This window comes from Pyrus communis, chromosome 5 (genome assembly GCF_041283825.1).
Source record: "Pyrus communis isolate YQ-2024b chromosome 5, ASM4128382v1, whole genome shotgun sequence".
Classification (NCBI taxonomy): domain Eukaryota; kingdom Viridiplantae; phylum Streptophyta; class Magnoliopsida; order Rosales; family Rosaceae; genus Pyrus; species Pyrus communis.
Genome location: NC_142569.1, coordinates 4,873,386 through 4,995,281, shown reverse-complemented (window position 1 = coordinate 4,995,281; position 121,896 = coordinate 4,873,386). Strand labels below are relative to the sequence as shown.

General features: G+C 36.8%; 15 protein-coding genes and 2 pseudogenes across 23 annotated transcripts; 5 read left to right on the top strand and 12 right to left on the bottom strand.

Moving 5' to 3' along the window:
* Positions 1-245: 245 nt before the first annotated feature.
* On the top strand, positions 246-6,935 carry LOC137726567 (auxin response factor 6). 3 transcript variants are annotated; one of them, XM_068465503.2, is made up of 15 exons: positions 252-1,211; positions 1,396-1,468; positions 2,042-2,154; positions 2,359-2,457; positions 2,541-2,597; positions 2,680-2,835; positions 3,023-3,107; positions 3,339-3,429; positions 3,529-3,693; positions 3,773-3,895; positions 4,130-4,205; positions 4,397-4,544; positions 4,636-5,777; positions 5,905-6,095; positions 6,481-6,935. In XM_068465503.2, exons 2-15 carry the CDS (start codon positions 1,426-1,428, stop codon positions 6,677-6,679), a joined length of 2,688 nt encoding a protein of 895 aa, XP_068321604.2. In that variant the 5' UTR covers positions 252-1,211; positions 1,396-1,425; the 3' UTR covers positions 6,680-6,935. The 3 variants fall into 3 exon arrangements, with proteins under 3 accessions (XP_088550019.1, XP_068321604.2, XP_088550020.1); XM_088693893.1 differs by having other exon boundaries at positions 246-1,468; XM_088693894.1 differs by lacking the exon at positions 1,396-1,468 and having other exon boundaries at positions 422-1,211.
* Positions 6,936-10,141: 3,206 nt separating this feature from the next.
* Positions 10,142-13,116, bottom strand: LOC137726883 (uncharacterized). The gene is made up of 6 exons (XM_068465835.2): positions 12,923-13,116; positions 12,366-12,534; positions 11,634-12,233; positions 11,037-11,472; positions 10,796-10,877; positions 10,142-10,518 (listed from the first exon to the last, which is right to left on the bottom strand). Exons 1-6 carry the CDS (start codon positions 12,950-12,952, stop codon positions 10,315-10,317), a joined length of 1,521 nt encoding a protein of 506 aa, XP_068321936.2. The 5' UTR covers positions 12,953-13,116; the 3' UTR covers positions 10,142-10,314.
* Positions 13,117-19,761: 6,645 nt separating this feature from the next.
* On the bottom strand, positions 19,762-21,540 carry LOC137721679 (uncharacterized). Its single transcript, XM_068460707.2, has 3 exons — positions 21,148-21,540; positions 20,988-21,053; positions 19,762-20,401 (listed from the first exon to the last, which is right to left on the bottom strand). The coding sequence occupies exons 1-3, from the start codon at positions 21,319-21,321 to the stop codon at positions 19,883-19,885; spliced, it is 759 nt and encodes a 252-aa protein (XP_068316808.2). The 5' UTR covers positions 21,322-21,540; the 3' UTR covers positions 19,762-19,882.
* Positions 21,541-23,023: 1,483 nt separating this feature from the next.
* On the bottom strand, positions 23,024-26,726 carry LOC137723452 (putative hydrolase C777.06c; annotated as a pseudogene). The gene is made up of 8 exons (XR_015962328.1): positions 25,343-26,726; positions 25,035-25,182; positions 24,864-24,935; positions 24,153-24,211; positions 24,026-24,061; positions 23,838-23,948; positions 23,583-23,644; positions 23,024-23,386 (listed from the first exon to the last, which is right to left on the bottom strand). The product of XR_015962328.1 is annotated as a putative hydrolase C777.06c (transcript).
* A 35-nt stretch (positions 26,727-26,761) lies between these two features.
* On the top strand, positions 26,762-31,878 carry LOC137726685 (uncharacterized; annotated as a pseudogene). Its single transcript, XR_015962327.1, has 2 exons — positions 26,762-29,540; positions 30,515-31,878. The product of XR_015962327.1 is annotated as an uncharacterized LOC137726685 (transcript).
* A 4,233-nt stretch (positions 31,879-36,111) lies between these two features.
* On the top strand, positions 36,112-39,624 carry LOC137726115 (uncharacterized). The gene is made up of 7 exons (XM_068464986.2): positions 36,112-36,815; positions 37,470-38,023; positions 38,133-38,209; positions 38,310-38,366; positions 38,455-38,544; positions 38,754-38,930; positions 39,358-39,624. Exons 1-7 carry the CDS (start codon positions 36,322-36,324, stop codon positions 39,400-39,402), a joined length of 1,494 nt encoding a protein of 497 aa, XP_068321087.2. The 5' UTR covers positions 36,112-36,321; the 3' UTR covers positions 39,403-39,624.
* A 572-nt stretch (positions 39,625-40,196) lies between these two features.
* On the bottom strand, positions 40,197-46,162 carry LOC137726116 (solanesyl diphosphate synthase 3, chloroplastic/mitochondrial). Its single transcript, XM_068464987.2, has 12 exons — positions 45,763-46,162; positions 45,570-45,665; positions 45,147-45,227; positions 44,930-45,001; positions 44,541-44,669; positions 43,990-44,076; positions 43,304-43,375; positions 42,389-42,474; positions 41,784-41,916; positions 41,436-41,525; positions 40,854-40,955; positions 40,197-40,556 (listed from the first exon to the last, which is right to left on the bottom strand). The coding sequence occupies exons 1-12, from the start codon at positions 45,904-45,906 to the stop codon at positions 40,377-40,379; spliced, it is 1,272 nt and encodes a 423-aa protein (XP_068321088.2). The 5' UTR covers positions 45,907-46,162; the 3' UTR covers positions 40,197-40,376.
* Positions 46,163-48,689: 2,527 nt separating this feature from the next.
* LOC137724597 (solanesyl diphosphate synthase 3, chloroplastic/mitochondrial-like) lies at positions 48,690-54,300 on the bottom strand. The gene is made up of 11 exons (XM_088693892.1): positions 54,175-54,300; positions 53,962-54,042; positions 53,746-53,817; positions 53,393-53,653; positions 53,193-53,279; positions 52,975-53,046; positions 52,050-52,135; positions 50,082-50,214; positions 49,753-49,842; positions 49,517-49,618; positions 48,690-49,203 (listed from the first exon to the last, which is right to left on the bottom strand). Exons 1-11 carry the CDS (start codon positions 54,178-54,180, stop codon positions 49,006-49,008), a joined length of 1,188 nt encoding a protein of 395 aa, XP_088550018.1. The 5' UTR covers positions 54,181-54,300; the 3' UTR covers positions 48,690-49,005.
* Positions 54,301-55,523: 1,223 nt separating this feature from the next.
* LOC137726418 (transcription termination factor MTEF1, chloroplastic) lies at positions 55,524-57,209 on the bottom strand. Its single transcript, XM_068465345.2, has one exon. It carries the CDS (start codon positions 56,727-56,729, stop codon positions 55,764-55,766), a length of 966 nt encoding a protein of 321 aa, XP_068321446.2. The 5' UTR covers positions 56,730-57,209; the 3' UTR covers positions 55,524-55,763.
* Positions 57,210-57,225: 16 nt separating this feature from the next.
* LOC148696601 (uncharacterized) lies at positions 57,226-63,230 on the bottom strand. The gene is made up of 8 exons (XM_088693891.1): positions 63,101-63,230; positions 62,425-62,689; positions 61,915-62,038; positions 60,756-61,084; positions 58,907-60,656; positions 58,279-58,532; positions 57,994-58,095; positions 57,226-57,657 (listed from the first exon to the last, which is right to left on the bottom strand). Exons 1-7 carry the CDS (start codon positions 63,154-63,156, stop codon positions 58,024-58,026), a joined length of 2,850 nt encoding a protein of 949 aa, XP_088550017.1. The 5' UTR covers positions 63,157-63,230; the 3' UTR covers positions 57,226-57,657; positions 57,994-58,023.
* Positions 63,231-64,466: 1,236 nt separating this feature from the next.
* On the bottom strand, positions 64,467-69,482 carry LOC137724596 (CBL-interacting protein kinase 23). Its single transcript, XM_068463357.2, has 15 exons — positions 68,668-69,482; positions 67,825-67,887; positions 67,469-67,540; positions 67,267-67,374; positions 67,003-67,083; positions 66,841-66,894; positions 66,634-66,759; positions 66,445-66,534; positions 66,198-66,317; positions 65,987-66,112; positions 65,700-65,816; positions 65,521-65,577; positions 65,321-65,395; positions 64,973-65,051; positions 64,467-64,855 (listed from the first exon to the last, which is right to left on the bottom strand). Exons 1-15 carry the CDS (start codon positions 68,845-68,847, stop codon positions 64,722-64,724), a joined length of 1,482 nt encoding a protein of 493 aa, XP_068319458.2. The 5' UTR covers positions 68,848-69,482; the 3' UTR covers positions 64,467-64,721.
* A 1,530-nt stretch (positions 69,483-71,012) lies between these two features.
* RH1 (RNA helicase 1) lies at positions 71,013-74,916 on the top strand. The gene is made up of 9 exons (XM_068465390.2): positions 71,013-71,232; positions 71,363-71,597; positions 71,748-72,002; positions 72,220-72,374; positions 72,856-73,033; positions 73,301-73,488; positions 73,556-73,760; positions 74,372-74,477; positions 74,682-74,916. Exons 1-9 carry the CDS (start codon positions 71,111-71,113, stop codon positions 74,738-74,740), a joined length of 1,503 nt encoding a protein of 500 aa, XP_068321491.2. The 5' UTR covers positions 71,013-71,110; the 3' UTR covers positions 74,741-74,916.
* Positions 74,917-90,274: 15,358 nt separating this feature from the next.
* On the bottom strand, positions 90,275-95,369 carry LOC137725579 (LEM3 (ligand-effect modulator 3) family protein / CDC50 family protein). Of its 4 annotated transcripts, none has more exons than XR_015962324.1 (10): positions 95,050-95,369; positions 94,580-94,883; positions 94,012-94,073; positions 93,848-93,922; positions 93,624-93,740; positions 92,740-92,810; positions 91,688-91,985; positions 91,178-91,467; positions 90,869-90,937; positions 90,275-90,585 (listed from the first exon to the last, which is right to left on the bottom strand). XR_015962324.1 is itself a non-coding variant. In XM_088693890.1 (8 exons), the coding sequence occupies exons 2-8, from the start codon at positions 94,653-94,655 to the stop codon at positions 91,174-91,176; spliced, it is 993 nt and encodes a 330-aa protein (XP_088550016.1). In that variant the 5' UTR covers positions 94,656-94,883; positions 95,050-95,299. The 4 variants fall into 4 exon arrangements, 1 of the variants encoding a protein (XP_088550016.1); XR_015962326.1 differs by having other exon boundaries at positions 94,580-94,790; positions 95,050-95,365; XR_015962325.1 differs by having other exon boundaries at positions 90,524-90,603; positions 95,050-95,303.
* A 1,292-nt stretch (positions 95,370-96,661) lies between these two features.
* On the bottom strand, positions 96,662-98,764 carry LOC137726296 (uncharacterized). The gene is made up of 3 exons (XM_068465207.2): positions 98,036-98,764; positions 97,192-97,489; positions 96,662-96,910 (listed from the first exon to the last, which is right to left on the bottom strand). Exons 1-3 carry the CDS (start codon positions 98,690-98,692, stop codon positions 96,849-96,851), a joined length of 1,017 nt encoding a protein of 338 aa, XP_068321308.2. The 5' UTR covers positions 98,693-98,764; the 3' UTR covers positions 96,662-96,848.
* Positions 98,765-99,768: 1,004 nt separating this feature from the next.
* LOC137726093 (uncharacterized) lies at positions 99,769-102,196 on the top strand. Its single transcript, XM_068464963.2, has 3 exons — positions 99,769-100,166; positions 100,869-100,981; positions 101,798-102,196. Exons 1-3 carry the CDS (start codon positions 100,040-100,042, stop codon positions 101,882-101,884), a joined length of 327 nt encoding a protein of 108 aa, XP_068321064.2. The 5' UTR covers positions 99,769-100,039; the 3' UTR covers positions 101,885-102,196.
* A 180-nt stretch (positions 102,197-102,376) lies between these two features.
* Positions 102,377-107,020, bottom strand: LOC137726092 (endoplasmic reticulum oxidoreductin-2). Of its 2 annotated transcripts, XM_068464962.2 has the most exons (10): positions 106,505-107,020; positions 106,057-106,188; positions 105,609-105,864; positions 105,341-105,451; positions 104,642-104,760; positions 104,261-104,365; positions 103,901-104,103; positions 103,588-103,711; positions 102,778-103,007; positions 102,377-102,687 (listed from the first exon to the last, which is right to left on the bottom strand). In XM_068464962.2, exons 1-10 carry the CDS (start codon positions 106,649-106,651, stop codon positions 102,684-102,686), a joined length of 1,431 nt encoding a protein of 476 aa, XP_068321063.2. In that variant the 5' UTR covers positions 106,652-107,020; the 3' UTR covers positions 102,377-102,683. The 2 variants fall into 2 exon arrangements, with proteins under 2 accessions (XP_068321063.2, XP_088550015.1); XM_088693889.1 differs by lacking the exon at positions 102,377-102,687 and having other exon boundaries at positions 102,774-103,007.
* A 4,207-nt stretch (positions 107,021-111,227) lies between these two features.
* Positions 111,228-111,662, bottom strand: LOC137724595 (glutaredoxin-C9-like). Its single transcript, XM_068463356.2, has one exon. The coding sequence runs from the start codon at positions 111,657-111,659 to the stop codon at positions 111,237-111,239; it is 423 nt and encodes a 140-aa protein (XP_068319457.2). The 5' UTR covers positions 111,660-111,662; the 3' UTR covers positions 111,228-111,236.
* Between the last annotated feature and the right edge of the window lie 10,234 nt (positions 111,663-121,896).

Below are 121,896 nucleotides of genomic sequence, written 5' to 3'. Positions count from 1 at the left end.
AGATAAGTTCAAATTTTTATCCCGTCAATAACAGTATATTAGAAACATGCTATTATTAACACTCTAAAAAATTTATCGTATACTCTAAATTTCTATATTTAAGAAAGAAAAAAAACACTTATAAGCGTCGATAACAATACCATTACTTTTAAAAACGACTTATTTTCTTATTACCCTGCTCTATAGTTCTTCCCCATTAGCACTCTCTACTTTATAAGGGCATTTCTGCAATAATCATCACGATTGTGTCCATTGTTCTTTCATTTCAAGACTCAAAAGCTAAAAAATAAGCAGGAAAACCCAGTTAATCAAAAAAGAAAAATGAAAAAGGAAAATTTGCAAAACCTTCTCGTCTAAAAATCTGACACTTTCTCTCTCATACCGTCCCTAAAGTCTTTCATAAATTACTTGTTCCCTTGGTATAAAAAAGACAGCCAAAAATAATGGCGGTTGTGCTTTTGATTGATTGAAGCTGAGAGAGAGAGAGAGAGAGAGGTAAAGCAATACTGGCAAAGCGAGCAAGCACTAGTGGTGTACTAGAACAATCACTACCACCACCACCGCTTACCACACACAGCAGCAAACCTTGTGTTTCCATTAGTGGAAAGTTTGGAAGCAAACCCAACTCTTGGATTCTCCATCTGTGCATATATTCTTCCTCAACAGTCTCTGTTTCTGTCATCTGTTAGCCTATTTTGTGCAGAGTTGATCATCGCGTACCTTTCAGTTTCCTCTCAGAATAATGCACAGGCCATTTGACTGCATCTTGCTTTTACTTGGGCTCCTTGCTGTTTGAGATCTGGTCCTTTCCTGCTTTCATGGTGGCACAAGCAACTTTGTGTTCTGAGGCTGAGATCTGGGGATTCTCTTAGCACAGTTGGGGTTTTAGGCTTCTGGGTTTTGCCGGGTTATTGCTGTAATTGCTCGGTTTCTGAGATTGGACTATCTGGGAGTGTACAATCTGTGACTTTGAAGCTCTGTTAGTCACAAATGGTGATGTGGGTTTGTTGAAGATTGTTGCATGAAGTCTTTAGTTGCAGATTGGACATTTTGGGTGGTTTGATTGAGGCTGGCTAAGTGCGAATGAGGCTGAAATTGATCGTTCTTATCAGCGAAACCAGTTTCATTTGAAGTTTCAGGACTTGGGGAATTGAGGGTTCTTTTGTTTAACTTTGCATGAATGTGAAGCTTCATGCTTTTGTGATTTCCTGGTAAAGTTTTGCAAGAAAGTTTGTTTCTTTGGGGGGTTTGAATGTGTGATGGTGAAATATGATATTTTGCAGTAAAAAAAAAGAGGGGAAGAAAACGATTGTCCTGTAATTTGGGTGAATTTTGGTGTTAAATTGTTGTGATTGTGACTGGGGTTGAATAACTTTTTGTGGAGTCAATTTTTAGGCTTCCAGTGTTTTTGAATCTCTGCGAATAATGAGGCTCTCTTCTGCTGGTTTTAGTCCTCAATCCCAGGAAGGTAGGGTCAATTAATGTTGCTTGCAGAATTTAATTTTTGCCAGGATTTTAAACTGAGATGTAGATATAGTTGTAATATGTTGTATGGATTTAGGATGTTGATAGTTCTGTTTGGTTGCCAAGAAATTTTGGGGAAAAATTAGATTTTAGAATTTTCATAACCCAAGTTAGCACTTGTGTTAAGCTCTCTTCTCTCTCTCTCTCTCTCTCTCTCTCTCTCTCTCTCTCTCTCTCTCTGTTTTCTACTTTTCCTTTGCTCCTGGAGACCCAAATCCCAGAAAGCTTCTTATTTATTGTTTGGTTTCTTCTCTTTCCACCATTTTCTCAGCTGGCAGGGGCTTGATCTGGCCTTCTTTCTAAATTTGGAAGATAAAAAATTAGTGTGAAATTTGAAAGTTAACCATAATTTCCAGAAGTCCATATACGGATGGAAAATTTATTTCCCTCCATAATAAGGCCCTCGGATGACATTTTAGTATTTATTTGTATTCTTTAATTGGTGGATTTGTAATCAAATTCTGAAACCAAGTGTTGGCTCTAATTGGTCTTTGTTTTCTTGAATTCCATTTTGTAGGGGAGAAGAAAGTTTTGAATTCTGAACTTTGGCATGCTTGTGCCGGTCCCCTTGTTTCTTTGCCCGCTGTTGGGAGCCGTGTAGTTTATTTTCCTCAAGGTCACAGCGAACAGGTTTGTGTAAATAATTTGTCAGTTCTTCCTTGCAAATTTAGTGGCGTGTCGTTTTATTTGTCAATTTATGTTTGCGAAAGGATGAATTTGTTTCTGCCAACTTTTTATGCAACAGATGTGATATTCTGTGTGATCAATCTTCTGTAAATGTTCTACTTTTTATTTATTTTCCTTCTATGCAAACTGTAATGCTTCATAATGTAGGTTGCGGCATCAACCAACAAGGAAGTGGATGCTCATATTCCCAACCATCCAAGCTTGCCACCGCAGCTTATCTGTCAACTCCACAATGTGACAATGCATGTAAGGCTTGTTTGGTTTGGTTAGTTCTGGTTCTTAATATTCCTATATGCTGGTTTCTAAAAGATCGATGTTGGTAACTGCAGGCAGATGTTGAGACAGATGAGGTGTATGCACAAATGACTTTGCAACCGCTAAATCTGGTATGCCACTTTGCCTTGATTGGCTTTGAAATTTTTGTTCTTTATCCTTTGCTCTCATGCTGTATATAACCTTCATCTGCAGCAAGAGCAAAAGGATGGCTACCTTCCAGCAGGGTTGGGCAGCCCAAACAAACAGCCAACAAATTATTTTTGTAAAACCTTGACAGCCAGTGACACAAGTACCCATGGTGGTTTCTCTGTTCCTCGCCGGGCAGCTGAAAAAGTGTTTCCTCCATTGGTAAATTCTCTAATTAACTATATGCAGTATGACCTTCACTTTTGAGCTAGTTACTAGGGTTTGTACAATAGTTCTGGCACTTTGTCTCAGGGAAAAATGACGGTTAATGGTTCTGTCTGAATATTATAGTATTTTCCATGTTTTTAATCTCTATTTTGTTTCTGAATATATATTTTTTGACATGCAGGATTTCTCCCAACAACCACCAGCGCAAGAGTTAATTGCAAGGGATTTGCATGATAATGAATGGAAGTTTAGACACATTTTTCGGGGTGAGTTTGCTAAGGAGAATTTTCATGAAAAGTGGAGAAAATATTAAACCTCTCTTCGTATCTTGAATGAGTGAAGTAGACTGAGAATTAAGTTTGACTTTAGATGAGTACTTTCCCGCCATTGCAACTTCTTTTAGTTTCCCGACTTGAATAGTGAGAATATCATGTTACAAGGCCTTTCATTCCATGAAGTGATTATTGACATGTTTGTTGATTTTTTTTCTATTTTAGGCCAGCCCAAAAGGCACCTTCTTACAACGGGTTGGAGTGTGTTTGTAAGTGCTAAAAGACTTGTTGCTGGAGACTCGGTCCTTTTCATCTGGTAGGCTGTTCACCCGTTCTCTGCTGTGTTCTTTTGTTTTGGTCATATAAACAATGTGATCTTTTGCAATGTTCATACTATTTTTTTGCCTGCTTGCAGGAATGAAAAGAATCAACTACTCCTTGGCATCCGGAGAGCTAACCGACAACAAACTGTGATGCCTTCATCAGTTTTATCAAGCGATAGCATGCACTTGGGACTTCTTGCTGCTGCAGCTCACGCAGCTGCAACAAGTAGTCCGTTCACCATATTTTATAATCCAAGGTATGAGTCTATGTAGGCTGATGATACCAGGTCTTTTAGGTTTATCACTTCCCCTGAAACTTACGCACCTTTCATGCAGGGCTAGCCCATCTGAGTTTGTCATTCCCCTGGCCAAGTACATTAAAGCGGTCTATCATACCTGCATTTCTGTTGGCATGCGTTTTCGGATGTTGTTTGAAACAGAAGAATCAAGTGTCCGCCGGTAGGTCCTAAACTTTTATTTCGTTAAGGATGTTATAGACGATTACTAGATAATTCCGAATGCTTCTTCTCTCCTTTCAATAAGTCTTGGATGCCTGTAATCTCGTTACGAAAAAAATAATAAATTTATGGGTTGGGTGTTGGTACATTGAACACTGCTAGCCTCCTTCATATTATTTTTATTCTAGAAGTTGCAAGTTTTATTGGTTGGTATCTGACAATTATACATTATCAGCTACATGGGAACAATAACTGGCATAAGTGACCTAGATCCAGCTCGGTGGCCTAATTCACATTGGCGTTCAGTCAAGGTTTGTTGTATAATTATTAATAATTATACATATACATCTGTATATATAAGTAGATCTGTATTGCATATCGTAAACTGAATATTTTTTTTTTTGGATAGATCCGGGTTAAATTCCTCAAGAATTTTTTTATTTATTTTTACATCTTTTGCAACTTTGCTGGAACATTCATGGATAATCTTAACTTAATTCAGGTGGGTTGGGATGAATCCACAGCAGGGGAGAGACAGCCAAGAGTCTCACTGTGGGAGGTTGAACCATTAACAACATTTCCCTTGTATCCGTCTCCTTTCCAGCTTAGGCTTAAGCGACCATGGACACCTGGACTACCCTCTTTCAATGGTATGCTCATTTACTGCTAGATCTAGGCTATTTAACTCCCGATTTTATATCTTCTAGAATTGCGGCAGTAAGAAAATCTTTATTCTCTCAGGTATGAGGGACGACGACCTTGGCATGAATTCTCAACTCGTGTGGCTTCAAGGAAACAATGGAGACCATGGAATGCAATCGCTGAACTTTCCTGGCATGGGGGTCACACCATGGATGCAGCCAAGACTTGATGCTTCTATGATTGGCTTACAATCAGACATGTACCAAGCTATGGCTGCAGCCGCACTTCAAGAGATGAGGGCTGTAGATCCTTCCAGACCGCTACCTACATCCCTTCTGCAGTTCCAGCAGCCGCAAAGCCTCCCTAATAGCAATAGGTCTGCTGCCTTGATGCAGCCCCAGATGGTGCAAGAATCTCATTCTCAACAAGCCTTTCTCCAAGGTGTTCAAGAGAACCATCGCCAGTCACAGCCTCAGGCGCAAACTCAGTCTCACCTTCTTCAGCAGCAATTGCAGCATCAGAATTCTTTCAGTAATCAGCAGCAGCAGCAATTAGTTGATCATCAGCAGATTCCAAGTGCTGTCTCTTCCATGACTCAGTTTGCTTCCGCCTCTCAATCCCAGTCGCCATCTTTGCAAGTTGTCACAACGCTATGCCATCAACAGAGTTTTTCTGATTCTAATGGGAACCCTGCTACCAGCACTGTTATATCTCCCTTGCACAATCTCATGGGTTCATTTCCACAGGATGAATCATCCCACCTGCTTAACCTGCCTAGAACCAATCAATTAATATCTTCTGATGGCTGGCCATCAAAGCGAGCAGCGATTGACCCTCTTCTTTCCTCTGGAGTTTCTCAGTGTGTTCTGCCCCGGGTGGAACAGTTTGGACCTCCCCACACTCCTATGTCTCAGAATTCTATTTCGTTGCCACCTTTTCCAGGGAGAGAGTGCTCATTAGACCAAGAAGGTGGTACTGATCCTCAAGGCCATCTTTTATTCGGTGTCAATATAGAGTCCTCACCTCTTATAATGCAAGGCGGGATGTCAAATCTTAGAGGAGTTGGTGGCGATTGTGGTTCTACAACCATGCATTTTCCTTCTAATTACATGAGCACTGCAGGCTCTGATTTTTCACTTAATCCAGCAGGTACACCTTCTAGTTGTATTCATGAATCGGGTTTCCCGCAGTCTTCAGAAAATGCAGACAGTGGAGACCTGCTAAACAGAAATTTTGTTAAGGTAAGTTGCAATGGCCTGTTTAAGGTTATATTCTTTTGTAAAGTTCAATTTTCAACTAGACCTCAAGTGATATGATAGTGGCCTTAAAATGTTGTCGTCTTCTAAACAAAACCATAATTATTTGCAGGTATATAAGTCAGGGTCCTTTGGGAGGTCACTTGACATTACCAAGTTCAGCAGCTACCAAGAGCTACGTAACGAGCTTGCTCGTATGTTTGGCCTTGAAGGCGAGTTGGACGACCCTGTGAGATCAGGCTGGCAGCTTGTATTTGTTGACCGGGAGAATGATGTTCTTCTCCTCGGGGATGACCCCTGGCCGTGAGTTCCCACTTCTATAATTTAATTTTTTTTCCTAGCTATGAATTGTAGGATAAAAAAATGCATGAGTCCACTTGAGTCTGAACTTTCGGAGACTTAAAACAAGAGTTCCTCTAGCTGTAAGTTGTGCAGAGTTAAGACTGGGCGTTGTTGAGAAAACTTGTTTAGTATTTTTGTCATTGCTTAAATGTTCTAAGTAGGAACGAGTTAATTTCCATGTGGACTAGGTTTCCAATTTTGTAGCGAATGACTTGCATATATTTAGGCTCGATTGAAATATTGACCGCTTGACAGTAAACTTTCCGGTGCACCCCAAAATTTCTTTCGTCTGAATTCTGTTATTGATTGTCTAACTCTAGATTCGTTGTGTTTATGCTGATACCAGGGAGTTTGTAAATAGCGTGTGGTGTATCAAAATACTCTCACCACAAGAAGTTCAGCAAATGGGAAAACGAGGCCTCGAACTTCTAAAGTCAGTCCCAAATCAGAGGCTCTCAGACAATAGTTGCGACGACTATGGAAGCCGGCAGGACTCAAGAAACTTGAGCAGCGGGATAACGTCCGTGGGGTCACTCGAGTATTGAACAACTTAACCGGTTAAGATACCATTCTCTTATGTAATATTTGCAGCTCCTCCCAACTTCTCCAACCCTTTTTGAAGAGTTGGGAGGGCGGCTTAATACTGTAGCTTTAAAGCTTAGTTTATATATAAGCTAATACTGTAATTAAACGATGCGTATCTCTTTTCGTTATTTCCTTGTATTTCAAATACGTACAACGCATATGTAGTAGGAGACTTGAATGTTTGTGAAAATAGCCTTAAAAAGGTATATTGCAGCATGTTCGTGACTGTATGGCATTCTCTAAATTGTATATGAACCGTCATGTATGCATGGCTTTTTCTAAGCAATATTGGAGGAGGGGGAAATGAACTCGGAATTTCGGCTGCAAGAGTGAATGCTCTACACACTACATGCATATCAAAATACCTGATTTTCTCATGTTTCATGTACACATGATTCATGGTTCATTTGAATGTTCATATATACACATGATTCATGGTTCATATGTGCATTCAAAAGCAGAATATCATGATTACTTTTCTTGATCTCAAAAGTCTAAACCAATGACACTTATGTTTTTATCAAAACCTTCATTCACAATTATTTGAGGTCCCATGCTGTGTCGGCATGCATGTTCTCAAAATTAAACGCTATTTTTATTTTTATTCGAGTAATGTTACACTTGTCATTTATTTATACCATCTATCTAGTAGAGGTAACGTCCACCAGCATATGTAGGTTTTCTCTCTATTAGAGATGCGGTACAAATAGACATCAAGAATATCATTTTATTAAATAAATTGTTGAGCATGTATATTTATAGCGTCAAATAAAGGGTCGAACAAATGAGTTCAAATCTTTTGCATCGAAAATCCTCAGTGGCCTCTTTGTGTCCTATCTACTTCAGTGACATGTGTTCTTTGGACTTAATTTATCTTTAGTTTTTAATATTTTTGTTGAACAAATAAGTTGAAGAGCTAACACTGTTAAATGTCATTCAAATGAAGGAACAGATGTCAACAAATGAGATAAGTCACAAAGAATGCATTTTGGTTCAAAAGATGGTCAAAGAATATAACTTGGTTATAGCATTTACTTATCAGATAGTGTATATATTAAGTAAATGTCTGTACCGTAACTAACGTTTAACTTAAAGTTTGATGGTCAAAAAAGTTTACCACTAAAGTGATTAGTGGACCTGATGGTGAATGAGTAAAGGTCAAATTGATAGCGAAAGTCTGGGTTTTCTGATGCATATTGTGGGGCTATCTACACAGAGGGGACTCTTAAGAGGGATGGAATGGTGACAGAGGTAGGGCACCCTCTTCAGCAATGATAGGACCCAGCCCTTGGAAAAGGTAGGTTGGCCATACAATTATACGAAGGGGCAGTGACTCAGTAACCTTTTCCTTGAACTAGTATTGTAATTTGCATGGTCAGTTTTCTGCAAGACCCCATCTGCTCTGTCATCCACAGCAGCATCACTGAACCAAAGTCTCCATCTTTGTGTAAACAGACAAGATGAGCATCAACACTTTAAGTCACCTTTATTGTGTCTACCTGAATGAAGCTCGGTCCAAAGCCTTTGGAGAAAATAAATTATATATGATCTCAACATTTTAAGCAAACTAACAACAAAAAGTTCTTAAAAACTTTAGTTTTTAATAAAATAAAATAAAATAAAGGTGTAAGTAAATAATACCAGGAATGACTTTTCAAGATAAAAATGTCCTTAACATTAAAAATGAACAGTACCGGAAGTGTTTCATTAAGATTTCCAACATTTTATTGTTAAGATTTTTTTTATTTTTTATTTTTTATTTTTTAATTTCTTCCAAATGTTGTGTCCTAGACTCCTAGTTGATGCTTTAATCTTGATTTCGAAGGGGGAAAAACATAATGGAACTTATTCTTGATTCTTTAGGCATCTGATTACAAATTTTAAAGTGAAACTTCTATTTTTCTTTCAATTTTATATGCGTTAATAAACGCACGAAGACGTTAAGAATCAAATAATTTTGATACCTAATTTTATCAACTGCAAGAAAGTAAAGAATCAGGATGATTATATAATTCAATACCTAATTTTAGTAAACATATAACGAGTGGCACGAATAAAAATTTCTTTGCTTGCAAGGATTGTTAATGTAAACATAAGCAACCCAGAAAGTATGATTATGGAGGGAATTATTATTTAGTTTATCAGAAAACAAGTTCCAAAAAGTGGATGCTGAAAATTGTATGTTAAGCCATGATTGAAGCATGCCTAGAGGTGTTTAGGTTGGAACTTTCTTAGGTGCTATGGAGTATTCCGTACTCATAATGTTTTAGCTGTTAAATTTAACAATAAAACATCCAAATTACCGAATACTCCGAAGCATCAATAAAGCTTTGGTCTAGATTATGTGGCCTGGCCTAGGGCATTGTTGGCCTAAGTCATAATGTTTTAACCGTTAAATTTAACAGTAAAACACCCAAATTACCAAATACTCCAAAACATCAATAAAGTTTTGGTCTAGATTATGTGGCCTGGCCTAGGGCATTGTTGGTCTAGATCATAATGTTTTAACCGTTAAATTTAACAATAAAACATCTAAATTATTGAATACTCTGGAGCATCAATAAAGTTTTGGTCTAGATTATGTGGCCTGGCCTATGGCATTGTTGGTGCCAAATATAAAAGAGCCCTCCAACTCTCGGGGTGTGCACAAGCATGTGGGTTTTGATTAAACAATACACAAAGGGGAAAGCTTTTTGTCATTGAGGTAGGAAGACTTGACTTGGGAATTGAAAGGTGTCCTATTGAATTTCAAGTGGGACTGGGCACACCTATATCCAGGTATCTTAGGGCTAGGATCCCAGGATTTTCTAGACTGCTCTTCTTTTTGGGTTGAAATAGGTTCAAGAATTTGATGGTAGTGGGCCTTAATTTAAGGTAAAGTGACCTTCACCTTGAGGTAGTCTCTTATGCAGATCCTAGTTGTGCGCATGTAAGTGCGGCTGTGAGAGGCCAGTCAAGGACTCAATATTGTTGGTCGACCGACGACTCAGTACTATTGGTCGACCGGTCATTCACATCCCCTACTTGATGCACACCGTTGAGAGTTTGAAAGAGAGAATTTCCGCTTTCGGTGGTACCAGTCTAGCGACAAAGACAATCATCTCTAGAAAAGGATTATGATAATTTAGCTTAACCCCATAAAATTTTAAGAAAAACTAATGAAAAAAAGCTTGAAAACTTTGAGTTTTAATGATAAGGACAAAATAAAAAATAAAATGAATAGTATGAGTGATTTTTTTAGTGTAAATATATGATTTTTCGTTCAAATGAACAATACCGTGAGCTTTTCGTTAAAACTCCCAAAATTTTACTCTCGAATGGCTTTTAGATTGTTGTCTCAACAGTTCCTATTTATTCTCTTCTTTTCCTCCAATCTCAGATAGTTGGGGGGAGAGAGGATGCAAACAATGTTGGAACATAGATACCTCAACATTCATATGCATCTACTGAAAAATCTACTTCATCTAACAACACACTGGTTGCTCTCTGGATATAAAGTTTGCATATCATACACAAACTCCTTCAATCATAATGTGTACTGAAAACATACGCTCCTCGTACGAAGCTTTTCTTCTATATTTTGTTTCAGGTTTTATCACAACCAACCGCAACAAATGTAATGAGATGATGGCATTCGTCCAGTCTGGCGGATGTATTCTGCTTGAGCTGCAGTTTTCTCTGCACTTTGATTCTTTCTAGCTTCAGCTGCTGCCCGTTTCTCTTCGGATATTTGCCTTGCTAGTGCTATCTTCTTCATTATCTTGGATTGAGCTTGCGCTCTCATTTGTTCAACTTGAGCCTGAAAAGTAGTCCTGAATTAGTCAAGACAAACAAAAGTTTCCAACCACAAAATCCTCCGTATCATATCCATATCGTTACGAAGTACCAACGCAGTTTCTTGAGAGTCAAGAAAAGCATAAATCACAATACTTCCCAATCACCAGGTATAAAGTTAATAACTGGAGCTCACTGAACCAGTTCAATACAATTCAAAAGAAATATCGGCCAAGGTTTCAGACTCGAAAATAGAACAGTTCTGCTGGCTAGAGATGCGAAATGAAAAGAACTTTAAATACCTCTATTCTCCGCATCTCTGCTTCGAGTTTTGCCTTCTGCTGACTTTCCCATGCTTGGATTTGGATTTCATCGCGCTTGTATCTGAGAAATGTTAGCATTCTCTAGTCATGTTAGGATGGCAGAACATACATACATGGTTTCTAGTAGAAATGCATAGCAGTACTCTATTACAAAGCAACGCAAAAAGGTGATCCAAACGAAGTTCTAAAAGAATGGGGGTTATTGGGTTGAAGCAGAAACCTTGCTGTATGTCTACATTTTTCAGCTTCCTCCCAGGCCGCTGCTCGTTTTTCAAACTCAATCCGCTCAAGTTCGGTCGCATCAGCTTTTTCAGCGGAAAGTTTCTTCTCCTGCTCCTCTTTACTTGCCCAAGCGGCAATGTTCATCTTACCAAGCTGAACACCAAGTTCTACAATCTCCCTTCTTGTCTTGAGCTTTAATTCTTCTTCTGACAATTGTCTTTTGTTGTTTTCAAATCGTGGCTGTGATTCGCCATCCGTGGTAGGTGTGGGAGCCGGTGCACCTCCTCGGGGAGTTGACGGCACTGAAGAAGTTGGGCTGCGGCGTGGGGTTGTTGCCCCTTCAGGAGTAGCAGTCCTTGAAGGCTCTTGACTCGGGATCGGTGTCATTTCTGTTCCCATATCTCTCATTGAGACTGATCTTATGGCAGCAGTGCCTGCATAAACCGAAAGCAAATGGTCAACTTCCTCTGCCTCTGGCTATACACATTGAAGTCTACGAACAAGGAAGCTAAAAGTAATGCAACCACAAGAAGTACAAATCCTACATAACATAACAAAGTACCACATGAAGTTCTTAAAGCCAATGAAAGCGTACCTGCAGCGTTTTCCACAGTACTTTTAGAACACAAGTGAGACTCCGACGGGACAAAAGAGAACTTATCGAATCCAATCTGCGATGCAGGCTGACAGAAATCGACCCGCTTTGTGTCTGCTCCTCTGCCATTTGGCTTATAATCGTAGTTAGTAGACTCCGGAGCCACCCTCACCATACATGTCACCGGCAAACGAATTGTTTGGTTTTGTAAATTACTCTTTCTGGGAAAATTTGCTTGTACAATTTGCTTGTTCATTATCCATTTCTCGGCATCGTTCCACTTCGATGGCATAGTTCTTGAAAGCGTTCTCGAGAGGTGCTTATGTACCGACTTCTCCCCTTTATGAAACTCGAAACTGGATGAACTAGCATTACTATCATAGTCAAGGTTTTCGTCATCCATCATTCTCACGGGGTGAATTGCGCATGAATTACCGCTCTCACCCTTTGAATAATGCTGCAATTTAACACGACCGCCATCGCCATTTTCTCGTGGCAACGACTCCTTTGGTTGACAAGAAGGTTGATCACTTTGTCCAAGGTCCAATGCCGCTGCACTCGACAAATTCATGGACGCAACTTCCAAACTGGACGATTGAACTGGACAGCATAAGACTTAATCAGTAAACGGTTTAGCATTTGCGCAACGCATGGGAAATCCATTGGAGAACTAAGCTGGGATTAATCGATGCTCGTGTTACAAATTTTTGAATCAAAAGAGGAAAGACAAACCTTCCTCATCTCCATTCATGGGGTCTAACAAGCTATTCTTCACGAACTCGGAATCGGCAAGCTTCGAGGGCGAAGTTCTTGAGGAGTTACTGTTTGATCCATCCTTCGTTTTATGATGGTGAGGCCCTATGAGCTTCATCCTCAATTTACTGGGAGAAATTATACCAGTCTGAAAGAGGAAAGAAAAATGAGACAGTAAAGGTAATTACCCTTTCAGTCCACTACTCAAAAAATGCTAAAAGCTATCATCTTTGTGAACAAAACCAACTAATTAAACAAACCCAATTAATCAAATTACTAAAATCATATCCAAATTTGATTAAGCACATATATATTGCAGCAGAAGCCAGTCCAAGGGGTTTCTTTTTTTTTTTTTTTTTTTTTTTTTTTTGAAATTCAAGTTTCAACCAAATTCATGCAATTTGGAAACAACCCCTGAAAGTAAAATTCGTTCACAAAAAGTTCCACAACCAAAGAGAATAAAGCTCCATTCATCTCCAAAAGAACATAAAAAAGGAGAGTTAGAAAAAACAGACATGGGTTTTTGTTAAATTTACCTGAGCTTTGTGTATCCTCTCGTACTCCATTAGATCTCTCTCTAACTTTCTCTCTCTAAAAGAACCTTCTTTTCTCTCTACAATATCATTCTGAGGAACAACAAAGAAAGAAGAAACCTTTAAATGGGTAGAATCCTCTCTCTCTCCTCTCTCTCTCTCTCTCTCTCTCTCTGTATTTTGTTGGTAGGCAGACAGAGACAGGGGTGTTTTCAAAGTTCCTAGTTATAAACTTACAAGATAGGATGATTTTCGTTTAGTTCGGCTCCTCTGCAGCATAAGGCCGTGCTGTACTTCTTTCTGATCCTGACACGTCATTACTTGGACCCACATTCACCGGGACCATATGACGTGGCACAAATCTGCAGACCAGCCTCTTAAATTGTGGCTGGCGGGCTTCCTAACCAGAGGCAACGAGGAATTGCCGATTTTTAAGAGACCCAATTATTATTATTTTTTCTTTTATATTATATATATATTTGAATGTTCGAAATTTTCTTGTAAGTAGAATCCTTTGTGAATTTATTCCTATCTTATTTTTTAACATAATATTTTATAAAATTAACGTAGAAAATAACGTTGAATTGTGATGTATCAAAAAATTCATATAGAAATTTACTTTGAGACAGCCCTTTTTTTTTTGTTATTTCCCTTGTCTTTTAGCAAGAGGACAAAGTAAATTATGTAAATGGAACAAATGATTAAAGTCAGAGGGGTTTCGAACAGTGGCAATGATGAAAAGTGGGATTTCAGTTTGCTCTGCATAGAAACTGAACTGTGCATGTGGGTCAAAAATCAATCAATCAATCAAAAAAATTTACTATAAAAAGAATTTTACCCTTCTGCTTTAAGAAAATCACAGTGAAAAATAAAAATTACTGGCCAATCTAATCTAATCACCTAATTTGTGACCCCTAATCTTTGATTATCTTCAATCAAGCTTATCTTAATGGATGATCACCTTCGTATTTAGACTAATTGTCTGATTCAACATCTTCATGGCCCCCCACCACACTTTGAAAAGTTTCTTTTAGTCGCAATTCCACTATATGAAGTTTTGAACAAATACTGGATTTCGCAAGATCACTTTTCCAAATTTTTACATTTCATTTCATCTCAAATTCAACCGTGTAGTTGGAGGGATGAAACCGGATTCTTGTCGGATCCAATTTATGAGGATTCTGAAAATCCGTAAATCATATCTGTTCATCGTATATTATGCGATTAGAAATCATTTTAAATATTTTTATTTAAAATTAAATACAAACAGTATATGATAAAAACTGACCGCACGATGTATGAAGAATGAACAGGATTTACGAATCCCTAAAATCCTCACAAAAAAATCCAAAAAAGATCTTGTTAGGAGGCATAATCTTGTTTATCTATATTTTTGATCACGTAGCTTGATCATAGATTGAACGAATAATCGAACAATTTCTGCATAATAAAACAAGAATAAGAAAAATGAGTGAACCATATAATGTATGATTGAATATACGTGAGAATAATCTCAGATTTATTTAGCACTAGTCTTAACTAATTATTGTCAGAATATATTAATAATCACAATAGATATTTGGGTTTATATTTGAGAGGAGGATTCTCTCCCTTATTAATATTTCTTCTTTTCTCTCATTTCTTATTTGAATGATCACGGTTAAATTACGTTAATATCTTATATTAATTTTTTTTTTATAAAGATAATAAGATAAAAAAGTAAGGAGTAAAAATCCCTCTCCTTATATTTGAACCTTGATGGTGACAGCATGGTGTCTACATCCGTACAATTCATAATTGGATGGCCAGTCTTAGCTTCTTGTTCTACCTTCCTCAGATTATGCGTATATTTAGCAAAAGATTTTCTGCAGAAATGTAAGACTTTCTGCCACTGTTTTTTCAAACTTATATCCTAAATTATTATATGTTCTTTTTTAAATAAAAAAATTAGTATTTCATAAAAAATTTCTCCTTATTTTATAAGATTTTTGAAGAAAAACGAAGAGAGAATTTGTTTGGAATTAAATTTCCCATATTAGCGGCATAAAATAGTGGATATTAAAAGAAATGTGTTTTTTGAGAAAGGACCGCGTTCGTCAGGTTAAATATTTAATGTGAGCGACTGTGAAGGTTAAACTCTCATTAAAAGATAATGATAAAAGGATCAAACTACTAATAGAAAATAAATATATTAATTAACACTTGAATATTCAATTATCATCAATTACATCTTTTAGTCTACACAATTATATTAAATTTCTTTTAAAATGTATAATATTATTACTTTCGCCATCGCAATTAGCTAATAATAAGAAAATTAGGGTGAGGGGTGAGGTCAGCAGTCAAAGTGTCAAAAGATACTTTTGGTAAACACATGCACCAAAGCAGGACTCATTATTATAATTTGGACGAGGAACGATGAACAGCCCCAGTTAGATCAGATGGGTCATTGCATTGGGGTTGTTTGTAGGGTTCAGAATTCTATAACCCTATCACAAACCCTATTCTTTTCGTTGTTGTTTTCTATGTACCTAATGCCACTACAAACGGTTTGTTTTCATTTCTTTATAACAAATTTGAACTTCTTCAATTAAATTTTAGCAAAATTAACGGAAAATATTTGAAAATTTTGAATTTGAGTTTTAACGAAAATGATAGAATAAAATGTTAAATAAATAGTACAATGATTAAATTTTTAATGTAAAAATATGATTTTTTATTAAAATAAACAGTACTGAAAACTTTTCATTAAAGTTTTCTTTAATTTTCAATCAAGAGCAATAGCGAACTACTTCGACTTCTGTTTCATAAGCGTAACATTTAAATCAATAACTCAATGATGCGTTGTTATTTGGAAATGTTGGAGCATTGTGTTATTGATATAAAGATAATATTAAAGAGATCAAAATTTTAAATTAAATTTATAAATCAAATGATGTGTCATCAATAAGAAATAAACACGTTAATCGATACTTAATTAATAATTCAATCATCTTTAACCACATTATTTTTTTTGTAAATTTCATTTAAAAAATCTAATTTCCCTAACATTACCCTCGATATAATATGTTATTCAAGAGGTCTAAATCCTTTCTAAATCCTTCCTCACTAAAGTATCTCTTAATATTTCGTTAAATGATATTAGCTTTCATTTTTTGAAAAATATTTTGAGATTTTTAGTTCTAATTAAGAGTATTTATCCTTACATGTTAATGATGCATGTTTAATTCTTTATTTTTTTTTAACTTATAAGGCTCTACTTCCTGACACTATACGCTTCTTCTCTCTTCGTGCTCTAAAACAAGCTTACACTTGATATTTCATATTTTTTTTCAATCTCTTATAATATGAATAAATACATAATGAGCGAAAAAATAAAAGAATACGAAACATGTTGCGTGAAATTTTACTCCCTTAACACTTCTTACTTAACAAAAAAAAAAAAAATTTATAATAATAATAATTTAAGTCCCATGAGGCAAAATAAGAGGGTCCTCCCTTACTTTTATTTTATATTCATGGGTTCCGACACCTACGATTGTAACTCATCAAGAAAATATTTTGAAGCAAGAAACATTCTCCACGCAGAGTTTGTAATTGGCATTACTCTTCGCAATTTGCTCGATCCATGGATTGTGACTTGTCACATGTTGTGTTTTCCTTGTCAACTGGTCCAATGCAAGCATCCATGGATGGAATATGAACACTTGGCACTTACAATATGTTTGAAAGATTAGAATAAAAGTGTTGCTTAATTAGTAGCCTACTTCTCTGACCACATTCTCCACATGCCAAGTCAACAGAAAATGAGTCGGCTCCCACCGTTTTTATCTTCTTTCTTCTGCTCATATATCAAACTACAAACCCAGATCATGTGCTTGATATTCTTAGTTGTGATTGTAAATTTCATAGGTTTTTAACTGAAAAGTTTGAGCTTTTTTCACTTTTTATATTTTGTATGAGCTTCAGTGGCGTTCTAGGATTTATACAGTAGACTTAAGTTAGTGGGATAAGATTTTATTGTTGTTTTCATTATATTTTGTACCAACTAGCAACAATATTTGATGTTCATATTGGATGTGATTGTGCAGAATTACAATAATTATATATAGTTTAGTTCTAACTAGTTAGATACTTTTTTTTATTTTTTTATTCAAGCGATATTCAATTCAAATTAAAAAAATTTGCATGCATTTCGCCATTTCTTACCGCTTCCTTTTCTATCTATCTCCTTGTATATCTTTGTACATGCAGAAACGAGCGTATATTATTTTGTTTGATCGGGCCTTGAGTATGTCTTTGACAGAGAGCTAGCTAGAGAGGAATATGAAGCGGGTGTAGCTAAGAAGGGTTCGGGAAAGGCTGAACCTTTCAAGCTAGCAAAGGATACTTGATTGCATCACTGCAATTTGTTATTCAATATTGTGGACAAGCCAACCGTCCATATTAAAACTCCGACGAGGGTCAGGCAAGACAACTTGTTATCACCCCCTCTTGTCGGCACCCTTTATCGTCCGACGATGCTGTAATTTTTATGCTCGTGATTTTTTATCGTGGTATATTTTTGGGGAGTTTAATTCTGTTAACCATAATTAAGCACACAAAAGGGTAAGCGTGTGGGTGGTTATTAGGTCTTTCCCCTAATAACCTAAAGCTTTTTCTATGGACTTCTGTGTCGTGTGTGGGGGTTATTAGGTCTTAGGCCTGGTCTACAAGTTCTACAACAAAAAAGTTGGAAAAAGAGTTTGAATTAGGTGGCTGAATGAAACTGGGGTGTAATATAAAAATTGACTACCACTGCTAGTACTCGGGTCTTTTGCCTATATTTAGAATATGAAATAGAGAGTTTTAACGAAAAACTTACGGTAGTGTTCATTTTAACGAAAAATCATATTTTTACACTAAAAAGTCAATCATGGTACTATTCACTTTACCCTTTATTTTGTCCTTATCATTAAAACTCAAAGTTTTCAAGTCATTTTCATTAGTTTTTCTTATGAAATATGGATAATAGCTCAAAGTTAAAAGAGAAATGCTAATTAGACTCTCCTAACAGTGAGACTAATCACGAATTATTTCACACTTCACAGTTTAAAGTTAATTATTGTGGCAACATTATAAAATATTATGTTTCAATATGGTAGCAGAGGCCAGAGAGTCTAAAAAGTTTCATTTTTTAAAATCTCCTTAATTAGCATTTCTCTTTTTTAACTTTGGGCTAGAAAAATAAACCATATGAAAGGCAAAAGACCCGAGGAGTAGGTTTCCTTTAGTCACATAATTCAAACTTCTTTCCAACTTTTTGTTGTAGAACTTAAAAGACCAGGGCAAAGACCTAATAAGCACCCACACACACGACATGGGAGTCCATAGAAAATAAGGGCATCAATAGTTGCACATATTGCGGTATGAATGATTTAATAGTAAAAAGAACAAACTAGCGAGGGAGTGTGTTGGACCTGTTGTAGCAGAGAATACTATGTTTGTTTTGACCCTATTTGAATCAAAAGGCACAATGACCCTTTTGCTTTATTATATTTTGGTCCCTATGTAATTGCCACTTTTTTCTCCACGTTGTAGGGGAATGTTTTTGTTTTGATATGTAAAGCACTTTGTTTCGGGGACGGGCTTCTGGGTGCAACAATCCTTTTTTCTTTGGATGAGGTTTGATGCCTCGCACACAATTATCGACGAAGAGCTAATCTTGCCTAATATTTCTGTACAAAAAAAAAAAAGCACTTTATTTGATTAATCTAATTCTAATTCGATCCCTTTTTTCTTGACACAAGGATAAGGTTGGTTTAACTTTAATTTATTTATAGTCATTGATAGTTTACAACTAATGAACCGTTTGAGACTACTTCTAAAAGTAGTAAAATAGCTTTCTGGCAGCAGAAAGTGTTTATATCTACGTTTAAAAGTCTTAGAAGTGTTTTTGGCTAATAGAAGTGATTTTTGGTTGAAGAAGCACTTGCCAAATGCTTCCACCTTCAAGTATACTCTTTCATGAAACATTTAAATTTTTAATAGAAAAACTTAACGTGTTTATATTAAAAGTACTTCTAGTTGTGCTTACGAGCATAAGCATTTCAAAGCAATTATTATTTTGATCGTAAAGTTGGATGTGGTTCTCGTTGAAGATGGAAAAGAAAAAAGGTACTTTTCTTTTCTAAGTTTATAACCATGCACTGGGGGCCTTTGCAGTTCATTGCACGCATTAGCTTCTTGAAGATGGATAGAGAAAGCAAGGGATATGATACCTAATAAAGGTGATTTTCCTTGGAAAGTTTGACAAGTTGTTAGTTTGATCATGATTTCTTCAAGAGATTTGCCAGTAGGGTCCTAAACTGATTGAAAAGTCACGAACTAGCTTGGTAGTTTTGACTATCCCAGCTAAGAGCATCAAATGCAGATTTAACACAATGTAATATGCATACCAGAACCAAACCAGACTTGTTACTACCTTTAAATTGGCAGGCCAGGCCTTTTAATTGGGTCCCTAATTAAACAGTTTTCACATTGATGTCAAATGACTCTTCAAATATGTGAAAATTGTACTACGCTTGTAGTATGATCGATGACACGTAATTACATGTAAGAGGCTGAATATTTTTCTTTATTACATTGGAATGAATCAAACGCTATACTTACCATAATCCTAACTCATTGTCCCCACCTTTTCCTCACCACTTGAGCTAACCTAAGAGCGAGAGCATTAAGAAGCCAAATATTGTTCTTCCAGATAGCATAGCTGTGTTAATAAGCTCGTGCTTGTGAAAATTAGTTATGGTATCCATCTTCAATATATGTATTGCATGCCTTGCAAGTGAAAGAGAAAAGGGTTCGTAACAATCGTGTATATATATTATTTATATATAAATATGTAGATTTACAAAAAAAAAAAAGGATATGATCGACGGCCAGATAATACACTCACGATATATCAATTCAGTTCAGTCGTAATTAAATTATGGAAGTACTTTGCATGAGCTGCCCTTCTTCTTTGCTTTCGCCTCCAGCTTGTTCTAACATCTGATGACGAGGATATAAGACCTGCAAGTCGATATCACTGTCGCCGCTGACATAGACTACTCGAAAAATGTCGTACTTAATCTCAATCGAGACGCTTTCGAGATAGGGCGACAATGCTTTTCTTTGGTCGGAATTTAGAATCCATGAGTAGCAATATTGCAGAGACTTCCACACGAAGAGAGAAGCAGTTCTTTGCCCCGTTTGGCATTTCAAACAAACACCGGCTGTCGCGCCTTGCATCCTTTGAAAACCGGACTTGAACAACGCTAAGCATGCGTAAGAGATGTTGTTTATGTCACCACCGTTGATGAGGGCAGTGCTCAGTGATACCGTGTCACCTCTTCGAAATTTCGCTGCGGAAGAACCGTCTCTCGATTCTCCAGCATACGCGTCGAAGAATGAGTGATCGACTAAGATAGCCATGTTTGATATATTCGCTAACATTGAGAGCTGCATGGGAACATTAAACCTCCAATAAAGGGTTCTGCAATTGGATCTGTAAATTTGTTTTTTTTTTTGTTTTTTTTTTGATAAAGCATTGGTAGTTTTAACCTCAGGTTCAGTACTTGACACATCATTTATATACAAAGGTGACCACATGCTAACAAGACTCCGTGCTTTGTCAGGATTACGGATTGTAAGCAGTTTTATCCTTACTTTGCAAAAAGATTGTTTCTACGACTCAAACCCTTAACTTTTCAGTCACAGATGAATAGTCTTTGCGAGCTAAGAAAGTACATATCAATTATTGTAATCTTTGTTTCGAAAAATATGGAGGTTTAGAAAGTTTAGTTCAAGGGAAGGAGCTTAATTTCTGGAGGAGGCTTGTGCCATATAGTGGAAATCAAGCACCGTTGTGGCCCTCCTCATCCGGATTCAAGACTCCCCCACCCCCTCAAAACCTCCTAGCTATTGACAAAAAAAGAGAGCTTAATTTCTGTTTCGATGAGATAAGGAATAAAATGAAAATAAAAAGGAAAGAAAGGAGAGAATATATAGGAGCAAGAAGTGAATAATTAACAGGAATTAGACTTACAAGCCTTGCTGTCAATGAATCTTTGTTTTCACATGATCTCTTCAGCCAAGCTCCAAACCATATGAACTGATGATCAAGGAGAAAGAACAACCCGATTAATTAAGATCGAATTATCGCTATAAATATAAGCAAGTATTTTATATTTAAAATATATACGTACCATATTTCCATGGATGCTCTGCAAGATGGAACTTTGAACACAACCAAGAGACTCGGTGCACAAAGAGAATTGCTTGAGAGCATTAAGAAGGTCATCGACCAACACAATTGTTGGTCTGAACACAAGGATGCTTATGTCTAAATTTTTACTGTTGAAAGGCACAAAGCATGCCATTTCTAATCTCTCTCTTTTTTTTCTTTTTCTCTGTAAGCTTATTTTCTGTTTGGTTTGCGAGAAAAAGGAAAAGCAAAAAGCTAAGAGGCGACTAGAAAGTGTGAGAAAATGTGGTGTTAATAAATATGGAGGTGGTTGGAAAGCTTGGAAGAGATATGAAACTTGATCAACGGGGCATCGCAGTCTCTGTTTGGTCTTCTTTGGCTTGTTTTGAGACGGAGACGAGGAAGGCTATCAGTAAATAATAACAATAAAATAAAAATAAAAAATAAAAAAAGACTTGGAATTTGGAATTTGGAATTTGGAAGTATATAGCAAACATGCAGTTGTTGGTCTTGTGCATGCTTTGACTATTTCTAGATGATTGTACAAATTGAAATTTTGTGGTCTCTAACATACAAAATAAGATAAAAGATTTGTCACATATTTATATATATATAAAATAAATCCTTTTTGTAATTAAATGTAGTTCGATCACCACCGTTAATAAAAAGACATGCGTAAGATCTTGTTTATATTAATAATATTATTGAGAAAATAATTGGTAATTTGGTATTGGTGGGTCAACAAATTCCAGGATCTTGTTGTTGGAAGAACTAGTGAGCTTATGTTCTTTCAACAAACTTTATATACTACTGATGCCGTGTTCCTTGACCCTATTCAAGCACAAGTGGCACGTTTTGATTGGGCTAACAAAATGCGTCGTTGCAGGATATTTTAGTGTCCAATCAATTGTTAAAATTTTTTTTTTTTTAGGTATCCATACAATTATACCACTTATTATTATAATATAGTGCTATTATTTTTTATTTATAAGTGAAAGATTTTAGTTTTGATTTATTATTACTAATTTATTATGAGATTTAATTTAAAACCTACCAGTATAACGTAAATGATATCATTTATTTAAAAAATATCGACCTATTTATTTTATGATACTTATTGTTACGTGTTTTTGGGATATTGAAAAATCTTAAGGCTGTCATAACTTCCGGTAGTCCTTCCATTCCTCCTCCCCCCGTCATCAATGAAAATTTTGATTGGTTCGAGAAGTTTGGCAGTCAATGGGTTTGACTGGTCAACTAGAAGATTTAATTTGAAATGATCAAGATTCAAAACCACCATCAATACTTCGTAGTAAATTAAGAAGAAAAAGGAGATGTCAATTGCCTGCCAAGGACAATTCTCACCGGTCCAGATTCCTGAAAGCCCTTGCTTCCGGTACTACTACTCCTGCTTTGAGAAAAATCAAGGAACTTTTAACGAAAAACTATCGGTACTGTTTATTTTAATAAAAATTTATATTTTTATATTAAAAAGTTAATCTTGATACTATTTATTTTACTCTTTATTTTATCTTTATCGTTAAAACTTAAAGTTTTCAAGCATTTTTCATTAGTTTTCTTAAAAACTAATGGAAAAATGGATCATCTCTGGATCTTTTCCACCAAATCCTACCAATCAACAAATCCAGACTCTTGAAATTTGATCCAAAGGTTAAAAACAGGAGGCCGTTTACAAGTGATAATAATTTTAGCAGTTGAATCAAATTTCAAGGGTCCAAATTTGTTGATTGGTAGGATTTAGTGGAAGAGATCCGGAGAGGATCCCTTTCCAACCAATGGCATTGAAAATAAATCATTTGGCTCGAGTTTGAAAACCTAAACCAAACGAGAAGACTTTCATACAACATATTTCACGTCAATTACACGTTGTCATGCGAGAAAGTTAAAACGCATAACAATGCGGAAGTGACTTGAATTATTACATGCTAGCACCCAGTAGTAGCTAGGTTTGTTATTCAATTATATAAGATATGCTCTAACATCACACTGTTTTAACGTAAAAATACAAATTTGGTGAGCGTAAATTTTCCATCTTCCGTCGAAGTAAAGTGTCCTAAAATCCTTGTAAGATTGTTTTACCTCTTCAGAGACACCGGTTGATACAATCAACAAATATGGACTTCAAGAATATCACATGCATCTGCTTTCCTCCCATCAACATGGGGATGAAAACTGTGTATGGTGTATTCATTTTAACACACAACAACATTAACCTGCACCTAAAACATAACAAAGAATGAGCGTTTTTGTGTATCTTCCAATTCTATTAATCCATTAGTTCAAAAGATTTTAACGCTGTTCAATTCGAATCCCACTATCCTGTATTCTCTCATTTCAACTCACTTGTAGACTCGAAAATTCACAAATTCACAAATTCCCCGGCTAAACAAAAGAGTTAAAAGATTGCGCTCGCACCTTATCATAGGTCTATGGACACTCTCAAACCATCATGCGCAAGCTGCACTTGAATCCCTTCGCTATTTGAAAACAACAGAAAAGTTGAAAGCATAAGTTTCTTTAAGTAACGATATTTCTTACCTGTACAGAAAGTGAATTACAAAAGTAGTACCATAGCTCAATTCAGTCTTAACTCTAAGGCTAGAAGATTAATGCCACAGAACCCTGGGACTGTTATCCAATTTAATAAAGGAATTCGATCAAAATTCTTACCTCTCAGACCATTCCATAAGAAACTTATTGTCTACGTGGTGATCAAACTGATGAGTCATTCCAATTAAAAGGGTTTTTTTTTGGACAAATCCTCTTCACAGCTTCAAGAGTCTGCAAAACATTATAGTTCGTTGCCATGAACATTTGGCTATAAGAAATGCACATATTTTTTTGTGTATAAAACCAACCTGTGGGAGGCAAAGGTGAACATTATGGGATCTGGTCTGCGATGAAACAAAAGGAAAAGCAGATTATAAAGAATATGCCTTAATAATAACAGGAAACACAAGATGAGCGAACAGACTTTCTGCTGACCCTGTGTAGTGTGTCCAAGATAAGAAGATCCAACTGTCCAGCACCATCTTTTGAAATAACTGCAATATTCAAACGTATGGTTTTTTCAAATAAAAATAAGAGACGCAGAGAATGCTTTATAAATGACATGGAAGATCAAGAATTACAAACTTACAAGTGACAAAAACAACGATGAAACCAGTAAGGTGGCATGTTCAAAAATGAGATGTCTTGAGAAGGCGTTTTATGCCAAGAACTGATTTTTCCTACTACAGGATAAGAAAGTTTCTACACAATGCTTCTCCATAAGGAACAATCTCCAAACAGATTCACCTAAAAAATAAAATTTCTTATAAAAGGTGACAGACGGTCATCCTTCCCACTGCATAAGTTTCCAATTTCATTGACAAAGTATAATCTAAATGGAAATGATAAAATGTCAGAGAGTATAATCTCCTCTGCAAAGGGTCTTCCCAGTGCTTTGGTGGTGAATTCAAGAGTGCAACGGTGAAAACCAACTCAGCTAATAGGAAGGTGTTCTAAGAAGGCAATCTCAAAAATCTCATCATCAAATAATCTAACAAAGCTAATCACAATTGAGCCCCATCATTTGGGAAATTATTTCTACCTATAAAATTCCTAACTAAGTAAACAGAAATAACACTCTAAGATGTTCACAAAATGCACTGAAGGTACAGGAAATATCCATAAAGTAAAAGGACCTAGGCTCACCATGTTCTGTGCTTGCAGGAAAGCGTGAAACATCAGATATATAAGCTATTCTACATCTTCCCCATGCATTACCTACATATGAGGAATAGCAGTAAGAAACTCGGAAGAATTACAAGGAATAGGATATTCGTATCATGACTAACAGACTAAGAAAGGTTTGATGAGCGTAACTGGCAAAGGAGCAAATTGTAGGCCTGACGCAAGAAACGGTGTTTCAATACTCTCCTCAATTATCCTCCAGTCAAGTTGTGCTACCCGTCTCACTTCTTGTCCTTCAGCAAGTTTTTTCTTAACCAAGTAAGGAAATTTCACTGCAATGCTATTCAAAGGTACAGCAGGCACAACAAGTTGCATTGTACATAAACTGAAAGACACAAATATCAGATATAATGCCTAGAGTAATTTCATTTAACTATTTCCTCACCAATGACATCCACAGTTACATTTTTACTTATCCAACTTCACCCAAAATATAGTACCTCTCCATGGCATAATGACTTAGGTAGATGGGAGTAGGATCAATGTCATTTGTGGGACTAAATGGTTGAACGGCACGTATATCATCCAGACCAAGAACTGCATCAGCATGTTCATGAGTCAAAATAATCTGCAGTTGACGAAGAATAGCTCTGCAGGCGACGTATTGCGCCTGCAACACACAAATCACTCAAATGCTGATTTTCCACCCACTTTCCTTCACTTTCTCGGGAAACAAACAAGCAGATAATGGAAGATATAAAGCTCAATTTTACCGGTTATTAGGGTTTTAGTCCGGGGGGATGGAGAGCGCCTGAGCGCAGACGTGGCAAGGATCGGAGGGCTGGATCAGGCACATTGCGTTGGGGACGGCGCTCGAGCACCCGGTGCCGAGGAAGACCAGCGCCGATCGACCGCCGTGGTGGTTCTCGGCCGCCATTGGGGTCTCCTAAGGGTTTCAGTCTTTGTGAGAGAGAGAGAGAGAGAGAGGGAGGGAGGGAGGGAGATTCAGAGACGTAGTGTAGAAGAGAATGAAGAAAAGAATGGAAGTATTTGGAGACGACAAGGCCCGGGAAATGTTGGCGGTTATGTCGGTTGGGCATTTGTCTACGTGGCCGGAATCTATTGGTTCCTAGGTTGTTAGAAAAATATGACTGGAATAATTAGTTTCTCAGTAGTAAGGTTTAGTGTTATTTCTACTAATCTCTACCAATTAATAAAACATTAATTGTTAATCAAAATCCTATAAAATTATCAGTTTAACCATCTAATTAAAACAGAACATGAATAAGAAATAGGGCAGAAATGTAATTTCACACAATCAAATTTTGCATTTTTTTTTTCAAAGCCTCACTTACATGTAATCTTAACATATCTCTAATTACATAAATAAATAAAAGAAAAAACTTCTCACCCCACATTCTCTATCACTTTCTTCCTCTCTCCTTGTATTTCAAAAACAAAAATAAAAAAAGAGCTCACACTTTGTGTGTGCCCAAATGCTAGTTTAATTTAATTTTTTGCCAAAACATAAGGTATTCGGCGCTCTGAAGGGTAAGACTAATTCTCATCTGGCCATAGTCAAATGACACGGCTCTTTTTAATTCTTTCAACTAGAAAGTATCACATATTTTTGTGGGCTTCGCGTCTCGAACTCAAGATTAGAGAGCAAATATGACTTAAAATTCTACTGCAATTCTATTGGACCACTTGCCATCGTTTTTATTTAGTTTTAGTATGAGCTGAGAGCTTTTATATTCAATTTTTATGATGGTGGGTTCGATAACTATTATTATTGAAGGAGATTAAGAGATTTTAATCTTAAATACTACAACAAAAATCACAAATAACGTGGTGTAGGTTGAGATTAGTGGGCTCAAAACAAAACGGATGTTGTTGCAGACGGGCCTGGGTTGAGAATATTACACAATATTAATACGCCGTCGTCTCTGCCGTCCCGCCGTTTTTACTTTTCTTCGTCCTGTCTCCTTCAGTTAACACAAACAGCAAAATGAAACACCATTTTCTAGTCGCATTCAGGCTTTCAGTGACCAAATCTTTCGTATCAGATTGTTTCCGTTCATTTTCTTCACATTTCAGTGCTTCTGCAGCAACTGAAATGCTCTGTAGTCGTGGCCGTTGCGTCAGAACTGTTGGAACTCTCGTCGGACCTCATAACTCCACCGGGAAAGCACTTGCCTGTGAGCCCACCAGCTATTCTTCTGAGCACCCATTAACCTCTTCCGAGCTCGCTACATTTTTCTCATCGTTTTCCTCAAGAAACTCCAACCCAGGTTCTGATTTAAGCTCTGAATTCAAAGCTCGTTCTTTTGACGATGATGGTTTTGATGATTCGAATAATGGGTATGATAGAGAAAGGAAAATGGGTTCTGAAATTTTGGGGTATTTGAGTTTCTTGGGAGGTAGGAAGAGTGATTGTGAGAGTGATGACAGCAAAAAGTTTGGTATTTTTTATGACATTGAAAGGTCTGGTGGTGGAGAAGAAGAGGGTAGTGATCATAGTGATGATGGGGATTTAACGGTGTTGGATTCGTCGAGTCGGGTTCACGAGAAAGGCGAAAACTTTGGGAGTGTTGAAGGAGATGAAGAGGAATTTAGGCACCCATTGGTGAGAGAGGTTTGTAGGTTGATTGAGTTTAGGTCAGGTTGGAACCATAAGCTTGAAGGGGAATTAAAGAACTTGTTAAGAAGCTTGAAGCCGAGGCAAGTTTGCGCCCTGTTGAAGTCTCAGAGTAATGAGAGAGCTGCTTTGAAGTTTTTCTATTGGGCTGATAGGCAGTGGTTGTGTACTATGCAATGCTTGAGGTGCTTAGCAAGACTAAGTTGTGTCAAGGTGCTAAGAGGGTTCTCTCGCTCATGGCACGCTGGGGAAATGAGCGTAGCCCTGAGGCTTTTGGTTATGTGATGGTGTCGTATAGCAGGGCGGGCAAGTTGAGGCATGCATTGCGTGTGTTGACGTTGATGCAGAAAGCCGGGGTTGAGCTTGATGTGTCAATGTCCAACACTGCGATTCGTGTTTTGGTGATGGGGAATAAGTTGGAGAAGGCTTTGAGAGTGTTGGAAGGGATGCAACTTATTGGGATTACACCAAACGTTGTCACTTATAATTGCTTGACAAAGGGGTATTGTGATGTGCATCGTGTTGTGGATGCATTGGAGCTGATTGATGAAATGCCGAAAAGTCGTTGCGCGCCATATAAAGTTAGTTACTATGCTGTGATGGGTTCTCCTTTGTAAGGAGAAGAGGGTCAAAGAAGTGAGGGATTTGATGGAGAAAATGATCAAGGACGGTGAATTGTTACCAGACCAGGTCACTTATAATAATCTTGTCCATATGCTTTCTAAGCATGGTTATGGAGACGAGGCTCTTGAGTTTTTAAGGGAGGCTGAAGAGAGGGGATATCGGTTTGATAAGGTTGGGTATAGTGCAATAGTTCATTCATTCTGTAAGGACGGGATTGACAAGGCAAAAGAAATTGTGAATGAAATGTTCTAAAAAGGTTGCACTCCGGATGTTGTAACATACACTGCTGTTCTTGATTGGTATTGCCGACTGGGGAAGGTGGATCAAGCTAAAAAGATGCTTCAACACATGTACAAGCATGGTTGCAGGCCAAATACCGTCTCTTATACAGCCCTATTAAATGGGCTTTGTCGTAGTCAGAACTCATTAGAGGCAAGAGAGATGATGAGCAAGAGCAAGGAAGAATGATGGACTCCGAATGCCATCACTTATAGTGTTGTGATGCATGGTCTCCGGAGGGAAGGGAAATTGGTTGAGGCCTGTGATATCGTCAGAGAGATGGTTAATAAGGGTTTTTTCCCTAACCCAGTTGAAATTAATTTACTAATTCAGTCTCTCTGCCGAGAAGGGAAGATAAATGGGGCTAAACGTTTCATGGAGGAATGTCTAAGCAAGGGATGTGCTGTTAAGGTTGTAAATTTTACAACCGTGATTCATGGATATTGTCAAAAGGATGACTTGGACACTGCTTTGTCATTGCTTGATGACATGTATCTCAGCAACAAACACCCAGACACGGTCACTTATACAACAGTGATCAATGCGTTGGGAAAGAATGGTCGAATACAAGAGGCAACCGAACTTATGAAGAAGATGCTGAGTAAAGGGTTGGATCCGACTCCAGTAACATACAGGACAATCATCCACTGGTATTGTCAAATGCGTAGGGTGGACGAGTTATTGCAATTATTGGAGAAGATGTTCTTAAGGCAAAATTGCAAAACAGCATATAATCAAGTGATTGAGAAGCTTTGTAGTTTTAGGAACCTTGAGGAGGCTGATAAACTGGTGGGTAAGGTGTTGAGAACGGCTTCAAGAGTTGATGCCAAGACATGCCATTCTCTTATGGATGGTTATTTGAGAAAAGGGAATCCTCTGTCAGCATATAAAGTGGCTTGTTGAATGTTCAATCGGAACCTTATTCCTGATTTAAAGTTATGTGAGAAGGTGACCAAGAGACTGATATTAGACGGAAACTCCAAAGAGGCTGACAACCTAATGTTACGTTTTGTTGAGCGTGGATGCATATCAAACCAACATCAGGAACATTTGCAAAGCTAATGAAAACTGTTCTGAGACCAGACTGCAAAAAGTATCGTTTCTATCCATACAGCATCATCTGCTGCTAATATTCTGTCTTGAAGGGCTTTAATACGGTAAGGCCTTCTTTTCTTTATTGATTTCTCAATCGTATTTTGTCTCCACATTTTCCTAGTGTTCTTCTCTATTTGGATAAAGTGAACTTATAAAGTAGATTCATGAAATGTACATGTGATAGGTTTGTTTTGATACATATACTGTCTTCTTTGTGTATTCTATCAGTTTTACTTATATTTGGTTGCAGACGAGCAGGGAACACTTATCTTCATTTGAAAATTGTTTAGATGGACATTGGCCTAGCAAAATTTATTTGGCTTCTATAAAATTTCCTCTTAAGTACTGTTATTTTTATACACATGATAGAATGTGGATTGGGGTTTAAGGAAAGGATAGTTGTAACGCCTTTTGAGTAGTCGATCCGTTGGACCCAAAATGGTCTCTTTACAGAATAAAAACCAACAGAGATGTTGGCAAATATGAAATAAAGAATCTGGCCTTGGATAGGGAAGCCGTTTACTTGACCCCGGTGAACTAGTCATGAGAGCTGTATTTACTAACCATAGAGCCTCTATGTAATATAGATCTCTTGACATGTTTTACAGTATATAGTATAGCATTTTGACAATGTAGCCCAGCCAAGTAACTAGAATATGTGGTTTCTACACTTTGAGTTGGCTATTATTACACAAAATTCATACTTTACCACAAACGTTTTGTTTTCCCTTCTTGTATTCAGAATGAAGGAAGCTGACATAATGCATGTTAAAAAGGGTGTGATCAGCTGCAGTGAGTCAGAGATTCGGCTCGTATTAGAGTTTTTAATCTGTAATTAATTCCTTGTGCCATTTGAAATTCCAAGAACTAATCCTGGCTATTGTTCCTTTAATACTGTCATTTCTAGTCATTATTTAATCTGCTTGCTGCAGCTGATTGGTGGTTCTGAATTTCCTGCAGCTAGGTATTTATAGTGGCTTTAGAACTCGTTAGTTCTTTTATTAACATCAAGTATGCAATTCGTTTTTTCTTGCAGACCTCTGTTTCAAAGGCATCAGGATGAGGATGTGTACGCTTCATTGAGCCTGACTGTTGATTCCAAGACCTTGGTACTGCTTTGAGGGTGCATGCTTGACAGAACCAGCTGTGCCTTCGTACAGAGCTTAGAGGTTTGCTTTCAGACATGCTTTTGTGAGCTTTCGGTTAATGGTTTCATACGAGGATTTATTTCACACCAGCTGTGCCTTCGTACAGAGGTCAGAGGTTTGCTTTCAGAGTCGTGCTTTTGTGAGCTTTTGGTGAATGGCTTCATATGAGTGTTTAATCTACTTTGAACAACTTCGAGCACCTAGCAAATAGAAACTACAAGTTTGACAGGTGTAGGCCTAGTCGCTTGAATTATTATCAATTAGCACAAAAAAATAATAATGAAAAAGCGGAAGGAAAAAGGAAATAAAAGCATGGTTTTGCTGGTGAATGCTTAGGAAGTATCCCTTGGGGAATGCCTCTTCCAGACGCAATCCATGTGACAACTTTTGATTTTGTCTCCTCCATTATTGGTCAGATGAGAGCCAAAATGTATGGACTTCAATGTTTTGAGTACTGCAGTTCCTCTCGCTAAGCAGTTTGGAAATAAAGGAAACTTATGCAGTTAAAAGTTGATGCAGATCTTTTTCCAGTGCATGGAATATGAGATTCCACAGGAAATGGAGCCACAATTTCTTTCAATGGTGCACTCGTAAGAGCTGATTACCAGAGATTCAGCGATACATGACTTAATTTTGAAGAGGGATCCGTTGCTTTTCCTGTCTCAATCAAGCAAAAGGGCTTCCCCGTTGCAACAAAAATATGGTTTGTTCTTTCCTGTGACCCATCAAATGCTTATCGACATTCAGTGCTACTTTGTTGTGGGGCTTCACTTTTGCATTATTTGAAGAGATAAAAGGGGTGTCTTTGTGTTTAAAGCCACCGTATGGAGCCTTCTAAAATGTCTCCTTCATCGGGGAGAACCCATTCGCAGCCAAAGATTCTACTGTTGCAATGCATAAACAGCTTTAGTATCTCATTCATCTCTGTGAGCAATCTTTGTTTACCCCTGGTGTATGTTGCTAAATTTCTGTAGCATTACTATGTTGATTAGTGCATTATTTGAGGCACCTGATGAAACATGTGGAACTTAAACACTTGCTTGGCGTCTAGTTTCTGCCGACGTCGACTCCTGCCATGCCATGTAAAATATCTAAGACTGAGTGAGCCCTTTCGTCTTGGAAGTATGCCTGTCTTTTGGATTCTGCTGTGAAACGTTTCTGGTCTTTACTGTATATCGTCCCTTGAATACTGCTTGCATTGGGGAACAAGTTTGAATATACTGCTACAAAAAGTCCATATGTTCCGTGCATATTGCATGAAATTAATCAGAGCATAGCTTTTGTTTTTTTTTTTTTCCATTTTTCCAACGTAACTCTAGCTTCGCTTCTTTGTCGTCTTCTTCCTTTTTCTCGAGATGTTTCTCTTGAGTTGATGAAGTTACTTATGACATTTCATATTTGTCAGGACTTTAAGATAAGTCCTACAGTACACTGGTGCATTGTAGAATTTTCATAGCAAGATTGACGAGCATACGCGTGATCCAGCTGATTTGAGCAACATAGCCAGTTGTTTACAATGAGCACTGGGACAATTAAGGGGCACATGATTGTACCTCCAATATTAAAATGGATTGAAGGTGGCCATTCAAAGGACCTCAGATGATTGTACCTCGCCATATGGGATATACCCGTTTATGTGTCTTCTCGCTCCTCGCGAGATGACACACAGAGAGGTATACATCTCTGTTGCAGGCAAGTTCCACTGCATTAAGAGATACTAAAAAACCAATTTGTTTCCTTTTTGGCTGCCATCAATCACTTCATCAAGTTACTGAGATGATTGTACCTCGTGAGACGGAATATTTACATGTCTTCTCGCTTCTGGCGAGACGACACAAAGAAGGGTATATATCTTGGTTGCAGGCAAGTTCCTCTGCATTCAAAGATGCTAACCAAATAACCAATTTGTTTCCTTTTTCGCTGCCATCTCATCAGGGCATGTTGCCTAACCCCACCATACATCAACTGCCATATGGCAGCTCCATAACCCTTTGTCTCTGGGATATGTCCAGGACCACATCACAAAAACAGCAGACAAAGTCCGTGGTTTGAGTAAGGTGGAGTATTCTTTTGAGTTTGTGATCACGAAATATTAATTTATTTATGTTCATTATTTTATTTTTCTAACATAGATACATTAAATTTATCTAAATTACCAGTAAAAATATTCAAACTTAAGTGCAAAAGACGAAACATAATATTTTTTTTTAAAATAAAATCCAACTGATTTTGTGATTGGGGAAGAGCACCAAAAGAATTTCTTAGTTAAGAATTAGCAAGAGCGTATAAGTGGATATTGTGGAGTTTTTTTCTTTCTCCAATTGAGTGCTAGAGTTGTAAAATTTCCTTAATTATAAGTTACCTTTCTCCTGATGCACTCCTTTCATTTTTTTTTTAGTCTCTGAACCACATAAGCTAAATGAGAATCAAGAAACCGAATTTGTAAGAGCCGATAGTTTGTAGAGTTTTTTTCCTTCTCTACTTGAATGTAAGAGTTGTCTAATTTATGTACTTATATATAAGTTATTTTTTCTCCTCATGCATTCTTTTTAGTATCTTTAGTCTTTAAACTGAATAAACTAAATAAGAATTAAGAAATCGAAAGAAAAAAAATGAAGAACGCATAAAAAGAAAACGGGAGTAAAAATCATTACCCGTGGGCCATGATTAATCTCACTACTGGTGTTGTAAAAACTGTAAAGTAGAGAGAGGTAGAGGCATAAAGCTTTTCATACATCAATCAAGTTGTGGCATGCTAGTGTCCCCTTTGGAGGTATCAACCATCCTTTCCCTCACCTGCCCTCCTTACACTTTGTCAGTACACAGCTAAATTAGTATCCTACCATACCATATGTTACCGTATGCAGCAAGAATAATGAGCTACATAATAATTTCTTTCCTTACTGAGAAATTAAAACTATATAAATATATTTGAAAAGTTCAAACATTTTTTATGCTGATTGGAAAGATTGTTCTTTGTGGTCGAAAAGTTACGGATTTGAGCAATAGAAATAACTTATTTGTAAAGTAAAGGTAAGGCTGAGTATGATAGACGTCTCTTTCCGGTCATTTCCCTCCACCCCTCCGGGATCCTCACAAAGCAAGAAGTCCTGTTGGTTTGTGGTCGCTCTTTTTTGGATTTGTCTGGTTTTCTTGGTTATCATTATGCATTATGTTAATCTAGTGTAATCACAAGAGGTTACAACTTACAACATAGTTAACTTGTTCCTAATTGAGTAATTCTGTAGCATTTAAGGTAACTAAATGCCTCCTACTTCCCCAACACAGCATGAAAATCATACACCTATAATTTTTTAGATGGTAAACGAGAAAATAGATTTTTCGGTGTCATCAATTATAATGCTAAACAGATAAATTGTGAACGCATATCAAATTATGAGATGCCTGCGATCATATCAATCACCGATTGATAACTGTAAGTTTGCAGTATGAATTGTCAATGATATTAATAATATCAATGATACGTATGCATTAAATAAAATACGATAAACTGCATTGTAGAAAAAGTCTATTTTCAATCATATATGTAGACTATAGTTCTTATCAAATTAAACAAACAAAAGTCTCTCATGAGGCCAAAAGTCTAATTTTGCAAAGATTCTCAGGCCAAGGAAATCAATTTGGAATATTTCGCAGGAAATGCACACCACTACAAGAACCAAGAATTATTAATTTGAAGGCCTACGTAATGCAAAAGGGGAAAAAGAGGTAAAAGAAGGGACATCAAAAGTGCTTTTCATGATTTATTTCCTTCGATTATTTTATTCCATTTCATCCACTGTTACTGATATTTTTTTAATCATACATGACAACAAATCTTTGATGTTGAAATTGATGCATTCTCACACGTCACGTTCTGAATTCGATTTTTTATATTTAAATCACACAATAGGTTAAAATACCTCTATAAGTTTTTCGACTTCCAAAATGATAGATTGTAGCAGTGAACTCACTATTTGATTCTTTTTCATAAGAAAAACAAAAATATTAGTCAATAATTATTCACACTTGAAACTTTTTTCTTTTTGCATGTGATCTAGTGGATAGGATGTTGGATTTTTATTCCTGCGTCTCCTCTTTTATATTATTGTAATAGTTTTGAATCATTCTCACTTCCTTTAATAAATTATGTTTTAAAAATCCTTTTTTCCTTTTAAATTTCCCTTCTCTTCCTCTCTTGAGTGGTAATTTTTTTTTAACAAACGATATTATTTGCACTAAAAGGGTAGGGAAGTGAGTTAAGTCTCACTCTAAGCTAGCCATAATAATGTGGTTCAAATTCATCTTTGGCGAGAACCAAACCTAATATCTCTCACTTCTAAATGAAGAGAAATATCATTAGTCACAGTATTGAGTGACCCTCTTAAGTGGTAATTAACTTTGAAATTAATCCTTTGTTTAATTATCAGCATAAAGCATATAAGCCACATAGTACCAAATGCAGTTCATTTTTTTGGGTCAAATAGTAGCAATAGTAGTTCAACCTTTTAAGAAGAAAGTAGTATGATATGATTGGGTTTTGTTCACTCTTCACACACCGAATTGAGACTTTGACATTGCCACTTTTAGGACCTTGGCGCATGCATGGGCTATAATACACTACCAAGTTTTGTACTAGCTTAGTCAAAAGTGTTCTTTCCACCATGCATGTATTCTCAACTACTATTGCCCTCGGTATGACTTTTTAACTGGGATACTTCTCACATTCAGTAGGATTGTGTGGAATCGGTTGAAATCATAATATATGAAATCTTATTATTTCTTTGGTGAGACGTGTTTTATAAATGACGTAATCAGATAGTTCTTGCTTAAATTTTTATTTCTAAGCTAGATAGCTACCTATGTCAACAAACCCAAATCCTAAATTTTCACTTACTTAATATTAATTAGTTAGAAATTAATTTATTTTAGCAAAGGGAATTACTTACCAACTAGATGTTTTTGGTTAGGGAAAGTACAAAAATAGTGAGATTCAACAAACACAAGGATAAACTCACCCACAATCCAAAAAGAAAAAGTTTGGTAAAAAATGATCTTGCACGATACTTGTGGGGACAAATTAAGCAATGAATTGCAAACCCCATAAGAAGTGACTTTTGCATTTATTTTATTTTATTTTATTGCTTCCCTTCTTTTTATCCTATTTATTTTCTACTTTTAAGTTGTATAATTTAAAGAAAAAACAATAAATATGTACAAATATATATATATATAAGTGGAAATTATTTTTCTCTACGAAATCAACCAAACTCTACTCTGATTTCTAAAGAAGCAATGAGCATGTGTTGTGTGAGAGATTTTTCAGTGTTGGAATACGGTCCGGTACAAGATGCCATAATATAAGTGGTTAAATATTAAAAAAAAAAAATTTACAATTATTTTCATTATGATATTTATGTATCGAATCGTATTCCCAACAAACCGAAAAATTCATATGCTTTACACATTACATTCCATCATCAACATTTCAAATCATCACAAAAACTTATCACATTAATCAAATAAAGAAATTAGTGGGCGCCACCCAACCCCTTTCGAAAAATAAAAAAAAGTTGATAACTTTGTTACAAAGTTCCTTTTGTTCATATGATATCATATCATATGATCGCTCCTTCCTTCTTCTATACACACACAATACTTCTCCAAGTTTCTCCCATTAATCCGTCGGAAAAAGATGGACGAGTCCTGGCGCATGCGCATGGGATTAATGCCGGGACTCCCGCGGCGGCGCTCCGCGGAGCATGCCTCCACTCGCTCTGTATTTGCGGCCGCAGCCGCCAAAGACTCCCATATGACGCTTGAACCCGATGACTTTGCGGATGTATTCGGCGGGCCGCCGCGGAGCGTCCTCCCGCGCCAATTCCCGGGGGGCTCGACTTCCTTCTACGAGGAGATCTTCCGGCCGCCGGAGTTCTGCTTTACGGCGGAGAACAGAGACCGAAGCTTGCCTGCGTTTAGGATTCCGTCGAGGAGCGAGCGGTTTTATAGTGATATTTTTGGATCGGACGACGACGGACGCCAGCGGATGTCGAGAGAGCGGTCGAGGCCGAACTCGAAGACGAAGTCAAAGTCGAACTCGTCGTCGGTGCTGAGCTCGGAGGAGCTGAGTCCTCTCCGGCCGGTCATCGGCGATGACGTGGCATTCTCCTCCTTCGCTTCAAAGCTCAGGTAGTTTACTGTAGTTACTGTGCCTTTCGCGGTATGGCCAACTGTTTTTGCCGCTGTTATTTAGCTTGACGATTATACCCTTAACATTGCTTTATATTTGCGTTCATTCTGCCTTCAATTTGGTTATATTCGAAGGGTATGGAAGCCTTCTGAATTTTCTTTCCAAATTTTTTGAGTTTTTTCCCATAGTTTCCATTCTAATATTTTGAATTAAATCCTGTGTTTGGCCAAAACATTTGGAATTTAAATATTATTATATTTTTTTCCAGAATCATTATTAGTATTGTAATTTAATTTTTCCCTTGTTGATAAAAGTGCTTTAGTGGAAAGCGCTTGGACATCACTACTAATTGTTTTGTAAAAAGCACTTTGCTTACTCAAAAGGAAAATAATAAAGACAGTATATTTTCGTGTTATATTTCCATATTATTTGATCTATTAATCGATGTGTATTTACCATGTTAATAAAATTTTACTAATTTTTTCGTATTAGATATTAATTATATGCATAATTTAGTATTCAAAAGTAGTACAAAAACGCGGCGTTTCTGGCATTACTCAGTCATAAGATTAAGATTAGATTCATCTTTCAAAAATTTTAGCAATCCAATTATTAATGAGTTTCTCAACTCAACAAATTCTGGGTTGCCACAGACCACTAAATGTGCCATGTAGATGGAACTCATCAACCATGAAGCCAACCAAGGAACATCCAAAGAAACAAGGCACGACAGCTCTGCGTTGCAATCCTCTTTCCTTCACTGAAAACCAAGTCCTGGAGAAATTATATGATGAAAAGTTCAGAAGCTCCAGTAATTTCGGATTCACAAGGAAGGTCTCGTCCCCAGAAACCATGAGTCCCGGACCCAGTTCGTGTCGAAGCGTCAAGCAATTTGCGGATGATCTGGAGCTCCTCTCACCATCTTCAGCAGTCTCTTCGCTCTGCCAAGAACATGAGATTAAATCCGGGATTTGGGATCGGGTTTTGCGAGAGAAAGAAGTGGGAGTATTGGAACAAGAAGAAAAAGAAGAAGATAATAATGAAGATGAAGTGATGAGCTCTTATGTGATTGAGATCAATTCTGATCAGCAAAGAGAAGAAGCAGTTGGTATTGAAGAAGCGATTGCATGGGCTAAAGAGAAGTTCCAAACACACAGTAATTCCGAGAAAGAAGGGACCAATCAGCAGTCTGTTGAAATGGATGAAGGTGATTTTTGTTAGTCTCTAAACTGAACCCGAAACCCTAAACCCTAAACCTTGAAACTTTTATGCATGAGTAATAACTGTACTGTGTGCGTTTGATATGAATCATTTAGGTAGGCCTAATGTGGATGAGTACTCATATCACCAGCAAAGAGATGAACTACTACTTGAAACGACTCCATCTCCAGAGGTAAATTTTGAAGGCATGCAGCCCAAAATGTTCTACGTGTGTGTGTGTGTGTGTGTGTATTATATATATCGTCATTTTCCGATATCGACTTGTTTGGCAGGAAGAAGAGGAAAGGACAGGGATAACTGAAGAGGAAAAGAAACCTTCAGAAAAAAATGTAAGCTTTCTCTTCTTGCATGCATAAATTTTGTACGAATAATTATAACAAAATAAGTTTGAGCAATGCTTTCTCTATATATATACAGATGGACTTGGAGCTCTTGGATGAAGACATAAGGTTATGGTCGGCTGGCAAGGAATCCAACATTCGTATGCTGCTTTCGACACTACACCATGTAAGTAAAAATCTTGAGGTTTACTTCGACGAATACTGCTTGAAGCGACAAAGATTTTATTTCTCCCTCCATGCAAATACGTAACTTATTGAAAGCACATAAGTTTTTTCATGCCGATCGAATGTGATTGGTCTGCAAGGAGGATCAAGTTCGCATAATTAATGTTACACGGTTTGTTTTGGTTTTATGTGGTGTTGGCTGGTGATCAGATTGTATGGCCCAAGAGTGGATGGTATGCAGTTCCTTTGACAAGCCTAATAGAAAGTTCACAGGTGAAGAAAGCGTATCAGAAAGCAAGGCTGTGCCTCCATCCAGACAAACTGCAACAAAGAGGAGCAACACCTGCTCAAAAATATATTGCTGAAAGGGCCTTCGCCATCCTCCAGGTAAATAAATGTTTTTGTTATCTATGGGGAATTGTTATTGACACTACAAAGGAAGTCGTCACACCTTCCTATGTACTTCATGAAAAGCAATAAAGTTCCATTGCATTCCAAATTACTAAACCTAATGATTAACAAAGAATTTAGGGCTTCTTTGGAAGTGTTTTTAAAATGATTGAAAACTCTTTAAGAGAAAATGCTTTTAAGTTCCAAAAGTGCTTGAAGGGCTTCCTGGAAGAAACACCAATTATGTGCTTCTTTCAAGAAGCACTTTAAGTGTTTTTACAAAATTTACTTGTGTTTTTACTAAGGATTGGTTCCAAAAACATTTTCATCAAAAACAATTTCAATCATTTTAAAAACTTCCAAAAAGTTATGAATTAATTAACTCCAATCATTCTGACAAGTAATTAATGATGTGGAATTGTAGGATGCATGGGCCGTGTTTATCTCCCAAGATGTATTCAATATTTAGTGGATGTGTGAATTATTCTTGCCTTTTGAACTCATTTTTTGACTCCAAGGTTGCAAGTGAAGAATAAGCATATGAACAACTTTGTAAGATAGCTCGGCTAGTATTCTTGTGGAAATATGTACATTAGTTTGCTCGATTAACTGTGCTTGGTTTTTTTATCTGTATATTTATTTTCGAGTGTTGAAACAAAATTTTTGGAATATAATTTTGAATCCTAAACAATCCCCTTGTATCTGTATATTTTATTTTTGAGTGTAGAAACAAAATTTTTGGAATATAATTTTGAATCCTAAACGGCCCCTTTTGACTTTCATTCAAACTCCAGTCTGTAACGGAGGTTAAGACATGTTGAGAAAATCGCACTCCTATTCAATTTTCTTCAACAGCAGACGGACCATGTTTATAACTACACACGAATCCCCCTGTATGGAGGAATGAGCTATTTGACATGAGTACACCGCTACTAACGTAAGCGCATGCATTGTGGTGGTTGGCCGGCGGGCATTTTACTCCGTTTGTGTAACACCATTTTCTCATAGCCTTAGGTGATGTCGTCATGTCCCTTTTCCCTTAATTTTCTACCTATTCTGCATGCCATTTTCGTTCGGTACTCTGAGAGGCAATGCAAACAGTACGAGCATCCTCCCAACAGCCGAAATCAGAGATGAAAGTCACTACTAGCTTCACTCTTGAAGCCAAGCGAATACGATCCAATTACATCATTTGACCAGAATCCTGCGGAGTTATGTGTGGTGTCTTCAATTACTCCAGAATTTAATGTACACAATGAAGGATGTGTGTCAAAATTTTACTAAACGAAATGTAGTCTACGGGAAATTTTTTGGAAAAGAAAACGAAATGGTTGAAAGAATATGACGAAGAAAATGGACTCGTCCCTCGTATTACAGGGACAATGAAGTTCAATAACTGAACTTCAACACATTATTAAGTCAATATGGTGCAGATATTCTCCATCATTTGGTTCTTGTAATGACTACCTGGGTGAGATCTAGGAGTGCCCTCCTTGATTTTCTGACATTCTCGTCTTCGCTCTCGGGCAGAGATTCGATTGCTGCTGCAGCAAGGTTTGCATGTTTTGTGGCTAGCTCCCTTGTCATATGTAGTCCACGGCTCCTACCTAGGTAGTCGAGAGCCTGTAGATTTATACCATGAAAACCAATAACAAGAATTGAATCTAATAAAACTGAGATGACTGCATTAAACTATTTATACTCGCTTAAATACCGTTTCTATTTTCTGTTTTTCACCTCTCGTTAATGAAATTTCATGAACAATATTCGTTAAGTGTTGGACATTTAATGAGAGGCGAAAAATATAAAACAGAAATATTTTTCAAAGCTGGATGGCAGAAACGGGTTTAGACGGGAGTTTTCTTTGGAACAATGCCAAAGTAGCCCAGACCGGCACTTAATGAAACAATGCAAACTTACGAGTTCAATATTTGCAGGGTTGTTATCAAGGCCCTGTTCAACAACTGTACGCAACTGAGGAAACTCTTCCATGGCAAACAATATTGGAGCAGTTATGATGCCCTACAAAACGATCATATGGTTTCAAAAAATTATGACAATAACCGAAAAAGTAAGTGGGCTCTTAATCATGAAAGTTGAAAACATAGCAGCATGGGATTAGAATAGTTGAGGATTTCTCTCAACTCACTATGAATTGAAAAGTGAGACTTGGTTTCAACACGCTAAACAGAGAAATGCTGGCCATGAACTACATAATTTCTTAAGGTCAAGTATACCGTGCATTTTTTTCATAGCAAATGCAAGCAAGCTTGTTGAGCATGCCAATATGGAAAGATACGAAAGAATGAAAATAAAAAAATGAACTGTGTTATAGGAAAATTAGAGCAACCAAAACCAACTTTGAGGCTGACAGACACAGATAATACTCTCACTTTAAGCTACCAAACTCAGCCATGAGATGCACCTAGATCAGTAACGGACAAGAGAGACAAATCTCATGTGTTCAAACATAGAAATATCCCTTTACCAACCAACACTTACATGGCGGATGTCGGATAAAGAGCCCTTTCCAAGTGAAGCTGATGTGCCCATAAAATCAAGAACGTCATCTATTAATTGAAATGCCAATCCCTGAGGGAAAAAAATTAGTCAGCTTGATACACATGCAAGCACATTGACTCATCAATCCTACATGCATGTAAAAAAACCATCAGAAAGTGTCCATTGTTTGAGCTCTAGCAAGAAAGTTATATAATTCTTGTTATCGTTATTTTTATTTCTCTATATGTGCTTCTGTTTGGAACCTGACTATTAAACTCATAAAAATATCTTAGAATTAAGCTTGCTCGTCAAGAGTATTAGACAAAAGAATTCCAAGAGTTTACAAACCAGATTTTTTCCATACTCATAAGCCAACATAGCAACTTCGGTTGTATGCCCAGCAAGAATGGCAATTGCTTTGCAACTATTTGAAATCAATGATGCAGTCTTGTAATAAGTCTTTTGTATATAATATTCCATGCTGCAATGAATACCAAATTTTATCATAATTAGAAAACCTTAAATCTTAAAGAAACCCTAATCAAGATATCAAATAACAAAAAAACTGTGCGCTTATTTACATAATATCAACAATGATTTGCTCACACTCAACTAAATGAAGCTTTTGAAAATGGAAGATTTGAGTATTTTGAGTATGAGTTATGCATGCGTAATTTGTTTCTCACACTTCCGCTCTCTTTTCACTACAACACATTTCGTTGTAAGTTGTAACAACCCCCAACTTGTTTCTTCTCTATATAATCCCCAATTCCCATCCCCACGTGGCATTATTAAAGAAATACTCTATGTAAAAAAAGAGATATAAAGACGAGCCCTACTATATACAAGACGAGACAAGCCAAATCCCAACCTAATATATACTTTTATAACATAATAGTTTACTAACTAAAACAAAAATGTACACATATGACAGAAGCAGCAGAGCAGTGTACCTACAACGTTGATCAGATGTGGTAGTCATTTGCATGGTTTCACCTGTCACAAGATGCTCAACAACTGTTGACAGTAATGATACAACCTACAAATGCACAAAAATGATGCAAAAATATGTTAAAACAACTAAAGTGAAAGCACATCCTTCTGTCTGTGATACTTGGGAATATAACTATGAATATAACTATGAATAGGAATGGGATCCACGTCCTGACTTGCTAAAATTTCAGGCAGATCACCTTCATACTTTACTGATGGATGATGATGGTGATGAATGATGATTGTCATGTTTGGTGATGAAAAAATTGATTCGGTAGTTTATCCACAAGAGTAAAAGTGCACAAGAAGGAAGGGGGAGGCAAAAACAAAATTAACTGACTTGCTTGACAAGATAAGGAGCTGGCACATTTGATTGAATAAAATCTATCAGGGGTTTTGCTCTCTTGTATTACTTGGTTGGCCTTAAGATACTTTATTTTTGCTCCATCATCCTTCATAGTAGCATACATGACGTGGAACATTGCAACGTGCTAAAAGTAATAAGTAGGTGCTTCGTGGTGGACCCAGAAGATAGTATGGACTCTGGTAATATACAATTGCAAAGTGAACCCCAAATCCCTGTCATGAAGAGACTTACAACACTCCCTCCCCACCCCCACCCCTCTGCAGCCTGACCCCACCAAAGAAACTTCCTAGTCAAGATGCATTAAATATAATTAACACACTTTTGATATGAGGATGAAATACAACTACTCTAATAGGGTCCCAGCACAGCATATCGAATATGTGGACTTTTGTGGCCAAGTCTCTCACATCCCTAATACTATAAACAAGATGAGCCAGAAAGCATGAAATATACTCCCACGTGCTATTTGCTCATCTCAGTACGCTAGTGCATAATAATTCATTCGTACCTCTGTGTTTCTCAAGGAGGCAAGTGCGACACATGCTCGGGAAAGCAGAAAATCCCCTGCTAAAACAGCTAACTGCATTCAATAATGGAAAGAAGAGTAACTATCATATCATATTTCATAACTCTGTATGTTCCCAATGCAGAATCATTAGTAATAACGGAAAGAAAAAATGGGAAAAATTGATATAATACGGCACTCCATCTCACATTCTATTAAAATGTTCAATACTTGGCAAGAATTAATATCATTCAGCGGGAGGGGTATCAGCAGCAGCCATGTACGGTAACTATCTGCATAGGGTGGAAAGTAATGAACAAATTATTTAGCCACCCTTCCCCAGTCCCTTTTAGGCATCAAAATAAGCTCCAACAGGAACATATCATGTTGTCCCGTGTTGCATAAAAATAGGGGTTAGTAGGAAACACACTGTTCTCTCATGTTCTAAGCCTTTATCGTATTAATTGTTTGATTTTCATCCAACGACTAGAACATGATACATGCCTTGTTTAAATGCTTAATGTGATGCATATGGAAACTCTCTGAAACTCCAACAAACACATTCATCCCTATACTTTTGATTAAAATATAAATAACTTTTGAAAAGATAAGAAGAGAAGCGTCAAAATAAATTATATTCTTATAAGCAAAAAGGCAATTTGACCCATTTAAAGGAACCAAAAGCACACCTTATTTCCCATTATACAATTTAATGAACCAACACCACGCCTTGTGTCTGCATCATCCAATACATCATCATGTAGAAGGCTTGCCACCTGACAAATGAAAATAATTACGTTAGAAGCTTTTTTAGGCTTCAAATCCTGAGAGAAATATCATATCCTCAATGTCAACAATTTACTCATGAAGCATTATAAGACATTTCATTCCTATCAAGTGTAACTAGATTCTTAATAGAAATTTACTGATAAGTACATGCTAACTTAATAATATTACTGTAGATAAGTTGCAGGGGTGGAAAGGTAAGATAATACATGTAATGCTTATGCCACAAATTTTGGAGGAAAAAGGAGTTATAATTCAAGCAAATGCACCTCAGAGAGAATTTTAAACAAGCCATTAAAAAACAGTTTTGGAACGACATGAATAAATTGGTCTAGGGAATCCCTACAGGCAATGAATGTTATTAGTACATTAGAAATGATATTTTTCCAATAATATGTAGCATATAATAAAATAAAGCGATAGCAACAAAATCATTAAGAATGATACAACTAACATGAATCATCTCTGTCACTTCTGCTATACATTGTTGCCTTGCGCGTAGCTCTGTTGACAAAGCCTCTTGCAGTTCCGTAGGAGGTTCAGGTACAGTGATATTCAAAGCGGTTGACATCAACAATAAGACCTGCATATAGAAATAATAGAATAAATCTACTGAGCAACTTTTAACCTTGACGACAATCATAATTTTTGAAAATATAAGGTTGGAATGACGAATTACATATATATTCCACTGACTTCTCCAAACAGCATGATGTGCAAATATTGAATTTAGAGACGGAAGGCAAATTACTAAATGATATATACAAGAAAATATCCAGTATACAGCATCTTTGCAAAACAGAGAAAGTGAAATAATGAATTGGATTAGTACTAATATATTACCGTGGGACGAAACCTCTTTCCTTCCACTCCCATTTTAAATAAGTACTCAGCAGCAGAGGCAAGCTTAGGGACCTGGGAATAGAAAAGAAATCTGATCCATGATCATATGATATAACATTTGAATCTTACGAGACCATTAGGATCAAATCTCAGTTTCTAACATGTATGTCCTCAGAGTAATATCAATTAAATCCAACGAGACAGAAAATAGATATACCTCAGCAACTACCATTGCCCGCAACCTGTTTGCAATAATCGACAGCTCATCGGAAACAAGCGAGAATGGGTCAAGCGGTTCCTGCAAGGCAGTATGTAAGCACATTATAGAGGTGGACAAACAAAATTATCTATTACAAAAGAAAACTAAAGTCCCTAAGAGAAGGGTACATGAAATTTTGAGACTTGACTACGACGACAAGTTAAACTTACTCCCATCTTTGCATTTGTGCCATAAGCAACAATAAACAACTCGTACATTTTGATCCAGAGGCTGATCTCACATAAACAAACTAAAAACAAACGAACGAACACTCGGGTAACTTGAAATTTTCGTGCTTTCATACATTTGGCATTGAAATATCAAATGAGCATGTGGGAAAACAAAAAAATAACCAAAAATGTGAATACCCAAAAACCTCACCTCAACCATGGAGCTGCTTTGATGGTGAATTTGGTGCCTGGAACCATAGAAAACCAGCGGCAATCCCCACGAAATAAATTCTCTGCAACCCATAATCTACCAACACACAACCAATCAAAACCCTGAAACATAACATAATACAAACACATTCACAAAACTTTCAATCTCTAAGAGATTTATAGAGCAAAATTACCTTCTGGGTCGAATCACTCAGCAATTGAGAGTAAGCGCTGGCGGCGACGAACTGTTGCGGGTCCCGGCGATGGGAAAGCAAACACCGACACAACCCATTGAAGCTGCTTCTTTGAATCCGAGAAAATCCCCGAGAAAATAACATACTTTTTCCTTTGCTTCTCTCTCAATAAAACTGATAGCGATTTAAAGGAACGAACTTTAACACAGAGAGAGGGGAGATTCAGAGTGGGTTTTGGGAGGTTGGGAGAGGAGGGTCAAAGTGGAAGAAGAAGAAGGAAATAATAGGGGTTATGTGTAAGCGCCACAGCCATGTTCTCTCTCTCTAAAGAAGTAAGGAAAATGACGAAATGACGACGGCGAAACGCAGAGGCAGCCATGTACTAAAAACGCGCACTCTCGCTTTCTAATTGCTACTTGAGGGTTTGGTCATACGTAATTGCTAAATAATTGAATATTTCTTTAGAGGTTTTAAGTGCTAAGTCAGCAAAAATTGCAATTATTTTGAAAGGATTGTATCAGGGTTTAAGGAAAAGGGTTACAGAAGGGTTGTTCACATAAATAGAAATTAATGAAAATGACTTGAAAACGTTAAATTTAACCAAGAGCACCTTAATAATTTTATTTCATGGTTAGGACAAAATTCTTTCATTTTCTTCTTTCCAATCATAGATTCTTCGTGAATCTCTCATATGGTTATGAATTCACACAAAGTTAAAGCTCATGAGTTCGTATCAACACCCTCTTTCTTGTAACACAAGAACCACATTTTGAAACTCAATGTTCAGGGAGATCAAGCTCTTCAAAGGTGGTGTTTTTTGGGTTACTTTTGCCCATTTTTTACTTATCTGACATAATTGGGCCTCGACCCAAGAGAGAAGTTTAATCCTCTCCTCATGGGTTTTCTTTCCATGTAAGTGCTCCCTGAAAATTGATACTTTTAGATTTTATTCTAAAAATAGGGCAGTATGCAATTCTATAAATAGTGGCACTGTCCAATTCTATAAATAGTTGTAGTGGCAATGTTCAGTTTTATAAATAGTTGTAGTGGCAATGTTCAGTTCTAGAAATGATTGCAGTGGTAATGTTCAGTTCTAGAAATGATTGTTGTGACAGTGTTCAGTTCTATAAATGGTTGCAATGACAGTGTTCAGGTCAAGAAATAGTTGGAGTGTTTAGTTCTATATTGGCAGTGTTTAGTTTTAGAAATAGTGACATTGTTTAGTTGTAGGAATAGCGAATTTGCTCACTTCTAGAAATAGTTACAGCAGTTTGGAGAAGCCCTTCTCATCGAAACTTTGTGTCATTTTCATTAAATGAAGTTATTACTATGACTCGTGATCGATTTCCATTACTCCGCAAAAGTCAATCGAATAGTTCGATTTTCAATTACTAGCTACTCAAAACGTGTATAGCTTTTGGTTAGTTGCTACCAACTGCTAAGACTTGTGCGAAAAGAAATCAGATATTTTGAGGATTTTCAGTTTCTCGCTACTAAACCGTTGTACAATTTTCCACTCGTTACTATTGAATGCTCAGACTCATGACGATCCCAGTAAACATGAATAAAATTTTAGCAAATGCCTTCATTATAATAACAAGCGATGTCAAGAAGGGAGAATCAAATACATTATCTTAGGTGCATAATAACTGCTCTTAACCAAACGATTTACAGAAGAAACTATATATATTGAGATAACCTTGTACAATAAAATGTACAGAGTCGGAAACTTAATAGCAAACAAAGAAAGTGAGAGATTAAATTGGCAGTGCTCAGTGCTCATCCCCCACCCCCATATTCCCTGAGCAGCTCCCTAAACTCCTCATCAGTGCTCTTAAGCATCAATGGCAAAGGCACTTCCACTCCCCTCTCCACAACCTCCATGTGGCTCGGCCTTATCCTCTTCTCCAAACTAAACGTAAAATGATGTGGAAACCCTTCAACTCCAAACCTTTCCCCATCTATACCGAAAAGTACTCGAATTTTGGCTTGAAGTTGTTCTTAATGCTGAAGGTCAGCAATCCAGGGCACCTGAGCACCATCCCCAGAGTCTCCTCCCTTAGGAATCCCAGACCCTCCAAGTACTCCAACTTGGGAACCAATGTCGTCTCTACATTGGAAACCGGCAGCACAGGGTCATGGTAGGCCAGGGAAATTAGGTCGTTGAACCCAAGTCTCTGGAGGTAAAGAAGTGCTGGTCTGAGCTGGTCTTTCCCACTTGAAGTAAGCAATCTAGTAGGAAGGAGCTAATCTTGAGTTGGATTGAAAAACTACCACGGGTGGATCAAAATCTAAAAGGAAACAATTCCCGCACATCATTTTGTCCCCAAGCACGCCCATGTTTATTTATCAGTGTTTTAAAAGGCTCTCCTCGGGGAGCGCCTAGGCGGCCTTGAAGGCTGGGCGGGTAGCTTGCCGCCTCTATTTTCCAGGTGTGCACAAGGCGTCGCTGGAGAGCACCTCAGGGCATCCAGGCGTTCTTTTTTTCTAATTTTTTGTTTTTTTATTTGGTAAAAATACCCAAACCAAAGCTGTGCCCAACGATGAAGCTGACTTCCAAACCGTACCAGGGAAGAAGAAGATGAAGAAGACACGACGAGGGCTTTCTTTTCTCCTGACTTTTCTTTTTTCAATATTTTTTTTCTCTTTAAAATTTAAATAGTCCCCACTTTGCTTGACATTTATTATCCCACTATCTTTTCTTATTCACCTCTATTTTTTATATTATTTATTAGATAGATAGATAAATAGATAAATATCTTTTTGTTTCTTTTTGTGTTTATTATTTATAGATAAGCATATTTTTATGGATATTCTCATAACATTCCAACAAAATTCAGCCTTTATTCCCTAGAATTGCTCCACTCAGCATTTATTTCCTTTGAATTGCCTATAATTGCAAAATTTAGCCTTTATTTTCATTGAAATTCCCTATAATTGTGACCACCCAGTCTTATTTCCCTTGAAGTTCTCTATAATTGCTTACAATAAAATAAAATAATTACAACATTTTAAGACTATATGACATAGTTTCTAAGTAATGAAGAAGATGATATTATATTTGATTTAGTTATAATTATATTTGTTTTACAAAGTATTATATTTTATAAATATAATTATATATATAATATATAATAAAATCTTAGGTACCGTGAGGCTTCGCCTCATGCCTAGACGGGACTATCCATGAGACGCCTCACCTTTGTCTATGCCTTCGCCTTTTAATACATTGCTTTGGATGAATCAAGAAGGGGCGTCCCTTTTCTTGGTTCCTGTAATGACTACCTGGGTGAGATCTATGAGTGCCGTCCTCGATTTTCTGACATTCTCGTCTTCGCTCTTGGGCAGAGATTTGATTGCTGCTGCGGCAAGGTTTGCATGTTTTGTGGCTAGCTCCCTTGTCTTATGTATTCCACGGCTCCTACCGAGGTAGTTGAGAGCCTGTAGAAATATACCATGAAAACCAATAATAATAATAATTGAATCTAATAAAACTGTGACAACTGCATTAAACTATTTATATTCACTTAAAAAAAAAAAAAAAAAAAAAAAAACTGTTTCTACTTTCTGTTGTTCACCTCTCATTGATGAAATTTCATGAACAATATTGGTTAGAGTCGGACATTTAGTGAGAGGCTAAACATAGAAAACAGAAACATTTTCTACAGATGACAGAAACATTTAGACGGGCATTTTCTTTGAAACAATGCCAAAGTGGCCCAGACCGGCACTTAATGAAACAATACATACTTACGAGTTCAATATTTGCAGGGTTGTTATCAAGGCCCTGTTCAACAACTGTACGCAACTGAGGAAACTCTTCCATGGCAAACAACATTGGAGCAGTTACAATGCCCTACAAAACGATTATATGGTTGCAAAAAATTATGACGAATGAAAGTCGAAAACATAGCGGCATGGGATTAGAATAGTGAGCATCTCTCTCAATTTACTATGAATTGAAATATCCCGTTGTCAATCAACACTTACATGGCGGATGTCAGATAAAGATCCCTTTCCAAGTGAAGCTGATGTGCCCGTAAAATCAAGGACATCATCTATTAATTGAAATGCCAATCCCTGAGAGAAAAAAATTAGTCAGCTTGATACACACGCATGCACATCGACCCATCAATCCATACATGCACGTAAAAAAACCATCAGAAAGTATCCATTGTTTGAGCTCTAGCAGGAAAGTCATATAATTATTGTTGTCATTATTTTTTCTTTCTCTATGTGTGCTTCTGTTTGGAACATGAATATTAAACATCTTAGAGTTCCAAGAATATTAGACAAAAGAATTCCAAGAGTTTACGAACCAGATTTTTTCCATATTCATAAGCCAACGCAGCAACTTCGGTTGGATGCCCAGCTAGAACGGCAACTGATTTGCAACTATTTGAAATCAGTGATGCAGTCTTGTAATAAGTCTTTTGCATATAATATTCCATGCTACAATGAATACCAAATTTTCTCATAATTAGAAAAACTTAAATCTTAAGGAAACCCGAAACAAGACATCATAAGGAAAAAAATGCGTGTAAATACATAACATCAACAATGATTTTCCCACACTCAACTAATTGAAGCTTTTGAAAATGGAAGATTGAGAATTTCGAGTATGAGTTATGCATGCCTAGTTTGTTTCTCACACTTCCACTCTCTTTCACGACAACACACTTCGTTGTAAGTTGTAAGGATATCTCCAACCGAAGGAGGGTCAGAGGGCTCCCTTTAGCCCTATAGCCTTTCAATAAATTAATATTTTAATGAACAGTGCTATGTGATATTTCTTACCATCTCCAACCAAGGGGGCAAATGGTCATATAGCCCTATGACAAAAATCCATTTCCAACCGAGAGGGTCAAAGGGTCATAGGCCAAACATAATTTATTATTTCAATTTAAAGACTACAACAACTTAAATTTAAAAACTACAACTTAAATTTAAAAACTATGTGAGAAATGGTGTATGAATGACTTAGGTATTTATAGGTAAAAATGGGAATTTTTAAATAATTTTTTTTGAAATTTTGCCTCGAAAAAAAAAATTTCAAATCCAACGGTCACCTGCCGTCATGTTGACTCCAGGTAGTCGTTGGGGTTAAAAAAATGGGCTGGTTTGGGGCTAGCTGGCTGGCTCCTTTGGGCCAGCCGGTTGGCCGAATTTGGTGTTTTTGGCCTGGTGGTGCCCACGAGCCCTTTGGCCTAGCCCTCAGTTGAAGACGGTTTTCATGTCATTTTGGGCTATTTTTAGCCCTATGGCCCTTTGGCCGGATCGGTTAGAGATGCCCTAAGGCCATCTCCAACCAAGGGCTGGTCAGATGGCTCGTTTTAGCCCTCTAGCCATCCAAGAAATTAATATTTTAATGATCAGTACAGGGCCATATTTGTCTCCGTCTTCAACTAAGGGCCAAAGGGTCATAGGGCTCGTTTTAGCCATGTCACAAAAAACCGTCTCCAACCGAGGGCCAAATGGCCACAGGGCCAAACATAATTTATTATTTTAAAACTACAACTTAAATTCAAATCCAACGCCTAAGTGACGTCAGCTAGCCGTTGGATTTGAATTTTTCTTTTAATGTTGTTTCATGTTACTTAATTTAATTTAATGTTGTATAATGGCTTAGGAAGTTATAGAAAAAAAAAATATGAAACAAATTTTGTGAAATAGAAGTTATAGGAAAAAAAAAATAGAATTTAAAATAAAATGAAACAAATTTTGTAAAATAGAAGTTATAGGAAAAATTTTGTAAATAAAAAATAATAATAAAACTGTAAAAAAAAAAAAAAATCAAATAAAAAAATCAAATGTAACGGCTAGCTGACGTCAGCTAGCCGTTGCATTTGAATTTTAGCTTAAGGATTCCTGTCGGATATAACCGACAAGAATATGATTTTTCTGGTCAGTCCTTTTAGATTCCTTGGGGCCCTCTCAGATTCCACGAGCCCTCTGGCCTAGCCCTCGGTTGAAGACGGTTTTCGGGCTATTTTCGGCCCTCTGACCCTCTGACCCTCTGGACCTTTCGGTTGGAGATGGCCTAACTACCCCCAACTTGTTTCTTCTCTATATAATCCGCTTCTCATCCCTATATAGCATTATTCAAGAAATACTTTTATGTTAAAAAGAGCTATAAAGATAAGCCTTACCATATACAAGCCAAGAGGCAAGACAAGCCAAATCCCAACCTAATAATGCCACGCCTATAGCTATAATTTTATAACATAAAGTAGTTTACTACGTCAAACAAAAAATGTACACATGACAGAAGCAGCAGAGCAGTGTACCTAAAGCGTTGATCAGATGTGGTAGTCATTTGCATGGTTTCACCTGTCACAAGATGCTCAACCACCCTTGACATTAATGATACAACCTACAAATGCACAAAAATGATACAAAGACGTTAAAACAACTTGAGTGAACCCACATTCAACTGTTTGTGATAATTGGGATCACAGCTATGAATATGTATGGGAACCCTGTCCTGACTTGCTGAAATTTCAGGCAGATCACTTTTATACTTCACTGGTGGATGATAATGGTGATGATTGTCAGAGTGTAAGTGCACAAGAAGGAAGGGGGAGGCAAAAACAAAACTAACTCGCTTGATAAGATAAGGAGCTGGAAAATTTGATTGAATAAAATATATCAGGGGTTTTGCTCTCACGTATTTGGTCTTAAGATACTTTATTTTTGCTCCGTCATCCTTCATTGTAGCTCAAATGACATGGAACATTGAAACGTGCTAAAAGTAATAAGCCATTACAAAGCCCCAAATCCCTGTCATTAAGGGACTTAGAGCACTTCCAGTGTAGGAAGATCCCTTGGGCAATACGCAATTCAATCCCTTTAAATGAACAATAACTGCTCAAGTGCATCTCCATCCCTAAACTTAATAGTCCAAACAATTCATATTAAAATATTAGTATTTTCTTATTTTATAAAATAATAAAAGAGAATCTTATTTTTAATTTCGGATAATAATAATAAAAGATTGGTTAAAAATAATTAAAAATATTGAAATGTAGTTTTTTTGTAATTTCAATATTTCTTTAATAATTTAAATTGTGAATGACGTCACATAAGCAGGATATTGAGTTAGACGATTATTGGTTGACTTCTCCATCAGGTTTGCCCTGGGTCCAATTGCCCAAGGGGGCTGCAGTGCTATTGCTCATCTCAGTACACTAGTGCATAATAATTCATCCGTACCTCTGTGCTTCTCAAGGAGGCAAGTGCGACACAGGCTCGGGAAAGCAGAAAATCCCCTGCTAAAACAGCCAACTGCATTCAACGATAGAAAGAAGAATAACTATCATATAATACAAAACCCTTTCCTAACTCTGTATGTTCCTAGTGCAGAATCATTGTTAATACCGGAAAGAAGACAAGGGAAAAAATCGACCAATTTAAAGGAACCAAAAGCACACCTTATTTCCCATTTCACGATTTACTGAACCAACACCACGCCTTGTGTCTGCATCATCCAATACATCATCGTGTAGAAGGCTTGCCACCTGATAGGCAATGAACGTTATTAGTACATTAGAAATGATATTTTTCTAATATTATGTAGTATATAATAAAATAAAGCGATAGCAAAAAGATCATTAGCAAAGATATAACTAACATGAAACATCTCTGTGATTTCTGCTATACGTTGTTGCCTTGCGCGTAGCTCTGTTGACAAAGCCTCTTGCAGTTCCGCAGGAGGTTCAGGTACAGTGGTATGCCTTGCACGTAGCTCTGTTGACAAAGCCTCTTGCAGCTCCGTAGGAGGTTCAGGTACAGTTATATGCATTGCGCGTAGCTCTGTTGACAAAGCCTCTTGCAGCTCCGTAGGAGGTTCAGGTACAGTGATATTCAACGCGGTTGACAACAGCAATAAGACCTGCATGTAGAATAAACCTATTGAGCAACTTTTAACCTTGACGACAATCACAAGAAAATACAAGGTTGGGATTAAATATCCGTTTATATTACCGTGGAACGAAACCTCTTTCCTTCCACTCCCATTTTAAAGAAGTACTCGGCAGCGAAGCTTAGCTTAGGGACCTGGGAATAAAAAACAAATCTGATCTGTGATCATATGATATAACATTTGAATCTTACAAAACCATTAGGATTAAATCTCCGTTCAAACATGTACGTCCTTAGAGTAATGTCGATTAAATCCAAGAAGACAGAAAATACATATACCTCAGAAACTACCATCGCCCGCAACCTGTTAGCAATAATCGACAGCTCATCGGAAACAAGTGAGGATGGGTCAAGCGGTTCCTGCAAAGCAGTATGTAAGCACATTAGTAGAGGTGGACAAACAAAATTATCTATTACAAAAGAAAACTGAAGTCCCCAAGAGAAGGGTACGTGAAATATTGAGCCGTGACAATGACGACAAGTTAAACTTACTCCCATCTTTTCTCTCAATAAAACTGATGGTGATTTAAAGAGAACAACTTTAAGAGAGAGAGAGATTCAGAGTGGGTTTTGGGGGGTTGGGAGAGGAGGGTCAATGTGGAGGAAGAAGAAGAAGAAGAAGAAGGAGTAAGAGAGGACAAAGTGTGGGGATTATGTATAAGCGCAGAGCCAGAGGCATGCAAAAAAGCGCGCATTTTCGCTTTCCAATTACTACTCAACAAAAATAAGTAGTTAGATCATTTAATTCACACCGTCGCGAAGTAAGAAGATTAAAATACGGAAACGCAGTAGGTTGGACATGCATGCCGTAACTGTTAGGATAATTCGCCACATGCTAAATTTGTGAACTCTAGATTGATTTTCGATCGACGACAATATTTTTACATTATTACTAATTAGTACTATGTTCCAGTAGAATTCCTCTTCATTTGTAAGTGAGAGGTCTTAAATTCATTTTTCACCAAAAGCGAATTTGAACCACATTATCGCTGATTCAACGTGAAGCTAAGCCCACCTCTCCTCTTTAGTGTAGATAATATCACTTATTCAAAATATATATATATATATATATATATATATATTTTTTTTACATTAAAAAAAGTTAGATTTTGGGCGAATCACACAATAAGCTAGTTACAACAATGTCGTATTAAATCTTCTTTTCCGTTAAGTGTTCCATAAATAAGTGACTTGTGTTTGGGGTTATTTCAGACATTTCAATACCTGACTTCCATTTAATGAGTTGCCTTTGACAAAAAATAAAATAAAATTATGGTTTCTAAAAGAATCCAAAATAGAGGTTGATCAGCCACTCAATATTAGGATCTGGTGGTATTCCTTTTCACTTGGAAGTGAGAGATCTTAGGTTCAAATCTCGTGAATGGTGAATTCAATACAAAATTAGGTTGCCCATTGTGGGGCATTTTTATGTTAAAATGTCCGAATTAATCCTAAACGCAAGTCATATGATTTATTTTGGATGAAAAAAACTTAACAGAATTAGCGTAAGATGATAAATCTTGAAATCGCAATGGCTTATGATGATGATGGTGCTAGGTACCGAGTACCAACTTTTTAGCTTGTATTCAGCATAAGCAATCGAATATTTTCGCGCGATTGCTAGCTACCGAACGTCTGCACAATTTTTCGATTTGTTGCTACTCATTACTATGACTCATGACGGATTTCCATTACTCCCTAAAAATCAATCAAATAGTTCAATTTTCAATTGTTAGCTACTCAAAAACGTGTATAGCTTTTGGTTAGTTGCTACCAACTACTAAGACTTGTGCGAAAAGAAATCAAATATTTTGAGGATTTCCAGTTTCTCACTACTAAAGTGTTACAGAATTTTTGGGTAATTGTTATTGAATACTGAGACTCACAACGATCCTATTAAACATGAGTAAAAATTTAGTGAGTACCTTCACTAAATTGACAAGCGATGTCAAGAAGGGAGAATCAAACACATTATCTCGAGTGCATGATAACTGCTCTTAACCAAACGATTTACAAGCTTAGAAGAAACTATATATATGAGATAACCTTGTACAACAAAATGTAGAGAGTCAGAAGAGTGCTCAATGCTCATCCTCCACCCCCCCTAATTCCCTGAGCAACTCCCTAAACTCCTCATCAGTGCTCTTAAGCATCAATGGCAAAGGCAATTCCACTCCCCTCTCCACAACTTCCATGTGCCTCGGCTTTATCCTCTTCTCCAAACTAAACGTAAAATACTGCGGAAACCCCTTCAATTCCTCCAACCCTTTTCCCATCTCCACCGAAAAGTAGTCGAATTTTGGCTTGAAGTTGTTCTCGATGCTGAAGGTCAGCAGTCCAGGGCACCTCAGCACCATCCCCAGAGTCTCCTCCCTTGGGAATCCCAAACCCTCCAAGTACTCCAGCTTGGGAATCAATGTCCTCTCCACATTGGAAACCAGCAGCACAGGGTCATGGTAGGCTAGTGCATTTAGGTCTTTGAACCCAAGGCTCTGGAGGTAAAGAAGTGCTGGTTTGAGCTGGTCCTTCACACTTGAAGCAAGCAATCTGGGGCACTTGTTGATGACCCTTCTGAAGTAGCAATCCGGGACTTTTAGGTCTTGGGAGAGGAAGGCGAAAACTGGGTGGAGGTCGGACTTGATGCTGGAGGTGAGGATGCTGGGGCACATCCCAAAGATCTTGGCCAGGTCCTTTTGGTGGATGCCTTTGGAGTGGAGGAAGGAGATTATGGAGTGGATGGAGTCAAGAGTCGCGGAGTGGAGATTAGGGTTTTGGGAGAGGGCTTTGCCTGCATCGACTCCCATGATTTCAAGGCAGAGGATCTTCTCTTTGAATTGGAGGGAGAGTTTGGTGTGGGTGGGTGTGTAGAGAGGATGCTTGTGGAGCAGGCCTTTGGGTTTTGCAGCCAATTGGGTGTCCAAATCAGGAGAAGATGATGGATTGTTAGAAGAGAAGCAGAGAGATGACTGCAGAGCTGCAGCTGCTGAAACTGGCATGGTTTTTTGGAGAGAGCGAGAGAAAGAGGTTTTTCTCTGTTGGAATATCATCTGCGATGTTTCTAATGGTATTGGTGGAGAAGGAGTCACACCTGGCAGTTTGGTTGAACCTGATTGGTTGAGGTTGGATTTCAAAGATTTGTTTGGGGATTAAATCCAGACCAGACCACCATGGAAACAGAGTGAAAGTGAGCTATGGAGACGGATTTCAAACTACAACGGGTGGATGAAAATATAAAAGGAAAGAATTTCCGCACACCATTTTTTCAGAACCGGATCCCTTATGGACTTAAAGGAACTAAGCTCAATGATCCAATGATCCGGATCATTAAAATTTGATCAAACGGTTACAAACAGAAAACCCTCTAAAAATTATAATAATTATAACTGTTGGACCAAATTTCAATAGCCCGAATCATTTGATCCTTGAGCACAGTTCCTTTGGATCCGGAGGGGATATTATTTCCCATACCTAGCCTCCCCTAATTATTGGTGGTGTTTGAGTACAACATTTGCAAAGATAACAAAACGCTTCAAAACATCGAAATTGGGACAAACGTGGAATAAAATTTATTCATCGGTCGAGCAGAGGAAGGGTTCCCATCACTGCCCATAAGAAATCTCACTTGACAATATCACAGTTCACCATAATCCGCAGTCTTAAGACGTTATGACAACATTATTAGCAAAATGCAGGAAATTACAAATGTTCAAACATGTCCGATCCGATTAGTCCATCACATCACTGATTTCCCAAATAGTAGTAAACAAAAAACCTTCAAAGGGAAGTACAGACAAGCAGTTAACTCCTGCATGAGAATGCATCTAAAATTTGTACCAAAACAAAAACTCATCTAAAATTCCGGCGATTGTATAAATTACACCACCGTAAAGTGGGGGAATAGGAGGAGCGGCTCCAGTTGCAACTAGTGAAACTTTGCTCTCAATTTCCTTTCAACACTGAATGAGTTTTCTGATCCTGCGAAGAATGCATAAACAGATATATTAAAATACAAGGCGCCATAGAAAACGATTGTTACAGTTTATCTGGGCAGTTGGCACCAACATAACTGTAATAAAACTGTAATGGTTATCCTACTTAACAGTTAGCACCAACAGAAATTGAGTTTCCTAACCACCATATTCGCCCCCTCATGCGTGCCTATGTGTGCTGGTGCGTAGTTATAATCATTTCAGAAACTCTAACTTCTTGATGCAGTATTACAGAAATATAAAACCAGGTGTTTGATAATGAAATATGACTATGAATCCTTTCAAAGGTAGCAAAAGTGCTTCGTTCTAGTGAAATGTTTACCTTTAACTGGAAATACCTCCATTGTTCATCTCAACATTGCCCCTGGCTTCGACTTATAGAGTGGTCGTGAAGGAGTTTCTGGCTAGGGGTTTGGTGATCATCCTGCAGGTACAAATGCAATCAAAGCGTATAGCGCAGCGAGAAGATTTTGTTCAAATGATATGAGGTTATTTTCATGCATTCATCTGACTCATATGAAGCACTTGATTAGCATCAGAGGACGTACAACACCATGCATAAATGTAGGATCTAAAACACAAAAGAAATAGTGTAAAAGAAACTAACCTTGTATAAAGATGCTGCTGACTCGGACTGTAATGTCTGAATCGCATCCTGCCCCAGTGAACGCAGAGCATCAAGGGCATCTAAGGTTAGCTGCCAACCACAAAGTGCAACAGCATCAGCACTGGTACCAGAACCACAGCCACTACCGCCAGCGGCAGCAACATTCCCATTGACCCAGGGGCAGAATTGGTTGTGATGGCCAATTGGATCAAATTCCATAGGTTCTTCATAATTGCTTTCACCTTTTGGAGGTCCTGGATAACCATATAGAGTTAACAAAAAAAATAATAAGAGAACATATATGAATACAAATGAGTAGACCCTTCATTCTCCTTTACATGTATAACCAAACACAAGTGTAGGAGTTGGGGGATGCAAACTATGCAGCAAAAGTGGGTTTTTTTTTTTTTTTTTTTTTTTGGTAGGATGGAGTCATTCACAATATCACATTACAATCTTAAACTGCCGCCCGCAAATATGCCCTTAAAGTCTTAAATCATCATAATACCTAAAACTAAAAATAAGAACGAATAGAAGTCTGTATTCATATTTGTAAACGGTTTTGTTAGAGGAACAGGGAGGTAAGAAGTGGACAAATGTGCATAATCGCCCAAAATGGAAATTTTACCTAGCCCGTTGGCAACAGCATACTCTGATTCTTGGTACACACAATTGTTCGTAAATGAAGATTTGCCAGCATTTTTAACCTCCTTCTTGGTTGTTCTATAATTGGAGAAGACATTAGCATTGCATGAAAGAGAAGGGCGGGCACTGTTCTCTAGCTTGAAGCTTTGACTAATCTTTTCACCACTTTCCACAGATTCAGCCTTAGTAGAACCATCAATCTTTGAGCCACTATCAGCCCTCCCCACAGATCGAGACAGCATCTCCTGGCTATCACCATGGGGATCTTCCCTATTTATTTCATCAGGGACAATTTCATCCATTAGTCCAGGATCTGGGGCAGATTCACCTGTCTGGCCCTGATTTTCAGCATCTTCTGTTCTAGGTTCCACATCGCCAACTACACTATCTGCTCTATGGACAGATACATCAGCACCATGAATCTCTGCTTCATGACTAGCACACATTCCGACACTTCCGCCACTAATCCCGAAACTAATACCATCCCTGGCCTGAGCAGTCACAGTTTCTGTGTTAAAAATTTCCTCCCCATCATTTGTACTACTAACACCCATTTCCCCAAGAACTGCATCAGCCACAGGTTGAAAACCAACGCTCTGCTGAGCTTGATTACTGTAATTCAATTCTGATGTATCATTCATGTCCAGATTTCCATATGTACTAGAAGTGGGGAAATGAACATCATCAACATCTCCTGGATAATTTTCAACACTTTCCATAGAGTCGTCATCTGTGCCATGACAGATTGTATCCATTGCAATGACTGAAGATGCACGTGCTGAATCGATATTTGAATGGATTCCAAATTGGTCGCTACCTTGTGGAAACGAAGCAACTCTATTAGCATCAGCATAAATATCAATACCCATTGAATGACTGGGACCAGCACCAGAGGAACAGTATGTATCGAACATATCTGAATCACGAGCACGTTTTGAAGGCCCAGCTGAGTATTGTCCGCCATCTGTAACTTCATCACCATCACGATCAATGACAGTTCCTTCAACACTATCAGTGTGCTGCGTCCTTAAATGAGGCCTATCAACAGAACTGCCTCCTATTTCCAAACTCCGCTTACGAGAACTGGGACCCCTTGATTCATATGAAGCGGCTCGATCACCAACCTCGCTGCCTGCAGGTTGCCCAATCATCAGATCCCTCCCCATATCTCCATCCTGAATGTTTTCAGACATTTCTGGTCTGCCAAACCGATTAAAAGTAAAACCCCCTCCCATTGTAAGATTCAAATCAACATCTGTTTTCCCCTCAGTTGTTGTTGCTACTTCATCACGGTCTTCAGTTTGGTCTTTCTCAGCATCATCAGCAGAAACCCAACCACTAATTCCACTGGCTGCACTTGCGCCACGTGTAAATCCCAATTTTTTGCTTGTGTCGGGAAGATCAATGTTATTGGGAGTAAATCGCGTAGGTCGAGGAATGGTTAAGAAATCCAATATTCTAACTGTAGCTCCACATAAGCTGCAATCTAGTAAAGGTGATCTGGGATCACGTCTAGATTCCTTAACCAACACTTTACTCTTTCCAGCATCTTTTCTAGCAGAAGCAGAGACTGCTTTCTTGCTTGGTCCAGGTTCTTGTGAAAGATGGACCTGGGCATACGTCGGCCCAAGAGAATATCCATTTCTAGCTGATTGGGCAGAATGTTCTTCACAGTCTTGCACATTTAAAAGCCATCTTGGTTCCCATCCACAAAGACTTATAAGCTTCTGAGCCTGATAATGGAAAGGTACTGGGTTAGAAGAACATATGCTTCAGTAATTTGACCAATACAACAAACCACCAACAGGGAGAAGTTTATAATTAACTCTTACACGAGAATATAAACAGATTGATCCATCTCGGGAGCTTTCCTGTTCTGGTATACTTTCTGGTTTAAAATCTACTTCCCCTGCCATAAGAAAGCGATCAACCTGCGGACCCCGAGAAACCAACATTTGCTCAATTGCAGATGCAGCTACCTTAGGTAGAGAGTGGAATTGCAAAAGTCCATCACATCTATCCTTGTACCCCCCAATTAAAGCGGACTGAGGGGTAGGAGGGAATTGCACCAGGCTTTCGGGGCAGCTGTTTCCTCTCCAAGGACAAGCAACTTTGTGACCGGAATCCAGCTGCTTTACAAAGGCATCCCCCGCATTTTGAACTTCACATTAAAATGAAAAGGACAGAACAAAAAAAATTAAAAAGTAGGAATAGAAAAGCTTATGCAGATACCATAGAATTCTTAACACAATTTCTGATTATACAAAAAAGAGAAGAAATAGCGTATTCTAAAGCTGAAGGTTAGCATCATTGTACTTTAATTTATAAGAAACAAGAATTTATTAACAGGTTAAAAGTGATGTGCAGAGCAAGATGTGCAAGAAGTCCAGCAGGAAAATCCAACTAAAAGCACCGGGAAGACCACACTAAAACAAACAAACACTTAGCCCAAAACAGAAAACAATCCAGTTGGATCAATCCAAAGGGTGCATCCTTCAGATTTTTAGACTGGGTCACAAGGAAGCCTAACCAGAAGGAAGGAATATAACTCCGCCCACAGTTTGGACAACAGCTACTCATTTCGATTTTAATTTTGCAACTGAAACAAATATAGATGTAGTAGACTAAAAGACAACTTTCAACCAAATAATATAATGCCTTAATAACATAAGAAGTCACTCTAAGCCGACTGTAGCAATTTTTTGTACTTTTTTTAAAAGAATTTTTTGGGTATAATGAACATGCCAAAAGCGACACCGCAGCATTTTATATGTGAAATCAGAAATAAAACGTCTATCATGCACATGATATGTAGCTGAAAAGAATCAGAAGCTGTCCAGGAAAGTCTTCTCAGAAATATTTAGGGAGTTGCGATGTAATCCGCATAATAAAACAGAGGCTGTGTAAGTTTATAAATTATAAACATGTATTTTGAAAGACATTGTTTTAAACGTAAATCACTAGAAATCCCCTAAGACAGCTACAGCCAACCTTCATCAGGAGTCCAAGATGGCAACAAAGCAAAACCAAGGCATGCGCCGCATGATTCACATGCAATTTTATCAACATCAACATTCACCCAACCTCTCCGAGCACATGCCAGTGAACTGATGACCTGAAAGAAATGACATAAGCAAAAGTTAGATACTTTGATACTGTCATAAGCCTATTGTAGGAAGGAAATGAAAGATTTGTGGCAGGAAGTTCAACTGCTTACAGTTGAACGTTTAAAAGTTGTCCAAGAATATCATATTTCACTTCTAAGGATAACATTTATGGGAATCGTAATGTATAAAAAAATTTAGCTGAAATTTACTAAACGATGAGCCCACAAATGGGTACTTCATTTATGTAACATAATAATATTTATTATGGACAGACAACTTAATTATACTATCTATATGTGTGTGTGTGTGTGTGTTCTAAATGACTTAAAATGGAAGTAAGACTTCAGATTTGAAAGACTTAAGTTTATGGATATATAGCAGCTAAAGTACAAACCTTGGGCTTCGAAAACCAATTTGACGGTTTAAAAGTAGCCAAGCGGCGCAGTAAGTCCCCTCTTTCCCAAGGTCTACACGACAGTCTTGATGATCCGAAAACAGAGCTACCCCCACCACCTCCTCCAGCACTGGTGCTCAAAGAAGTCATCGGGGGTTGCGAACCAACACAAGATATAGATGCTCCTTTAGAGCCTTGTCCATGAATAGACCCATCCACACTGCCCACGTTTGCCGGAACAGTAGGCGATGATGCCCCCGCCGAACTAACAAACGCAAAGCAGACATATTTAGCCAAAATTGAACATTAATACACACAACAAAATCTAATTAACCAAAGTTTAATTCTTTACAGCAGGTTTAATCGAATTAAGCTGAAAATCATGCAACATTAGGAAATGAAGCTGAAGTTCCAGCACCCCACTATCCGAGCAACCAAGTTACCAAACAGAGGAACAAATCGACCAATTCGACACATAAATTAACCAAATCCTAACACTAACTGCACAAATTGGAACACTACAGTCGCAGCTCGAACCAAACAGCAATCAAATGCAAAACCCTAATTGGATCAGCAGCAGAAATTGGAGGAAGGCGAAGACCTCCGAGAAGCTTGACAAAGACGGAGGTTTAGAGAGAGAAAGAGGAGAGAGAGAGAGAGAGAAAGGAAGGGGTACCTGGCAGCAGGAGCAGGATCAATGTTCCCTCCGGAGCTGATGACCTCCTCCCTCATAGCTTCGGTTGATTTTCCCCCACAATATTTTCTTTTTCGAAAGCAGAGAATACGAAAGAGTGCGTGCGTTTTTATAGCGAGTACCGAACGCGTGTGGTATGGCGCGTAAAGGGTACTTTCACTCCTTTTCGGTGGAACTGTGGGTCGGTTCGATGGGCGGGCGGGGATGCTAGTGGTTCGGGTTTTGAATTTCATTGGAGTCAGGGCGTTTAGTTGGACCCACCCACTCCCTTTATGCTGAGAGAGGATTCTCCTGATCCGAATCCTTACTTTTCAAAAATCCTTCAATCATATTCGTTAATCGTACATTATGCGATCATTTTTTATCAGGTACCGTTTATATTCAATTTTAAATAAAAAAATTTATAATAATTTATGACCGTATGATGTACGATGAACCGATGTAATTGGAGGATTTCCAGAATCCTCACAAAGAGAATCCAGCGAAGATTCTCCTGACTCTATTCTGGATGGACAACATGGCAAAACCGAGATTTTTCAGTGTGAGTAGAGCACATGGTGAAACATCACATGTTATTATAAAATTGGTCAGATAATTATGTAAAAAATTAACAACTTAAAAAATAAAATTTTTCTCTATTTTTATATTAACACGCTTTTCGCACAATAAAAACTTTCTAACTAGATCAGCCCAGTTTTTTATTGCCCGGTTATCTTATTGATCTTTTAAATATGATTTGCCTTTTTTTTTTTTTCTTTTTTTGTCACAAAATATGATACTTTTAGCAAGTGATTTTCAATTAAGGGTGGTTTGACACCGTGATTAGACCATTTTACGATCGTTAATTAAGGGTGGTTTGACACCATGATTAGACTTTTTTACGATCGTTTGATAACAATTATGCTTTTAATTTTTAGTTTGAAAAGTGCTAGCAACATTTGCTCTAACCTTCACATTTAAACTTTATCACTTAAATAAATGATATGTGACATTTTTTACACACAAAAAATAAGTTTATGTATATTTTCTATTTAATTTCTAGAAAAAAAAAAAACATTAAAGTTCTAGTGGGAAAAAAAAAATATCACAACTCACTTCAAGACCTTAGGTACAGAGACATGCTAAAGGGACTCTATAGACTCTCTCTTACCTCACAATTTAACGTCAATTCCCATGACAGCATTATAAAATATTGTGTTATAAACATGAATGATAAAAAATGCACGAAAAATCCAGCTTTAAAAGAGACTTCTTACATTTTTCTCGTAAAAAAGTAAGACACCCCAAATGCCTATTACCTTTGCCTATACGATATACCCCAACGGAGGATTTAAACACTTTCCAAAAGTGATACAAATTTACATCTCTTTATTTTTATTTTTATATATATTGTCACCATAAAATGTAGTTGTATTTGGATACAAACCCTAACAAGTACACAACGCATTCTGAATGACAGGGTCACTACAAGGATATAACCCCAAGTGCTGCTTATAAGTTACAACAACAAACACGACAACGTTCACCCAAAAATTCGAAGAGAGAAACAGAATATAGCTATAAAACCCCATCAACATGTTCGCCGGAGGCCCGAGGAAGTCAATCATCTAGATGGCACAACACCGGTACCAGCACCAGCACCTGCACCTGCACCTGCACCAGCACCAGAACCTGCACCTGCACCTGCACCAGCAACTGCACCAGCACCAGCACCAGCACCTGCACTTGCACCTGCACCTGAGGGAGAAAAGAAGTGTCCGAGGGTTTCACTTTAAAAGGGATTGTTGGGGAAGACAGGAAGATATGCTCTGTGAATAATCTTAGAATTTAGACAGATTAGAAGGTGATGCTTACCGCCATCTGCTTCCTTCCTTGATTCATCTGCTGATTTCCAGACTATATCCTTCAGCCCCGTCGACAGGTTTTTGTAGAACTGTAAATACAAGACAATCGAGTATATATATGCAAAGGACAAAAATTCGCAACACAGCACACATAATGGTGCAAGATATGTGCAATTTCAAAAGTTGTGTGATTGCCCAAGCTGCAGCTAGATATGCAATAACCCTAATGCTGCAAGGGATTAATAACACGTCCAATCCATTAGGGACACTCTTCTGTGGTGTAGTTATCCTTAATTTCTCTTAATTAGATGAATATGAAATACTTATTAGATCAATTAGTGCATCAACGTTAACATACATTGTGAAATTCCAGAGTGTCTCCCCCGGACTTGCGAACCTCAACCATGTAGAGTGAGGGGGCCACCTCAAAAATCTGGAAAGAAAGTCATTTTGTAATATCCATTGTCAAAGGGAATGTCAAATGAACAGAAGAAGAAAATTTGAAAGGGAAAAAAAAAAGTGAAAGCCTAACAAAAAATGAAAATGAAAGAGGCGAACCTCTGTTGCAACGGATAAATGGCCTTTACGTCCAGTTTTTTCACCTTGCAGCTTCAACTGAGATATAAATAATGGCATGGAGATGTGTCACATAACGATGCATTTTCCCTAGCTTTAAAGTCTACTTTCCCCAGTAAAATAGTGAAAGAAAATCGAAATGCAAGAGAATAGCCATTTACCTTGAAGTTATTTTTCTTTACACCAAATCCCAAAGGTGCCGCAGCTTCCTCAATTTTAGAAATGATCTCATTAGCAGGACGTTTGGATGTGAACCTTGTTTCTCGTTTAACAAGATCCTGGTTTGTTAAAGAAATGTCAGTTGTTTCCTTAAACTTTATGTTTATGAATAAACCAAAAAACCAGAACTAGAGAGGAAAGGTTAAGACTTGCCAATTAAGCAAAGAAAAACAACAGCATGATATAGAACAATCACAATTTTACGTTTGTTTTTCAAATTTAACCATACCATTTGTTTCTCAAAGAGACTATTGAGATTCAGGCCCTCGGATGTAGAGATAAGCTCAAAGGCATTCATTGTGACAGGCGCCACATTCCGCTCTTCTCGCCTCTCCACTACAAGGTTCTGAGAATCCTGTGCTTGGGAAGAATAGAGTACAAAGTCAAGCCCTGGCATCATGAACCAAGATAAATCTTAATACGTAATGTCTCGCCCTTACCCCTGATTCATTGAATATAGAATCCACATCATCAAGACTGACATCAACTTGTTCAAAACTAGGTGGCTTATATCCTTTCTTAAACCACTCATTCTCAATGACCTCAGCAATTGTAATTCTCTGTTGCATGAAATTAGCTTGTGCAGTAAATGCAAGACATAAATAATAGCGAAAGGAAATTGAAACGCCTGGAAAACGGACAAATTTAATTTATATAGTAAAAAAAGGACAGGAGACCGGGACATACTGTCACGGGGTTAGGATCCAAGATTCTCTTGATTAGCTTCTTTGCACTCGAGGAGAACCATGGAGGACTTTTGAACTCGGCCTTAAATATCTGGTGGTCACATAAAAAAGATGGATGTAATCATGTAAAACATGAATAACAGAGACATAGATTGATCAAATCTGGTGATGAGAAAAGAGAGAGATTCACCTTTTTGTATAATGACATGAGGTTGGAATCTTCAAAAGGCAAATACCCAGCCATTAAGACGAAAAGAATCACACCACAAGACCATAAATCTGCTTTCGCTCCGTCATACCCTTTGTTTTTTATTACCTAGGGAAAAAAAAGTATCACTAAGTGGAACACGGTAATAAGATAAGAAGAATAGTTAGTTTAACAAAAAAGTTTATACACCTCAGGGGCAACGTAATTTGGTGTTCCACATGTTGTGTGAAGCAATCCATCTTCCTGAATGAAAGAAATAAGATAATGACTCGTACATTCAGTATTGCTAAAAGAAGCTGTCCAGTCCTGACTATCAAATTTTGAATGGTTACACGAAAGCGTAATACTCACTCGCACTTGCTGAGGTAGAGCACTCAGTCCAAAATCTGAAACCTTAAGAGTCCCGCTAACATCTAGCAGCAAATTCTCTGGCTGCAAAAAATTGACAACCGCAAGAACAGTTTAGTCTTACATTATAATATAGATACATCAAAGGGGGCAACGAAAGATCTGAGCTCCCTACAAACTACAGATCCGAACTTATTACGCTAAAATAACAAATATCTACATATTTACATATATAGATACAACAAATGGGGCAACGATAATTCAAACCTTTAGGTCCCTATGAAAAACACCTCTGCTATGACAGTAATCAACAGCATTTATAAGCTGCTGAAAATACTTTCTTGCTTCATCTTCTTTCAATCTTCCTTTACTTGCCTAACAAATGAAAATGGCGAGAGGATTCTGATTATATATATCATCAGAAGTAAAAAGAATGTCCAGCAAATCAATTGAATAAGCACCATCTTACAATTTTGTCAAATAGTTCTCCACCAGTCACAAATTCCAAAACAATGTATATTTTCGTCTTGCTAGCCATCACCTACACCAAAAATGCATCCAGAAGTAATTTGTAAGTACCAAACAAATCACGGTTTTAAAACTCTGCCTGCACCACGCACCACCAATATTGACAGTGGACATTGTACTATTGCCATGCCACCAACCAAAAAGCAAAACAAGAAATGGAAACAAATCCAACTGCCATGACCACCACCTCATCGTAAAATTTTGTTCTCATAACGATTAAACACATGTAATTCATCTTCAGTAGTGAGTGAAAAAGAGAAAACGTACAGAAAGCAATAACGACCAGATTTGACTAACCTCATACATGCGAATGACATTCGGATGTCTAATTAATTTCATTGTTGATATTTCTCGTTTGATCTGCAAAAGGAGAGGAAATGACAGCAATTCATATTAATTTTACAAACCAGGGTGATGCTTGTGCCCTAAAACAAAAATGATTGTGAAAAATGATCATTTTATTATTTTAATTTGACATGTAAGTATGGATGTTAAAGAAATTGGCAAGGCAAGGTGAGGGTGACAAACATATCCATCAGGTCAGACCATGTGATCAGCTTGTTTCTTTTCAGTTGAAATTAATCTCTAGACCTTTAATCATTCTAGTGGGTACATAACATCTACTAACTAGGTATGCCAATAATAATAAATTATGTGGATTCAATTCTGATGTTTGTCAAGGTTAGTTCGATTCTGATAATATTCTAGGCAAATTGTCGAACTTAAACCCAAACATGTTTACAAAAAACCATAATTTCCCTAATCTCGCTTTGCTTCCGTAACTGATGATATCGAAAACAAAACAAGAACCCTCATAAATTTCTTCAGAGTCAAGAAAGTCAATAAATTTCTTCAGAGTCAAAAAGTCAATAAAAGAGTAGCAATCAAACAGTAAAATGCTTAGGTCATCAAACGATAAACCCTACCCGCTCTTTTCAAAGTTGACTTTTTATCCCTTCAACTTTACGTAAACAATAAACAATAAAACATTTTCATTTTCCGTGGTTCTTCCCCAACTTTCTCACCAACCAAACAACGGGCCATCCAATATTTCCAGAGAATAACTCAATTAACATGCAAGCGAAACGCGAAATAAAATACATAATGCTTAAACTAATAAAATTTGACAAAAATTCAAACCTGGCCGATCATCTTGTGCTTGAGGACCTTCTCCTTGTCGAGAATTTTGATCGCGAAGTTCTCCCCTGTCTCGACGTTGCGAGCGAACTTGACCTTGGCGAAATTGCCCTCCCCGAGAGTCCGACCCAGCTCGTACCGCCCGACCCGCGTCCTGCTTCCGGTGTTCGACCTCGACGCCATCTCCAACCTCTCTCTCTCTCCCTCTCCTCTCCCTTCCCTCTCTAGAATCTTCCAAATTTTCTCTCTCAAAATTCCACTTCCAATACCTCTCTCTCTCTCTCTCTCTCTCTCTCTCTCTCTCTCTAATTTCTCTCTCTAAAACTACCTCTTCTTCTTGCAGGGCTGCCAAACCTGAGACTTCGTCACGCTCATTCTTCCTGAATTTGAATCCCAAAAAAGCACGAAACCCTTAATCCGCAGAGACAGCCGAATCCCGGAGACGCGATTTGGAGGTTCAAATCGGGAAAGAAGACGGAGATTTGGAGGTAAAAGCGAAAGAAAAGGTTGAAAAAACGTTGACCGTCCGATCCGACAAGAAACCCATCAATTCGGATTTCCTAATTATACAGAAGATCGAACGGATTGCGACGACGATGATGCTGCATGCAGAAAAACCGAAAGCTTTTGTTTTGGAGCGAAACAAATCAGAGATCTCCAGGAGATTGAATCTTTTTTCGTGGGGGAGTGTTTTTGGGGGGGGGGGGGGGGGGGGTTGATTTTTGCTTTTGTGTTTTTTTGGGTGAGAAATTGGAAATAATTAACTGAAAAAACCGATATGATTGGGGGGACACGTCACACGCTGGACAGGTTTGTATACGAGGAAGGTCAAGTACGAGGATATATATTTAAAAATACTTTTTCCACCTCGGAAGTTGGGATCCGGTGTTTTGCATGAAAAGGTCTTGAGTGCGGCCACAGCTGCGATTACTTTTAAAACTACCATTTGTTTACATATTTTGTGTCTATGAACATTTTTTTTTTTAAATTGGAAGGAGAGAGGGAGAGAGAAAATGTAGAAGAGAATGGGAGGCTTTTGTTTTTTATTTTTTTTTAATTTTAAATATTGGAGATATTTTTTAAAATCATCTGTAGGTGAGGTTTTAATAAAAACAATAAATTTTGGACATATGAAATTACATTATTACTTATCATTTTTTTGTGTGATAGAAGACTAAATAGTATTTTCACTTTCTTTTTATTGACAAAAAGAATTCCATTAATGTAATTTTAGATAAAGCAGCTTTTGGTTGTAACTATTTCTACGTTCAAGGTATTTTTTTAATAAATTATTATTGTCGTTTTAAAATTTTTAACTTGAATTTCAAATTTTTTATATTAAAAAAATACACACGCAGAATAAAATTTAAAGTATCAATTTTATTTTATATTATATTTGACATTTATGATTTTAAAGTAGTTTCAATGCGCGTGTTCTTTAGTAGCTTAATTTTATTATTATTTTTGTTCTTCGAGAGGAGTAGCTTGATATTCAAGCAAATGACGTGTGGATTAAGTTTAAAATTATAGTAAACAAGTGAATAAATAATGTAACTACAAATATAATTTAATTAACAAATAAACAAAACTGAAAGCTGTGGACTATTTTGGTTGATTTGTTTCTCATACTAAATTATAAGCGTAATATGTAAAATAGCAAAAATATCTAAACAAATTATATTTTTAATGTCCATTTATTCCACAATTTTCAGTTTGTAAGCATGTATGTTTACCATGAAAATGTGTTTTTCCTTTGCTTTTATTTGTAAGCATGTATGTTTGCAAATCGTCAATAAGAAAATGTGTTTTTCACTAAAAAGGTAATAAGATATGTTTTTAATGTCCATATATTATGTGGATAGGCTAAAGTACGATACTACCACATGCAGTACCAAATTGCATAAAAACAAGTGCTATCAATGTGTGATGGATTAACTACTATATTCTAAAAATAAATAAATAAAGGAAAAAGAAAAGACACGGGCATCTTTTGCGTTGAAGGAAGGTGGCCTTGATAGTTGGAATGAGTTTGAACCAGAGTGATGGTTTAACACTCTGACATTTGATGTAAACATTTGAATTTGAATTTAATCAAAGTTTCTATTGTTTTGAAAAATAAAAAAAATTAAAAACAAAACATTCAAAGACCAAATTTGATATATGGACTTATGGGCCGGTTAAAACACAACCGCAAACTTTCATCCATTTTGTAAATCCAATATCTTGGGCCTTGGGGTTGGGCTTGGTTCAAGCTTAATGTCAAAACCCATTTTCATCCCTGCCCTATTTTGTATTGACTAATAAGTCCCTCTCACTGAAACTTGTTTCTAAAACCCTAGTGGAAGCCGTTGAAGCTTGAAGCTAGGGTTTTAGTAACCAGAACCTGGTCTTTTTTTTTTCTTCAGATTTTAACCGAAGCTTCAAAATTTGTTCATAATTTAGGAAAATGGGCGCCGAAGAAGAAGATAATCAGAAGAGCATACCAGTTCTGCCATGGATGCGAAGCCCAATCGATGTCAGTGCCGTCCACGAATGCCCTATCTCTCTCCTCCCCTGCATTGATCCCAGGTAAAAATACCAACCCGATTCACCAAAACTCTCTGAGAAACTTACCCACAATTCAAAATGCTAACTTTCTTGTTCTGCTTTGTGTTATGGACAAACCCAATTCACTATTTTTTGTTTTACTGTGAATTAGGTTGAAGGTGGCGTTGGAGAAGATGGGAATCTCTTCACTTTTCCCAGTTCAGCTTGCAGTTTGGCAGGAGACTGTTGGCCCGGGAGGTTTCGAGCGCGATTTGTGTGTTAATTCTCCAACTGGAAGTGGGAAGACTTTAGCTTATGCATTGCCAATTGTACAAATGCTGTCGACGCGCTCTGTGAAATGTCTTCGTGCGCTCGTGGTGCTGCCGACTCGGGATTTAGCATTGCAGGTTTCATTGACTTCCTATGCTTACTTCTTTTTTATCATGTCAATCTGTCTTAAGTGAATGAATTGTTTAAAAGTGATGCTATGGAAACTTTATGTGGATTTTGGGTGAAATATTAACTAAATTTGCAATTTTCATCTACCGCTGGGTCAGGTGAAAGAGGTTTTTGCTGCAATTGCACCTGCAGTGGGGTTATCTGTTGGTCTTGCAGTTGGCCAATCTTCTATAGCTGATGAAATTTCAGAGCTTATCAATAGGCCTAAGCTTGAACTGGGTGTTAGATTTGACCCTGATGATGTTTTGCCCGAGTTACGAAGTTCTGTGGACATATTGGTGGCTACCCCAGGAAGGCTAATGGACCATATAAATAACACTAAAGGATTTACACTTGAGCATCTCTGTTATCTTGTAAGTGGCAGATTTGGTACTTCAATTTTCATCCATGTGTTGTGATACTGGAATTATAGAAGCAACATGCACTACAGTATATCTTTTTGCAAACTGGAAAACTTGATGATGCATGTTAAATTTCAAAATCGATTTCAGAGTTTTGCGTCTGATGTGAGTTGAAACAATTTTTTATTCTGGTATTCACTAATATGGCAAAGCATATGATGATTTATAGGTTGTTGATGAAACAGATCGATTGCTAAGGGAGGCATACCAGTCTTGGCTACCCACTGTGCTTCAAATCACTCGCCCTGACGATGAAAGTTTCCTTCCCTGTGCTCAAAATTTTCTACCTTCCCCATTTGGTTCCTTAAAAACCATAAGGAGATCGTGAGTTCTATGTCCATTTTCTCTTCCTCTGTCAATTTTTATTTTTCAGATCATTGTCATGACACAGAATGAGCAATATTAATTCCTCTTGTCATTTTGAAATAGAACTACATTTTATTTTTCCCACATCACTACCATTCTCGTTTTCTAACGTACTTTTCAAACAAGGTTTTATATTCTTGTCTTGTTTACGAGAGTGCAATAGGTTAATACCATGTTATCACTGACACTGATTATCAAATGCTGGCTTTCGAATTTTTAGGATTCTTGGCACATACAACCAGCCTATTTCAAGGGTTTGCCGGCTAGGGTTATAATTCTTACTTGCAGAAACTGAAACTCATATTCTGGCCACTACTAAAACTTGACTCTACCTGCAAGGGGATCTTGAATACTGATGGAAATGATAACTTGTGTTTAGTTAAAAATTTAAAGCATGATACATGCCTTGCTTTTGAATGTTATCTCAAATTTGTTTCAGTGGTCTTGAGAGGGGGTTTAAGGGTAAATCTTACCCCAGGCTTGTGAAGATGGTTCTGTCAGCCACGCTAACCCAGGATCCAAGCAAACTTGCTCAGCTAGATCTGCATCATCCTTTGTTCTTGACAACTGGACAAAAGCGTTATCAGCTTCCAGAAAAGTTACAGTCCTACAAACTGGTATTCTATCTGCACTCTATTGGTAAACACATGAGATTGGCTCTGTTTCTTTTTTATACATAAGGGAGACTTGTGAAGCTCATATTATGCATACTTTCTTGTTTTCCTTGCAAGTGTGGGATGATGGTGACGCTAGATTCATTTAATCCCTTGGTAGCATAAATAAAGTGAAAAATCTGTGTATTATGTTTTGATAAATTTTTAATATTTTGATGTCTAAGGGGAACACTGTGTCTCTCCTAAATTTTTATTCCGTCTTATTTACAGTTATGCGAATCAAAATACAAGCCATTATATTTGGTTGGGCTCCTACAAAGTTTAGGAGCAGAGAAGTGCCTCGTTTTCACATCCTCTGTGGAGTCAACTCATCGTCTATGCACCTTATTGAACTCTTTTGATCATCTGCCTTTCAAGATTAAGGAGTATTCAAGCCTTCAACGTCAATCTGTTCGAAGGTAATTTCTGGGATATTTATATAAATTGAAGGGATAAAATTTTGAATTTGTGATTTACTTATGGCAGCAAGACATTGAAGGCATTTCGGAAAGGGGAGATTCAAGTACTCGTTTCATCTGATGCAATGACTCGTGGAATGGATGTTGAAGGGGTGAGGAATGTCATTAATTATGATATGCCTCCATACATAAAGACATACATACACCGTGCAGGTCGGACAGCAAGAGCAGGCCAAAATGGTTGTTGCTTCACATTGTTGCGTAAAGAAGAGGTATGTATTGTCTTGTTAGTCTCCACCCCAACGTGCATTTCAGATCAAGGTTATGGGGAATAGAAATATTGTTACCCTATACCCATGTTTTTCTTTTTTCTCTTATTTTAGTATTTCCATCTTTCTTCTATGCCCTGGTGCAACTTAAATGGGCTGGTAAGCATCAATTCGTTATGAGCTTGTCATGTAAAGTAGATATTTTCTTTAAGTTTGGAACAAATTTATTTATCCGCTGAGGTCTATCTGAAAACTGGGATTATTATTTACCTTGGTTTTGCCCGTGTGAATAATCAGTTTCCCAATGAACAGATATATTTTAGCTTTCATTTATATCGGGCTTGAGCTCAAATAAGCAAAATCATCAAAGGACAACCTGCTCAGAGTTTGGGTTTGTTTGGCTCACTTTGCAGCGCTTTTGAGTCCTATTACTTGATCGAATATCTTAACTCATGAAAATTACTCGCTGATCTTGCTCATCAGCACATGGTTGGAATGAAAGTCATTTACGTGTTAATTATCATTCATTGTTCAGATTAAGCTTACACTCACATCATTTACTTTAACTATCGATTATAAGTTGGGATATTTGCAATTTTCTCCTTTCGTTGCAGGTTAAGCGTTTCAACAAACTATTACGCAAAGCTGAGAATAACTCTTGCTCTAAATACTCTGTTCCTTCTAGTTACATTGAACCACTCCACTCTATCTATGAATCTGGTAATTGCTTTGCTTATTTGTCATGTCAATAAAGATTAATGTTCACTCTGATGGCTTCCACCATTACGATGTTTGGCCTCCATCGAATTTACATGTTATCTCTAACGGTTTTAAGCTCACACCAGCTAGATGTAGTCGAATGACTTTAGATGCTTAAACCAACAATGCTCCTTATCATATCCTTTTCTTTTCTCAATGTTACAGCACTGGAGAAATTGAAAGAGACTGTTGAAATGGAAACATCCCGGAAGAGAAAGCGGTGAAAGGAAACAAAACAGAGCAGCCACGAAAAGAGAGTAATTACTGAAGCAAGTTCTGCGTAAGAGTTAAGGTTTGTGGACGGGTAAATGTAAAAGTGAACTCCCCTCAGTATACATGCTTCATGGTTGGTGTAACAACTAGCATGTTAGCAACCATTTATAAACTTTTTACCTCCAAAGCATTTTTGCTACCTTCTTAGTCGTAAATGGTTTGGTTCAGATGATATCGCAGCAGGACCTTGCAGGCGATCGGAAAAATTGGAAAAATGTATATCCCTTGTACGTATTGAATCAAGAATTTTCTAAAACGAAAAACAGGCTTTTTTTTTTTTTTTTTTTTTTAAGTGAAACGATAGTAGATTGATAAACTTATAAAGGGTTACAAAAGCCAATTAAGGCAGTACAGAATCCTCGACAAATCATGAAAACCCCTAACTGACGACCAAACCAAGAGAGCGCAGAGGGCCATAGCTTCCGCAAGAAGAGGAGAGCATACATGCGGGAAATGACCACATTAGCCGCTACAAAACAGCCGCGATCGTCACGAACAACTCCGCCGTGGCCGCCTAATTTCCTTTCCACATCCCACGCACCATCGACATTCAATTTCAGTTTGCCGGATGGAGGTGAAACAGGCATTGAAAGTATTGAATTAAGAACTTCTTGTTCGGCATTCGCACTCTGTGCCAAACACACATTACTGAATTTTCAGTATGGCTCAACATCTCAGATGGTGCAGGTTGAGCCGCTCATATGATCTATGTACATTGAGTTCCGGATCTTTGCACAATTTGTGACAATGGTCACGAGTACTAGTGCCTATTGATGGTTAAAGACACGAATCTCGTTCATGCTTCAGCCCAGTTTTTGTGTAGTGATGGCTACATTAACATTACATAGAATTGCAATGTGATAATGTGAAGCTTTCAAAAATTGCAGTAAGAAGTTACGCACCAGATATTCCAAACCAAATCAAGACGTTGACTCAATAATTTATATTTTTGAAGCGAAAACAAATCCAAGAAATCAAAGGTATCTTTGAAGCATGAAAGGGCTGGGGAGCTTCTCTCTCCCATTGCTCGGATGGGGACAAGAGTGGTTTGCTTGAAAGGATACCTATCGACAATTTGAGCCCTGGTGTGTGGTTTTGCTCGTCTTATTTTCTAATCAATCGGGCAATTTTAAATTATAAACTTTTTCTTCCAAAAATGAAAGCACTAAATAAATAATTGCAAATTTACAAACAAGATTCGGAAGTTTGGAATCGAAGGGACATTTTGGTCAATCATCGGACATAAATCGAAATGCAATAAGATCAGACGAAAGTAGGATTTTTGGCATGCATTTGGTGGGATTTTTTTCAGATACTTATTTCTATGTACATAGAGATACCTTTATATATCTATCTAAACCTACCCACATTTAAGCCTATAAATACAATGCTACGAGAGTGACAAATGTACGTATAGAGTTATTTGTAAAATGGTTAAAATCATTGTGGCTTGTCGGTGTTTTTATTATTTTTGTTTTTCTTGGTTCGTGTAATGAATCTCCCTACATCCAACAAAAAGTAACCTATGCATACCAATAGGTTGAACTAGCTCACCGATCATATGATCTCCAATTTTCATTTATGTCCGTAGCTACTAGTATGATGGCTATGAGACCCATAGATAAACAGTTCTGCAACTCGGTGATAGAAAATGTGACATGCACAGCTGCAGGAACGGATTAAGCGTGTGTTGATGCATGTGTAGGCAAATACAATGGGTTATCCGAACCGATATGCGAAGATATCCTTGGCGAGTCGAGTGCATTATCTTGCATATGCAGACATCATCCATGCTAGATAGGTGCTCATGTGCTCTCTTGTGTGTTATCTTCGTGGATCATCAGTAACAAGGAAATAAAAGAATGTTTGTTATAATTATTGTAAGGAATATCAATTTATCAGACTGGTTGAAGAAAATTCAATTGCTACCAGGCTACGATACTTTTCTGTTTTAACATATATGGCCATACCTTTTAAGTTCGATCTATCGGTTGGGGGGAAGAAGGGCAAAGCTGTAGCAATATTTTCCAAGCCATGCATATATTAGTCCTCATATTTCCCAGAACTAATTAAGAGTAGCAAATAGATATGAAACATTGATTGATGGAAAAGCAATAGTTAGTGATTCTGTACTCTGTACAGCATAATATTGCCTCTCACTTTCCATATTATATATACATATATGTACATATATATATTTCCTCCATTCGCCTAATGGAAAAAGTTCCCTTCACAGTCTTTCATTAGCTCAACTGATTTGGTCATCTCACTAATTCTCCATGACCATGCATGCATGTTTGTTGAACCAAAAACAGAAAAAAAAGGAGAATACATAAAATAGGGCCTAAAAAAGACGGCTGCAACTCAAATACTTCGTCACAAATTAACGCCTTCAAGGCTAGATAACGAGTTTCCCAGTTTATTTGCTTGGCTTCAAAGGCGTAGTCTTAGACTCTTAGTGTCCCAACACCAAGAAAGACCTACGAACTTTCCTGAGAAAGTACTTTGACTCGGCACCGGAGGCAGAAGCAGAAGCGAAACTTGGTGCCGACGATGACGATGAGGAGGAACGAGCAAACCTGTTGGATGATGATGAAGGGAGAGAATCATTTGGGGTATGAACATGTTCTCTCTCCTCCTCATTAATTGTGTCCAACACCTTTGAAGTTCCTTGCCTCATCACACTCACAAATTGTGGCGGTGCAACTTCTGTGATGAACCTTGCTAGCCGCGCATTCGCCATTTTCTTCAATACAAGTTGAAGAAAACTAGTAACAATTGAGAATTTAGAAGCGATCAGGAAAGAGAAAAAAGAAGAAATCTCTGAGAGAAATGTACTTGAAGAAAAGGGTTTGCTTGTCAAACCGAGTATATGAACACAAACTTATATAGATGAAATTTGTTTGGGTTTATGGTAATTAAGCCACGGGTCCTAGTCCAGGAATGTTAAATCATGTTTTAATAGCTAGTGCCGCCTCTTGCTTTTAACATTGATTGCTAGGGCTGACGTGGGACACACTTATTGGTAGGTGTCGATCCTTGGGTGGAAGTCAGATATCCGCAAGAGATATGGTTTTTGTTGGGAACGATGGCTTCCAAATTTGTACTTTTCCAGCCGCACTGGGAATAGCCATGGCCATGCCACGTTTCAGTTTAGTTTGCTTGATCTGGGCGGTGATGCTGACGAAAACTTTCTCGAGAAAATTTCGTTCCAAGAAAATAATGGTTGGCTCAAATCCATTTGGGGTGACGTGTTAGGAAAATATCCCAATCATGGTTTACTAGCACGTGATACCTACCGTGTTTGTTAGGTTGACAATTACTAGGATAATTGGTTTAGTTAGCTCGTCAAATTATGTAACACCATGCTTTTAACACATGATTAATTAGTGATTTGAGAGTTGCACTAGCTCACACTTGCAAAGAAATTTTGAGAAATGTGTTTTACTCAGTCATTCGTTATGTTTTACTACTAATCTGTGTGTGCTCCAACAGCCAATCGATCGTCAGAAATGCTAGGTGAGGTAGACAATTTTTCTTTACATTAGAAGGATTGGCTTTGTTTGTTGGTGGGATAGATCTTTTCCAATTCTTTTATCATTAGTAAGAAGATTTGAGTTTGGAACTTTTTTCAACATTTATTTTTTGTAAATTAACTTTGAAAGTTTTGCTTTGAGTGAAACCCTAACTCTTGAATGTAGAAATTCTTGTACTCAACTATGGTTGGATAACATTGTTAATGGTTGATCTAGTGTTGGTGTGACTAACTAATTATATCATAGTTCTCAAATTTTTATTGCAAACGATGAACATTTTAAACGACTACAATTCAATTGTAACAATGAGAGCTTGATTGATTGCTCAGCCTGCTTAGATTTTCCCAGCCGAAGACCAAGATCCTAAATAAAGTGCTAGCCCTAGCCCAATCATATATCCTTGGAGAAAATTGCAGAGCAAAAAGGCATACAGATGAACTTTTACATGGTCCTACAAATGCTAAAAAGCGCAAATTTGGACTAGAATGCTCAAAGAAGGGATCGATGTGGATGGTTGCCCAAGCATAATCGGCCATATCATCATCTTCATTTATTCAACTTGATCGTCCATATATTGGTCAAAATTCATACATTATTCCTCTTCCATGCTTTATGAATTGCTTCTTATCCGTGGCATGAACAGTGTCAAATGGTCCACGCTCATATTCTTGCCCTAACAATTTCCATGCTCTTTCCCCATCCGTCTGCATCTTATCAGACATTTAGGGCCTTTTCTGGTTCTTTCCAATTATTTTTTTCTGGGCGTGGCATTTGCCTTTTTGATCGTGATAAAACAAAGGAATGATGGCCTAAGACGGCTTGAATAGTGAACACTGCATTGTATGCATAGTAGAAAGGTTTACTAGTGTACCTCAAACCCTGCCTTAATATGTCCGCCGCCGGATCAGTAACAGATCAACTAGTGCTGACCGATGATCATTTTATCTTAAGAATATGTTCGTGAAGTAATTTGATAATAATGATAAAGGGACCATATTATAGTTAACGATCCGTGATGTTCCAACACCAACAGATCGTAATAAGACGTTGTTAGTCGCATAATGTGGTTCACTAATGCGGTCTAGAAATGCAGTACATATATCTAGCTATTTGGATAACTTTTCTTCATAAATATAGTGGGTATGCACATATACAATATATTTAGTAACAATAACTATAGGGTGTTGTTATTGGCACTCCACAACACTCATTGTGCACTTCTCAAAGTGTATTTTTATTTTCAAATATAGAAAGTTTGGAATGAACAATGAGTTTTTCAGAAGTGAATATCTTATTGTATATATTGGATAACATGTTTTGTATAACATCCTATATTTCATCATCAATAACTAAGGGTGTAAATGAGCTCAAGTTACGTTCAAGCTCGATAAAAGCTTGCAAATGTATGCTCAAGCTCGGTTCAAGTGATTGTTTCAACCTCAAGTTAGGCTTGACACAACTCATTTAAAAACGAACACGAGCTTTTAGATGGCTTGGCTCAAATCGTTTTACAAAAGAGAGATTGAACTTATATTTAACTCAACTCAATGAAAACTAAAAACGAATAAAATGAAATAAAGATAAACATAACTTATTATAAGATATTCACTTCCAAACCTTATGCAAAACATATTTTTCTTTAAAATTACATCACACTTTTGGAAAGTTTCTCCAAAAAAACGATTGATGGACAGGTAATAAAAATAAATTAAGTAAAATTCATTAGCAAAAGCTTTAATTAATGATGAGCTAAGCTTGAACCAAATTAAACCTCAGTTGTATCATAAAAAGATATGATCGGGTTGTTCTCATGTTTTATGAGCCAAACATACATAAACTCAATCTCTGCTCATTTTTATAATGACTGTGAATAATTTGTTCAAGCTCAAATAATTTGACTTGTGAATCGAGATTAAACAAGCCGCGAACCAAATGTGAACCGTTCGAACTAATTTACAGTTGTATCAATAACACATAGCCACTGAATCCATCCATGAATGCCACAACTTGCATCGTTTGCTTTGTTCGAATGGAGCTGTCTCAATGCAAACTGAGGCCTAAGACGAAAATGAAATAATGGATTCCTAATTTAGTACATTAATATGATTTTTTTCACAATAATATGAATTTAAGGATCACCCGATTAGATTTATGAGAATAAAACTTTTTTTGCCTTCTTTCTAATCAAGAATACGATGAATGATGGAAACTTTAAACATATACTAAAGGTATAATATGAGTTCTAATATAAAGTGAGGCCCAAGACATTCTTTGTTCGCCTTACCTCCGGCCGCCTCTGCTTACGCCTATCGACTGAGGTAGGTGTGCCGTGTGAAGCAGGGCACCAATAAATGCGAAAAGCTAAAATAAAGTTGTAGTTGGTACTGCACGTCAGTAGGTGAAAAAGCCTGTGTGATCGAGACCGTCAACAATCTGTCAGCGCCCCCCCAAATTGTCAAATGATTCCAATGACTTAATTGCATAAAACTAAAAAGACTATGAAGACTGATTTGAGTATGTACGTAGCTCCAAGATTTCCATTCAATTCATAAAGTACTCATGCTCATCTCTTTACCAACAGATCGACGCGGTTTCTAAACTTGGCAGCAAAGCGTTCATCTGATTTTCAATCCCCCTAACCCTAATTCCATGCAATATATGATCAGTAAATGTTCCAAATTTTACAGAGGAAGATGCATGTGCATGTTACAGAATTACAGTCAATATGTAATGATTTTGACTAATCGGAGAAGAAAAAGGAACATGCATGCATGTGATGAATTTTACTCTTTACCTGTCATAGCGTAAGTAGAAGTTAAAAAACTTGTTTTCTCAAATAAAGTTGGAATGGTTGCTTAATATTTTGACAATTAATAAAATTTACTAGCGTTTCACAATAAATAAAAATAAAATTGTACTGAATAATTACCTTTGAGATCAGCTCATATGGGGCGGCGATAGGTCCTCACCAGCACGAGTCACGACCTTTAACTACAAATCCCGTACCAAAGCATATGTATAATAGTATTGAAGAAGGTATGTATAATGGTATTGAAGCAGGTTGTGTGCTAGCTATTTGTTTGCAGACAAGAAGAGCAACTTGCTTTCTATTTTCCACAAAACAAAACAAAAGGAAAAGGTGCAAGTTGAAAAGTTTCAACTTCAATATACAATATTCATTATGAAAAATTAGTTAATGCAAGTTGATAAAGTAATACTCCAGTTAATTCCAACCATCTCACCTATATAAACCGACAATGGCATTACAGAATCCACAACATATCCCTCCTTCTTCCTCTGCAATATCCATATACAAATCAAGCTTAGCCTATTGAGGTTCTAAATCCGGTCCAACCTACTTATAATTATAACAAAATGGCCAACACTACTGAAACTTCCTCATTGACCCCATTATCTGCAGTTGCACCTTCTCGCTTTCTTCCACTGCTTAAAAATTCTAGCAGGGTGCAAATCCAATCTTTGGAAACAATACACGAGGAAGAATCCGAAGGGGATAATATGATTGCTGATGAGATGTGTTCTCAGGTGCCTTCTTCACCGGCATCATCACTCTTGTCGGCGGCCTGCTTCTTGCAAGTGACGAAGTCATCGTACACTCGCCATACAATTGCATGCCAGTCCTGTGCTTAGAAAATAACTTAAATATATAATGACCCGTTAGCTGATTAATATTTCCTTTGAAGTGTTTTGTTTGGTAATTTTGTTTCTAGATGGACTTAAGTCAAAGTGAATGCTTCCATTTATCCTTTCATTTCCTGGCTACAAGTCATTTTCATTGTAAACTGTTTATGTTATCATGTATGCTCCTAGTTAAGCCTAATTAAATGAAAAATTAAGTAGTTTGAATTTTTAATCATTTCTGTGCCCCTTTCCTAGCCTATTTTCTCAACGACTTTTGCCCATTGCCTTAATTCATTTTTTACTAATCTAGTAATTGATCGAGCCAACTCAACAAAAACTGTAAGAAAAATGATCCACACTCATATTCTTGCCCTAACAATTTCCATGCTCTTTCCCCATCCGTCTGCATCTTATCAGACATTTTGGGCATTTTCTGGTTCTTTCCAATTATTTTTTTTCTCGGCGTGGCATTTGCCTTTTTGATCTTGATAAAACAAAGGAATGATGACCTAAGACGGCTGGAATAGTGAACACTGCATTGTATGCATAGTAGAAAGGTTTCCTAGTGTACCTCAAACCCTGCCTTAATTAATATGTCCGCCGCCGGATCAGTAACAGATCAACTTGTGCTGACCGATGATCATTATATCTTAAGAATATGTTCGTGAAGTAATTTGATAATAATGCTAAAGGGACCATATAATAGTTAACGATCCGTGATGTTTCAACACCAATTGATCGTAATAAGACATTATTAGTTGCATAATGTGGTTCACTAATGTGGTTTAGAAATGCAGTGCATCTATCTAGCTATTTGGATAGCTTTTCTTCATAAATATAGTAGGCATGCACATATACAATATATTTATAAGTAACAATAACTACAAGATGTTGTTATTGGCACTCCACAACACTCATTGTGCACTCCTCAAACTGTATTTTTATTTTTAATTATAGAAAATTTGAAGTGAACAATGAGGCTTTCGAAAGTGAATATCTTATTGTATATATTGGACAACATGTTTTGTAATACATAACATCCTATATTGCATCACCAATAACTAAGGGTGTAAATGAGCTCAAGTTTCAAGCTCGATAAAAGCTTGCAAATGTATGCTCAAGCTCGGTTCGAGTGATTGTTTCAACCTCAAGTTAGGCTTGACACAACTCATTTTAAAACGAACACGAGCTTTTAGATGGCTTGGCTCAAATCGTTTTACAAAAGAGAGATTGAACTTATATTTAACTCAACTCAATGAAAATTAAAAACGAATAAAAGGAAATAAAGATAAACATAACTTATTATAAGATATTCACTTCCAAACCTTATGCAAAACATATTTTTCTTTAAAATTACAGCACACTTTTGGAAACCTTCTCTAAAAAACGATTGATGGGTAGGTAATCAAAATAAATTAAGTAAAATTCATTAGCAAAAGCTTTAATTAACGATGAGCTAAGCTCAAACCAAATTAAACCTCAGTTGTATCATAAAAAGATATGATCGGATTGTTCTCATGTTTTATGAGCCGAACATACATAAACTCAATCTCCGCTCATTTTTATAATGACTGTGAATAATTTGTTCAAGCTCAAATAATTTGACTTGTGAATCGAGATTAAACAAGCCGTGAACCAAACGTGAACCGTTCGAACTAATTTACAGTTGTATCAATAACACATAGCCACTGAGTCCATCCATGAATGCCACAACTTGCATCATTTGCTTTGTTCGACTGGAGCCATCTCAATGTAAACTGAGGCCTAAGATGAAAATGAAATAATGGATTCCTAATTTAGTACATTAATATGATTATTTTCACAACAAAATGAATTTGAGGTTCACCCGATTAGATTTATGAGAATTAAACTTTTTTTACCTTCTTTCTAATCAAGAATACGAAGAATGATGAAAATTTAAACATATAATAAGGATATAATATGAAGCCTAATTTAAAGTTAGCCCAAGGCGAATGCCCTTGTTCGCCTTACCTCCCGCCGCCTCTGCGTAAGACGATCGACTGAGGTAGGTGTGCCGTGTGAAGCAGGGCACCACTAAATGCGAAAAGCTAAAATAAAGTTGTAGTTGGTACTGCATGTCAGTCGGTGAAAAAGCCTGTGTGATCTAGACCGTCAACAATCTGTCAACACCCCCACCCCCACCACCCCACACCCCCGCACCCCCAAAATTGTCAAATGATTCCAATGACTTATTTGGATAAAACCAAAAAGACTATGAAGACTGATTTGAGCATGTACGTGTATGTACGTAGCTCCAGGATTTCCATTCAATTCATAAAGTACTCATGCTCATCTCTTTACCAACCGATCGACGCGGTTTCTAAACTTGTCAGCAAAGTGTTCATCTGATTTTTAATCCCCCAAACCCTAATTCCATGCAATATATGATCATTAAATGTTCCAAATTTTACAGAGGAAGATGCACGTGCATGTTACAGAATTACAGTCAATATGTAATGATTTTGACTAATCGGAGAAGAAAAATGAACATGTAGTATGTGATGAATTTTACTCTTTACCTGTCATAACGTAAGTAGAAGTTAAAAAACTTGTTATCTCCAATAAAGTCGGAATAGTTGCTTGACAATTAATAAAATTTATTAGCGTTTCAGAATATATAAAAATAAAGTTGTATTGAATAATTACCTCTGAGATCAGCTCATATAAGGCGGTGATAGGTCCTCACCAGCACGAGTCACGACCTTTAACTACAAATCTCATACCAAAGCATATGTATAATGGTATTGAAGCAGGTATGTACAATGGTATTGAAGCAGGTTGTGTGCTAGCTACTTGTTTGCAGACAAGAAGAGCAACTTGCTTTCTATATTCCACAAAACAAAATAAAAGGAAAAGGTGCAAGTTGAAAAGTTTCAACTTCAATATACAATATTCAGTATCTAAAATTAGTTAATGCAAGTTGATAAAAGTAATACTCCAGTTAATTCCAACCACCTCACCTATATAAACCGACCATGGCATTACAGAATCCACAACAAATCCCTCCTTCTTCCTCTGCAATATCCATATACAAATCAAGCTTAGCCTATTGAGATTCTAAATCCGGTCCAACCTACTTATAATTATAACAAAATGGCCAACACTACTGAAACTTCTCATTGACCCCATTATCTGCAGTTGCACCTTCTCGCTTTCTTCCACTGCTTAAAAATTCTAGCAGGGTGCAAATCCAAATATCTTTGGAAACAATATACGAGGAAGAATCCGAAGGGGATAATATGATTGCTGATGAGATGTGTTCTCAGGTGCCTTCTTCACCGGCATCATCACTCTTGTCGGCGGCCTGCTTCTTGCAAGTGACGAAGTCATCGTACACTCGCCATACAATTGCATGCCAGTCCTGTGCTTAGAAAAGAAGTTAAATATATAATGTCCCATTAGCTAATTAATTTTTCTTTTGAAGTGTTTTGTTTGGTTATTTTGTTTCTAGATGGAAGCTTAAGCCAAAGTGAATGCTTCCATTTATCCTTTCACTTCCTGGCTACAAGGTTTTTTCATTGTAAACTGTTTATGTTATCATGTATGCTCCTAGTTAAGCCTAATTAAATAAAAAATTAAGTAGTTTTAATTTTTAATCATTTCTGTACCCCTTTCCCAGCCTATTTTCTCTACGACTTTTTCCCATTGCCTTGTTTCATTTTTTTTTACTAATCTAGTATTTGATCGAGCAAACTCAACAAAAAGTGTACGAAAAATGACTGTGATGACTGAGGAGCATATCAATGATTCTATCACATAATTCGCGAATTAACCTAGTTATTGTGTGGTCGAGAAAAACCTTCATGTATATATATCATATCTGATACACACAATAATACTAATCTAAGACGATGCATGCACTACACCGTTCACATGTCTTGGCATAACCCATACACGCAGTTTTAAGGTTACGCAGTTTTACCAATTTGGTAATTACACGCTTATCTGTTGTGACTGTAAGATGTAACGTGCTTTTGCCATTCTGGATTCCACACACGGGTAAACTGTAAAATCGAAATCTATCATTTCCTTCATTGTCTCCGTTCGTTTTGCTCATCACATGACGTGACGCCTTGTCAACCGCTGATTGCTGCAGCAGGGCCAGCCCACCACCCTCCTATTTTTACACCCTTCTTCCTTCTTCCTTCTGTATATAATACCATGCTTCACCAACTCTTCTCTCCAACACAATAACATTCATGAGCATACAATTTCTACAAGAGAACATATATAATATTACCTTCCACCTTAAGAATTATACATTTAGTGAGATATGGGTTTGATGGCAAAGGATATGAGGTACATGCACAACTGGGGTGAAGTTGCACCAGCTCTTGTCATCCCCCACGAGAAGCCTTCGAATAACGTTTCGAAATTGGAGCCCATTGCCGAAGAAGGATCGGAGTACCAGAGCTTTGAGATTCTGCCCAAACGAGTGATGTTTTTCTTTCCGGTGTTTCTTTCTTTAGCGACATACCTCATATTGTACAGACAGATCGCTTAATTTGTAAAGGGAGTTCTCTCGTGTAATATGGTCAGCAGGCAAAATTGTATGTTGAATAGATCCATTCGCAGATTAGAGTTTGAGGTGCATTCGCCTCTGAAAAAATGATGATGCATTTCGCACATTATAAACAGTTCTTTCATTGCTGAATTCTCTCTCTTTTACTAAAGTTGAATGGTTTGACACGATTAACTAAATATGTCATCGATCTTTCGGAAGAAAAAAATAACATGACGAGAACAGAATATAAGTCAACCCTTAACTTTCGTGAGCGTCATGTGGAGAAAAATTTAACCAAATTTTGACTACCGATCGTGTTAAAATGCTCTAAGCTGAGCTCTTATTGGGCAAGAGGGGATTTAGCAAGTTATGATTATAAAATTGCTCCATTTAGCTTATGGCACTCCAATTAATTAATCATCTTTAATTTTTCTATAGAAAATGAGAGTCTATAAAATAGTTGTGAAGACTTAAAAGCCAAATCTCTAGGCCCATGACCAATTTTTTTAGGCCTAATCGGATAAATGGTCATTGTGGTAATGAGGTAATTGGAAGATAGCCTCTGTGGTAAAAAAAACTAAGATTTAAATCCTCGAGATGTAATCCGTTAACAAATTTAGTCCAAAACTAATTTTTCTGTTAAATGTCCGTTAAATGCAAGGATAAATATGCATTTTAACTTGTTATTATTCCTTGTCTCTACTGTTGATCTCTCACCAAGAAAATAATGAAGATGGTGAAGATGTTTAGAATTTGTCTTTATATAGCACAAACATCATAGCATCCTGTAAATTTTGAGAAGTGTGTCACAACAAATCAGAAAAGGAATGAAAACCTTGTTAACCAAATCAATCGACAATAACCAAGGTATAAGTCTCACCAATCGTAGCAAACCAAAAACCAAACCAATCCGACATAGCGAAATCCAGTCAATAAACAGAAAATTACTCCGAAACCCATCAGCCAATATACAGCATGTAGAAGCAAAGCAGCTCATGCACCCTCCCTCTCTTGTCGGTGTTCCATCTAGGGATGGCCTTCCTTGGCCCTCTTTTGTATAATTCCCAAGTTGGGGTGGGAATAACCCCTCCATCTCGGCCGTAGGTAGATTTTTTTTGTAGCCTTTTTGGCTTGATAGTTATTCATCATACTTACGGAAACATGTATGTTCCTGTTTTATGTAAGAGTCGTGCTTATTTTCTCCTTTCCTAAGGAGTCTTTTTGTATTTTTCTATTTTTTTTACCACGACGGTTTAAATCCTAATTTTTTTTACCATAATGGCTATTTTCCAATAACCTTATCACCACGTGGACCATCTATACGATTAGGTTTTTTTTTTAATCCCATAGTACAAAAGAAATTGTCCTTATCTTGACCGATTTAGATGACTGGATCTGACGAATACGCTGTCTAGAGACGCTTTCAACCATTTTAAAAGTATTTCTAAACGATTTACTTACATTTTTACTAAAGATTGATTCCAAAAATATTTACATTAAAAACGTTTTCAATCATTTTAAAAATATTTCCACACAATTGTTCTTTTATGCAATAAAACAAACACATTTTAATGAGCAACAAACTTCTTGCATGGAAAGAAAACATATCTAACAACAAAAAACCGCCACGTAGGATAGGCAAATTGTTAAAGAAAGAATATTTACAAAATCGTTGTAGGCTTCTAGATCTCCTTCCATCGAATTTTCCTCTATACCTAACACTTGTATAATTCCAGAAGGCTGAGGTATCATCACACGCAGTTTTCAACAAGTATTTTAGGACGTTGTTACACCAGATATGACGCCTATTTTAGAAAGTTCCTAGACTTCTTCAAACTTAATGACTTACGTGTCACCCTGTGATTGATCCACCATGGTCATTACCCAGCTCCCACCTCCTGTAATTTCGTATTAATTTTCAGTATATATACAACGCTTCACAATTCATTTCCTATAAACCCAATATCTCCACCTCCCTCAGTAATCTCACAAGGTTATTCATAATTTGTATTTTTAAGGTGCTTAATTCAGAGATAATGATGGTGAAGGAGGTGAGCTACATGTACAACTGGGGTGAAGTTGCACCGATCCTTTTCATATCTCCCCATAAATCTTCGAAATGTCCAGAGCTGGAGACGATTGTTGAAGAAGCAGGACCGGCTGAATCTCAGATTAACATTGAAATTCCGCCATTTTCGAAGAGGGCAATGTTTCTAATTCCGGTGCTCGCTTCTTGTGTTTCTTATTTTTTGATGTACAGATATGATGTTTGATTATTGATTGGTGTACATGGAATAGATTTGAGAGATCGAGGGTAGATTCGTCTGCGAAAATATTTAGGGTTAATTGGTAAGGGATCCAGATTATGTATTGTAGCAGATTGATTAGTTTCATAACAATGTACATGCTCATGGCATTCACATTGGAAATTTGAAGGCAGATTCTTCTGGCATATTTCTATCGAAATGTTTTAAATGTTCGGGAGTTCTTCGTCGATCATGAAATATAAATTGGAAAAACAACTTGTTCGGAGAAATGAAATGACACAGAAAATTGAAACATGGGCAGTCAGACTGCAAAACTTTGTAGATGTTTTCGGTGCACCAGGGCCGAACGTGTTCACGACCTGCAATTTTAATGCTGCAAACTTCATGCAACCCATGCAAAATGCAATTTCGTAAGTGATATATTATTTCATTTCATTTATTATGAAAATGACTAATGAATATATAGTAGCGAGGATCGAAGTGACCTGCATGTCATAAGATTCAACGTATGATGAAATTAAAAATATATCTACCATTTTCTAGGGATCGGAATTTCTTTCATGAGTACTTTTATCCTCACCTCGGACCAAAAAATTCTTCATTTCCTCCTATAATCTATTAAGTTATCCAATCCATTTATGATCAGAATATTTGAAGGCTAATTGAGAGAGAGAGAGAGAGAGAGAGAGAGAGGAAATATGGTACCTTGTGGGAAGCCAATTTCTTTTATTAATTAATGGCACTAATACAAAAAAAATTGGCAAAAAACCGATCCATGCCTCACATTGCAACATATTGTTTGTTTGAAGTGAATGGAATATTTCTTCCTAACACATGACATGCATGAATTTGCTCTAGAGATCTCATATCTTCTACTTTCCACATATATGCTTTCATGCACCATATATATGCGTGTGTGTGTGTGTGTGTGTATATGTCAAGCCACAAATTCCTGGAACAACAAGATATACATAAACCCAGAGAGGAGCACAGGAATACCATTGAAGAACATCCCCTTCTGCCCAATTTCGAAGCTCCCTTCTGACCCCTCTTCGATTATGGGCTCTAGTTTTGTAAAGCTGGAAGATTTTCTGCGGTGGGATACCGAAATGGCTGCCGGTGCAACCTCTCCCCAGTTCTGCATGCTTTTGAACCCCTTCCTCATTTTCTCTCTCAAAAGCAGTCTTTATATAAAGATTGCTTTTGAAGATCAATTGCTAGTTCCTTCTTCTTCTTCGTCTTCTTTTTGGGCGAAGCGTTTAATCAGTTTCGGAGGAGGATTAAAGAAAGGTTTTGAAGGAACTAGCAAACCAATGGTGTGGGGAAATGATCTTCAATATTTTGTGTTTCTCAATTGGGAATCAATGGGATAGGGTGACATGGATTATATAGGGCTCAAATGATTAGGGTTCCAAAAATAGGGAAAGGATGGAAAGGTTTTGGAAATGTAAACCAACCAATATAATGCAAGCAAATCCATGTTTGAACATGTCTAAAACTAAATTTGCATGATAGTTTTTAGCGAATGGTCTACTGCATTTCACCCAAAATAAATTTTCACCATATAGTACAAGGATACAGAGAAAAATGACATTGCATGTACAACACGTAACTAGCTCGCACGCTGTTTTTCTTACATTTCACAGAAGAAGAGGAAAAAAAAATCCCCTTTCTATTTTTCCCAGTACACTAATCGCTCAAGATTTCGATAATTCGTGTGTGTGTGTGTGTTGAGGTTACATTACTTCCACTTGATTCAAACTATTCAAAAAGTATCATCACCTCTTCTGCTGGAAATGGTTTTCTTGTTCCAAGAGAGATAAGTTCTTTCCATAGTAGAGGGCATGCAAAGATAAACAAACCAAACAACGAAACAGATTTGAAAATTAGCAATTTAGCATATCGGGGAAAAAATGATCTTTACGTATAATGTATATGAGCTTAAATTTTTGAATATAATTGTTCAATGACTAATAATAAACATAATAAGTCAACAAAAGATTAAGTAATGCACAAGTACGTGCAGTATAACTGTATAAAGGCATAAAAAAGATATTAATACGGAGAAAGAATAAAGGGACGAGAAACAAATATGAATGAAGAACTAACCGAATGAGTATGACAACCGGTGGCAGTGTAAAGTTGAGAAGGCAACCCAATTACGGAGATTAAAGAGTTCTACAGAACAAAGCAGTTATCAGCGAAATCCAAGAATGAAGTTCACTAATATTTGGAGTTAATCCGGCAAAAATATAAACTGACAGAGAACTCTTAGTAAAAAGACGAGCAGTATTCTTCCCATGATATAGTAATTTCATTAGCTCCACTAGTCAAACATATGGCATCTCTACACGTTAGATGTAGCAACAATAATATGCACAAGATGGAGAAGTCGTGCACGATATATATCATATCTACCTTGGATATTTCACATGCAGCAACAAGAAGACAACAGAAATGAAGATGGAAGTTGAACCAACAAAAGTGTAGGCAAGTCCAAGGAAGTCGTTCTTTCCTCCTAACCAACTTGATGTTGAAAGGATAAGCTTCTTTTTTCCACCAAAACTGTAAGTATTGTAGTTGTTCGTTAGATTCACTACTAGAACATCATCTGCATCCAAATCCTCTTCAATTCTACCATACAGCTTCCGGAAACTGGGAAGCGCAGCTGTCCGCATCCATACAATAAGGTCTTCTTGATCGCTTAGCTAATTCAACACAGCAACATTTACCAACAGTATATGAGAAATTCAGAGATATTGTAAGAACTCAGTTTTACTCAAAGAAATTACAAAAGTGGAGAGAATATATAACGGGTATCCTTTTTACAAGCCATGTCTACGTACTATAACATGGCGGCATCATATTCAAGGGCATAGGAGCATGGAGAGCAATATTAATAGATTGTTGTGCAGTTGTAATACTTACAGGAATTTTTGGATCTAGCTTTGCACCACCAATCAAGGTCCCGTTCTGGAAATTAAAGGGATATACATGCTTCCCAAATTTGTGATCACGGTCGCTCTTCCAAGCTATGTCTTTCCTGTTGACTTTTAATTCTGATCTTCCGCGAATAAAAGTATATGTATCATTAAACAAACTCCATGCTATCAAGCCACAAGGAACAATGGGAAGATCCTTGTTGGACTCCTCAGGTTGACAGGAGCTTGTGTCATTGTGCCCCAATCCATGTAAAAGCTGCTGATCACTTCTACTTTTGACATACCTGAAAAAATGAGAATCAGATGAGTAACTGTAAAACAATACGGCTGATATCAAAACCAGTAACATAAAAGTTAACTTGCCATAAAAATTAACATAAAAGGGAACAGTACTCAGTAAAAATATGATTTAACAGACTTTTCATGATAAAAGAAAAGTAGATAGAAAAATAAAAGAGGGAGAATCTTCAGGCATAAACCGTTATTTCCAAAATCAGACAACAAAGAAACTTGACTTTCTCCAAGTTTTCCTGCGAAAAATTCATCACAACCAAACAGCCGGATATTGAATAATAAATTATCCGAATAATTTTCCCTCGATTAGTAAATTATTCATTTTTTGAATTACCTATAACACTAAGCCCCCAAATAGATCAGTAAATTTTGAAAATTCTATAATGTCTATTACAATAGTTTTTAGGAGTGTATCCAAAATTAATTTTCCCCACTGTGATGCATCTTCAGAAAAGATTTCTCGTGACAGAAAAAACAGAGGCAAAGAGACCCACGGAACAAAGATATGACTAAAGTCCGAAGCCCAGATCCGCTACATATTATCCCACCGTACTTGTTTGAGAATTCAAAGCACTAATAGCTTATCATGAAGAATAGACAGTTGTTGGAGATATAGAAACCAAATACATTTCAGAATGCTGGAATAAATAAACATCCAAAGGAAATTAAAAAGGTAGGAACAAAGGTAAATCAAAATAAGTGACGGATTCATTGCTATGCCGGAATAAACGAAAGAAGTCTCACCGTCGGTGGTTTTGATAGTAGTTATCAAGCTGGTAGTAGATATAAATTGGAGCTTTCATGTCCTTGTAAACCTTCAAAGAGAGATACATATGTAAATTTAGAATCAAAAGTAACATGAAAAACAACGTGGTTGAATAAAGCAAGCGAAAAAATTCAACCCAATACATCATACATGATAAGATTCAGACAAAAAGTAACAAAACAAAGTTGTGAATACCTCAAACCACTCCACATAAATTTTTTGGTTTATTGGAAACCACACAAACTACTGGAGCAAAGCATCTAAATTAAGGAAAATATTTGGAAAGGAATGGATCTGAGCCTAACCATAGTTATAGAAGAATTCCAAGTCAACAAAACTGAACAAGAAGACTTGAGTTTTCATAGCACAATACTTTCCACTCCGATCAATAATTTTCAGTCATAGATCACCAAATTTCTTGGATTCAAAGTTTAAAGACTTAACGGAAAAGTCATTTTACGATTAAATCACTGTCTGTTAAAGCAACTTGAATAATGAATCAGCATACAAGAAATGTATCAGTTCTTACATCATGGGATATTGGATAATAAGCATTGGAAATAAAAGTTGGCAGTCACTGGGTAGTAAGCAATAGAATTTGCAATTCTCCACTTACCAGCTTCTCCTTTACAGTTCTACTACTCTACATATTGTGATGCTACGGTCTTGCCTCTAACACAACCCTAACCGCTCAAGCTATATATAATTAAATGATTAATGATGATACCCGTTATCTATATAACTGACAATATGCAGTTTTCATATTCTGTGACACCCTTAAAGAAACAGACAATAAATCCAATCAACAAGTTGCAAGGAATGTAATAGCTAACGGTCTATTCAAAATCAAAAAATGAATTACCTTCAAGTACCGAGAACAGTTTTTAGGAATTAAGTTATCTTTGATATATGCCACCTTGTTACTCTTGAATGCCTCTGGTACACAATCCGCATCATATTGGTCCACAATTTCCACAACCTATGCATCAGATATCAAACAAATAACCATCCACAAATTTATGCTCCAATCCAAAGATGGGTGCAACTGAAAACAAGAACGAAAGAGCAACAGAGGTGAGATTTTACGTTCTGGGAGACGTTAAGAGTAATAAGCCCCGCGGGTATGAAAATGGCCCCGATCAATAAAAATGTGGTAATCACCTGCAGAAAAGATAGTTAATGCCACAGAGTCTACATATCTAGTGAAGTGCTTACTACATAAGAGTTGCTTATGATAATCAATAACTCACCCATGCTGGTGTGAGGACGGGTTTACAAGCCGGTAGACTCTGCTGTTGAAATTGATAAAAAGCTACAAAACAAACATAACTATTATTTTTTAACAAAAATAGACGAAGTACAAGACCACCTCTTTTTTCAAATCAGATTCTTGCTAAAAACACATTAATACATGGTAGACTGTATGCCGCCACGCTATTATCATTGCACAATTGTTCCAGTCCGTCATTTTCCAAAGCCATGACAACAATTTGATATTAATTATATTCTAATTTCTCCTTACTACTTTAGTGATCATGCTTCAAAACTCTGAAGTTTGAAACGTAATTTGATATACAACTCGGCTACTCAGGTGACCAAAAATTAGATTATTTACTATAAAAACATCTAAAAGCAAAGTTATGCAGCTTTTTCGCATGGAACTTGATGGAATATTCTTAGATTGAAATCCTCAATAACTCTAATTTCTACAACAATGTGTGACAAAGAATCGCATAGAAAGAACCTGAATGAAGTTTCAGAGCACATTCTAAGGCGACCGAGTCACGATCAGAAACGGGAAAGTTCCGAAAAACATACCTTTCTGTCGCCTGGTTTGCCGTGGAATTGATTGAGCACCCCTAGAAACTGTTGAGGCACTTCCATCCACTTCCATCAAGTTCAATCTTCAACAATACAACCCCAACAATGCACTATCTTTAACCAGCCCTATGTTCAAACTTCAGAATCAGTCTCAGTTCCCCAGTTTGTATGTGTATCCCAAATTAAGCAAACTGAGTTGCCCACCACACTAACCAAAGCAAAATGGTTAGCTAACTAATCGAAAACTCGAAATAGCGGAATCAAGCTCAATTGGTTTAAGGGTTCTAGTTTTCCCTGTTTCCTACAAAACCCAGAAAATAAAATATAAAAAAAAATGCATCAATTTATGTTCTTTCTTTTTCCTACATTTCTCAGCAACCAAACACCCAATGGGTTCAATCAAAAAACAAAATTTAATCAAATCAAAATGTATATGAAACTGAAAGAGAAGTGAGATCTGGAAATACCTGTGAAGATTGAGTGAAGATATGGCGATTGGATTGGGGGTTTAGTGGGAATTGAAAGAAGGAGGAGGGAAGAAGGAAGAGATAACTTGGCGCTGAGACAAAGCTCAAACCTTTCAAATCTTCCGATCTAATCTGTCTTTGTTGTTGTCAAATTACATAAATTCTTGGCTTTCGAGGACAGCAACTTCCCAAATATCGGAAACTTCTGTTTACCACTCCTCCTCCTCCTCTGTTTCAAGTTTCAACGCTCAAATAGTTGAATGGTGTATTTTTCTCTCTTCAAAAAAAAAAAAAAAAAAAAAAAACACTATTGTGCAGGCAGACTTGAGGCAGTCACATTGGTTAAAATAGTTGTATTCGTCGGGTGGTTTGGTATTGATGTGTTTTGAAAAAAAATTGTTTCTACTGTGCTGTGAGGATAAGCTCATTTTTACTACTTCACGTTTTCAACTTTTTTTCATTGAAAACTGTGAAAATAAGCTATTTTTAAATGTTTACCAAATACATTTTTGAGCTCAACTTGTTTTTTATACCTACTTTTATAAAAATACTTCAGTACCAAACATGTACCGTGTGTATTCGAGTTTAAATTTTTTTTCTCGCATGTGTAAGTGTGACTGTTTCATAACTAATTATGATCGACCAATTGCGCATCTTAGCTTAATTTTTTTATTAGAAGTTCAGTTGGTTGGCTAAACTAGACTGTACATCTATTTCCACGAGTGTATCACAAAATGCCCACTAAGATTATCTTTTGATAGTATTTTTATTTAGTTATTAGTGGAATGTCTCTGGTTCGAAAGGATCACAACTGACATGAATTGCGATTTCAATACTTAATTATGACAAACTTATTATGTGATTATTATATATCTTTACTAAATAATAAAACATTCATTAACAACCAAAATTTTATGAAATTATCAGTTTAATTTTCTAATTAAAACACAACATGAATAAGAAATATAGGGCAGAAATGTAATTTCACACAATCAAATTTTGCTGTTTTTTTTTCGAAGCCTCACCTACCTATAATCCTAACATATCTCTGATTAAAAAAATTTAAAAAAATTAAAAAAAAAAAACTTCTCACTCCCTTCCTCTCTCCTTCTATTTCAAAAACAAAAATAAAAAAATTTCTTACGCACTTTATCTATACCCATATGCTAGTGTGTGTGTGCGCGCGCGTGTATATAAACCCTTAAATAAGTTCTTTAAATCAGTGTTTTTTATTTTTATTTTTTGATATAAAAGAGCTAAGAAATATAAGGAGTCACCCCTATACAACCAAACCCTAGGGCCTAGACAATCCAAAAAAGGAGGCAGATTTTCTGCCCTCCCACTTCCCGTGTCCTCCTATTTGTGAGATTACGGTTAAGCCACATCAATATTTTATATTACTATTTCTTTTTGCCTTATTATCTCTATAAAAAAACAATATAAAATATTAACGTGGTTTAACCGTGACCACACAAAACAGAAAGGCACAAGAGAACACGTGGGAGGGCAAAGAATCTGCCTCCTCCAACAAAAGAGTCCTGATCGCGACAGAAGAAAAAGATTGTCAAGGTTGCCATACTGGAAGCCAATACTCGTAACCTCAGCGGCCACAGAAGAAAAAGTTTCACGGCTAAATACTTGAACATTGATACAAACAAGTTCTAAGACAAAATTGATATGTTGGACCAAGCACGGCCACTTCGGGTAACAAATCTCCATTTCCGGTTTCTTAGCAATGGCAAGAACCACACAGGCACACACATAGGAAGCTATTTTGATTTGGTTATAACTTATACACCTTATGTTTCTGCATCATGCTTCTCTTCTTGAACGCTTTTTCCAACCTGTGGCCGTTTGAAAGCTGTACAAGAAGGAGCGAGAGAATAATAAGAGAACGGGCCACTGGAAACAAGAATTACAGAACAATTCTACATCCACAAACATAATCACATATTCACATTGCATCAGAAAATGGGAAATCAAGATAGGTACTACGGTACTACAGTGAGCCACATTTCACACCGCACAAGCAAACCAACTGTACGGAGAAAAGAAAACTCCAGAACAATACTACTAATAGTTCACTTATACGTGAAATCCAACAATTAAGAAAAATTCAAGCTACCCAAGCAGAAATCTTACATTTAAGAGATGATCCAGCCAGACAAGTAAGCCTTGATTTTGTATTAGCCTCGGCCAATGGATTTGGCTTCTCATTAACAGCCATGCGAACATCCCAAACATGTATAACCCCATCTGACGAGGCCGATGCCACAAGATAGGGATCCTCATTGGCTACAGCACCAGCTTTGCTTGTAAGCGTAACAATTCCCTTCACACGGGTAGAATGTGCATCCTCAATGCGATATGCAACCTTCCCACTGTTTGTGTCCCACGCTGTAATACTCCGATCTTCACCACCAGTAAATAAAACTCCATTCTGTCAAAAATCAAAATGTAATATTTGGGCAAGCTTCTTTAAAATGTAGTAACTTCTTTAACAAACTGCTTTAGCATGAAAACAAGCAAGACTGTGAGCTGAATAGTAAAAAACATCTTAACAAAACGAAGAACTGCAAATGTAGCAATACACTTACTCAAATGGAAAATTGCAGACAATGTATGAATGAGTAAGGGCCTATTGGGGAATGCTTTTGGAAGGGCTACAAGCACTTCCAGATAACCAAAAACACTTATTGCATTGTTTTGAAGACATAACTGAAAGTCCTTAAAGAAGCACATGAAAATTGTGCTTCTTTAAGAAGCGCTTTTGCAGAAGTACTTTGATCGTTAACAAAATATGTGTTGTCGTTCTAATAAAAGCACTTCTAGAGTAAGTACTTTGATCCATATTTTGGGATTCTTACACACAGATCACAGATAACATAAAGACTAATCACTCACATTATCAATATGCAGATCATAAATTGCATAAAGGAGACAGATTTAACCCGAAAACCAAATACCAAATGCCAAAGAAACTAACCTCACCGGGCTCAACACAAAGAACCCGCTTCGAATTCTCGAATTCGCAAAGCAACTTAGCATCTTCAGCATCATGAACCATCACCTTCTCCTCCATAGCCATATAGAACTTCTCTCCAGAGCAATCATACCTCACCAAGCGTGCCTCCTTCGCCACTCTGCAATAGAAACTCCTCTTCCCCCTCACCAAATTAATCATCGCCAAGCACTCGTCTTTCCCCACCGTCAACGCCAGCTTCCCGGACGGGTGCAACGACACGTCGTTGATGGCCTTCCGGTGCGGCTTGAGGCTCTTGAGGAGGACGAAAGGGTCGGCCTCATAGATGCAGAGGGACCCGTCGGCGTCGGCGGAGACGAGGTTGAGGGGGAAGGAGAGGTGGGGAGGGGTGAAGAAGGAGAGGGAGGTGACGGTGGCGGAGTGGTCGTGGAGGGAGCCGAGGGATGTGGCGGAGGACATGTCGTAGAGGTGAATGGTGTCATCGGTGCCGCCGGAGGCAGCGGCTGAGCCGGCGGTGGCGACGGTGGTGATTGAGGAGAGGTGGGAGGGGTAGGAGAAGAGAGGGGTTAGGGTTAGTGATTGGGAATCGGGGCTAGGGTTTAGGGGTCTGAGCTTGAAGCCCCATATGAATTTCTCGTAGGAGCCTGCGATTAGGCTCATGGTGGAAATTGGCGACGGCGGTCCTGCTGATTTTGTATGATGTCTGTCTGCGAGGGTTTTAGGTAAAGGAGAAGGGTTTTACATGGAATTATAATATTTTAAATGACCATAAAACCACTTTGAATTATTTTTTTTCTTTTTCATTTTATCGTTTTTTTCTCAAAATTCTTGTTTTTTTTAATTTCTTAGATGATAAGTTTACAACTAAATGCTCGTTTTAAAGTACTTTTAAAATAATTAAAAGCTGTTTAGAAAAAATATTTTTTGATTTCAAACGCACTTAAGGTATTTCCTAGAAGTATCAAGATTTACTTGCATTTTTATTAAAAATTGATTTCAAAAATATTTTTACTAAAAACGTTTTCAATCATGCACAAAACACTTCCAAAAGAGCTATAATTTAGGATTCGTTTGAAGATGCTTTTAAAATAGTTAAAATGTTTTTAGTAAAAATATTTTTAAAATCAATTCGTAGTAAAAATGTAATTGACAATTGAAAAAATACTTGATATGCTTCACGTAGAAATAAAAAAAATAGTGCTTTTTTCATAAAGCGTACTTTTAAACTCTAAATATTTTTCTAAAACTGGTACACTTTTAATCATTTTAAATGTCCTTAGAGCATCTTCAAATTAGATGTCAAATTTTAAACATCAAAATTATAGTTGATAGTTTATGTGATAATTTAACATTTTGTACAATATTTTGCTCCATCCGATATGTTAAATAATAATGTTATTTAATAAACTTTTTATCTTTTTGTAGAGTCCAATGATTAAAGCAACCAATCAAATATTTAAAAAACATAAAAACATTTATTATATATTATATTAATCTATTGAAATATCATTTAATAAATTTGACATCTACTGTCAAATTTAACAGCAAAAGACTTTGTCTTCAAATGACTCAGCCCCACCTAAGAAATTGAATGCTCATTGGAGAGAGTTTGCTGCTATTTTTTTTACTGTTGTATGCATACATGACAATTTTGACATCTCCTTTTGGAGATGCCCTTATTTTACACCCAAATAATTTTTCCAACATGAAAATACACATAATTTCCGACCAAAAATAGAACACAAATAATTTGCCGCAACAGAGAAGGAGAAGAGATGTAGAAGAAAGGTCCGCTGTGGTTGTAGCAGAGTAGAACCTTCGCCGAACAATGTTGTCGGCTTATAGTTATACCTAACCTAGTTGTTTACCTGCGTTGTAATTATATTTAAACATAATCATAAACATCCTGGGTAATTCCGAACTATTCAAATAACCCATTGCTGTCGCTGATTAGCGATCTGCCCGCAGAGGATTCTGGGAATTCCGATTGAAAGAAAAGAACCCCCAATGGGTCAAGAAGAAGAAGAACAGCAGCAGGAAGGAGAAGAAGTTCCTCCACCTTCTTCCGACGCGACCTCTCAGGAACCCTCCACCCAAACCAGCCCTCCTCCTCCCCCTTTCGATCCCAGTCGAAGTAACTCTCTCTCTCTCTCTCTCTATTGGATTGTTTTGAATTTGTGACTAATGTTTTAAGATGCGTTTTTTTATGTTTGAATTTGAATTTTTCCATCTGGGTTTATTGAAAGATGCGGAATTTCATAGTTTGCAGGTTGTATAATGGGATTCAGTTACTTGACTTTTGATTGGGAAACCATGACGTAGTAAATATCTGAAGCTTAAGAGCATGTAAATCTGTCAAATTTTAAATTAACCTCAAGTTTTTGTTCAATTTTCTTGAAACATCGGGTCAGTGATTGCAATTTTTTGTGTAACTACATATGTGTTAAAAACTTAAAAGTAATGTATTTCTCTGTAGGAAGTAGGAAACAAAGATGAACCCATGTTTTCTTTTTCTTTCATATTTCACTTGAATTTGTGGGTGAGAGTTCTGGAGTCTTTTCTCATGCTCTCTGAGATGGTTTAGATATGAAGTACGGAACACGCAATCGATAGTTCAATAGTTAATGCAGTAATTTGTCATATGTCCAATCACATGTTGCAATTTCATTCCCCCAATTCAAGTGGTATCGCTCCCGTGGAAACTTTAGATATGATGTGTGTTTTTCTTGCCATATACTGTTAAAGAATCGGGATTTGTTGTTTGTTCCTTGTGGAAACTGACATGTAGTGAACCTTTTCCAGGGATCTAACCTTTGTCATATTGTTTTTTTTGAAGTGATTGGCATCATTAAAAGAAAGGCCTTGATAAAAGAGTTAGCTGCTGCATACCATGCGGAGTGCCTTGCATACTGTCAAGAAATTTTGGAACTTCAAAAGAAATCAGATGAGGTAATATACGATGCCCTCTTATTTATTTCTAATTTTCGTTTGATTTATTGTTTGATAAACACGTGTTCACACATTATGGAATGTGTTAATTATGGGTACGGTTAACTCCTCGTCAAGTGATCTGTATATTCCAGTTAAACAGTGTTTCTAGGAATGGCAACAAAACTAGGCAGGGCCAGTTTTTCTGTCCCCGCCTTGCTCTACTAATAAAGTCAAATTGGCTGGCAGGGAGATGTACCTTCGCTCCCTGAGTATTCTGATAAAACTGGGGTTGGTTTGCTTTAGCATTCCTGTGATGCCTTCCCATTCTGGTCTCCTGTATTTACATCTCTTGAATACGGAATTAGAGCTTAAGATCTTTCAGTTGAAGTTGTTGGCTAATGTGGTAATGACTCTTGGCTATGCAATGATGCTATAAAGTGAAGTAGATTGGAGTTGGGTAGGTCTCGGGTGAATACTTTTCCCATTCTATGGCTTGACGGTTTTCTCATACGATTGATAAGCAGTTAAGTTTTTATGCCTTGAAAAAATTGCTTACATCTCGTTAACCTTCGTGCTCATCATTTTTAAACAATGTGAGAAGGAATGACCTACATATTCAAGGTCCAGAATCCGAAAGGTTATTGGTTTGAGAATTACAGACTCGATGGTCATATGAAATATTTCAGTTGGAAAATATGTTAAATGCCACCCAATTTAGTTTATTGTCAATTGAAAAGTTTTATTGTTGTATGTCACGAATAAGCAATTTCGCTGATGCATTGCTGGTTTTAAGTTTTATGGAATGATGAATTTGTCTTTTGAATATGGTTGCAGCCATTTATTGACCTGAAACCTCCAGAGGATCTGAAGAAGGAGATAATGCGGCCCCCCAAGCGTCTAAAGAAACCCGCTAGACACTGATATTGTTGTTAGCAGCGTACTCTCTAATATGCACAGAAAATTCCCTTGGAGTGTAGTTTCTATGCAGTTCCTGACTTTCGGTTTGTTTAGGCGCAACACAAGATACAAACATTTATCATCTCTTATGATGTATGTAAATTTCGAATGATGCACGAAAAGTGCCCTGTTATTTTGGTTCATTACGGTTGCAGAAGCAGCAGTTTGTAAAAATTGGTTATCGTAAGGGAGCGTCCCTTGCTTAGTTGTATGTAGGTTTTTCTTCACTTGTGGATCAAATGAATGCTATTTGTCAGAATGTATCTTATTTGAGTACTTCAATAGTATAATGATGATGCAGATGAAACAAAAGGAAACAAGGGGCATGTTTGGGACCGATTCGGTAGGAAGCACTCATCCACTTGGAAGAGCTTTTGGTTGTCAGAAAGCACTTTTAGCCTTTCCAGAACAAGTTCCAAACATGCCCTCACTAGAACGGTACATATAACAATGGCATTAACCTCACAAGAAAGAACATTCATTCCGCAATGACCGAAGTCCTTGGCTGCCAAGTTTTACGAGAGACCTTCAGCAAACCCCATGATGACATGAAGAAAATGCTATGGTAATCGAATTTCAACAGCTCAAATTTCAGTAAAGTACAAAATTTACGGGTCGCATTGTTTTGAGTTTATACACGTCTGTATCCCTTAATAGAAGGGGACACATCTGTATCTAATATAGTACTTTTACATTTCTCTGCAGTTTCTTAAACTATTTTGAAGATTTCGTTCTGTTTTACGGTCTCACCAGTTAGTTCTCCTTACCTGCGAAAACATAGGTAATCTGCTTAGCAACGGCAAGAATCGAAGAGCTAGAACAGGAAGAGAGATTAGCTATAACCTCAAGTTGCCTACCTAGGTTTTAACGATGCCCACATCCTTTGCAATGGGCAACTTGGGGCTGGTGTATTAAACATTGACGCCCACATCCTTTGCAAGGGGCAATTTGGGGCAGTGGGTGAAGAAATCTGCCCTTCTGCAAGCATTTCGGTTGATGATGCCATTTCATTAACAAACTTGACAGATTCTGAGAGCCGATTGAGTAGGTTCATCAGGGCAATCACTTCATTTCTTTGCAAGTGCAGCTGAAGAACAATACAATACAGTTCAGTCGATACAGAAAGTATATCAGACTATCAGTACTCAACAACAACACCCACAAATGATGTAATCACAAATGACGAGTGACATGTATGTGCTGCATCAACTGGCAAAAGGAATTAAGCAAAACTGTACCGTCATTTTAAATTGACGCGAACACTCTTGCCGGATGTACGTCCATTCCCACAAAAATCACTACTGATGGGAAGTTTGTACATGCCATGTCATTTTTAACAAAGTAGGATATGGTGTTGACATGGCTTACTGAGAGTTGCACAATTAGGGTTGATTAGATAAACTATATGGGAAAAATCCAATGCAGTATAGTTTCAGAGCTAGAACCTTAACCTTCTACCATATTCGATAACTATTAATTATTTAAAATCTTGCCAACTAACTTAGCTGTGATTATCTTCTGTGCATGCCTCTAAATCAAAGGCAAAACACTCAAGGCACAAAAGGGTTCCATCAGCAAACTTTTGAGACCCCGACTAAATACCATAGCAGGAAACATGTTTCTTCAAGCAAGTGCCATATAAAGTTAGCTTTTAAAGAGATACTTACAATCTGAACAGTATTTTGTTGACCGTCAACAGAGAAGAGAATTTTAAGTGCAGTGCCTAGACCAAGGACCTGAAGCTTCCCCCAAAGTCGACATTTTTCACATCCAACACAATCCATCAATGCACTACAATACAATGCAAACATTTAAATTAGTCACATAAATGATATGTTTCTGAACAACCAACCCCTAAAAAAAGAAAAGAGGAAAACTTTAGATGCTACATTGTGGATGCCAGTTAAAAATTTGTGCCATCCTCAGTATGATTAAGCACATATATGACACCAAGTCCAACAAAAAAAAAACATAGAATACCTAATGTTTCTGAACTCTTTTTGTATTTTCTGCTTTAGTTCAGGTCCACGTTGGCCTTTCCACAGCTTAGCTTCATCAAATGGGACAGGGCATGCAGCTTGTAGATTGGGATTATAGAGTAGCTGTCTCACCAAGGATTGCGTCTTCAGATCCTCAGTAGGATTTCCAGTGTCATATTCTGCATGTTCCAAGTAATCTGCAGCCTGAATGCATTTGAACAAGATTGATATTATTATCTCAAAGACAAACAATACTTTCAAAGATGAACAAGAAACTATTGTCAGTAGACTCAGTATGCTTCAGTATCCCTGACAATAAGAATAACATAATACTTTCAAAAGGATTCTAGCTTATACCCACCTTTGTCACTGCTCGGAGAATGAAGAGATACGTGAAGTACAAGTTTCTGACACGGTCGGGGTATCTTAATACCCGATCATACAACAATGAGAGATTTTGACCCCACTGAAACACAATTTAGAAAGAAGAAAATGAAGTAAGATCTTTAAGTAGAGCCACAAAATGATAAGTATAGTGAAAGGCAAAAGTTGCCTTTATGACGCATCTACTAATGAAACAGCCAAGATTGCCATCTTTTTATATTAAAGTATGGTTAGCACTAAATTTCGAACAGCGGGGCTGGGGGCTGGATACAGTTTGAAATGTTTCAGGAACCATGGAAACTGTTTGTTGCCTCATCAAATGTAAGTTTTAAAGAAAATTATGAATCAGAACTTGTACCGTCTGTGTAGTTTCATCAAGGAGATAATCAGAAGCTATGTGGACTGAAATGGAGGAATGAAGGCCAGATATCAACTTGTACAGAATTCTTTCTTCAGTGCATAACTCTTCAGATGGATCTGGAGATGAAGTTGGAAATTAAAACAAAATTCTTATTCTTAAATAATAATGACGAGTAAATAACTCACGTCCTCTCTTAAATACAATGAAACAAGCAGGTGTAACTGTCCCAAACATTAAGGGTAAGTGCATAAACTGAAATATCCGCAAGGGAACTTCTAACTTGTAATTTTGAAAATAACCATACAAGTCAGCTGAAAAACACATGCAAAACACTTTGAATAGGAATATTGAAACCCAAAACTAGGCTAATGATTCTGCCCCAAAAGTCCTAAGGTCCAGTTCAAAACACAATTCAGGTTAACAGAAGGTAAAATCTGTTAATGAATACGCACCAAAATAGAATGTACAAGTGGAAATGGGCACAATGATATCGAAAGATCCCGGCTAACCCAAGTTATGGGATTATAGTGCCCACAATAATCTAACAAAAGGCTCATTAAGAACTCTAGTTAAACTTGTAAAAGTAGAGCATCTTTTAAGAAGCATTTTATCAATAAACTTACGTGTCTGGAAACTAAAGAGAAGAACGTTTTAGGTACATTCATTAGGGTAAAAAAAGAGAAAAAGAGATCTTACATTTAGGACAGTTCTCTGCGTAGACAGCATCCCATATCCTTCTAGCAGATGGACCAGTGTAGCCGGTATATCGTTCAGGATTCAGTTGAAGATTCACATATGTCATCTCAGCTGCAAATGTAAATATGTAATCAATCATTACAAACTCAATAAAATATTAAAATTTAAGCAGAAGATACAATTGGCAGGAATCGCATTCAACTGCAAACATAAGCTAACATATATGAAACAGCTAAGTTGAGAAACAAAGAAAAGCACGGATACAAACCATTGTCTGTCTCATCGTCATTTGTCCAGGGATTATCTATTTCTGTCCATCCTCTGAAAGCTTTATTATCTAGTGTACGGTCAACAGCTGCTTCAGGCTTTCCCTCTTGGCAAATAAGATCATCCACAGGAAGGCCATGATAGGGCTTCTTGAACAACTCGGGGAACTCACTATCTGGGCATTCACATACACTGCAGTCCCGCAGACGGCACATACCATCATCAGGCCAGAAAGGGCAGTCACACCATAACTTAGCCTAGTACACATTATCAACCATGCTCCACAAAATTCAGATACACAAATGGTAAACAGAAGCAAAGTTCAATACAGATTGAAATATAATGCATCAGATTGATTAGCATATGTCCCTAACAAATTAATAATCTTCAAAATCAGTATATTTCTTAACAAACATGCAAATCTAGCCAATTTATAGAAATCATCTAACCTTGAAATATCGAAAGAACGGAGTTTTGACGAGCTCTTGGAGTGATGGATGCAGAACTTCCTTGTTAAGATGGTCTACGGTTTCGTAATCACAACAACAATCCTCCACTATCCCACTATACTTGTGCGTTTCCTACACAGATCATGAGAGGGGTAAAAACCAAGCAGAAGAACAATCAAAATCCCAACTTGTAACAACCAAGAAAATAAAAATTTACACTTTTACCAACATTAAGTCCAATTTCACATAATTCAAACAACAAATCATTCACCATTCATCTGAATATTAAACCAAAATCAACAATGTGCCATCTTACAAACAATGACCTGAAATTTAAAGCTCAAAACTTTCACAACCAAAAACAAACAGGCCATCAAGTTTTCATTTTTCTCATGAAATTTTCCCTCTACTTTCTCGGCAACCAAACAGAACATGCAAGAATCCATACCTGAGAACAATTACAAGCCTTGTTAGAGCGCCCGAAGAACGATATCTTCGGAGCACTTCTGGAAGTCAATGCGACGGCAACGAAGACCGCGATCAACGCACCGACGACCCAGAGCCATCGCCTCGGTTTTCCCTTTGCCCCGACCATTAATGCAACAAATTGTGTACGAAGACCTACAAATCTATATAAAACCCTGTTTGGTTCCCGAGAAAATGAGGAGGAAAATTCTGGGTTTTCGGTTCTGTGATCTCTGTTTAGCTGGGAAGGAAATGTATTTATAAGGAGGTGGAAAAAAGCGGGTTTAGTTTTAATTGGGAAGAATTAAAGAGGGTAAGTTTTGTCTGATGGTTTTTGCGGTGATTAATTTGATTTGATTAGGCGCCGTAACGATGGGCGAGAAGGAAAGTGCCGAGAAAATCAACGGCCGACCGTGGGCAGTTGGGAAAAGTCCGACAAATCAACGGCCGACCAAATCAGCGCCAGCGGGAATGGGGAATGAGGTGAGAATTTTGGGCTGGGCCGAGTCAGGTAATATTGGGCTAGATTAGTGTGTTTCAATCTATATATGGCTGAGCTGGTTTTAAAGCCCAAATTTGAATGTTCAATGGGCTCTTTCTTCTTTTGATTTTCTTCGTTGATTTAGGGGAGAGGAGTATCACTAACTTATTTGCAATGTTTCAAGTTGAAACGAATCATCTATTTTGGTTTTATGTATATAGACGAATTATAATTTTAGTTGAACATTAGAATTAAAATTATGGCAATTTTCATCGAGTGGTTCATGTTTTTTGTAAAGCTGACTTTTAAGGGTGGCCTAGAAAATAGATTGCTTTGATCACTAGACAACATTGCACGATTGCAAAAAGAAATGAGAAGGTAGAAGAAGAAAGTACAAATGAGAAAATTGCTAGCATAATCCCTAGAGAAGAAGGGGACGATGAGGGTGAAACGATTCGTACATGTGAGTTAAGGTACTCCAATTCCCAACCCTTTTAGGAGCTTATCAAGAGGTGGCAAATCAACTTATTGTGTTGTTAATGAATACCTGTTAATACCTATTTAATTTGATATCACCATAATACAGAGGTAGGATTGGTAATGGTTATAATGGTGTGTGGTGAAATCAAACTAAATGAGTCTTAACGGGTATGCATTAACAACTCAATGTGTTGATTTACTGCCCATCCCACCTTGGATACTTTAGTCCTCACCCCACAACTATAATGTTATGAGTTTAAGTTTAGAGTTTGAAAATTTAGAGTAATGATAGTTCGACACGCAAAATTCCAACATTATTGTTGACACAATCTCTAACATAGGTGAGATTTCTTATATAATAGTAGGGTTTATTCATATTGGATAGTGCATTAATAATAGTGTATGTTTTGTGTGTATAAATAGAATTACGGAAAAGTTTAATGCATATTGTTTAATGCCAATTTTCCTGTTTGAAATTAAACAATATCGACATTGCTACTTTAATCCACATTGAGTAATTTTGTGTTTAGACTCATATGGTTATTTGTCATTACTTGTTTTGTGCACAAACACGACGCATACTTCATTTGGAAGTGCTTGTAGAATGCCAAAAGCACTGTAGTATGCCTAAACGTGCTTCTAACATTATAAAGAAGTCAGAAGTACTTTTCAGTTTTGGATATCACATAAAATTTGACGTGCTTCCAACAAAAGTGTTTATAACAAAAGCACTAAAGAAAACCACAATATAAATCCAACAAAATGGGGTTGAATAATCTTTGGATATTGTTTACCCAACTGTAACTTCTCACTGCATATCGGTTTCAATAAAAGAAATGGAAACGTTGCATGCAGCAAAAGAAATGAAAACCCTAGTTTCTCTGTGGATGAAAAAAAAATAATTATATATATATATATATATATATATATATATATATATATTTTTGCTAGTCAAAGAGTCAGATAAAAAACAAGATCGATCGGTTTGAAAATGGTCAATGAATCATATGAAGGAGGGGGTCAGCTGGTCAGGGAAACAAAAATGTCGGGGATTCTTCAAGGGTCACACGTACTTCATTTCTCGAAACAGCAAAGATCATGGTCAAATTTCATATCTTCTGATATTTCCTTTCCTTTCCAGAGAAAATTCACTAAAATTTTCTGGGAAAATTACCAGTTAATAAAATAATAGAAAACTAGATTTTAATCCTAAATAAAATGAAGTTTAGAAAAATGTCTTATGCAATATTAAAAATTAATTTTAGTTCCTAGACTCTATTTAATGCCAGCATGTGTATTCATATTTCTTTTTTTATTTATAATTTTATGAATTTGAATTTTATGAAAATATTATAAATTTTAATTCTCATTATGGTAGGCATCTTATGTAAGAAAATATTTTCGTATAGATTTTTCGGTACACTTATGTTTTTGCATATTTTCTTATTTGTCACTAATTCATAAAAATATATTTAGGTACGAACATTTCGGTAAAATGGGTTAGTATAATATGTTTAGGTACGGACATTTAGGTACACTAATTTAGTATAATATATTTAGATACCGACATTTCGGTACATTAGTTTAGTATCATATAGTTAGGTACAGAATTTTGGTACACTTATGTTTTTACATATTTTCTTATCTGTCACTAATTCACTATAATATATTTAGGTACGGGCATTTCGGTACACTAATTTAGTAAAATATATTATGATATGGATATAGGTACACTAATTGGAGAAAGTTAAATAAAATTGTATAATAATAAATTTAAAATTTAATGTAATAACATTAATAAGTTACCTATTAAATATAAAAACTTTGACAAAAAAAAATTCTATTAAATATAAAAACAAAAATATAATATGAATTTGAATTAAGTACACATTAAGGGTCTAAAATCAATAATCAATCTAACACCAGGTTTCTTTTAAATTTTAATCTTCTTGATGGATTAAAATTCAGAAAACTAGATTTTAATCCCTAAATAAGATGAAGTTTAGAAAAATGTCTTATGCAAGATTAAAAATTAATTTTAGTCCCTAGAATGACAACATATGTATTCAATGTTTCTTTTTTTATTTATAATTTTATGAATTTAAATTTTATAAAAATATTATAAATTTTAGTTATCATTATGGTAGGCATCTTATATAAGAAAATATTTTCGTAGAGATTTTTCAGTACACTTATGTTTTTGCATATTTTCTTATCTGCCACTAATTCATAAAAATATATTTAGGTACGAACATTTCGGTAAAATGGGTTAGTACAATATGTTTAGGTACGGACATTTTGGTATACTAGTTTAGTATAATATATTTAGGTACTGACATTTTGGTACACTAGTTTAGTATCATATAGTTAGGTACGGAATTTTGGTACACTTACGTTTTTACATATTTTCTTATCTATCACTAATTCACTATAATATATTTAGGTACGGGCATTTCAGTACACTAATTTAGTAAAATATATTATGATATGGATGTTTAGATACACTAATTGGAGAAAGTTAAATAAAATTGTATAATAATAAATTTAAAATTTAATGTAATAACATTAAATAAGTTATCTATTAAATATAAAAACTTTGACAAAAACAAATTCTATTAAATAAAAACAGAAATATAATATGAATTTAAATTAAGTACACATTAAAGGTCTAAAATCAATAATCAATCTAACATCAGTTTTTTTTTAAATTTTAATCTTTGTAAAGGATTAAAATTCAAAAACTCTCACTCTCTGATGATCTCTGATCGCATTGTTGTAATCATTTATTCTTCTGTCTGGGGCAAATCTCAGCCGTACAAACTGCCCCTTCAGCCCCACAGCCACTTTCTTTCTCTCTCTTACTCATTTTGTCTACTCTTTTCAGAGTTGGAACAACTTCACCATAATTAAATAGTACTTTTTTACTTCAGCAGCACAAAAATTAAAAAGAAATATCAACCTATAATTTATTTATATGGAAAAAAGGAAGAAATGAAAAAGAAAATCAGCTTAGGTGGTCAATACTCAATAGAACCGTTAGTAAAATTGGTAAGCCTGGAGAAGTGCCAGTATTCGCATGGCATATGCATGTCCTCAGTACTCAGTTCTGCGGGGTCATGACTGACGTTTTACCCTTTGAATTTATTCCATATTTTCGCCGGTACCAGAGTATAGTTTTCAGGCACCACCCATTTCACTTACCATCTACATATTTTTCCAAATCTTATAAAAATTCTCTCATAAATTTAACATAAATAAAACAAATTCATGCAGCACCCGTTGCAGAGGAAATTGATTTTTCTTAGCTTTTGGATTGAATATACCAAAGGAGAAATCAACCGCAGATGTGTAGAAACAGAGAACGGAAATGTAAAAATCACTACCAAATCGCATAATAACAAGAAATTGTCGATATAAAGAAATATTGTAACAAAAACAAAAAATATATATATATATATATATATATATATTATGTATATATGGTTGCAATATTAATTCATTGTCAGATATTGATATGAACTAGCTTAGATTTTAGCTAGCAACACTGTCTGTACAACCACCTCATAAAGTACGTAATACATATTAAACCTACAGGGCTAGCTAGAAAGAAAGACATGGACAAACTTAATAACCCTAGCTAGAGAAATATTAAGACATTAATTCATATATTAAACCTGATAAGTACTTATAATTATGATGTAATACGTGCGAAACTGAGATGATAGTGATGATAGTAATAATGATAATGACTTGATCAGAGCCAGAGAGCGCCGGAGTCCTTGAGGAGGGGGACTAGGGTTCCGTTGATGTGCCACGCCATTAGAGTTTCCACGCCTCCCAAGAACTTCCCACCGACAAACACGGCCGGGATGGGCTGCTGCCCGTCCACTGCAAGCTCGTAGAGGACGGCCTGGATATCCGGTCCGGCGACATGCTCGTCCAGCTCGATGATGGTAGGGCCGACGCCGAGGCCGAAGAGGAGGCGCTTGGCCACGGTGCACATGCAGCAGCCGCTCATGCTGAACACCACCACCGTGTTGCATGCCCCTAGCTGCCTCACCATCTCGTAAGGGATGGGCAGGCTCATGGTCTCGGCCATCATCTTCCCGGCAGCCGACTCAGCAGCCATGTTGGTTGGGTCCATTGAAATCCTTGATGGTTTCTTCGCAACCTGCATTTTCTCTGGTATGATTTTCCTTGAGAGAGAAGGAAAAAAGATTATTAAAAAAAAAAAAAAAGAGGGGCTGAGAAGAAGCAAGAAAACAGAGGAAAGGAAGAAATTTTGAAAAATGTGGCGGAAGTTGAACAAAACGACGAGAAAGTAAGAGAAGATGTCTTGTATATATACCTTGGAAATGGGAGAAAGTAATATAAGGCGGCTTATGGATAAGCACACTTTGTTCAGTTGCTAAATGATGATCTCTATGTATCAGGCTACCAGCTGCAGGGCATACCTCCTTTAACGTACAGGGCTCTTGATCCAACCAATAGAGAGAGAGGGATTGAAACTAATGGGTAAAGGGTGGGGTTTTATAAGGGTTTACATGCCATGCATAATCTCATGAACCGTACACGTGTCAGTCAAACCAATCAAAACATATTGAAACAAAGAGTAATGCTAGAGAAATTAAATTTTAGAAACTAAAGAACATGAAAGTTGATAATTGGTTTATTACTTAAGCGTTGATAAACGTGCTCATTCCAATTGGTGATACATTATTTAGTTTACAAATTTTATCTCCAAATTTAGTCTTACTAGCATTACCCTAAAACAAATAAATATGTCAAAAAATTAGTACATTTAGATGAATAAAAACGATATTTCTCAAACATAACCAGTTATTTGAAGTCTCAAGTTTCAGCACTACTACTTTAGTTTGCAAGTTTATTGAAATTTAATTCTTATTAGATTATCGTGAAAATTTTAAATATAGAGTAGACATATAAATCTATTATTTCCTAAAATTTCATAATTTGAAAATTTTACAAGTGAGCCAAAAATAAATTCCAAATGGAATATACTGCAAAAATTCTGCATTATAGGCCCAAGATTAAAACTCACCAAACATTACGTTTTCAGATTTGAAGTTCACATCGCAATGTATAACATGTTAAAATTTCACAAATTTGGCAGTTACGTAGGTCTACCAAAATCATAACACAAATCGATTATGCTGCAGAAGTTCCAGCGGCTTAGTTTCCTGTCCTAAAAACATAAAAAAAACATTCGGGGTTAAGAATCCATTTTAGAATGCAATGCAACATGATAAAATTTCAAGATATTTGGAGTTAAGGAAATATATAATAATAATAAGCATCAAAACAGGATGTGTTGCAGGACAAGATTAATGACATAAAAGGTTTGTACCTTTTTTTTAAATTAATTTCTCTCTCCGAAATCATGCTCGCAAAAAATATGTGGGTAATATAAATTCCTTTTCATGCCCTAAATGATTCAAGCTATTAGTTTCAGAAAAGAGAAAAATAGAAGGACGTGACTCACCCGTCAGTTTGGTTATGCAATTCCAAGTGATACAATTTACGAACATAATGTTGTTGAGAATGAGTCTCAAATTGATGGGAGGAAGGATCTTGTATTTGTCTTTATAAGAGGTTGGGCTACTCTCCATATTATCAATTGGTTTTATGGTGGAACCTCAACCTTCTTCATGATATCAGAGCAAGTTATCCCACGTGTGAATTCACGTCACCCCATTGTGTTGTCCACGTGTTAGGCTTGAAAATTCGCCACACATGAGGGGGCGTGTTGGGAATGAATCACACATTGATGGGAGGAGGGACCTTGCATGTGTCTTTATAAAAGGTTGGGCTACTCCCCATATTGCCAATTGGTTTTATGATGGAACCTCAACTTTCTTCAAATGTAAGTGTAAATTCCACTTAATCAATCATGTAAGGGAAAGTTGAATTCCAGAACCAGAAGGATGAAATTATTGATAGCTTTAATACTCAATAAGTTTGCTAATGAACTCATACACAAAAGTGACTAAGATTGTTCTTGCAATCCATTGCACAGAGAATTACGCAAGGGTTTCAAACAAACGAATAAAAGTGACCGAAAAAGACCACAATAACATCTATTATGGGCATTAAAACTCGAAGGCCCTGAAAAAATTTACATGTAAATTAACAAGAAACATGAATTTCAGATTTGCTGAGATAATAATTCCAGCCTCTTAGGATCACATTTTTGGATTCGGAAGTATTCTAGGTAGTTATAAGTTTATAGGATCACAAATAAAAATATGTAGATATAACATTAATCATACAGACGTTAATTCTACAAGGAGTGAAGTCATTGTTATAACAATACAATTATGGTTATAATGCGTGTACGATATCAGTCAAGAAGCTCTAGTGACTGCAGAATAACTTACATGAGGAAGACATGACACTTATTGATGACAAAAGAGTCTTCTACTTTCAGCAACCAAAAGTGTTCTCGACCAAGTGAATAGGATTTTGGTATTGTGTATGAGAAATAATTGTTGTGAGAGCAGGAACAAACCTTTTATATTAACTAGGGTTTCTCTCCATCCATCCTATTATAGGAAGGAGACGTTTACTAAATTATAATCCAGTTAACCAGTGTCCCACTATGACATATATTTTCTTAGTCACACTAGATATGGTTTCACAAAATTAGTTGTATGATATTAAGACTCCACAATTCTTACTCTTTTAGGATTTTAAGGCCACTCAAGTATCATGTAACCTGGATTTCAAGTTACTCGATAATCAAGTGATTTGATCAATAATCCATTAACATTGAGTTTTACATCGCTTGCATTTTCATGATCATTATCAGTTTCGTTTATTGATATTTATAAGCAACACTGTCTCCCTCTTTACAATGGGAGGAGGCTTTCTTTTGACTGACAAATAACAACGAAATGTATATAAAAGTAACTCATTAAAATTATAAAAATTTATTTTGCACGCACACATATATATCAACTAGTTATTTGTCCCGAAAGATGAATGACTTCTTGTATGTATTGAGCAAATGCAACCAGTCATTTGCTAGTATTCTCATACATACATACACAGACAATATTTATGTACAGTGGGACTCAGTTTGGGAAGAACACAAGAGAGAGAGAGAGAGGAGAAAATATCCCAAAGGTAATCAAAAGTTTGCTTGGGAGGCAAGAGCGACCGGCAGAGACCGAGAGACTCGGGGCAAATTATGGCAAGAAAAAGGAGTCCAAAATATGAATGGTCATTAAAAAAAGGCAGTGGATTTGGGATGGAGACAAAGTGTACATGTGTACGGAGAGTACAAGCGTTGCTGCAATTGCTTAGTCACAGTGCTGCTGTTACTGCTGTTGCTGTTTACTGCATGTCTTTAAAGTTTGAACGCGTGAGCATCGTACGGACTCTTCAACCACCACTTGTTTACCACCAGCCCTGAACATATCCATAAGTTAAGTCAATTTCCAAGTTTTGCTAAACAGGGCTGTTAATTAATCATAAATCTGCTTACAAAAATGGCATATCTAGGCCTCTATCACCCTATTTGTTCTGACTAGGGTGGAGTACTGAGAAGTCAGAACAATGCTGCATGGGTTGTTAAACCCTAATTAGCCACTAATGGCTCTAAAGATATCCTATATATTGTTTTTGTTTTTGTTGCATGTAATTAAAACCCTAATCACTACACTTTTTTTATGGGGACCATATATTTTATTTTTATTATCAAATAGTGAAAGAGTGTTTGGACAACTTTAAATATTTGACAAACCTCATTGCCATTACCCGAGCTATATATGAAATTATCTATTTTGTATAAAAACAATCTAAGTTGTGTTTTATGTACTAAAGAGAGACCATAAGTCACAAGTGGTCCTTTTGATTACGGTAGTTGTTAATTAAGTACCATGATGTCAATTGTGTCAATTTTAACTTTGAGGTTACATACCAATTTAAGATTTTCTGGGATGTATTTTGTGTGAAATTAGCATTGTTCTAGTTGATTACGGCCTCGTTTGTATGTTTTAAAATGACTAAAAGCCGTTTTGGATTGCAAAAACACTTAAGGTGCATTTTGGAAGAAGCACTTCAAGTGTTTTTTTCATAAATTACTTACATTTTTACTAAAAATTGGTTTCACAAAAACGCTTTCAATTATTTTAAAAGCACTCAAAAACAAGTGAAACTAACCATAAAAGGCTGGAAGGAAATGCATTTGAACCACGTTGATGACACATGTTATACGAATTGATGAAAATTGGGTTTCGAGCAAAATGGATCTTGCAAGTTACTACATACAAAATTGAAATTTTCAAAATGACAGTTTGAGTAAATAGTCTAAGTTGTTTGCTCCCTAATACCAAGGATGATTTAGCTAACATCGCGTGTGTGTGTATATATATTATAATTATTCTTAACATCGTTTGTCTATCTCCCTCCCCCCCCCCTCCCCCCCAAAACAAAAAAAAAAAAAAGACACATAAAATACTGGCTCTACTGTCGAGTAGAGTCCTAAATCACAGGCTTTGATAAAATATATGCTTCGTGAATAAGAAATTATGTAACACCATAGAAAGTTTATGCGACTATACACATGTCATGACTTGCATTACTTACATATGTACCTCAGTAATTATAATACAAACTGAAGATGGTTACATATAGATGGAACTGAAACCCTAGAAGAAAAAAAGGCAGAAATTATTGGGAAAAAATTCGAAAAGGAAGAAAATTAACCCGTCGTAGAGAAAATCAATATTAAGTAATCATATTTGCTAATAAACTAGCTTCAATGTATTGGAATATTGTTCAAAGTACTCCTCACATTCCCAACCATGCAAGCTAAAAATTGCAAAATAGGCCGAAAACAAGCGTCTATGGGGTTCCTAACATAAGCATACCAGCGTGACCCTAATGCCCTCCCCCAGAAGCTCACAATGAAGTTCTGGTTCCGACTGCTGGCCAACAAAGCTGACTGCACGTACGCCGAAGCTGCACGCTTCACCAGCTGGTTCCGAATTGTTATGTTTGAAGGGTCGAATTCAAAGTCGTTATCCTCCGGAATAGTGGTGCTGTGTTGCGGTGAGTTCAACATGATGTCCTTCAAACTTGTGTACCGATGTTCATCATCAATTTCTGGTCTGCTGCTTGTTGATGAGTTTCTGCGTAGGATTAGGGCTTGAAGTTCTGTGTCCATTATAATTATAAAGCATGAGAGGTTGATAACGAAGAATTTTTGTGTGTAACAAATATGGGCATTTTGGAAAAAGGCCGAGAGGGAAGTTATTAGGGTTTTTGAAGGGAAGTTTTTAGGTCAATATAGTTGTTTTGGTTGCGAACTGTATATTGTGAAAGAGAGAAAATGCAAGAGGTTTCTGTGCGTGAATTTGGATTCAAAATTAACTAATTCGATTTGTATTTTTGTTCATTGGTTATATTGGTAGATTTTAGGAGCTACATTTTTTTACGGGTTTCCTTTGATATAGGACAGTTAGGCTCGGAAAATGCTATATAAAGATTGGTTTTATTAACCTTGCATATATATGGCCGGTTTATAATTGATGTCGCTAAATTAGTATTTCTTGCAAGTTCATCATGCATTTTTGTAAAACCAACCCTCCCCGATATATATAGAACATAAGTTCAATTAGCATCAGTGTGTGCATCGTTGATGCAATGTGGGCCTCTTTTTAATCAGCAGTCTACATTCGCAAACGTTTGTGTGAGTGATAGATAATAATATTCTACTTCGTGATGAAGATCATTTGTAACTAGATGCATTGATCACATCCCACAAAAACACAATATACTTAGTGTTGATGAAGATTACTCATCGAGCTTTTCTGAAAATGGAAGAGTTTTTGAAAAACAATATAAGGAATTAATCAACAGTAATTCAATATTGACAAAGGAAAATGGACAAGACGTGAAATTGAATGAGGTGATACTTTTGAACGTGGGTTCACCCAGTAGTGTTAGCACTACGTACTCATGAGAAAAGTTGAACTCTTTTTATAAAAATGGGTTAGCCCAATTGATTTGCTGTGATAATACACAAAAAGTTTTCTGAAGCACTGTGCTAGAGATGATACAAGATATGTTAGAATATATAGGATATGGAGGGTGTGGATCATGACACATGTAATCAGCCAAATAGATAAAGCAGTTAGGAGTGTGGCTGTTAGAATAATTATTTAGGATTGTTGGTAAGTAATTGAGTTGATTAAGGCAGTTAGCTAAGTACTCATCTATATAGCAACTGTACCCTTTGTAACCCGAAATTAATCAAGAAAAATAAGAACGGCAATTCATTCTTTCTTTCTCTCTCTCTCTCTCTCTCTAAACCTTCTCTATTTCCTTCTTCTTCCTCATCTGCTATTTCTCTGTTTTGCTTTCTGCATATTACTTAACAAGATAGAGATGTGATAGAGAAAATAGAAGAAAAGTTCAGCTCTTGGCTAATTAATTAATTATACGTACATTTAAGCTATCTTAATACAAATGATAGGCTTCTTAGTTTCCCCTGTGAGAGCACGCGGTGCGCTAAACATTTTTGCACTGATAGCTCGTGTAAAACTTATAAGGGTTAAAACCATGATAGTGTGCTGGAATTATCGATATCTCCTTCTTGCTATTGCATTTATGTTGTCTTACATTTACGATGACTTAATATACTTGCATTTCTGCTCTATGATTATGCCGTGAGTTCATTTTGTACACATTTTACACAGTTTTATAGGAAGAATGTTCCTGCATGCTTTGGAGGACTCACGACCGCAGTATGTTCTTATTAACTGACTGTCAGCGTGCATCTATTTGTTCGACCCTATGAGGCTAACTTCGAGAACATATGAGAATTTCAATGGACTTGAAATTGCTCATTGATCCGTAGCTGCTGCTAATCCCGCGACTGTTGTTGGAATGCTGGAGATCCTGGGTAAAGTTAACTCCTTAGTTTGGTCATTTGGTACGTGGTACTTGCATTCAATTAGGTTGGTGCTCGTGACTACTTTGCATGCAAGTTCTTTTATGTGTCAGTATACAGTTATATTTTTCGGTCTTTGCCTTTAAATTAGCGCATTCTTATCGTTCCTTGACTCCGATGGGATAAATTAAAACAAAAACATGTGATGAGGCTCTCGTTGTATTTAGTTCAGTTGTAGCTCAGTTTTGTACTACTCATAGGATTCAGTCTAATTTTGGATTGTCCAATCCTTTGTTCTGTGTAACAAAAGGGCGTGAAGTAGATAATTTTGGATTGATCAGAAATTTGGTACTGCAAAGCGTTCTATGCTGCAGGTGATTTGTTGAAGCTTTTGGATGTTTCAACGGCGGACAACGCATTTTTAACTACATGTGGCAGGTTTCAGCTACCTCTTGGACAACATCGTTTAAAGATATTGTAGAGTTCATTGCAGTATTACTGAGGGTGGGTGGTGAAACTGTTGAGAAGAAATTGATTCGTCTCTGAGCAGTACAAGGAACTTTAGACTTGTTTTACAAGTAAGCTTGAGAGTTTTCTTGTCCATCACCACATAGAGAACGTGACAGTATCATGTTTAGAAAGCAAGAATGCTCCTCTTGTACGTCTTCTTTGTGAGAGTGATTTTGTTCGAAAAATAATTAAGCAGAAACGAATTTCACATTAGGAGCAGATCCGAACTGCCCAACGTTCCTGGTGAGGGTAGAACTAGAACCCCACCCAGGATGATTACAGAACAGGAGGAGACTTGACTTGTGATGTGTGGAGGATGATTACAGAACTGTTAGGCTGATACTTCTTACAAGCCTCTGTAGAAAAAAGAAGAAGAAGAAGAAGACGTTGTTCGCCTACAAATAACGTTAGCGAAGATGTTAGAACATCTGAACAGGAAGACAAGAAGATATAACGGAAGCGTTTTCATGATCGAGTTTGTGCATCTCTTTATGTCTTGAGGTGTTACTGAATTTGAATAATGGATTTAAGGATGGAAGATTTTGTCAGCTTCGTTCTCTGGTCTCACTTGTCCAACGTCGTTTAGAAGTTTCGTTTGATAATTTGATTTAATTTTTAGTTTTGAAAATGTCCTTTTAGTTTTGAAAATTTTTTGTGAGAGAAAAGTGAGAGAAGCATGGGAGAAATGAGATACGAAGAAGAGCAACAGGAGGGTGGTAGGGATGTGAAAGAGATGTATATGGAGCGCTAATTTGTATAGACAATAATTCTGAGTTAACTGAATGTTTACCATAGCTGTCATTTGATCATTTAATTTTGGAGTCATTACAATTTACCCACTCAGGTTTGGAGTCAATTGTAACATAATCTCATTCTCATATATTTAGTTAGTATTTCATTTCAATTTCATATATCCGTTAAATTTTCTGTCGATTTCTCTGTTATATGCCTAAGTGTCCGTCGTGTGCCCCACTTCAAGGCCCATTATTCCCGCCAAAATTTGATATGTATAACTTAAGATGCCACAACTCTGTATACAATTAGTCCCAAACCTGTGATGTCAACTTTGTTTAACTTTTATCTCCGTGGTTTACTTTCTTCACAATTTGGATCAAAATGTCAATTCAACCCAAAACAATCCGGGTTGGGCGGTTCCTGCCCAACTTAACCGAATAGCCCAATACCAGTGTTTGAAGCCTCCTTTTCATTTTTATGAAGGAAATGTGTTTTTGGGGTTGGGGTTGGGGGGCATTGTTGTTTATTGTGTGACTTAGTCGAATTTTACTTCTCTCAATATAACATATCGTTGTATTAAAAAAAATTGCATAATCCAACCATGGCAAAGCTCTGACCTACCAAATTTAACCCTAAAATAAAAAATATAAAATGGAGTTTGTTGATTCGTGCTCATTTTGTTGTAATCATTAGGTGGCTGAATTTGTTGATGACTAATTGACATCTATAGCCTTTTAATTAAGTGGGAGTTTAAACCACTGAAAACGATGGTCTAAGTGGGAACTGGGCAGAGTAGCCACCTATTGCACACTTTTTTTATAATGATGTTATTGAAAATAAGAAACTAAAAATGTCTAACCACTTTCAACACAGGCGATAATTGAAATGGCGTAATTGAACTTAGAACCTTGCATATGCATGCAATAAAAATAGGAAATTATTATTAGCACTTCAAAAATTTAATTTTACACTCTTCACAAGTGTATTTTTCTTTATAATTATAGAAAGTTTAGCGTGCCAAATGAGATTTTTGAAGTGCTAATAACAATTCCCTAAAAATAATTATATAGTAGATGAAATTAAGTATACAAGTGAGAAATATTATCTTATTAAAGAGTCGGACATATTAAGTTTGTTAGAAACTGTTAATTGTGAGAATTGTTTAAATTCGTTTCTGATTTACAGTTTGATAATAATAATGCTCATAATTAAGCATAATTCTTCTAGTGCACGAACACCTATTGCAACACATAAAAATGTGTTGCTCGTGCAAGCTTTAATTAATAAACTTGGATCTCATAAAACAAGCACTTAGAACTCCAACCATCCCATATATTAATATTTGAACAATTTCCCTTACCTGATTTGTCCAAAAATACGAAAACCACGTAGACATACAGTAAAACGAAAGGGGTCAAAATTTGTAGCAGCATAAAATCTTAACAAAACTATGCAGATCTAACCCACCATTTTCTACAAGATGAGAAATCACAACGTGGAAGCAAAGCCTACATACTTGAGTCAACCCCAAGACTATTAGGTCAAATTCAACTCCCCTAAGTATGTATTGTTGTTCCTACACGTTACCTCAAGTATGTATTGTCTGTCCTTTTAATAATGAATGATGTGGATCATTTTTGTAAGGATCTCGAAGATCTTTCAATCACATTTATTCATTATATATCGTGCGGTCAGAAATTATTGTAAATTTTTTTATTTAAAATTAAATATAAACAGTATTTGATGAAAAATGATCGCATGATATACGATGAACAAATGTAATTCAAGAATTCTTAAGATCATTACAAAGATGATTCGGAGAGGATCCTCGTTCAATAATAACCATGATTTATGCAGCTCTGTCGTTATAATTTGACTTCCTTTAGATGTCATGATTTCGAAAGCAAAACCAAAGCTCATCAGATCAGGTAATTGCATGGTCGAATTTTGACTATACAAAAACCGGAAAAAGAAAAAAAAAAATATTCCCTGTGGCTGAGGGAGCAGTCAACTTCCAAGGTTGGATTTGGACCACTTGTAAAAACTTAGTGAACAATTTGCTCTCTACCAAACTGGAAATATCTAGCCAGGGTGAGGAATTGGATCCTCTTCTGAGCACAAGCTCAGGATCTTCTTGATCAGCCCACATGAATCGTTGGATTTTGATTTAACGGTTATAATTATTATAATTTTTAGAAAAACTCTGTTTGTAGCCGTTGGATCAAAATCTAACAGCTCATGTGAGCTGGTC

What these genes read in the sequence shown, in the direction of transcription:
- LOC137726567 (XM_088693893.1), top strand. Translation starts at nt 1,426, where the DNA reads ATGAGGCTCTCTTCTGCTGGTTTTAGTCCTCAATCCCAGGAAG. An exon ending in CACATTGGCGTTCAGTCAAG is followed by an intron (nt 4,206 to 4,396) that starts GTTTGTTGTATA and finishes AACTTAATTCAG; the next exon opens with GTGGGTTGGGATGAATCCAC. An exon ending in TGGACTACCCTCTTTCAATG is followed by an intron (nt 4,545 to 4,635) that starts GTATGCTCATTT and finishes TTATTCTCTCAG; the next exon opens with GTATGAGGGACGACGACCTT.
- LOC137726883 (XM_068465835.2), bottom strand. Translation starts at nt 12,952, where the DNA reads ATGGAGTACGAGAGGATACACAAAGCTCAG. An exon ending in CATGAATGGAGATGAGGAAG is followed by an intron (nt 12,234 to 12,365) that starts GTTTGTCTTTCC and finishes TATGCTGTCCAG; the next exon opens with TTCAATCGTCCAGTTTGGAA. An exon ending in AAATGTAGACATACAGCAAG is followed by an intron (nt 10,878 to 11,036) that starts GTTTCTGCTTCA and finishes AACATTTCTCAG; the next exon opens with ATACAAGCGCGATGAAATCC.
- LOC137721679 (XM_068460707.2), bottom strand. Translation starts at nt 21,321, where the DNA reads ATGGCATGCTTTGTGCCTTTCAACAGTAAAAATTTAGACATAAGCATC. An exon ending in AGAGCATCCATGGAAATATG is followed by an intron (nt 21,054 to 21,147) that starts GTACGTATATAT and finishes CTTGATCATCAG; the next exon opens with TTCATATGGTTTGGAGCTTG. An exon ending in ATTCATTGACAGCAAGGCTT is followed by an intron (nt 20,402 to 20,987) that starts GTAAGTCTAATT and finishes GTTCCCATGCAG; the next exon opens with CTCTCAATGTTAGCGAATAT.
- LOC137726115 (XM_068464986.2), top strand. Translation starts at nt 36,322, where the DNA reads ATGGACGAGTCCTGGCGCATGCGCATGGGATTAATGCCGGGACTCCCG. An exon ending in AGAAACCTTCAGAAAAAAAT is followed by an intron (nt 38,367 to 38,454) that starts GTAAGCTTTCTC and finishes ATATATATACAG; the next exon opens with ATGGACTTGGAGCTCTTGGA. An exon ending in TGCTTTCGACACTACACCAT is followed by an intron (nt 38,545 to 38,753) that starts GTAAGTAAAAAT and finishes GCTGGTGATCAG; the next exon opens with ATTGTATGGCCCAAGAGTGG.
- LOC137726116 (XM_068464987.2), bottom strand. Translation starts at nt 45,906, where the DNA reads ATGTTATTTTCTCGGGGATTTTCTCGGATTCAAAGAAGCAGCTTCAAT. An exon ending in GGGCAATGGTAGTTGCTGAG is followed by an intron (nt 45,002 to 45,146) that starts GTATATCTATTT and finishes TTCTATTCCCAG; the next exon opens with GTCCCTAAGCTTGCCTCTGC. An exon ending in CCTCCTTGAGAAACACAGAG is followed by an intron (nt 42,475 to 43,303) that starts GTACGAATGAAT and finishes GTGCATTTGTAG; the next exon opens with GTTGTATCATTACTGTCAAC.
- LOC137724597 (XM_088693892.1), bottom strand. An exon ending in GGGCGATGGTAGTTTCTGAG is followed by an intron (nt 53,818 to 53,961) that starts GTATATGTATTT and finishes TTTTATTCCCAG; the next exon opens with GTCCCTAAGCTAAGCTTCGC. An exon ending in ATCGTGAAATGGGAAATAAG is followed by an intron (nt 53,047 to 53,192) that starts GTGTGCTTTTGG and finishes CGTTGAATGCAG; the next exon opens with TTGGCTGTTTTAGCAGGGGA.
- LOC137726418 (XM_068465345.2), bottom strand. Translation starts at nt 56,729, where the DNA reads ATGATATTCCAACAGAGAAAAACCTCTTTCTCTCGCTCTCTCCAAAAA.
- LOC148696601 (XM_088693891.1), bottom strand. Translation starts at nt 63,156, where the DNA reads ATGAGGGAGGAGGTCATCAGCTCCGGAGGGAACATTGATCCTGCTCCT. An exon ending in CAATCTGTTTATATTCTCGT is followed by an intron (nt 60,657 to 60,755) that starts GTAAGAGTTAAT and finishes TTCCATTATCAG; the next exon opens with GCTCAGAAGCTTATAAGTCT. An exon ending in TGCTGTTGCCAACGGGCTAG is followed by an intron (nt 58,533 to 58,906) that starts GTAAAATTTCCA and finishes ATGGTTATCCAG; the next exon opens with GACCTCCAAAAGGTGAAAGC.
- LOC137724596 (XM_068463357.2), bottom strand. Translation starts at nt 68,847, where the DNA reads ATGGCGTCGAGGTCGAACACCGGAAGCAGGACGCGGGTCGGGCGGTAC. An exon ending in ATTTATCCGTTGCAACAGAG is followed by an intron (nt 65,396 to 65,520) that starts GTTCGCCTCTTT and finishes CTTTCTTTCCAG; the next exon opens with ATTTTTGAGGTGGCCCCCTC. An exon ending in ACACTCTGGAATTTCACAAT is followed by an intron (nt 65,052 to 65,320) that starts GTATGTTAACGT and finishes TTGTATTTACAG; the next exon opens with TTCTACAAAAACCTGTCGAC.
- RH1 (XM_068465390.2), top strand. Translation starts at nt 71,111, where the DNA reads ATGGGCGCCGAAGAAGAAGATAATCAGAAGAGCATACCAGTTCTGCCA. An exon ending in CTCGGGATTTAGCATTGCAG is followed by an intron (nt 71,598 to 71,747) that starts GTTTCATTGACT and finishes CCGCTGGGTCAG; the next exon opens with GTGAAAGAGGTTTTTGCTGC. An exon ending in CATTGTTGCGTAAAGAAGAG is followed by an intron (nt 73,761 to 74,371) that starts GTATGTATTGTC and finishes CTTTCGTTGCAG; the next exon opens with GTTAAGCGTTTCAACAAACT.
- LOC137725579 (XM_088693890.1), bottom strand. Translation starts at nt 94,655, where the DNA reads ATGGAAGTGGATGGAAGTGCCTCAACAGTTTCTAGGGGTGCTCAATCA. An exon ending in CCGTCCTCACACCAGCATGG is followed by an intron (nt 93,923 to 94,011) that starts GTGAGTTATTGA and finishes TCTTTTCTGCAG; the next exon opens with GTGATTACCACATTTTTATT. An exon ending in ACTGTTCTCGGTACTTGAAG is followed by an intron (nt 92,811 to 93,623) that starts GTAATTCATTTT and finishes CTCTCTTTGAAG; the next exon opens with GTTTACAAGGACATGAAAGC.
- LOC137726296 (XM_068465207.2), bottom strand. Translation starts at nt 98,692, where the DNA reads ATGAGCCTAATCGCAGGCTCCTACGAGAAATTCATATGGGGCTTCAAG. An exon ending in TTTGTGTTGAGCCCGGTGAG is followed by an intron (nt 97,490 to 98,035) that starts GTTAGTTTCTTT and finishes GATTTTTGACAG; the next exon opens with AATGGAGTTTTATTTACTGG. An exon ending in GGCTGGATCATCTCTTAAAT is followed by an intron (nt 96,911 to 97,191) that starts GTAAGATTTCTG and finishes CTTCTTGTACAG; the next exon opens with CTTTCAAACGGCCACAGGTT.
- LOC137726093 (XM_068464963.2), top strand. Translation starts at nt 100,040, where the DNA reads ATGGGTCAAGAAGAAGAAGAACAGCAGCAGGAAGGAGAAGAAGTTCCT. An exon ending in CCCTTTCGATCCCAGTCGAA is followed by an intron (nt 100,167 to 100,868) that starts GTAACTCTCTCT and finishes TTTTTTTTGAAG; the next exon opens with TGATTGGCATCATTAAAAGA. An exon ending in TTCAAAAGAAATCAGATGAG is followed by an intron (nt 100,982 to 101,797) that starts GTAATATACGAT and finishes ATATGGTTGCAG; the next exon opens with CCATTTATTGACCTGAAACC.
- LOC137726092 (XM_068464962.2), bottom strand. Translation starts at nt 106,651, where the DNA reads ATGGTCGGGGCAAAGGGAAAACCGAGGCGATGGCTCTGGGTCGTCGGT. An exon ending in CGTTCTTTCGATATTTCAAG is followed by an intron (nt 105,865 to 106,056) that starts GTTAGATGATTT and finishes AATGTGTACTAG; the next exon opens with GCTAAGTTATGGTGTGACTG. An exon ending in AACAAAATACTGTTCAGATT is followed by an intron (nt 103,008 to 103,587) that starts GTAAGTATCTCT and finishes ATTGTTCTTCAG; the next exon opens with CTGCACTTGCAAAGAAATGA.
- LOC137724595 (XM_068463356.2), bottom strand. Translation starts at nt 111,659, where the DNA reads ATGCAGGTTGCGAAGAAACCATCAAGGATTTCAATGGACCCAACCAAC.